Consider the following 116,567-nt stretch of genomic DNA (forward strand, 5'->3'; position numbering starts at 1 on the left):
GCAGCCAAATCAGGGTCCTTCGTCTTTTTCTTGTTGCCTGTGGCAATGTCATCAGGCAACCTGGCTGCTAATGAGCACGGGTGGTGTCACCCTCCAGGGCTGTGGCCTCACCGGTTGGGGGGTTCACAGGGAACAGGGCTGCATTTTGCCTCGTTTGCCCAAGCGCCGCGGTTTTGTCTCCACAGTGCCCTATGAGTCAGCGGGGTAGCAGGGGGGAATGGAAAAGGAGAGTTCGCAGGTTCAGCATGCGCAGGGGAAGAGGCATTGGGAGCAGCACAGAGGAAGTTCAAAGGGGACATTTCAGTCCACTTTTAAATAAATCTCTTCTCTTTGTGCCTACAGCAGCAGCCTGCTGTGCCTGTGCAAGCGTAACTGCAATGTAACTGCCCCAAAGGAGGAGTGCTCCGGAAATGTGTGAATAAAAAATACTTGGAAAAGCAAAAGCGAAGCAAGAAAGCAGAGATTTGCTCGTGGTGGAGAGAGCCCTTCGCTCCACTGCCGCTCCGAAGGGCTGCACTGTGTCTCCCAGTGAGTGTCTGCTGTGCACTGCCCAGCCCTGCTGCTGCCTGCACAGGCAGCCCCCCCGGCAGGATCTCTGCCGTGGGCTTCCCGGCCTTCCTGAGGCTTCTCTGGGTCTGCGCATCGCACCCCCTGTGCCTTTTCCCTATCTCAGCATGCCCCGTCTTTTTCTATTTAAAAAGGTGAAAAAAATAGTACTTCTCTACTGTTTCAGGGTAGCAAGAGAGAGCAATTTAATGATGCTGTGGCTCTTCAGAAAACTTCCCAGATGTCCTTGCACACGTTCAGATCAGTTTCTTGCAGAGTGGTTCCCAGCTCTGCTGGGAGGCAGCACCGTGGGTGTCCCCTCTCTTGGGCAGAGCTGAACCCCCTCGCTGCTGCCCAGTGCTTGGCAAGCAAAGCTGTGTTTCCATCCCCAAAAAGCCGGGCAGGGCCGTGCCGGGCACAGGATGCAGGGTGCAAGGTGCAGGGTGCAGAGTGCGGGATGCGGGGTGCAGGGTGCAGGGTGCAGGGCAGACTCAGCCCAGAGGCTGTGAGGCCGGCGAGATGCCAGGTAGCACAGCGGGATGCCACAGGCACTGAGGGAGCTCACCACTCCTTTGCAAATTAACATTTGCCACTTCCATGGCAGAGTTGTGATAACACAGGGATGCTGTTTGTTTATTTATTTATTTATGGCCCCATTAGTTGATCCATTTGCATCGAGTCTTGGGAAAAAAAAAAAAGTGTCTTCTCTGAATTGAATGACATGAATTATTTCGACCTAACTTACTAATTAAGACCTCATTAGCAGCCCAAATTTGTGATAGATCAGCAGTGGACTTGGCACAGTGGTTTAATTTAATGATTTCTTGCATTACTTTGTTAATCATCTTTAGTCTGATTTAATTTATGCCAATGTGACTATCCTAATTTCTAATTAAGGCATTGATGGCAGGGACACCACCACCGCCTAAGAATTTCAATCAAGGATGGTACAAAAGTGGCCCCTGCTTCTTATTTCTCGAGGGACGGTGGGTGGGCAGCTCCTCGCGTGCTCCCAGCCCGGCGCGTGCTGGTGCCTGCAGCCCCAGCTCGGATACCTCCGGCTCCGGCTGGGCTCTTTCCCGGTGTTCTCCAAGGCTGAGCGGATCCCAGAGGTCTTCAAAGCGCCAGTCCCTGCTACACGGTGCTGCTGGGCAAGGATCGCTTGCTCAGGCGGGCGAGAAGCATTGGCACGGGATCGGCCATGGAAAATTAGAGAGTTTGGAGGAAAGAACATCTGCTAATGCAAAACATTTATGCTAGTCAATATAAATTTATTTAGTGCAATAAATGACATAATTGAATTTTTATTTCCTTAATATATTTTGCTAAAATAACTAATATTTTGAGTATCCCTAGCCTACAGATGTCTTTCATAGGAATGTATTTCCTGTAACATTACTCTTGTATAAAACTGACATTTAAACGGTTTAATAAATGAGCAGTTGTTTGACTTGTTTCAGTTTCAATACATTCTGGTATATTAATAAAATATATTTCAAAAGGAAGCTCGATAGACCATGCTATAAAAATTCGTGATTTATTAGAGATACATTCGCTATTAGTTGGGACAGATACTCAAAATGTCATTAAGGTTAAAATAATAATCAATCAAACTAATTAGACCCTATTTTTCATATGCAAATATAATTAAGCATACATTTCTCAATAACTTTAAAGAGAATTATTGAAGCTGCACAAAGTGTGCTGAGTCCTTACTTAAGCTAATGAAATGACAGCGTCTTCACTTGCATATGCAAACAAAATTGATCAGCCGCTCTGTGCTTTGCCTCATAACTCAGGGAGCGGCTAGTGGGGAGCGGGGGCTGGGGGGGTGGTGGGTGCAGGCTCTCAGGGACCTACGCAGCCCCTGGGACCCCCACCTCTTCCGCGGCCGGGGCCATCACCATCACCCAATTTGGGGTTTGGCCAGGGATGGAGGATGCCTTTGCCCTGCCCCCGTGTCCCGGGCACCTTCCCACGCACACCATCCAACCTGGTGCAGATACTGCACGCAGCTTTGCAGATAACACCACCATCTGCAGATACAGCTTACTGTTGTTTGCTGATGTTTTCCCTGGCAAATCATTCTGACTGTTTATTTCAAGGGAAAAATACCATTTTGCTATGAGAAGGGTTAATAAGAGATGTTTATTTATGAACTCAGCATATTACTGTTGCATAATTTGAATACAGTGCCTATGAGCTTTTTTTATTGCATGCTATAATTTCATTTTTAAAGCTTTCCCTATGCCATACTTTAAAAATGATATCGCAAACAAGAAATAAATTCTGTTTTGCAGCTGTGCTAACTATATTTACCCATGGGATACACTATTTTGTCCTTGACATAAATCCCTTGGGATTTCACTCAGAATTACTTTGGCACGCCACATTCACTACATCAGGGTATTGTACACCAAGTCTATCACGGGGACTCTGGCTGAGCCGCCGGATCGCTGCGAAGAGAAAGAGGCACTTGTTTAGCATATTACCATGAAAATCAGTCAACTCGCACATTAACGATTGTCAAGAAACCCAGGCGAGGGAAATAAGGGAAATAACTGTGGATTAAACCAGCGAGGATCCCCCAAGCAGAAGCAGGGGGGCACAGGGGGGCGATGCCCTCCCGCCCAGCACAGTCCTTCTCCTGCTCATCTCATCACATGGCTGTTGTGCCCATCCCTGCGCACCCTCAAATGTCCCCGAGTCCCCTTCCCTCTGACAGGCAGGGGGGCTCGGTGTGGCTGTGCATGACATGCATTTGTTTCATTCTTTTTCTAGAATTTGCAACACCTCAAGGTTTTATCCGGATGCAAACAGGCAGGTAATGACCGTCTTGAAGACGTGCGAGTCCATCAGCAGCCCAGGTCCCTGCCCAGTCGGCAGCTCTGCTCCCCCACAGCCCCAAGGTGGTTAAACCCTCTGGATAAGGATCTTGCTGTTAATTGGGGACCTCATTTTCTGCAGGTGTCAGGCTCCAGGACATCAGATTTAACGAAATTCAGTCTTCCCCACTCAACTGTACAGGCAGAAGCACTGGAGCTGCCATAAAACAGGGTTTGTGCCTTTTGCACATGGCGGGAACTGGTAGCAGATATGACACTGTCAGCATCTCTCGGGGGACGAGCATATTTTTGTCGATCATGTAGCATCAGGTTCTCATGTCACTGCATTACGGAGCTTGATGGCACTTAATACACCATGACAAGGTGTAACATCAGAAATGGAACACAAAATGAGATCAAACGGCATTGTGGTCCCCAGAGGGCCCGATCAAATCCAAGGTATGGAAATGTGAAGGAAAAAAAAAATGCAAACTCTCCCCCCACCATAGACACCTTTTGAATCCTATTATCCTGGGCAGCCCACAGCCAGGCTGGGCTCACGTGGGAAGGAGGACATGGGGCCCCATGAGGTGGCCATCTCACCCCGTTCCGGCATGCCACAGGACCCACAGGCCTCCCTGGCCGCAGCCCTGCAGCAGGGAGCAGCTGCAGTGCCTGCCTGAGGGCACTGGGACAGGTTCCCCACAGAGCCAGGGCATCCTCAGCCCCATGCCCACTCCCCTGGGCTTTCCTTGCCAGAGCAACGCCAGCACTTGCCACACAGTGAGAGCTGCTTGCCAGCCTCTCCGCTTCAATATCCAGGTGATTAAATCCCCCCACCCCATGCAGTAACATCACAGGGAGGGCAGAGCACCAGGGACCAAGGAGTATGGGGGCCAGGGGGAAGACAGGGTGTTGGGAGAGCACGTTGTGGGGTGAAGAGCTTCAGGGTGAGAGTCAGAAGAGACCCAGCAAATCCATGAAGCAGGAGGGGGGCAAGCAGAGGGTGGAGGGGACATATCCTGGAGCTGGGTGTCAAACCACTGCTGTGTCCCCTCCCAGGGCTGAGAAAGGTGACCCCCAGGACAAGGTCCCACCCTGGCTTTGCTGGGTGTCTGTAGGCAATGATTGACCTGAGTCAATCTGCACAGGGAAGGTGCTTCTTGGGAGGAGCCCCAATGGGCAGATTCTGATCGTACCAGCAGGTTCCTTCAGGAGAATGGGTTAAGAAGCAAACGCTTTGGGGGGGCGGGAAACAAAGAACAACTTTTCACATATCTCAGCAATTTTGAAAAAAGGAAAGAAGCCATTTTTCAGCAAAGAAGAACTCTTTTCATTTGGAAAATGTTAACCAGATGTTCACAAAAAGTACGTCATGGAAAGAATGAATGAGATCCCTTGGTTGGGACTAACCCCACATCCCTGAGGAGCTGCTGGGCTGCTGGGCTGCGCTGCTTTTCACCAAAAACAAAGGCAGATGCATTTTGGAAGCCACAACTGGTGAAAGAGTTAACACCCAGCGCCCGATGGATGTGGTATGGACCACAGTGGGTGAAAAGTGTAATTGCAAACACGCTGCCTGTCCCAAAGAAAGGGTTTCCTTCATCCCGCCTGGCTCTCAGGCGCCCGAGCCCATACTCAACCGTCTGCCGAGACTAATTTCATCAACAGTTTGTAGCACCAGATGCGTCTCCATAGAACTATAGAGTCAGAGAATCGTTTAGGTTGGAAAAGACCTTTGAGATCATCAAGTTCAACCATTAACCCCAGACTGCGAAGCCCACCACTAGACCATGTCCCTAAGTATTGCATCCACACATCTCTTAAACATTTCCAGGGATGGTGATTCCTTCCTGGGTTGAAAGCAGCCGCCTGCTGCTCTCAGTAGCTGCATCTCTCCCCTGTGCTCTAATTAAAGCTCCTGTCCAGCAGCTCCTGGTGACCCACTCCTGGCGCCCTGCACCTGGTGAGCACACCAGCTCACAAGCCATGCAGGCACCCTGGGATGCTTATGGGAGTGCCAGAGCTACTGAAATATCAGTAGCGATTCAGATGCAGAACCATTGAAGTTTGCAGAGTTTGAGGCAAACCAGTGATGCTATTTACAGCCCAAAGCACCATATGCCTCATGGCACTGCCACAGCCACACTGTGTCCCCATGTGATATGTGTCACTTCTCCCACTGGCCTAGGTGCCCCTCTCGCTGCTGCCACAGCCCCTGTTCCTGGCACAGGCACCGGCACATGGCTCCCACCTTGTCTGCTGCCACACCAGAGCCAGCTGCCCTGTGCATGCCCAGTGCTGGCCTGTCCTGCACCCACCCAGGGACAAGAGGGCTGCAGCCCATGTCCCCAAAGCCCTGGGGCTCATGGCCGTGTGCCCAGCTGGACTGTGGTGGGTGCTGGTGCTGGTCGATGTACCTAACCTGCTGCCCTTTTAACCCTTTTCCCTGCCCCTGAAGCTGGAGGGAGCTGCCAGACAAGGGTCCCAAGGTGGCAGCTCAGCAGGGGTCTTGCTGGAGCCCCACACCAGGATGGAGACCCCGACTGCAGTTTGCCCAGCCAGCCCCAGGACAGGAGCTAAGCTGACAGCCAAGGAGCTCTCATGGAAGATTAAGGGCAGGTGATGACTTTTTTTTCCTGCAAATGATAATTGCCACTGCAGACCGCTTGCATTAGGATGTACCCGCGCAGGTACGCACCCCCCAGAGCTGTGTGCCGCACAGCAGCACCAGAGGCAGTTTGGGAGCGATGGCAGCAGTGCCAGAGTCGGGGCTGGGCTGGAGCTGGTTACTGTGAATTATGCAGCAAGCCCCAGAGCATCTGCGCTCTTACGCTCTTGTCTCTTGTATTATTTTTTTTAGTGGCAAAAACTAAATCCAATCAGAACAAAAGGCCAAGACAGCATCTAAACAACAGCCAGCACTCTGCGAGGAGGGCTAATAACCATGTGCAGGGATCCTGATGCTGGTTAAATGAGGAGTTTGCAGCCTCTGGCTTCACCCAGGGCCATGAAGATCAGCAAATCACTAATAGGACTGAACCTCCACAAGCAGCTGAAGGGAGAAAACCTGCCAGAGGCTGCTCCTGTGCCATGCCCCTGCCTGGCAGTGTCCTGGGTGATGGCCAGCCAGGTCCCCTAAACCCTGCTAGCCCCAGAGTGACAGCAGCACAGACCAGGAGGTGAAGTCGTGAATAAGTTGAGATACAAACCAGGCAGAGGGACTTTGCAACACCGCAAGGTTAATACAGCAACTAACAGACTTTGTCTATTCATTATGAATAATAATCATAGTTGGTTTTTCTTTGGATGCTTCAATCTGTTTGTCTCTCCACCCGTCCACGTTCACACTATCTCTCTTCTGCTCCTTGGACTATCAGAGTTCATCACTCTTGCAGCAGAGCAGTGCCTTGCAGAGTGGTTCGTTAGCACAAATGGATTATGATGTTGCATCTGATGAATAGTATCTGTAGCAGCTGCCGAGGGTACAGCACAAACAGGAGCAATTAACACAGCTTCTGAATGAAATGATAACCTGGGACTGCCAAAGCGAAGCTGTCACCACGCCCCACAGTGAAGGTCCCTCCAGCCTCGCTCCTCCTCCGGGCTGCCAACCTGGCTGATGGAGCTCTCAGCCCAGTGCCCCCAGCCCCTGCGCCTGGGCACCTCCCAGCCACTTCTCCGCTGCCCCACGCTCTCCTTTCCCCTTTCCACCACTTGTCCGTGCATCCGCGGAGGCTGAATCCAGGCTCTACAGCCTAGCAGCCCAACAGCCACCCTGGGGGTGCATGCAAGCAGGAGTGTGGCATCTGGGAGCATCTCACTCCTGGGACACACTGCAAGCCTGGTCAGGAATTAGTTGTCTTTAGGCAATCATCTGTTAACTACCAGACCAGGGGCACGGACACACCCCAGACAGAGAGGTACAGACCTCCCCATCCTCATGGCCAGCATCGCTGGTTCTGCTGCACTGCTGCTGGGCAGGGTCCGCTCCCAGCAGCCTCCGCCAACAACCCCAGAATCCTTCCAGGAGCATTTCTGGGGCGTGTTTGCAGAACCTTTAGTAGCAGCAAGCATCCTCCTATCTCCCCAGGGCAGGGGAGGACAGCAAGGTGGCCTGCGGACGTGCTAGACCTTTCAGCAGATGGCTGCAAGAGCTGTGATTCCTCCATACGAGGGTCCGGGAGAGATGCCTGTGAGATGAATGCCTGCTGGGGCGGGCTCTGACAATCATGTGTCTCCATTTCATCACTAATATACGTAATTAATAAACTTAATTACACGTAAAATTGCGGCAGCTGAAAAATGAGTGGAATTCTTTCTCCTTCAGCTTTGCACCAAGCCTTCGCTGAGGACAAGGGGTGCAAAGGCATCGCCGCTGCAGCTGGCCCCCCCTGCTCACCATCCAGCGGCACCACCAGCAGCCCAGAGGCAAAGCCTGGCTGTACGAGAAGCCTGGCACCAGCTCCGCACCAGGAAGCGGTGGGAGCCATGCAGACAGCTGCACAGCAGAGCTTTTCCCTTCCTTTACACCATGTCCTGGGTTGGGAAACCCTCCCCAGAGCCTCCTTCGTCTTCAGTAAACCTCTCCCACAGGGCCCGTTTGCTTGGTCCTCAGCACTTGGGGCGGGCGCGGAGCTGCCTCGTGTCTCTGATTTAAACTGGGCAGGGACGTTTCTTTGTGTCTGTGATGTGCTGCTTGCTGCACAAAGTAATCAGTCCCTGTTTGCTGGAGGATTAAATGAGTCCACAATGCAGAACATCGCCCGGTGCAGATGGCACTGATCCCTGACACCCTGCGCTGATCCCTGGGGGCCTGGGAGAGGAGAGGGGTGTCTGTCCTGGGAAGGGATGGGTGCGCACAGGGACATCACAGCTCACCCTTTGCAGGGCTGCAATGCTGCTTAGCTTCCTCTGGGTGGGCTGTGGTGGGAAGGCGAGGGAGATGCATGCTTGTGTCCCTCGCACGGAGGTGAGCCGCCCCCACAGTGCAGCCGGGAGTGTTGGGATGCTGTCTGGAGGTTTTCATCAGCCACCATCTCCAGTTGCTTCATCCAGGGGAGAAAGGGTTAATGGCTCCCTCCATTGCCGCAGTACTAAAGTTCATTACTTTTGCTAATTGCTTTGAAGTCAGCGATTCAGCAGCTAATGGAAAATGTATCTCTAGGTAATAGATTAATTGGCCACTGCTGACCAGTTTGCAACAGGGTGTCAGGGAAGGGGCCGCAGCCTCATGCCCAGCTGCCTGCACCGGGCCACCCAGCACCACCATCTGCAGCAAAACATGATTTTGCGGTGCCTGGCTGGTGCCACAGTGCCGCAGTAGGCTGGTCCCAACCGATGGGGCTGCAGGGAGCCACAGCAGATCCGGAGGCTGCACCCATGCGGGGGATGCTGCTGTGTGACTGCAGCCCGGAGCTCCTGTATCGGGCAGCTGGGCTTCATGAGACAGCAACATGGCCAGATGCTGCACTGGTGGCAGCTCAGGTAAAGGCTTTCACTCCTGCCTCACGGCAAATGCTTTCTTTTAATCTTCAAAGAATTAGCATGGGTGCGTGTAGAAATAATTTAAATGCAGGCCTATTAATGACACTGCCAGTGTCACCAGAGAAGCTTTACTTTCTCATGTAATGAATGTGGCCGTAAGTACTTTGCAACCATATGGTGATTATGTTTAATAAAGGACATTTTCTGTAATTAAACAATTTTATTAAGGCATTCTTAGCCCTTTAAGTTGAAAAATAGCTGAACAGAGGTGTGATAAGGTGCTCACATCTGTATTTGGTGAACAGATGGATGGGAAGCTCTCCTCCTTGCGCCGAGCGGCCGGTCGCAGAGCCGGGAGCTGCACGGTGCCTCAAGGTGCAGCCAGCAGCAGCAACATGGGCCGTTTCATGTGCTGGATGCCAGGAAGCTCCAGCCACAGCAGGTTCTGCTCGCTGCCAGCACTGGGGCTCAGGACCTCACTGTACTCCCAGGGGGGGCTGTGCTGCACTGCTCCCTTATTCTGGGGTGTGGTTACCAATGTGCGAGGGGACTGCCAGCAACCACCCTGTTTGCAGCCACAGCACCAGGGCTGTGCCACCAAGCACACCCAGGAACGCAGCCGTGGCAGGGACACTGCCACACTGGCAGGCCTCTGCTCCCCTTCCCCGGTGCTGATTTGAATAATTCAGTGTGGCTGTATCTCGGGGGCACCGTTGTCTTCTGTGAAGGCAAATCAGCAGCCTGGACAGCCTGTTAAGAGGGTCCCAGCCTGCTGCCTTCTTCTGTAAATCAGGATTAATGAGACGGTGGAGGAAACTCAAAGCCCAGCACAGCTCTGCTGGCAGCTCGTGCCGCACCACATCCAGGCTCACAGGCAGCGGCTGCTTTCGTGTCCTTGGGCTGTGGTGGTGCCAGCAAGCAGTGTGACCATCACCAGCCCTTGCACTGCACCACCACTCCTTTCTGCTCCCCACCACAGCTGCAAGTTCTATGCTGCCATTAGCAGGGCTGTCCCACCGTGCAGAGCCTGTGCCATCACACCCTGGTGGTGCCACACGGCCAGCAGTGCCCAGCACGTACCCCGGGGCTCAGCAGGGGGAACATGCGGTTGTGGTGCTGAGCAAGGCACCAGGGCTGGCCCGTGGCGGTGGGAAGCAGGGAGGAGCAGTGGTACGGGGTGAGGGCTGGTTACCGGCATGCTGCTGGCTGGACTGCCACAGCCCGAGGACATGAAGGCAGCTGCTGACATGGTGGCTGTGCACCATCGTCCCTGTGCAGTGGGCTTCAGCCCCACCGTTTTATGAGGAGGTTGTGCTGGGGCCCCTTAGCAATTACCCTGCCTTCACAAAGCCGTGCTCCTGCCAGGTCTGGCAGTGAGGTTCTCCTTTCTGCTGCACTTGCCCCCTGTCAGTGGCACTCAGCATCGCCTCAGCACCGAGACTGGCCCAGGAGCAGGACAGGGATGGAGAAAGGAGCCCTGCAGAGCACTGCCCTGTGCTGGCAAGCTGTGCCCTTGCACCGGAGGATGGTTTGACGAGTGGGGCTGGGAGGGATCCTGCAACTCAGGCATCACGTTTGGTGCATTTTTGCAGCTGTAGGCAGGCGCAGGGTTTGTGTTAGACCCCACCAGCTCTGGAGGAGTTGTGGGCACAGCCAGCTGCTTCTGCAAGCACTGACCAGAGGGGAGAGAGGCGTGACATTGCTGGTAACGTTTTTTTCTCCATCTGAATTTGTGCGGCCTGTCCTCTAATCATTTGTACGTTATCCATCATCCTCTGCCTCCCCATCCCCGCTGTCGCACAGCTCCAGGCAATCTATCTTACAGTTAAAAAATTGTCTCTCTTACACAGGGGCTTTCAAACAAGACAAATAGAAAGAATAAGATCTGGTATTGAGATGCTGTATACAGGGTGTGATACATAAAGCGGCGGGTAAAAGATCCCACCTGATTGTCAGGAGCAGATCTGTAGTGCTGTCAGCATGGCACAGCCCCTCTGAAGGGGGGTGAGCAGGATTTGGCCCCAGCTGAGCCTCAGCATCTCCTCTCCACCACAGCCCTGGGGGTCCAAGCAGCCTGGCCAGCCCCAGCACAGGCACTGCACAGCCAGACCAGCTGTTCCCAGTGGCTTTCCCAACACCTGAGGACAAAGTCTGGCAGCCTGGCTCAGCACCTGGTGCAGAGCTCTCCTGCACAATCTACCTGCGGTTCCCAGTCTGCTGGGACTGTCCCTATTGCTGTTGCTGCTGTTGTTATTCTGCCTGTGAAATGGTTCATATCTTGGGTATTTTGAACTTTGTTTTGGGTTGGTTGGTACAGACCATGTCAGGCAGGAGAGGCAGGGAGGGCAGGCAGCACTGCGAGCTGAGCCCACCGCAGCTGCTCCAGCAGTCGGATGGAAATGTGAACCCAGAGAACAGCTCCAACCTGCCAGTCAGGGTAAAAACTACATGTTTCTAGTACCAGCAGAGATATACCCCGTCTGTGTTAAACTCTGTTCCTGCAGTGGCTAAGTGTTGCCTTGTTGGATTTCTCTTTTTTCTGTAATAAAGTTATTCTAATTCCTGTGCTTTTCCTCTTCACCAGGCAGAGCTATCCGGGGGTGGCTGATGCCATGGGGAGCAATGCCCTTGGTGAAGCAGTTGTACCAGTGCTCCCGTGCGCAAAGCTGATGGCTGTCTGTGCAAAGGCCTGGCTGCGATTCGAGTAGTTATAGTGTTATTAAAAAGCTGATAAGACCATCATCACACCACAGAAGATAAGAGGGGTGCCTGCTGAGCACCCCGCCTCCCCCAAAGGTTTTCTGCTAAGACGCCTGCTTTTGAGACAGAATGGATAAATATATACTTAGAGCCTGTCAGTGCCTGCGCATGCTCAGAATAGCTGAAAAATCAGGACGAAACACTAAATGTTCCCCCTTCCAGCCTGGTTCCTGGGGGTGCGAGTGCCTGGGGAGCCTTGCTGGTGCCAGGCTGTGCTTCCCAAGCTGGCAGGGAGTGGGGGATGCTGCAGCTCTGCTGTGATGCAGAACCACGCTTTTTCCTTGCTCCTTAATGAGACAAAATAAATTTACGTGGTGCCAGATTCCATCCCCCCCCCCCCCCTTCCCTTCTCTTGTGCTAAAGCAAAGGCAGCTTTACGCTAGTTTAGACAACCTCCACTCCCGCCTGAGCCGCGCAGCTCGCGAGCTGCCTGCATTTTTATGAGCTGACTTGTTATATGGGGTGGAAGTATGCAAAATATGTCAAGCCCAAGCAGAGATCTGAATTGAAATTACTCTAATTACTTGTAATAATTTTTGCATTCCAACATAAAACAATGTTTAAAAAAATCCATTACAATACTTAAAAGACAAATCATTTAGCGAGTCCCTTACTTTATTGCTTTATTAGACAATTTACTTTGCAACGTTTTGAACATGCAATTGGGTGATCGCCCAGAGCTATTCCACTGTAAGCTGCGTTACAGAGAGTTCATCCCTTGTCGTTAGTCAAAAAGTCAAACACCATCACTGTAGGACCAATGGCCTTGTCAAATTAGCCACCATCTCCGGTCCTTAGCCTGGCACCAAACTGGGAGAAAAGCTGGGTCCTCTCCTTCCTCTCTTGCCTTTCTTCACCTCTGAAATAAGCCTTCACCTCTAAAATAAGGCTCTCACCTTTGGAGAGAGTGGCTAACAAGGAACACAGCCGCTGGAGCTGCCCAGCCCTTGGTGAGCTGCCAGTGCTGCACAGCGCCAGCGTGGGGAGCAGGGACGGACTCAGTTTATGGTAACTGGTGAGAATATCCCTGCGGGATTCATTGCAGCCCTCAGCTGGAAGCTGACGTGGGCACTGCCTGGAGCCCCAGCCGGGCAGCTGGCTGGAGAGCGGGCTGACGCTCACCAGTGGCCCAAAATTTTACTTTTTGTCAGTGGGAAACTTCTCTGAGCTGGTCATGCTGGCTATACAAGGAGCTTGCAAAATCTCCTAAGGATGTTAAAGCAGAAGGTGTCTCGTTATCCAGAATAGAGCAGTGTTTTGGCAGCAAGAGAAACTACATAATGTCTCATTGCTGCAATGAAACTGTGTCCCCTCCAGTCATTAGTGTTTGGGAGTAACCCGGCCAGGGGGATGACTAATTTGGCTGCAAGCACCAGCTGATGGCCGTAGCTGGGTTTTAGTGCTTTTGGGTTAATGATGCCATAAGAACAAAGCACTGTCTGTTTTCTTTTTCTTCCTCCTTTCTTTTCTTTTTTTCTTGTCTTTTTAAATTTCTATGGCTGCACGGGGAAGGCTGTTAAGATTTCCAAAGCCCAGCTCTAATTCTCCTTCTCTCTCACAGTGCCCAAACTAGGCAGTTTAGTGCTCAGCTTTTCCGTGTTCCCGCAGGTACCAATGCACCCATCGCAGATCCAAGCCCTTACATTTGCATTTTTGAAAATATCTTCCATTTTGCACGGTACAATGTGTATCGCTGGGGCAAGGACACCCTCCTCCAGCCCAGGGCAATGCTGACAGTAGAAGCAGGAGGGAAGCAGCGGAGCAGTGACCCTTGGACCCATCTGACCAGAGCATGGGGAAAGGCTCGGACCTCCTTACGCTGCAAGGCAGAGCCATGCTTTGTCCAGCTGCCACTGCCTCTTCTGCACATGTGGGGTTTCACCTGCTTGGATGGGGCAGAAGGCATTTAACCCAGACACACCTGGAAGCCCTTCCCCAGGTGAGTTCAGGCTCAGAGCAGCTCTAACTGCCCAAGCACCCGGTGTGCAACAGACCCGCTGCAGGGACCAGCCCCTGAGGAGGGCAAAGCGGGGAGCAGCGGGGTTCAGGGTAAGGAGCCAGGCTTTGGAAACAGACTCTCCTAAAATCATATTAATTCTAAGTTTGCATTCTTGCTAAATATTAATTAATTAAAAATTCTAAATATTAACACAAAAGAAGATACAAATAAACACTAATCAGGAATGTCCATTCTCACTAGTATTTTGGAAAATTTAGCATAAACCATAAGTACAATGTGAAGAATTTACATAAACGTGAATTACATCATGCATCTCTTTACCCTCTATGTTCAGTTTCCTAATTTTTTGCAGTCACAACTTGTATCTTCTTGCTGTTCGATGCTGTTCTGATGGTTTCAGCATTTGGGTCCTCGTTAATCTGCATTCTGCAGGCAGGGCAATGCATGGCTGTGGCATGTGTGGCCTCCACACATCCCCCGGGGCTGGAGCTTCAGCAGCTCCATGGCTGCATCCTGGCCCCATCACATCTTGCTCCACATGCAATGATCTGCCTCAAGCTTGGCTGCTGTGGTTGTGGGACAGCACTGGATGGGACAGGACAAGATAAGGTGGGATGCCTTGCTGAACCTCACCTGGAGGCAGCCCAGCCAGCCTGGCTGATGAGTGGTTTCGGTAAGCCAAAATCAAGAAATGAGGCAATGTGGTGCAGGTGTGGAAGTGCCAGGGTTTGAATCTCTGCAGTAGGGCACCTGTCAGCCTACTGCTCTTACAGAATCTGATCCTGGTAAGTCTGGGCTGCAGATATACTAACATTTTTTTGTAAAAGAACAATGAAAAAAGATAAGACGTTGCACAAACCGCATCAGCAAATTTATGGGAAATTCCACTTGAAGATGGGGTTTGGGATTCCTGGGGGGATTGGGAAACAAGAAGTGACTCAAAACAAGCCTCACTGGCAGGAAAAGCAAGACCGCTGCTGCTGTGGGGTGGCCTCAGCTCCCCACAGCACCACGGTCCTCAGACCACCACATGCACATCTCAAACCTCCTGGGAGCTCGAGCTGCTTCCCCCTTCCTGGGGGCAGATCAACAGTGTGATGCAGTCCCATGCACATGCTTTCACCCCATGCAAACAGAGAGGCCAGGAGATACAGACAGTACCCACAGAGCCTCAGGGCAGAATTAATCTCTATCCCAGCAAATCAACATGCATTTATGCCCATTTCTGTCTTATTCATGAAGCGTGCAGGATAGATGCTAATGACTGAATGGATGATTATGAACCATTCCTCTCATTTACACCGTGCGTGTCAGTTCAGAAAACCCAAGAGTGTTTGCTGGCTTTGCTGAGGAAGTCAGGCAGTAACCAAACCTGCCTACACTAGCCAAAGCAGGCAAGAACTTTCAAAAGGTCTCTTTGCTTTTGAGAAAAATCCTCCCTTGCAGTCACTCGGCCATGCAGTTTCTCCAGACAGAGCTTGCTGTGCTTTGGTATGCCTTTGCACAGAGCCTAGTGCATCAGGGAACCGGTCCCCTCCCAGGCCCTCAGCACTGGGATGGTAGAAACAGCCCACTGGGAACCTGCTTCCAGTCCCAGTGGTGGCTGGCAGCGGAGCGGTGTCACACCCAGCATAGCCAGGCAGCGATACAGCCTCCCGCACACCCTGGAGTAACCCAGGGTTTGCAGCTCCTGCATCCAGTCCTTGTTCCTCCACAGCCTCCCACTCTCCCCACCCCTGTGCTGCTGCTGGGAACCACTGACTAGGGACATGCTGGCCAGGGACCCCCAGGGATCCTCAGCCACAAGTGGGAGACCCCTGCTCCGTGCCCGCAGTGAGAGCCATGGCTCAACACAGCTGCTTACACCACCGAGGAGCGTTCCAGCTTGCTGCGCGTGTCTCAGCTCGTGTTTGTATAGCAAGGGAGCCGATGCATGCCAGCTGTCCCGCCAGTGACACGCTGTGGCTCTGCGCGCAGTGATGGGGCAGCTCGCTCCGGCTGCTGCTCTCAGCAAGCCACACCATGACAAAAACCCCCTTGTGCCACGCCACTGGTGGGATTCACACCAAGAAAGGACTCATGTGTGAGGCAAACACCCGCACTCACCATGGCACAGGGTCTGCGCCCAGAGCAGGCGCTGGGCTGGCCCTTGGAGCTCACCTGCACCAGCAAGACAAGCCCGGTCATCTCCCTGGCTCTGCTGGCTGGAGCAGCTGGTGCGGGTGGCAGGGAGGTGCAAGGTGTTTGCTGCTGGTGAGATCTGCCCCTGGACTTTGCATTCAAAGCCTTGGTGCAGGCAGCTGCCAAGCTGGAGATGCAGCCTCTGGATGCATGCAAAACTGCAGGCGAGGCTCTGTGTGCCAGAGCCAGGGCAGGACCACTGTGCACTGCATGCCTGCCTGTACCCACATCCCTGGCGGCAGCATCCTCCCTGCGGGCTGGCACCCACCCTGCACCCCAGGAGCTGCTCCAGTGCAGGTGACCCCAGCTGCCTCGCTGCAAGGTGCTGCGGTGGGGTGGCTGGGCAGGAAACCCTTACACCTTACACCCAGGGGGTGTTTGGCCCCATCACAGTGCGGCGCTGTGTAGACAGAGGCTGTCGTCGGGCCATGCTGCCGGTGATCACAAGGAAGGGAGCATTAAGCGCGTGTCAGCGGCAGCCAACCCGGCCCTTCATTTAGACAGATTAAGCAAGTTGGTTATTGCCTGTGACATAATTTAGATGAATGGTGTGGGTAATCCATCAGGCAGACCCCTGCGCAGGCCCTGCGAGCAGCCGGTGGGGATCCCATTACCTTACATGTGTTAACAGCCAAACTCCTTTGTATAAACAACAAAGTGGCTCTTCTGAAAAGGCCGATTTTCCCTCATTGTCTGGGAGAGGACCGGCGGGTCGGCAGTGATGGATGGCTGCTGGCAGGGCGGGATGCGGCCATGCCGCGGGTAAAGAGGGACACCGTGTGGGGATGCACTGATGCACCGCGCCGTGCCGTGCCGTACAGCCGCGCTGCCACACTCTGTGACGCTGCATGGCTGCATGGCTGCATGGCTGCATGGCTGCACACCGCATGCTGCACGCCGCACCCCGCACCATGGCACTGCCGGAGGCTGCAAGCTGCACCCCTATGCGCTGCACGGCTGCATCTCTGCACACCACGTCACGTGCTGCGTGCAGCACACTGCAGCGCTGCGCTACCACATGCTGCACCTGGGGCCTCCCCATGGCCTGGCAGCTCTGCCATGCAGGAAGGGAATTATTTGCAAATATTGTGGCACATGTCTTCTACCCCTGACAGTCACCCCTAGATTTGCAGAGCAGAGAGCTGCTGCTCCCCCTGCTCACCAGGGAAGGGAGAGGCAACCTGGCTGGACCCTGTGGCCATTTGACAGGACCCCGGTGAGCCCCCGCTGACCACCCTGCACCCAGTGCCACAGCCTGCAGCAGCGGTGTTGCAGAAAACCAGGTGGTTTTCATAAGAAACAACTGTTGGTCCTGAGTGTCTCTGCTTGAGTCTGCCCCACAGCAGAGGAAGCAGCGAGCACCAAGAGCAAGGCAATAAGGCATGCAGGCACCATGGGAAAACACAAGCTGCAGTGTTGGGGGGATGCAAGCGCAGGAGAAGCAGCAGCTTTCCCTCTCCCACCTCCTTGGGTGTTCGGTTTGGCAGCCCCATGGCTGGGGAGGCTCTGCGGGTTATGGCAGATTCTCCTCCTTCCTCTGGGCTATGCTCAGTGGCCCCACGGGTGCTGAGGTGTCCCCCGGGCTGCAGCCACCCTCCCACTGGGTGAGTTGGCTTAGCCCCCTGGCAACAATCAACACTAAAAATCTCATTAGGCTCTTATCAGAGGCACAGAAAAGAAGGAAAGCAGTTAGACCATCTTAAACATTGAGTATTAAGCAAAGCTTTCAATTAGTAAACCGTTTATTTCCTTTCCCCTTGGCAAGAGCCAAGGGAAGAGCTTTAAAACGGGAAAAAACAAAATCTTTCAGTCAGCACAGGAGATGGTGACACTGCACTTGGGGCATTAGCTGAGACTGGCTGGTGGTGCTGCTGCTGCTATTGTTGGAGCTGATCTCAATTCCTTGGAGACAAAACAAGAAAAGCACACACAAAGGGGATAAAAACAGCAAAAAGAGAAACTGCTGCTTTGGTGTGTGACACCCAGCCCTGCTCGCTGCCTCGGCGGGCACAGAGGGAGCAGCACAGGAGGCAGCGCCTGCAGAGAGAGGAACACAGGCACAAGGGAGGTGGCAGGGGACAAGTCACAGTCAGGGGAGCCTTTGAACTTGTCCCCAAGAGCTAGAGGTGCTGGTGGGGCATCCCTGGGCACCCTGCTCCCCAGCATCCTCCTGGACCAGCATCCCTGCTCAAACCACCCCACTTCCAGGAGCTGAGGTCTCTGTGGAGTCTTGGGGCAACATAATCGCTGTGCCAGAGACCTGAAGAGGAGGCTTCCCCGTACCGAGCCCTCATCCCCTGGCACAGCCAGCAGAGCCAGAACAAAGTGCTGGAGCACAGCCGGCAGCCGAGCCACCAAAGGTCTCAATCATTAGAGTGCCTGCCTTACCCCGGCCTTAAAACCAGCCACCAAAGTCGTTCTTTGCTCATCGCTCCCCACCAGGAACATTATCCCTTAATTGCTGCATTTATTCAGACTTATTCTGTATATCTAACAATAATGAGTATATTAGATATGTAATTATTACTGTCATAAATGTAATAGTGACAAAACAATAATTGAAATAGTGTCTATGAGGATAATTCACCATTGCAATTAATACTGCCCTGCTTAGTTAATATGTCACAGTTTAAAATAAATGCTGTCATTACTCCATTACTAATACCGTGTTATAATAATTATTGCGGCAATAATTAAGTGTCTATAGTGATCATGGATTGCCATAGATCGGAATAAAAATCAGTGTAAATAACGCAGGAGAAATAGCCACCAGAGGAAGAGGTGAGTTTTATCAGAGAGCTTGACGTGGGGATGCTCTTTGTCTGCACCGGCGTGATGAAATTCATGAGCAGCATCTCTGCTCGCTGACCCCTGCCCACCCTGGCATGTCAGCCACCTCACCGTGTCGCTCTGGCAAGCCGGGTGCAGCCTGGCGCCTGCCGGCATCATCCCAGGAAAGCATCAGCCATCCGAAGCTAACACCAAGCCTTGCTGACTCCCCCCAGTCTATGCGGGACAGGGGTCCCTCTCCTCAGAGGGCTGACCCACAGCGAGATCGCTACCTTCTCCCTGCTGTCGCCAAAGCATCTGGGATGAGCCCATCTCCCCAGGGAAATGCCACCCAAGCAGCAGCTCTTGTGCAGAAGAGGGTCCTGCACTGTGGTGGAGCGTGTGAGTAAGCCTCTTTGCAAAAGACAGGAGGATAAAAGACCACCAGCAACAGCAATAAAGGGCAGATAGCCTGAGCGCTGGCTAGCACGAGCGTGGAGCAGATTCCCCTGAGCATTTCCCTGCTGCAGCACCGACACTTGTGCACCCAAGGTGCCCATGGGCAGCAACAAGCCTCTGCAGGGATGTCCTGTCCCTTGGGAAGAGCTGGGTGAGACTGGGTTAGCCGCCAGCTTGGCAGGTTGCTCCCAACACCTGCAAGGAGGCTTTAAAGCACCTGGTGCTGCCAGAAGCATCAGTTGCTCCACTTTGACTTTTTCAGGAGGGAAACTCTCACTGCAAACTCTCCTGGCCGGTTTGCAGCAGGGCAGTGTTTCTGCAGCCCCACTTTCCCCCCGCGCCTTTGTCATGTGCATTTTCTACCCAATGCAGGTACTTCACGATAACTCAACTTTACTGGAGTTCAACTCAATTTTCTCAGACTAAATAAAATTTTGAAGTGTCACTCACTAGCAAACTATCAGTTGGAAGGTGGTTGATTTTTCTAACCCTATCTCTGGTCCAATTACAATTTTTAATCTATATGTAGATAATGGTGAGCAAAACCCCTGTAGAAATGTCAGGACTGAGGAGGTTATTAGCTTAGTTTTAATTACTGTCTATCATTCTTAGAAAACCACAGTAACCTGATAAATTAGGTGACAGCTCTGGTTGTAGGAGTTTAGGTGGGCTTTAAAGGCGGGTGATCTTTTTAACCAGAGGTATTTGGGGGTGGGTTGTGCTTCCAGGCTGGCAGCATTAACATTAACAGATTTTTCTGGGTCTCCTACCACCTCCCCATCCGCAGAGCCAGCACCCGTCCTTCTGCAGCACCCTCCCCACTTGCAGCACCCAGCCCTAACGGCCAGGAAATCCACCACGCCCTCCGCTTGGAAGAGGTTGGCAAGGTGGCTTATTTGTTCAAACCATCCTTTAAGGGGAGTTTTGTTTCTAAATGAGCAGGGGACAGCACCCAGAGCTCCCCTCATTGACAAACAGTGTGTCCATCGCTTTTAAGGAGACAAGCTGCCATTTCACTCCCCTGAAAAGCACATAATATGACAGGTGAAATGTCAGAAATGAGACTAAAGGCTTGGGGAAAACATTCTTCAGCTGGGAAGTATTCCCGCTAGGAATGTTAAACCGTAGATTAAAGGTAAATATCTCTAAAAGGCTGGAACGCAGCTCACTTCATCAGCCGCGGCCCCTGACGTGCACACACAGACACACATCGCCGCGCGTGTGCACATGGGGCCATTCGGAACTGGACTCAGCACCCACTCCCTGCAGCTCTGGAGCTGGGGAGACAGGCCCTGGCTGACGGCAGGGCAGCGGCTGGGGAAGGGACATCAGCATCTGCCTCCCTGCTGAAGGCAGGGGCAGGTTTTGAGCAGGAGTGGGCTGATCTCCCACCCCGTGGCCAGCATCCCAGAGGGTTCCCCAAACCCTCATCTCCGAAGATGCTGCTGGGCACACCGCCCAGCTGGGAGAGGGGCTGGGGCCGGGCTGCTGGCGATGCTGCAGGAGGGTGGGGGGATGCTGCAGCCATGGTGATGGCTCCCGTCCCCGTGCAGGGGCTCTGTGGGCTCTCAGGTCTGCGGGGATCGCCCTGCGTGACAGGGCTGTATCCATCAGCCAATAAACAGTTCATTGCACTGAAAGAATTATCTTTGCTGGCATTAAGGTCGGCTGTAACACAGACATTATTACTAGCGGGAGGCATATAAGTAGAGCCTGTGGCAGATAGCAGCCTGTAACTCTTTATTATTTATACTGAAGCTCCTGGGAGGCGGAGGCGTGGGTCCCCAGAGCCCGCAGGAGTGGCTGCATTCACACCGTGCTCCATGGGGACACCCGGGGATGGGGCATGGGGAGCGGAGAGCCACAGTGCCAGGTCTCTGTGGCGTGTACTCCTGGCAGTGGGGTCCTGACCAGGTCTGTGCGCTGCCCAGAGCACGGCTTTAGCCCTTAATAGCGTGACAGCAAATAAAACCTGGAAGACATTTGGGGATGCGGTGAGTTTTTCCCCTCTGGCACAGTGTTTCGGCTGTGTGCTCCGTGTCGGTTCTGCTCGCCACGGCTTGCCGCTCACGGTGCTGCCAGTGCTGCTGTGCAGTGAAAAACATCAGTGGCAAAGCACCCCGCTGGCAGCGCGGGCAGCCGGCGCAGGCAGCTCGGCTTGTGCTCAGTGAGCCGAGAGCCCTTCAGGACTCCACTAGCTGCATCCTTCATGGCATCAAGCTCAATTTTTCTCTAAATAAAACTCCAAGGAACATGTGCACGCTTACCTGCAGCACGCTGCCCAGGCTTCGGCAGCTCCTGCCAAGCCCCAGGGCGATGTTAAATGCCCATGCAGGTCAGAAAACCGCTGCCTTCCCAGCCACCTGACATTGTCACAGAAATCCTGACACCCTTCCACACTTTCCAAAATTAAAATGTGCCTCCACTATAAGTTGTTATCAAAAATAGAAGCATTTTATCTATCTTTAGTACAGAACACAGATTGCGTGGAGACATTCAATTTGGAGTCAATTTAAATTTCAATTGTCTGTGAAATCTAAATCAATAGGCTATAGTTCAATGGCGCTTTAATAAAACAGGACATAACAGAGAAATCATTAGGGATTACATATGATAAGAGATTGAAAACAGTGTCTGTGTAATGGTGGAGGAGCCATTAGAGAATTACCTCAAGCATTTGCAAGTAAACCAACAACCTCCTTCTCCTCCTGAGACTAACAAGAAGACTTAATTGTGCTGCAGCAGCTAAAAATACATCTCTGTCAGCCCTTGGATTGGTAGACAATTTACAGGGACATAAAACTATCAGGGTGCTCCGTGGCTCCTCGGCGCGCATTGGCCAGTCTGCTCCCCGGCCACCTCTGGTCCCCTGCTGCTGGCCGCGCTCCGGGAGCTGCTCTGCATGGGGGTGCCGCAGATCTGCAGCTCCCCGTCAAGTCCCCAGCACTGTAATCACCATCCCCAATCAACAGGAGGGTAACAGAGGATCTGGGCAGCTCTGGACACACAGCCAGGTAAATACCCTAAATTTAGAGGTGGTAGCTACCTGCAGTGATATATTACTTCAGGCTAAACATCCCCCTGATTTATGTGGATGGTGCGACATGCAGCAGCTCCCAAACAGCATTATTTAACTTTTATTTGCATTTAATAATAATTCACTTTTCCTTAGCTTGTTGCAAATTATCACAATCAGACTGAAGATGAGATTGGATTTCATCAGCATTGGTTTCCCACTCCTAGATGAGAGACTCATCTGCATAGAAATGGTGTTCTCGGGGTGAGAGGGGAAGATGGTGATAACTCATCTGCTGTATGAGCAGCGCTGGCCCTGACCCAGCCGTGCCAGGTCTCCTGCCAAGGTGCAGGAGCCAGGTACGGGGGGGGTGGGTGACCCTCAGGGGGACACTGGCTGAGGGGTGACCCTCAGGGGGACACTGGCTGAGGGGTGACACTCAGGGGAACATCAGCTGAGGGGTGACACTCAGGGGGATATCGGCCGAGGGGCTGGCAAGGGAGAAAGAGCTAATGCTAAGCTCAGAGGAAGGGGCATGCCACAGCTGTGCTGATCCCAGCTGCTGTACAAGAAGTGGAGAGGAAGAGAGGAGATTGTTAGGTTAATTTTAGACTAGATTAGATTAGATTAAATTAGATTAGATTAGATTAAATTAGATTAGATTGCACTGCATTGCATTGCACAGTGCTGCATGGCACTGCATTGCATGGCATTGCATAGCACAGCGCCACATTGCACAGCACAGCACCACACTGCACTGCACAGCGCCGCACTGCGTTGCACAGTGCTGCATTGCACAGCATCGTGCAGCATCCCATGAAGTTGCACACACCGTGCAGGCAGCTGGAGGTGAGACTGGCCCCTCATCAGGCCAGAGGATCGTGTCCCTGCTGCTGGCAGCGGTGTGCTCCAGTGCTGGTCCCTGGGCCACTGCTCTGCTTGCTCACTGGGGCCAAGCAATGACCCCATCAGCAATTAAACTAAAAGAAATTTTGATTGCTGCAAATCCCATTTGCACTGATCTAGGTGGGAATCAAGGCAACAGAAGGCATTGACATAATCATGAGAGTTTTACAAGGTTGTCAGAAAAACTTCAACAACCAAGCTCAAGGTGTCAGCGGCCACCGCAGGGCCTGACACAGCCAGGGCAGGGAGGCTTGTGCATGCATGTGTGCACGGGCAGATGCACGGAGGTGTTCGCTAGACAGAAATGTAACACGAAAGTGCAAAGACTGAACTGAAACAGTGATCTCTGTCCCTCCTGGGTGGTGCAGAGCAGCTGCATGGCCCCGATGCTGCATGGGGAGGCACCGAGCTGCTGCCCGAGCCATTGCTGGGAGACAGAAAGCTCTGCAGGGCCAGGGAAGGGCTGGTTTTGCCTATTTTATACCAGCATGATAGGGGAAAATAATCTAAACCCAAGATTAATAATTTCAATAACAAACCAAGTGAAGTTAAGGGCATTTGAAAAATGTTTTTACAACCTTTGGTTAACCTGCAGTAACAGCTGTTTGAGTGCGTATAAATAAGACTATTCTGTGGAGGAGACAGGAAAAATTGGTTTTATTTTAAAGGACACTGTTTGGCTCCCGCGGTGCAGTGGCATCTGAGGAAATATTGTGTAGCAGCGACTGCGCGTCATGTTTAATACTCAGAAATGCAGCCATGGAGAGCAATACATTTGCTGGCTTCTGACAGCTGGAAAGCTGGGGTGTATTTTAAAAGCAGCTTCTCTCTCAGAAGGAAAATTTTGAGAGGGATGCAGATGAAAAAAGCCCTGCAAAATAGCCAGGATGCTTTCTAGCTGTGAGGCACCTGGCCAGGGAGCCAAGGGCCATGGTTTGGGGGCCTCCTGGGGCACGGAGGAGGCTTGGCGGGGGCTTCCTGGCTCTGCCTTACTGGCAGCGCTGCAGCCATGCGCCCAGCGCATCCCTCCCACCCGCGCCTCGGCTGGGGACCGAGGTGCCTTGGGTGCTGCCACCCACCCTCCAGACACTGCAAGGACAGGGGCTGCCACCCGCCGCGGCCCTGGGAAATACATCCCCTGGAATAATGGCTGTAAAATACAAATAATCCCCATTGCCCCTTTTGTTAGAAAAAATCATGGCCTGGCTTGGAACCAGAGACATTCTTTTCTCCATCTGAAAATAAAAGTGTCATGCTGCTTGCCACTTCAAACCCTGCCAGAAAGGACTCAGGAGTCCACTAAAGAGTGAGACTTTAAGCCTCGCCATTAAGAATTACAAGAGATCCGCTGGGCAGCGTGGAAATACAAGAAATACTACAATGCCAGTGCTAAAACCTAATGAGAAATGGAACAAGCTGAGACAGAAGCTTAACAAGAAATACTGGACAAGTCCCCCAAGAAAAACTACAGGCAGCAGTGGAGAGGAGCTGCCAGCCGGCTCTGCAGCCGTATTGATCAGGGCCAGAGAAATAAGAGGAGGTCTTTGGAAAGTAGATAAACAGGGAGATATACAGCGGGAGAGGTCCAGAACTGATGAAAACGGGAGAAAATGCAGCTTAAATCAAAGGGCAAATACACAGAAAGAGAAAAGGTAATAGGATTTGTGTTTATGGCTAAAGAGGAGAGTTGTGGGGAGGTGATCAGACACAGTGGTAATTGAAAAGAAATGGAAAATGGAGCTCAGTATAAATATTTTCTTGGGAGAAAGTGGGCTGAAAACTCGAAATAAGCCATTATCAATATCAGTTCTAGCCTGAATCTGGGAAGAATATGCAGGTAGGTGGGAGGGAGCAGGGGGGTGGGCAAGGGATGGGGAGGGAAGTTAAGGGGTTAGGGTGCAGAACAGCTTCTGCCTGCCCCAGGCAGCCCATCTCCAAGCTGTGCTGGGGGTCAGGTGAGGAAGGCTGAGCATCTCCATTCCTCACCTGCTCAAAAGCTGGTGGCAATGTCCCCTAGCCCCTCCTGCCTGCCCTGCAGCGAAGCAGTGCTGCTGTGGCTCCAGGGCCTCCTCCACACGGAGTGGGGCTGTGATGAGCTCCTGGGGCAGGGATGGCATGGGGCTGGGATGGTATGGGGCAGGCATGGTGTGGGGCAGAGCTGCAGGACCTTCTGCCCACACTGAGGCAGAAGACAGGCATGCAGCATGGTCTGCAACCCCTCTGTCTGTGCGGGGGGACACTGCTGGCTCTGGGAACAGCATGGCATTAACACCGAAGTCACGGGGGTCCAAGACTCAGGATCAAGTGGAGGGTCCCTGTCCCTCACAGCCTCAGAGCAAGGGGTCTGGGACGTGCAGTATGGCTGTGCGGGGCCGGGGGACCATAGGGCTGCTGGCTGCTGCCTGCTTCCACCTCCCAGACTCCAATGCCATAAAGCAGGGAACCAACACACAAATTCTCTGCCTCCTGCCTACTAAATCTCATCTGTCTCTGACTTGCTGCAAGGCGCACTCACCAGCATGCAGAAAATATGCATTTGGTGTGGGAATTTGCAGCCGCCTTGCTCATTCCATTAGCACCAGGCAGGGGTGGGAGGCTCCCGTGCCAGGGGGCTAGGGGGCATGGGGCCAGGGGCTCAGACTCCCACATATACACCCTGCAGACCCAGGACCTTTCCCAGGTGAGGGTGGGAGCAGCCAGCTCTGCCCGCTGTCCGGGGGATGAGCCCCACTGCGTGGTGGGGAGCTGCAGCTGGATCTCTGCATCCCACCCAGCTGCAGTGGGGCTGGATGCATGCATGGGGCCCCAGGCCCCGGGTGGGCTGAGGATCAGAGGGGGTCCGGGTGATGTGGAGTCCATGGCATCCCACCGGGTGCAGCCCACCTACCCCTCTCACAGAGGGGGGGGGGGTTGAGGATGGCTTCGCAGCCCCAGCCAGAGGTCTGTTTACAGGGAGAGAAGCATCCCCCCAGGCCCCTCGCAGCTCTCCAGTCGCTCCCACGGTTGCCATGGCAACGAGGAGGAAGGTTCCCCTCCACCTCCCGTGATGCTCGGCGCCAGCATCGCTCCGCATGGCCATGGCCGCGCTGCCGGGCCACCCCTGAAATATTAATCAGAGCTAATTGCCAGGAAGCCACCCCCATCCTCCATGCCAAGCCTGGCAGCTGCCAGCACAGCATCGTCCCCAGCCCCCAGTTTGCCCTCCATGGCACCGTGCTGTCCCTGGCGATGTAGGCAGTGCTGGTGTCCCCAGACCTGGGCCGGACCAGGGCCAACTGCCCCTGCAGCCGCACAGCATCATCAGGCTGGTCCCCTCGCTCCTCCTAAATGCTGCCAAACCTCCTCACACCACCCTGTTGGAAAGCCAATATATTTCCCACATCTAAAAGAAGTAATTAAATGGAAAGGTCGTTCTTATTTATTCTTTTGTTACTCAAGCCCTGAGCTTTCAAATAGTCAAATCAAGTCTTGGAAGAGTTTAATGAAGGATGGGGGCTGGAGGCAGGGGCTTGGCGGGGAGTGGCACAGGGCTGCTCCAGGGCTGGGCAGATGCTGTGGAGATGCTTCCCAGGGTGAGGGGAGGGTGGGAGCCAGCAGCCCCACAGCTTTCCCCAGCCAGGAGATTAGTGGCTGCTGCTGCCAAGAAAGAAACTCGTGTTTTATCAGGAGGCAGATTTGGGAAAAGCAAAGAGGAGGCAGCGGGTGGGCCCCCAGGAAAACAGCACATTAGTTCAAACAGCTGGTTCCGTTGCAAAGGCAACCTCAAAGAGCGCCGGGGCTGCCCCGGTGACAGCACTGCGGGGTGCAGCCTTGGCACAGCAGCCCATGGGCACCAGCAGCCGCAATCCCGGGCAGGAATGGGGCAGCAGCGCCGCAGCTGCAGCCTGATGCATTACCCGTGCAAGAATGCAATATTCGCAGGGGAAGAATTTTTTTTAATAGGACCCCATGGAGACATCAGAGCAATTTTCAAGGAGGTTTGAAGCCACTGGGAAGCTTATTAGATCCGTTCTGCAGAGTTAATTTGATGTTGGTAATCAGTGAGCAAGTTAAGCAGTTAAGGAGGTGGTGGCTGCTGAATGGTTTGGATGTTTAGCCTGCTTGTAAGCAGTGGTTACTAATGAGCGGTTCATGAATATGAATGAGAGATGATTACAGTGTGGAAAGGGCAGTCAGCAAACCATAAACTTAATTTTAATCTTTTTATTATCAAAGTCACATTATTAATAATAGACTTTACCTTAAGACCAAGCTTCGTCAGCCAATTACTGTGCTCCCTTGCATTCCCCAGCAGCACTCAGCACCAGGCGCTGTGGGGGCCTGAGGATGGGACCAGCCATGCTGTGACGTGCCCATCACTGGAGCATCTGGTCTCTTCCATCAGTGCAGGCCAGACCACACGTGACCCTCACCCGCCTCCCTCCTCAGGGCTGATGCTTGTAGAACGGTACAAGGAGCCAAGCACTGAGCCCACGCTGTCCCTCTCCTCCCTCGGGAGAACAGCAGCCCTGTCCCGCCAGCCACAAGCACCCTGGTCACTGTCACCCCAGGGGTGGCACATCGCATTTGAACACAGTCCCTCACTCCCTGTTAAAGGATGGTCCTGTTGTCTCTGTGTCTAATTAATTATAATTATTTTCTTATGGCACTATCAATACGGGCTGCTCATGTAATGAGGCAGCAGTTCCTGTGTGAAATGCTGAAGCAAGGAATGTAGAACATGTTAAAAAATATTAATCTACAAATGAAAATGATTTTAATTGGATTCTGCCTTTGGGGTCGGGTCACTGTTACATTTTCAATCAGAGTTGTCCAGTCAGCAAAGCGGCTGCACAGCCTTTTCAAATGGAAACGGCAAGTGGCTTGCAGAGGTTAATAGGAATGCTGGAAAATAAATAGGTTATTGATTGATAATAACAATAAGCTGACTCCAGTCCTACCTTGGTGACCTTCCCTCACCCAACTTAGAGAAAACTCAGTTAGCATCTAATTATGGATCGCCTACAATCCCACGTATTAATGAGAGCACGCAGCAGCGCAGGCTAGGAAGCTGCTCTCAGCAGAGGGGAGAGCCCGACCACGGCCGGCCGGAGCAGCCACCACCACCCCTGAAGGCACCATGCCCCGGGGAGCCAGCGCAGGGGACCCCACAGCATGGCAGACCAAGCCTGTACAATAGAAATTGCCCTGAGCCCTTTTTCAGCCCTCCCCACTGCACCACAGGCACTGCGGCCACTGGGGCCACCTGTATCTGGTGGGAACTGGGTTTTTGTCTAGTGAGCTTCTCACGCAGGAGTAGCCAGGCTGTTCTATTACCAGCACTGATCACCCAGCTGGGTGACCAAGAGGCTTTGCCTTTATAAAGCGTCCCCGTTTGCCAGGAAGGCAAGTCCCCACGAGGTGCAGTGGGGCAGTGCACTTTGCTCCAGGCAGGACTTAAATATCTGTCCTGGTGCCCAACCATGTTGCAGCCACTTCCTCGTTCTGCAAAGGTGGAAGAAGAAAGGATGGCGGCTTTGCACGCACAGAAGTTTGTAACTTATATTTTAATTGCTTCAAGATGTGCCAGGATCTCCTGTCTTAAGCTTCAGCTTTACTCATTATTCCACACATGGCTTTTGACTCTGCTGCAAGATATGAAATAGTCATAACCATCTGGGAAACAAGTGGATTCCAGCCTGTCGGCATGGCTTTCGTGGCTCTTCCTTGCCTGGAGGCGAGCATCCACGCTGACCACCAAGGACAGCCAGGCACCTGCTTAAACCCTCCCCACAGGAGGATGCTGCTGCTGCCCGCACATCGCTGCCTGCACGGTGCTGCCTGCACAGTGGAGTGATGACTGCAGCTGGTAACAGTTTTCATGCACTGGCTCTTCCCTGCTTTCCCCTGGTTTCCAGGGGTATTTCAGTGCAGACCCTCCAGGACAGCAGGCAGGGTGATGTGGCAGTGCCAGGCACAGTCCTGGTGGTCCCCGGCTCCTGGCAGCCGTGGGTCTCTGCAGGGTTCGCTCCCAAATGGGGCCTGGCAATGCAGGAGGCTGAGCATTAGCTGATGCAGATGTGTTTCCCCAGCTGGCACCACCACAGCCCTGGGTGTAAATGCCATTAAAAGACACCCAAAAAGTTCCTGAAACATCTTTCAATCTGTACTACCCATCTTTTTATCATTTTCAGAATATTAACTCGGTGGAGCATTAGTTGTGGAAATGAGAAGTAGCCAGAAATAAATTAAACCAGGAAAGAAGCGCAGTTTGGGACTTCATGATTTTAATTAGTATTACTTCCACCTTCCTAATGAGGTTAGGTCAAGAGGCTGCATGTGCAGCCGCATTTCAACCCACACTGCAACACTTGGGCAAGCAGAGTCCCCCTGCGGTGCCCCTGTGAAGGGCTGGGGACAGCAGCAGACGATGCTTCCCAGGATCGAGCTCCCGGACTTGGGGAGAACCCTCAGGGAGGGTCAGTGTGGTGGGTGTGCTGCAGGGTTACAGCCCTGGCATGGCCACTGCCTCCAGCGCCTGTGGGTGAGCATGGCTCCATTTGCCACCTGGGGCGAAGGAAGCAAAAGGAAAAACTGAAATATTTTTTTTTCCAGGTTAATTTTGCAGATCTGGGAACAGAGACGCTAAACCTCCCCACGCAGTGCAGTGCAGGCAGGACTCAGGCAGAGCTGCCGGCCTGGGGATGTTTCACAGCTCCTGAGCAACACCCACCCCCAGTGAGCATCCTGGGACCCCCTGGGCTCTCTGTGCACCCACCCAGTGACTGGTGCCAGCGCAGGCAAAGCCAGGCAGCATGAGAGCAAGGGCAAGGGGGAGAGCTGGGAGCAGGGACACCTGGCCAGGCTGCCCCTCTGCCCCCCACCCCGGCAGCTTCCTGCACTCCCCAGGCTCCGGGCACAGCTGGATGCTGCTGGTGCTGGTCACCAGGCTGGCATGCTGCCCACCTTCCCAGGCCCCTCGGCAGCTCCGTGGCCAGCTCTGGGGGCACTGGGGAGAGCCGGTGGTGCTCAGGGCTTTCACAGTCCCACCGGCAAAGCCCTGCCCGCAGGGACCCTCCCTGGCTCCCTGCCTGCGGTGGCAGAGGCACCCGCGCCGCTCGCAGCCACTCACACAAATGCCACATATCAATTTCACAGAATCGCTTCGCAATTTGATGCAAATGAACAACATCCCTCGTGCTCGTACACATTTTCTGTCAACATGTGTTTGAGAGACTTGCTGTGACATGTCAAAATGCTGCTTACAGGGGGGAAAATAAACACGGCGGTTTGGCTGCTGCCCTCCACTGCCGGGAATGGCCAGGCACAGGCCAGAGCTGAGCCCCCTCCCCACGGCAGCCGATGGGTCTCCAGCCTCCCTCCCAGGAGAGGGCCAGGCAAGCATCCCCGCTCTGTATGACCGTTGTGCCTTGAGCTGGAGCTGCCACCCCGTCCACAACGCCTCCTCCAGAACTGCGGTGTCCCCGGGCTTTACTCCGGGCAGTGCAGGATGCGGCTGCCCCTCTGCCAGCTCCTGCCTGCTTGGGGGAGGTCTGGGCTGACCCTGCCCCTGCCGGGAACAAGGCAGGGACATGCACAGACCCTGGCACTGCTGCTCATGCTGCTGTTGCTGCAGACATGGGTTTGTACCCCCCAACCTCGCTCCCATGCCCCCCACCTTGCTGAGCTGTGCGCAGATCTGCGGGAGCTGCTGGTGGCTGCGGGGCGGCTGGGGTGCTGGCCATTCAGCCCTTCCCCGGGGGGCTTGGGGTGCTCTGCAGCACCCAGGCATCCATGGCGCATCTCCGGCCGGGGCTGCCATGGGGAGTGTGGGGCCAGACCGGTCCCTCTGCCCTCGCTTCTGCCACTGGCTTCCAGGGCAGGGTGCAGGCAGGGTGCGGGCAGGGTACTGGCAGAGCTGTGGGCAGGGTGCAGGCAGGGCTGCAGTCAGGGCACGGGCAGGGTGCGGGCAGGGCTTTCCTGGAGCACGAGCTCCACCTGCCGCACCCTCCCGGGCCGGGCCAGGCCAGCATCGGCGGGTGCCCGGTGCCCCACGGGCCGGGCCGGCAGTACCCTGCGCCACGGACCACCCCCCGCGCCCCCAGGATGTGTCCCCGCACTGGGCACGAGCCCCCGCAGCACCCAGCTGCCGCTCACCCCAGCCCCGCGCTGCCTGCGGCCGCCCTCCCCCACCCCCGCCGCATCCTCTGCTGCCTGCGCTGCCTGCACTGGGTGATGTCACTTCTCGGCTCCAGGACAGTGCCCGGGGGGTGGGGGTGTCACATCCCTCCTGCACCCTCCCGCGGTGCCCTGTCCTGCCCCTTCTTCCCACCGGGCACCCAGGGACCGCGGCATTTCGGCCCCCTCCTGCCCTGACACCCCGTTGGGTGGCCCTGGGTGCCGTGCAGGGTGCTGACATGGCAGTGGCGAGAACTGCCTGGCCCCCACGCGCCCCACGCTGTGCCCCATGGCATGGGAGCTGGGTCACCCACAGACCATCCTTGCCCGGCTCCCCCAGGCCCCCACACCCCACAAAGACACCAGACTGCGGGGTGGTTGCACACTTGCCATGTTCACAGCAGACATTACAGGCAGTAGGGACATCCTCAGGACTGTGGGGACCCACAGGACTTCCACTCACACCACAGAGGCAGCTCAGGATCCCCTCCCCCAGAGCATCCTTGCCCCACACTGGTCCTCAGCCCACCGCGCTGGGCATGAGGTGGCAGCGGGGTCCTGCAGAGCAGGGGCAGCCCCGGCCATCTTGGGCTGGTGTGCCCTGGGCAGGATGGTGTCCCCAGAGCCAGGCATCACCCCCAGACCTCTACACCCCACATTGCTGCTGAGGTGTCCTGGCCTCACATCTGTCATCGCTGCAGCTGGTAAAGGGGGAGCTGCATATCATGTCCCGCTTGTGCTACTGCCTCCCCTCTTCAGGCAGCCCTGGGGGCACCAGCAAAGGGGGACAGACGGACAGACAGACTGACTCCTCTCCCAGCCAAGGGAAACGGGGAGTAGGGGCAGGGAACCCCGAGGTGCTGGGGGAGAGCAAAGGAGCAACCTGGATGTTCCATGAAGCCTTTCTTGCCCCCCAGCCCCTCCCTGTTCAGAAGTGGTCATCTGCAGGGGGGAGCAGCCGCCCCGCAGGCACCGGTGGTCTGCCCCCACCGAGGAGGCTGTGGGCAGCACTTGCTACCTATGCGGCTCGCATTTGCCCAATGCATCCTCTGGGCCATCTGGGTGACTAGTGGTCCCATTGTTCCCCTCGGTCACTTGCCTGGGGAGGTCCCACTGGGCACAGGGCTGGCTGGGGGGCTGCTCTGGAGCTAAAAGAGGGATCTGTGGGGGCAGAGAGGGCAGTCCCTTGCAATGGGTGGTGGGCTCTGGGAACCCCAGCCCAGTGTTCGTGGCACTCCTGACCTGTCCAGGAGCCCTAGACCTGCCTGCTCTGTGCCCAACCCAGCTGGTCCTTTTGCTCCCTTTTCCCCCAGCCCACAGCAGAGCCCTGCCTTCCCTTTCAATTAAACACAGGAGCACCAGCCCAAAAATCCCCCCTGGCCCCAGCCGTGCCAGGAAAAGGAGGCACATGGTTAGTGGGTTAAGGTGGAGGTTGGCAGCCGTGGAGCTGGGTAGGAAGGGGAGCCCTGGCAGCGCAAGAGCCCAGCAAGACCCCCCAGCTGAAGGGCCAGGCTGTGGGCAGTGCAGAGCAGGGATGCCAAGGGCAGGTGGGCAACATCACGGGATGAACCTGGCTGCCCCAGGGACCCTGCTCTGGCTCTGACTTCCAACAGCAGGCAGGAGAGCTGCTGTCGGGTGAGACTGAAGTGGGCCAGCGCCTAAGGGTTATCTGGGAAGGTCCTCGTCATGGGGTTAGTGAGCACAGGCCAAAGCCAAAAGGGAGCAGCCAGAGATGGATGCTGTCCGGATCTATACACACCCCAGACAGAGCTGCCCTGAGCCTTGGTTGAGGCAGCCCCCCACAAGCCACCCCACAGCCGTGTCCCCCCAGCAGCCATGGTTTGGGAGTCCTCATGAGCCAGCCCCTTCCCAGCCAGCAGCACAGGGCTACCACCCTCTGCTGGCACACAGAGCTTGGTTCTGTCCCAGTGGTACAGCCAGCACTTCATGCTGAGGGTGTCTCAGCACAGATCGCTAGCCTGCATGCCAAACCCATACAGATGGGCCAGATCCTGAAGCCTTAACTCTGGCAGAAACCCTGTAGAGGCAGGGGATGTTCATCCGACTAACAGATGGACAGAAAGCAAAGCACAGGCTGCACCCCCATCACAGCCTTACAGCCCCCTGGCCCTGCCAGGCAGCCAGCAGCAGAGCCACCCTCCACCACCCGCTGCCCGCTCCTGCCCACTGGGCTCGTGGCCGAGCCAGGGGGACCCTGCAAGTACCAACCCAGCGGTTAGACGCAGCCCTCGGTGCCGTGCAGTTAGTCAGGACCACGCTGCTGGCAATGGCTTCCACATGCATCAAAGTCACAAGAAAAACTGTGGAGAGACAAAGGGAGTGAAGAGAGGAGCCCGGGAGCACCCTGCAGCCACCCTGGCACCCATGTGCCAATGTGGGGAGCAGCATGAAACCATTCCCCATGACAGATGAACTGGGGCCCCAGCAGAGCGCAGAGCTTGGGTTCTCCTGGGGCTCATGGCAATAACATCACTCTTTGGCTGAATCTTTCTGCAAACTGGGTTTGCTGGACCTTTACAGCCATTACCAGTTGCTATTAACATTTTTCCACATTGTCTTATTTCTGTTCCAGCCTCTTTTCCTCATTTAGCCACAGGAAATTTCCTGGAAAACAGAAGGCCAATTAGGGAAATTTTCAAAGCTCCCCAGCCTGAGTATCTTCCCTCCCATTGCACCGAATGGGAGACAAAGATGCTCAGCAGCACTGAGATTCGGGCTGCTGCAGGCTGATAACCAAGAGTCCAGGAGGAGGCCACTGTTCATTTATCATGGCAAATAGTGTCCGAGAGTTAAAATGCAAAGAGTATTTGTTAGTAGCAATAGAGAAATAAGTCAGGAACAATTAGTACAGGTTAGTAACAGAAGCATGGCACAATCGGTCTGACTTAGAGGACATACATACTGGAAGAGAAATGAAGAGAAAAGCAGCAACGGTTAGTTTGTTTAATTCAGTTCAGGAATGTGTTAGTAACAGAGATCTACTGGCTTAAAAAGGAACTGAAAAGCTTCTGCTGATAAAACCGTTTTAGGCTCCTAGTCAGCAACAGACTCCACAGGCAGACCCGAGCACAGCGTGTGGGGAGAAACCCTCTCCTCATGCCAGCAAGGGCAGCAGCGCGGGGCAGGGGCTGCCAGCCGCCTCCTGCCCGCTGTAGGGGCTCATGCTGCCTGGCCCTGCCTGCGCAGCCTGTCACCAACGCAGCAACGCCCGGCACTTATAAACGTACTTACCCAGCTTTTCCGTTCCCCTTTAAAGACAGCGCTGGCTGTCGGCGGTTAGTGCGAGGTGAGACAAGGCCGGTTAGTAGGGCATGCGCTGGAGCCAGTTAGTGAGTTAGTCCGTTTGCCAGGGGCTTGGGCAGCCCCCGGCAGCCCTGGCAGAGGGGGTGGCAAGGGTCCCGGAGGGTTAGTAGGTTAATATCGGAGCACAGCAGCAGCATGCAGAGCCAGTCCCGGTTAGCCTCCCCGCCGGTGGAGGAGCACTTTACCAGGGTAGGGTCTGTGTGGCTCCTGGGGACGAAGCAGGGCTCCGGCTCAGGACAGTGAGAGGTGTTCCTGGGCTTTGTCACCAAACTGAGATTTGGGAAGGTGTTAGCGGAGGGTTTAGCCTGCAGTAATGTAAGGCTTTCTGAATTAAATGCTTTGCAGGGACCTGCCCCTATCATACATGCTGGTGAGGTACAAAACGCCCAAGCAGCGTGTGCCCACACACAACATGTGTTTCCCACCCCTGGTACTGGTGAAAATGAGAGATGGGCTGCACAGAGGAGACAATCCTGGCAGTGCCAGACTGTGACTCAGCATTGCAAGGCTCTGGGGTAAGGGCACAGAAGGAGCCGGCAGAAGCAGAGAGGGAAGGGGTGAAAACGTTACTGGAGTGCCAGGGGCAAGGCTACAGGCAGGTCTGCAAGAGCAGAGCTTCTGCAGAGACAGTGACAGCTGCTCTGGGTCTCCACCAAGCTCCCACTGCCCGTGGAGGGAGGAGGAAGTCCAGCAGGGAAAACCATGACACAAAGCAGAAGAAAGGTGCCCAACAGCTTATCCCCTCCCCATCAGAAGCTGCCCCTCCACGGGGCTGCCTGCAGGAGCAGGCAGCTGAGCAGTGCCAACTGCTGAGGGGTGGCAGGAGCAGTGGCTCTGAACCCTGCCCCAGCACCGAGGGCACCCTTTGCCCCATGTTCCTCTGGGTCACCTCCCGCTGCAGCACTAGCTCCCTCCATTCCGCATGAGGATAATTTTCCATTGTGCACTTCAGGGGGCTGCGTCTGCCCTCAGCCCCCAGCCCACTGCCCACCCAGCCTTCCCACCTGCTCGGGGGACGCTTGCTGGAGGGGGCTGCGAGGGAAGGCAATGGTCACACCTGCTTACGGGGCCACTGGCAGCCCCACATGGCCCTGCAGAGGCCCCGGGGGGAGGATGCACTGCCCATGTCCCTCCCCATGCTCTACAAACCAGATGTTTTCTCAAAGCAGAGTAGAGGCAGGATCCTGCCAGGACATGACACTGGCAGCGCAGGGCACTTCCAGAGTAGAAAGCACCAGGACTTTGCTGACAGAAGGACAGGCAGGATCAGTGGGAAGAACTGGGGTCCCTTTGGGCTCTGGCCATCCTGCCTCCTTGAGCTGGCACAGCTCCACTCCCATCCCCTTCTCCCTCCTCCTACATTGCATTCGGTGCAGGTGATGGGTCTCATCTTGCCCAGACCCTGCCCATTGCCAGGGAGGGCACATGGGGAGGCCCATGCACTGGGTCCGGCTGGGATGGAGCAGCAGGAGGGAAGGGGACCTCAGGACCTTGTAGAAAAAATGTGCGCACATGCAAACCCATGTCCTCAGGTGTCACCACCGCCGTCTCTTCAGCCATGTCCCCTGCAGTGGCCAGGCTCATGGCTCCAGCCCATGGCAGCTGGCACCGGCTTGCTCTGCTGGGGCTGGCCCGGCTCTGGCATCCATGTGTGGGCAGCGATGGAGGCTCCCCAAGCTCTGGCTCCCTGAGCTCTGGCTCCCCTCCGGGCATGGCCAGTCTGACCAGGCAGGAGCTGGGGCTGTGCCCCTGGGGCTGGTGGCACTGGGGAGCAGAGATGTTATAAGACCCTGGGCAGCATGGTAGCCACCCCCTCCCCACCACTGGGCATGCATGGGGGATGCATCATCTCGTGCAGGTGGCCCTGGGGATGGTGTGAGCCCACAGACCTGGCTGGAGCCTGGGGAGAGCCCACAAGGGGATGGGACCCTGGGAAGGAAAGTTGTCTCCCAGCTGCCCAGGGCCCTCCCAGGTCATGAGGAGTGGGGAGAGCATGGGGCTTGCCCCACCTGTGTCCCTCTCCCTGGGGGTCCTACCTGTGGTCACCAGCTATGTGAGTGCCGTGCAATGTCCCCCCGTCCTGTCTGGTTGCTCCACCGTGGAGGCTGCGCAGGGGACTGTGTGTGAACAGACCTCAGGTCAGTCATTAGCAGCTGCAAAAGAAAGCAACCAACGCAGCAAGGGAGAGCAACACGGTACCGTCATCCCCGGGCAGAGCTGAGCTGAGCCAAGCCGAGCCAAGGGGGGATGCATCGTGCTGCTGGGAGCCTGGCAGGAGGGCCGGGCAGGGCAGGGCAGGCAGGAACACAGGCAGAACCTCCCTTGGCTCCCCTGCCGTTCCTGCGGCTCCCCATTCCTGCAGGATTAAATCCCTGAGGCAGGATCCTCTGCTCTGAACCCCAGCACTGCTGGCACCATTCCTGGTGCTCACAGGGTGGCTGGGTGCTGCCCAAAGCTGGGGGCAAAGGAAGGGCCAGATCCTGCAAGACAGAGATGTAAGACCTCTGCTGGGGAGATGCTGTACCAGCACCCAGCCTGCCCTGCACAGCTTCCCCCTCCCACACGCTGGGCTGCCCTGGGGAGCAGGGACTGGCCCAGTCATCCTCCCAGCTCAGGCAAACTAACACCCCTCTCCTGGCACCGCCTCAGGGCAGCACGGCAATGCCCAGCTGACTCCTGCACTAGATGAACACCCTGCTCCACAAGCGCCCCCCCAAAGCCAGCACTGCCCCTCGGTACCCAGGTGCTCACAGCAGCTCCTGCAGCTTGCAGGCAGATGGTGCTGGGTTCTGCTGCAGGCAGCAGTGGGGCAGAGGCAGGCAGGTTGGAAGTGAGGGAGCTCCAGCCCATGCTTCCCATGGGGGACCTGCGCTCACCCCCACTATGTGCATCTGCTCAGCTGCCCACTGCTTGCTCAGGGACACCCAGTCCCCAAAGAAATACCACCTCTCCCTCCTGTGCCTGTCCCCATGCAGAGCAGGAGGGAGCCAGACCCACCAGCAGGAACAGAGTAGGAGGCACTGGGAAGAACCACACCAAGAATGGTGACAATGCCCCAAACTGTCCCTGCCTGCTCTGCAGGGACTGCCTGCCTCTGCCTCTGCCTCTGCCTCTGCCACTGCCACTGCCACGGGGATGTGGGCACACGCGGCTGGCACCATCAGCCAGCCTGTGCTGCCTGCCTTCCTCCAGCCCTGCCCTCGTGGAACAGCCAAGGCTGGTCCTGGGGGAACTGGGCCGAGATGACTCTGCAGTTCAGCTGCGGAGCTGCTGTTGCTTCTCACGGTTCATTGTTGCCGCAAGTTGCAGGCGCTGCCTGCAGGACAGTCCCTCTCATGAGGACAGCACGTCCAGGCAGCATTTGCAAACCAGCTGCTGTGGGGCAGCTGGGTGGGGTCTGGGCAGCAGCAGGCACCAGAGATGCCATCCAGCATCTGGCAAATGGACTCCCCTGCCTGGATCTGAGCGGGAAGCGCCCATGGTGGGGCAGGAGGGACGTGTCTGCATGGGGTGACCGCTGCAGGATGGCCTATCTCACCCAACAATGAAGTACATCCCAGGAGAAGGGTGGGGGAGAAAAACAATTTTGTGTGGGCAGCACATAACCAAACACTAATCTTGTGCATGGCAAGCAGTGATTACCAGCTGCGAGCTCAACTGCGCTGCCACACAGGGCTGGTGGCACATGATTTGTCCCTGGGGCTGAGCGCCCAGGAGCACTTGAGTTAAACAGGGGCTAGAAAAACCTTTGAGCAAGGAGGAAGGAGAGGTGCACGAGTTCCGCTGCAGGCAGGAGCAGGGAGGCAAGGGCAGCAGGCAGGCTGCCCATGCACAGCAGGCACACCACTGCTGCGAGTGCCCATGTGCTCCCGCTGTGCCACAGGCACGGTGCGGTGCTGGCTGCTCTACTGCCCATGCCCGGAGAGGTGATCTCTGAGAGGTGTCGTCTGGGCACCCCAGATCCCCCAGCTCCTGGCAGGGTGGCCAATGTGCCCCTGTCCTCAGCACTGCCCACCCTCGCTGCCAGCCCGGGCTCTGGGGCTGCCTCCCTTTGTCTGCAGCTCTCAGGGCTGGGCAGCCTGGGCAGCCCTGGGAGAAGGAGGGGGTGAGAAAGGCTCTCTGCAAACCCAGAAACAACTGAAAACCTGATTATTTCTGGGCTCCTCCTGGCTCCCTGGGGCAGGATGTACTCACACACACAAAAGGCGGTGAGACAATGAGGGAGAGAAAATGGCTCCCCAAAAGCAGCCCGGATAGCATCTGTCAGGTTTGCTCTTTGCAGGGGGAAGGGCTGTGCTGAAGCGCCCTGGAGGAGGGGTGCTGGCCCCAGCCTCTTCTCTAACCCCCTACCTATCACCAGCTTTAGGAGAAAATGGTGGTTTCAAGACAAAGAAGTAAACCAGCATTTTTGGCTACATTTCCTTCCAGGAGCATTGAAAATCAGGCAAGAATCCATTTACCTGTCTCGAGCCCTATTCTTGATGAGGTTTCTGGAAAAAAAAAAAAAAAGAAAAAAAAAAAGGAAAAAAATATACAAACAAGCGGTGCATCAGTTAATATTGACTGTGGTACCGGGGATGCAGACAGTGCGCGGCTGGAGCCAGGCCCCCCGGGGCTGCCCAGGGCGAGCATCGCCCCTAACAAAGGGAGTGGGGCCCGGGCTGCCCCAGCCTGGTGTCCCCCGGGAGAAGCTGGTGGCTCCAACCCATCTTGAGCAGGGGAATTATTTATAATCAGGGAATAAGAATATATGCGGTGGCGCTTTTTTAATTTTTTTTTTCGAGACGGAGCGGCCAGAGCAGCAGCGCCTGCCGCTCCGCAGCCTCCCGGGAGGGATGCCCGCAGGACCCGGGGCAGCATCTCTCCCTGCTCCTGGCTGTGCATCACGCCCCGAGGTGGGGGGCGGCCCCCGGGGCTCCGCCTGACGCCCCCAAACCCCACCAGCGCCCGGAAAGGAGCCGCACTTCCATCTGGAAAACAGCAGCGAGAAAGATAAGCGCGGCTTTACCTGACCCACAGGGGAAGGCTGGGCTCGGGGACCGCCGGGCTCCGCACGCTCCTGGCCGCCGCGCAGCTCCTTTGTGCTGGAGCTTTCCAGAGAGCATCCCTGAGAAAGGGATTGCCATGCAAACTCCTCCTCCTCGCAGCCCCCGCCGGGCCCTACCTACGGCGCAGGAGGATGCTGCAACTCCCATTAAATTTTAATGCTGGAAATGCGGCCGAGCCACCTGCCCCCCCTCCCGCCGCCCCCCACCGCTCCTGCTGCGGCAGACCCGGGGACACCCACCTCCCTGCAGCCGGGCTCCCCCGCAAAGGCCATCGTGTCGTCGTCCCCCACGCCAAGCCACCGGCCTGCCGTGCTGGCACGGGCGCACCCCCACCGCCATCTGGGGGGGCGTGGGCACCCCACACCCACGGGGGTGGCACAGGGATGAGGGGTGGGGGACACGGGGCAGGGGCGCTGGGCAGGCCACCCGGGGACACGGTGTGCAGGATCCGGCCGTGCTGGAGGGAAGGATGGCAGAGAGGCCAGCCCAGCCTGGGGACACGGTGGGGGGCAGACCCCCACCCCGGGGGCCGGGGGGCTGGGGCTCTGCAGCTGCTGGGCTCTTGCATTGTTCTCCAGGCTTCACCAGATCCCCGGGGACCCACCAGTCCAGCCGCCAGCTGCCTGCCATGCCTGGCTGTGTGCTGGCCCTGCTCCTGGCACCCCGCAACCGCACCCCACACCCCGCCTGGGGCTGGGCAGGGGCGGGGGGGGCTGGCCAGGATAGGGGTCCCCACCAGATGTGGCCATGGAGGGGCTGGGGAGCTCCACTGCTCCAGGGCTTGCTGACTGGTGACCCCAGATGGGTTTGCCCTGGGGTGGCAGGAGGGTTTCACTCAGCCCATCCCAAAACTTTTTGTTTCTTCTTTTACTCTGCATTTTTAATTATGATTTCCTGCAGAGAGAACCCTTCCTGGGCAGCATTGTCTCCGATGGTGATTCTTCTGCTGCAGAGGTCAGGAATGGGACGTTTTCATCACATCAAACCTTTTCTCCAGAGCTTTTCTGAAATGAGAGATTTTTGCCAAACCAGCCTTTTCCCTGTCACATTTTCAGCTTCAGTTAATGGCCACTTTCTCATGAGCTGAAGAAGATGGTTTATCGGCAGCCTCCGACTGCTTCTTGCTGCCCCAGGTTTCCTGCAGTGACAGCCCAGGTCCAGGCAGGGAGGAGCAGGCCCTGCCCGTGCCCGCCGCGCTGCTGGGGCAAACAGAGCCACGAGCCTGCGGTGCCACCTCGCTGCTCCAGGGCCACCACGCAGTTTGGCCTGGTCCCCTGCACCGCTGGAGAGAGGAGCTTGCCTGCCTCTGCCCTGGGCTGCCTGCTTTGTCCCAGGCAGGGGAGATGCTGCGAGGCTGGCAGGTGCTGCAAGCTGGTGTGGGTGCAGGAGTGGGTGCATGGTTGTGCATGAGTGCAGGGGCATGCATGGGTGCAGGAATGGGTGTAGCTGCAGCTTGCTGGATCCTGCAGCTCCTTCCAACTCACGAGCAAGGCTGAGGCTCAGCAGTTGCCACACAGTGTTCTGCTCAGCCTTGCTGCAGCTGCTGCGTAGCCCCCAGCTGGTACTGGCAGAGCAGGTGGAGTCTGTGGGGCGGTGGGGATGTGTGGGTCTGGCAGAGCCCCTGAGCCGGCAGTCAGGCTGGTGCAGGGACAGGACAGGCACGGTCCTCACAGGCGGGATGTGCAGCGCTGTACAAGGGCTGCACTGCTGCTGCTGTTGCTGGCTCAGGACCCACCTCCTCACCCCTGCACTGGGCCTGACCACCGTGCACTGGTCCCCAGCCCCACAGCTCCTCCGAGGCTGGCCAGGGGGGCAAGGGCAGGCCATTGTGCAGCATTGCAGCTCTGTATGTGAGCTGGGCAGGGGCTTCATCTGCCTGTGACAGGGACATGTGGATGCCTGTGCTGGCTGCAGGGGCAGAAAAGGACAGTCGTTCTCCCCCACCCCATCCTTGCCCCTGCAGAGCCTCCACTCTGCCCTCGGGCACAGCACCACTCCCGGCCACACGCTCCCACAGCACCCCCTCCCCAACTGCCAGCGTGCCGTCTTGGACAACTGAGCCTTTATTGAGCTTTGCCACCGCCGCCCCGCGGGAGAGACGGTGCCCAGGGCATGCGGCTGGCGGCATGGTGGCTCTGGCACCGGCGGTCACTGCTGGACCCTGCGGATGGACTGGACCTGGCCCGTCTGTGCGTGGGAGCCCCACTCCCGCACATGCTTGTACTCGCCCGCGTGGCTGTCACTCTCGAGGAGGTACTGGAAGCCCCGGTACCCTGGGTACTGCGAGCAGACCCACCTGTGACAGAGCAGAGAGCAACGGTGGCTCAGGGCTGGCAGCACCATGAAGCACCTTGCACTGCAGGTGCTGGGCAGCAGGTAGGGTGCCCGCAGCTGCCAGAGCATCCTCAGCTCTGGTGTGTGCCCCCAGTGCTGGGTCCTGGCAGAGCACAAGCCCCCAGGGTACTCACGCGCCGGAACGGACAAGGAAGGAGCCCACGGCGCTACTGCCCCAGCCCAGGGCAGGCAGCGAGGGGCAGTCATCACTCAGCTCCCCCCGCTTGCCCTGGAAGTTCTCTTGCTCGAAGAGCATCAGCCTGCTGCGCCCATGGTCCTGCCACCAAGAGGAGCATGGTGTTGGCATGGCTGCCATGCCCAGCCCCCTGGCCGGCAGCTGATGGTGGGTTCTGGGCACCAGCCCAGCAGTGGGCTCCGGGGGCTGGCCCTACGGTGGGGAGCCGGGGCAGGGGCACTCACAGCGCAGGCAATGGGGCGGAAGGAGCACATCCTCTCCACATGGTAGGCGTTGCTGCCGCTCCATGCCTCCCAGCATGGGTACTCGCCGCGCTCCAGCACAAACTGCTGCCCCTGGAAGCCGCAGTGCTCGAAGCCTGCCCACCTGCCGGGGTGGGAAAGGGGGGTGAGACCTGCACCCTGTGGGGATGGAGCCATTGCCCAGAGGAGGCAGCCCCATGGCTCAGGTGGCAAAAGGCACTGGAGAACTCCACCCTCCAACCCCCCTGCCTCCATGGAGTCCCACAGCACCATGGGGTGGCAGTACCCTGTGACCCTCACTCACGCGCCGCTCTCGATCTTGCAGGAGCCGACAGTGCTGAAGCCATGCTCTGGGGTGCTGTAGCAGTCAGCGGTGAATTCATGCTTCTTGCCCTGGAAGAAAGCCTCATCCCACACCACAATCTGGGGAGGATGGAGGGAGTCAGTGGGCTTCATGGGGGCAGGGACCCCAAGTAGATGCTGCAGCCCCATGCCCAGGCATTCGCAGGGCTCAGACTGCATCACTGGTCTTCCCCAGGTTCCCATACCTTCCAGAGACCGGAGGATTTCCTGCAGCGATGGGTCATGCTGGCTCTGCCAGGGCACAGGGGAACGGGACCATTAAAGCCTGCCCCAGAGCTGGTACATTGCTGGCCCCCACGAGCCTGGCCTCACCGCTGCAGCCTGGCCAGACCCACCAGCCCTGCTCCAGGGCTTGGCCCTTCCCTGGGACCCCATGTCCTGGGACCAGGCTTTGGGCCATGCTTTGCACAGACAGTCAGGCAGATGGAGGCAGGAGGCTGCAGGTAGCCAGACCCTGCTCTGTGGGGCTCGTTCCAGCCTCTGCCTGGATGAAAATGCCCTCAGGAGCCCACGCACGTCCCTTCGCTGGTGGCATGGGAGGCAGTGATGGGGTTGCTTCATACTGGAGCAGGCAAAGAGCAGGGGCTGAGGCTCTCCTTGCCCACCTGGGGCTGCTTTCTGGGCCACATGGAGCAGCGGGTGTCTGGCAAGACAGCCTGACAGCACCTCAGTGGGGAGAGCACGCTGCTGCCCGTGCGTGGCACTGCCCATGGCTGCTAATGCCCAGGGAGAGTCCTCCTCCTGCAGGCAGATCCCCGAGGCAAAGCCCCTGTGCAGGCAGCCCCTTGCTGGTCCCCAGGTGTGCTCGCCATGCACAGGCAGGGCCAGCACTGGAGCTGCAGCCAGGGCAGCACCGAGCCAGGAGTGCTGCAGATGTGGCTGCACGCCCACACTGAGCAGCAGCACCCCGCCACGCTGCCACGGCCAGCGGTGCCCTCCAATCCCCCCGCCACCGTTCCCTGATGCATGTGACAGCAAGTGGCTGCCCTTGTCTCATGCCCTGGCTGCAGGACCCCGCAGCCCAGGCCGGGTCGTGCCTGTGAAGCAAGGTCCAGCCCCAGCTCTCGGATCCTCCTCCACACGTCCCCACATCTGCTCCACTCCCAGGACCCAGCCATGCCGGGCAGGGGCAGCTGCTGCCAGGCTCCCGTGCTTACCTGAGGTGAGGCACTGGTGCCCGGGGAGGTGACATGTCCAGCAGCCCTCCAGCTGGGTTTTTATAGCCTCCAGATAGAGACAGAGCCCAGGAGAGCATTACTGAAACCCCTAACTCAGCACATGGCAGGGAGGAGGGACCGGGCAGAACAAAGGCGATGCTGCAGGGAAGCTGATGAGCCGGGACGCCACAGCTCCTGCTCCCCTGGCCCACCAGGCACGGGTTCTGACCCCCAGCCCTGCAGCTCCAGAGCCGGGGCATCGACCCCGGGGTCTGCTAGCCCTCCTGCCAAGTGCCCTGCCCCAGCTTGGGACTGGGCTGGGACTGTGCCCCCCAGCTTTGGCAGAGCTCCTCCTGCCCACGGGCAGCACTGCTTGCCCTGTGCCTTGGCTGGGCGTGCTGGGAGGTTTTGTCACCTACGTTTCTGGGAAGTAGGAGGAAAGACCTGTCTCTACTTGCGGCAGTGCATGCTTCTCCTGCTAGGGCAGAGCAGCTCTCCCTGAAAGTCAGAATTGCTCTTTTTCAGGCTGAGCATACAGCAACCCCGGAGCATCATTGTAACAAGCAGGGAACAAGCATGCAGGAAAGGAAGGGGCAAGCTTGCAAAGGCATGAGAGGGACTAAAGATGCAGATCAAGACTTAGGGAGTGCTGCAGCAGGCTCCTGCCTCTCTGTGCAGGGACCTGAAAAGAGCCCGCTGCATCCACAGTTTGGGTACCTAAACACCATCAAGCTTTGCTCATGGTGACCCCCCCGCCAAATTGTTCTGGGGTTGTGCTGGGAGCGTGCAGGCTCCGAGGGCTGAGCACCTTTCAGAGGCACCCACACAGCCTGCCCCTTGGAGCAGGGAACACTGAGGCAGAAGCAAAAGGAGGCTGTTGGGCTGAGTGGCAAAACCCACGTTCCAAGGTAGTGCTGTGTTTTGGGACAGGATTTGCCAGGAAACTGCTGGGTGGCTGAGCTGAAGCATCCTCCTTCACACAGCTGCAGCCCTGGCAGCTCTGGGCACCATGGGGAAGGCAGAGCAAGTGAACACAGCAGCTGGGAGGAGTGTGGTCACATGCAACGGGCTGCTCCTGGCTGCAGTGGGGCTGCGTTGGCTGTCCCTGACACCTGCAGCCCCCAGCAAATGTGTGCTTGGTACAAGTTGTCCCCAGCCTCTCACCATGGCCTGAGCTAAAGTCAGCTTGCTGCTGGCCACCAGCATGGTGACGACAGCTCACTTGCTCTCCGTGATGTGCCCCATCACTGGGACATGGTTCTGTAGAGCCTGGGTTGCAGCTGGGTGCACTCACAGTGATGCTCAGTGCAGGGGATGCAGCAGCGAGAGCTCCACATGCAGCGGAACAAACCCCTCACGCCTGTGCCTGCCAGGGCTGAGCTGTGTCAGCTCCAGCCATCTGCACCGGGGGTGAGGCTTGGGCAACCCTTGCTGTGTTTGAGCTGTGCATCCCACGTGCCCGTCCATGCTACGGCAGGCCGGTGCAGCAAGGGGCTGGTACAGGACAGGCCAGTGCAGCAAGGGGCTTTCCAGAGCACCTGCAGCCAGCAGCAGGGATGCTCAGTGGGGAGAGCAGGGATTTTGTGTCCAGGGACTCCAGAACCACCAAGGACAGATCCCGGCTGTCAGCCTTTGCACAGCACGGACTCTGGGAAAATCAAAGTAATGACCAAAGCAGCGCAGAGCAGCCATCAGGAGTAGAGCTCAGTGCCTCCAAGCACGGTTTTCCAGTGGCCAGTTCCAAGGGTGCTGGGAGCTGGGAGGGAAAGCAGAGCAAGATCAGGGCAGCAGAAGCTGGGAGTGGGTGAGACCCGCTGATTAATGCCCAGGAGCCACAGGTGAGGCACAGCAGTTAAAAAACCTACCCTGGCTCTGAGAGGAAGAGAATGCAGATTAAAATAGAAATCTGTCTAACAAGCATGAAAATGAATGCAAATTGAAAGCCATGAATCATAAAAAGCTGCCTAGCATCAAGGTGAGAGACCAGACTGCCGGGAGTGCCCAGGGGAAACGGGGCAGCAGCACCTGCGCCCGGCCATGCCTGCAGGCACAGCCCATCCCTCTGTAAAACCATGGGAAAAGAAGAAGGGATCAATAAATGCTTTTTCTTTGGGATTTTGGCAATAGTCCAGGGGGCGCAGCTGAATCCCACTGCTGCTGGTTGACACTTCACTCTGGAGAGGAATAAAAGATGACGGCAAAACTGAGGGCTCTGAGCTTTCTGAACATGCACCCTTGGGTGATTTACTGCTGCCAGTGATGAAAAGCCAGACCAGGAGCGCTGCTGCTGGGTGTTGTGGGAGGCTGGGGGTATTGGAAAGGACCAGGAGGAAGCGAGTGTGCAGGTATTTACATGACCAACAGGATCACAGCAGGCAAACGGGGAGACCCACTGACCAGAGGCTTGGTGGGAGTCAGGGGAAGGTTCCCCCAAGGTGCCTGTTGGTGCAGAGAGCAGCCATGTGGTGCAGGAGACGTGGCACTGTGGGTTGAGCTGCCCTGGGGACTGGTTACCCAGTGTACCCCTGGCCAGCCACCCTGCAGCCCCCCTGCCGTCAGTCAGACACAGCACTGGTGCACCCAAATCCCACCTGCGATTTGGTACCGTACAGTGTGGTGATGGCAAAAGCAGGGATGGTATAGAATGAGCTCAGCACAGGATAACTGGGCTAAAAACTAGCTAATGCCCGTGCCAGTGGATGCAGTGAGTGGGGATATCCTCAATAAAGAACACCATTTTCAGGGACTGGGGTGGTCGGGAAAGTGTCAGCTTTGATTACACGGCATTTGGGAAAACCCAGCTCCTGAAACGTTTGAAAACACTTAAGTATTGCATCGTGGCATCTTCAGTGCATCACACTCAGGTGTTTGTGGGCATAGAGTGATGTTTAAAGCAAGAGATCAAGTGTTTAGAGGGAGAAATGAGCACGGTGCAGCTTTAAGGCTGGGCACCACGAAGCCATGGCGCTGCTGGTGCACCCTCCCTGGATGCAGCAGCACTGCAGCTGAGCGCCCGTGCAGGTCCGGTGGCAGGGGCGGTGGGCAGGGGACGGTGGCGTGCCGGCACCGGCTGGGCCGTGGGAGGGCTATATATGCCCTGCCAGGGCGGCCGCACGCGGGGCAGCGGGTGCTGCCGCACGCTGCAAAGTGGCACGGTCAGGTCTTCTGTTGTGCCGCAGGCACAAAGGAAAGTGCTGGGTTCAGCGGCTGGGCACGGGGCCGGGGAGAGGCTTCCAGCTCGCCCAGCGCTTTGCAGGATGTGATGACTGGGCGGCCGCGCAGACACTGATGAGCTGGCAGTTCCTTTGTGCGCCCGCCTGGGGGTCTGCCCTTGCCAGGCTATAAAGTGGGGGCCTCGCTGCACCCCGAAACACAAGCCCGCTCACTCCAACAAGAAGCAGCAGCTGCCCAGGTAAGAGGACAAAGTCCCCGGGCACCGGGCTGCAGCCGGACCCGAGGTGGGGAGAGGGAAACGCAGGGTCTCAGCTATGGCCACCGCTGTGGTCACCATGTCTGGGAGAGTCCCGGTGCTCAGCATCCCACCACCCTTCGCTCCCCCAGCAGCTGCTGGTGACACCTGCGGAGCTACCAGCAGAATGCCTGCTGGAGGGCCTCAGCAAACCAGGGCTGTCCCCCTCCCACCCCCTCACACGCTGCCCCGGTGCCCAGCCAGGCTCCCAGGCATACCCTGTGCGGGATGGCCCCAGCACCCGGGGCAGCATCAGGCCCCAGCCTCGCCAGGGAGAGCAGGGAGCCGCCGGGCACTGGGGCTCAGGGCTGCTTTGGGCACCCCTGCAGTGGTAGGATCATGCTCAGGGCTCTCCTGACCACAGAAGGAGAGTGTGGACACCTGAGACCTCCCACAGTCCTCCTGGTGAAGGCAGGACCCCCTGCCTGTGTCTGCCAGAGAACTCCCCCTTGCAGCTCCTCTCCCAGCCCCAGCCACCCACCCCATTGCTGAGCCCCCCCATCCTGATGCAACCATCCCTGAGGCAGGGCAAGAACTGGGGTGGGGGGTGGGTGCCCACATCCATGCCTCCCCTCTAACCTGCTGCTGCCAACTCTGCCTGGTGCCCTGTTCCAGACTTGAGCCCAACACCACGATGTCTGAGACCACAAAACCCGCTGCTCCTGGCCAGGCTGCAGAGGAGAAGGAGAAGGCAGCCCCTGCGCCAACTCCATCCCTCGACCCTGCTCCCATCACAAACAGCAAGGGCGAGGAGCCCTCCACAGAAGCCTTCAGGGTAAGCCCTGCTGCTCCCCACACACAGGGACACGGTCCGGGGCTGAGAGATGGTGGCAGCATCCCTGGGCCGGTCAGCAGGAGGAGATCGCAGGCATCCCAGGGGGAAGGACCCCTGCTCCGAGAGCAGAAGGGGAGCGCAGATGATGCTGTCCCTCCTTGCTCTGTCCCTCCCAGGGGCACAGGCTCATCTGGCACAGGGTTCAAGCAGCTGCCTGTGGGGCTGCTGCAGGAGGGATGCTCCAGGTGCCCCTTGGCTGGGATGGCTTGTTGGGGACCGCAGGCTTTGGAAATGCTCTGCCTTGGGTCATGGCGTCAGGGCTGGGTGCTGTCACCTGCTCCCTCCAGTCACGGGCGGGTGTCCTGTAGTGCTGCAGGGGGTGGGGGGGTGGAGGAGGAGGCTGTGAGTGACAGGGCCAACACTGAAACACGGCAGTGACACCGGGGCAGTGTGTCACCAAGGTGCTGCGCTGGGGCTGGGGACAAGGGGCAAATGATGTGAGGGCCCCAGTGACACTTTGCACGTGCCGGGCAGCCAAGGCCACAGCGCGGATGCAGCTCTTGGAAAAGCACCTCCTTCCCAGCCCAGCTGGGACCCGACGTGGGCATCGGCACAGGGAGACATGGCTTTGCAGCAGCAAAACCTAGCACAGGATGAGGCTATCTCTGAGCAGGGATGTCTGTCAGGAGGGGATCTTCCTGTGCTCAGCTCATGTTGAACGGGGCTGCTCAAGCAAAGCGCAGCTCGGCTTGCCTGGGCACCAGCCCTGAAAACCTGCAGGAAGCCTTGGAGATTCAAGGTGGATGCATGGGGCAGTGGGCTTGTGTGTGCAGGGTCCGTGCAGAGACACACAGCGCTGCCTTGCCCTCCCCGAGCATGCCTGTGCCTGTCCAACCCTTTCCCTCTGCTCCCAGATCATCGTCTTTGAGCAGGAGAACTTCCAGGGCAGGCAGATGGAGTTCACCACTGAGTGCATGAACCTGGGGGACCGTGGCTTCGACCGGGTGCGCAGTGTCATCGTCACCTCTGGACCGTAAGTGACCCCAGCCACGAAGGGACCATGTCCCTGGGGATGCCCCGGGGAGGTGGAGATGTGGTCCTGGGGAGCAGCCCTGGGCACAGTGTGACATGCAGGGTATTTCCCTGCAGCCCAGGCAGGGTACGGAGCAGAACCAGCACAGGAACAGAGCTGGGGACCCCGGGTCTCCTTCAAGGAGGGCAGGATGATGTGGGCAGGTGGGAAGGACGTCAGGGTCATTTGTAAAGCCAAGGGCACTAGAGGCAAAGCTGAAAGCCAAGGAAAGGTGTCCATCAGATCTGCTACCTGAAGCTGCCCATGAAATGCAGGAGACCTATAGATTTTAGAGAAGCCAGGGTGAAACAAGGCACGTGCCTTGGACCAGGCTGGTGGCCAGGACCACCGTGGAGACAAAACTGGAGCGGGCAGGGGAAGGCAGGCAGGCGGCCCCACACGCCTGCCTGCACCCCAGCAGCTGAGCAGTGATGAAAGGGCTGGGAAGCTCTGAAAGCCATGGGAACAGTCGACACAGGCAGGGACAAAAATGATCACCAAACCAGATAACAGAGCAGACAGATGATCTTCATGTTGAAAGAGCATCTGCCCGTGGCTGCACCCGGCTGGAAATGCCGTGCCTGGGAAGGCAGCCTGGCAGCAGCGGGACAGCCAGGGGGTCTGAGTGCTGCCGGGGGTGGGGGTGTGTGGGGATGGTGTGCATGGGAAACAGCTTGCCCTGACAGCAGCGCTGAGGGACTGGGCAGGGTGACCTGTGGTCACCTTGAATGACACCATTGTAGCACCAGTGGTAACTTTTTATTAGGAACCCAGCTCTAACTGAAATGAAAGAGGATGGAGCAGCCTCAAAGGAGCTTGGGTGGGATGCCTGGGAAGCTGCACTAGATGTAGAAAGGGTGAAACTTGGAGAAGAGGGTACATGTGTCATTGGGGTCCTCAATTCTCAGAGTGTTCTTGAGAGGCACTGCTGAGACTCTGTGCCCAAAAATGTATGTAAAGGAAGATAAAATCAGTGAAGCTGAGCCTTAGAAGTCAGTGTAAGGTGACGCTGTCTGTGGCACTAGAACACATCTCCTGCCATCAGGAAAATACCTGTGGGCATCGGCAGAAACAGCCTCGTGTTGCATAGAAACGTGAAACAGCAAGTGCAGGGCTGTTCTGCTCCCAAGGGCTTTTGGAGCCCAGAGCCTGTGACATTCATAGCACAGCAGCACCTTCGTGGCATTTCTGAAGAGGTGACATTGCAGCTGAATAAGCCCTGAGTGCCCACATCCTGGTAGTGGGATGAATGCCAGCTCTGGTTGACGCTGGTGCAGTGAAGCATGCAAGCGTGCCAGGATCCGACAGCCAGGGCAGCCCTGGCTCAGGCTTGGTGGTGCAAGAGGAAAACAGTCAAAGCTGCCTTGGGGTCCTGCCGCTCGCTGGGCTGAGAAAGGGGAGCACTGCAAGCACACTGGTGTCTGCTGCAGGCCTTGAATGCATGCACCAGCAAGCACTGAGCTGAGAGCCTGCTGGCTCGCTGCTTCACATCAGCCACCGGCTCTGCACATACCACAGTGTCTAGGCTGGGAGAAAGATGAGAGCAGGATGGTGGGACCAGTCCTGACACCCGCAGCCTTTCTGGGTGCTGGGAGCCCAGGTCTGGAACCCTGCAGGCTGGCTGAGCAGGAATGGAGCTCTGGGTGGTGTCTGACCCACTGTCTTGTCCTACCCCTCTCCCCAGCTGGGTGGCCTATGAGCAGGCCAACATGCGCGGAGAGATGTTCATCCTGGAGAAGGGCGAGTACCCTCGCTGGGACACCTGGTCTAGCAGCTACCGGAGTGACTGCTTCATGTCCATGCGTCCCATCAAAATGGTGAGTGGTCCAGGATTGGAAGGCACCCAGCAGGGTCTGGCCAGGGCCGGATCTGTGCTGCTCGATGTCTCCCTGCAGCAAGCTCCAGGGCTTTGGCCATGCAACCCAGCAACTTCCCTCTGTCTTCCCCAGGAGGCTGAGGACCACAAAATCTCCCTGTACGAGTCTGCTGACTTCAAGGGCAACAAGATGGAAATCCAGGAGGATGACGTGCCCAGCCTTTGGGCTTACGGCTTCTGCGACCGTGTGGGCAGCGTGCAGGTGCCCAGTGGAACGTAAGCCGGGCTGCAGCGGGGGCTGCCTCCTGCCAGGCTCCCTGTCCTCCCCTGTGCCCCAGCTTGCTGCCTGCTGGTCCTGAGCACCCACAGGGGGCTCTCGGGTGCCCAGAAAGTGCCACATGGCTGTTTTTGGTGGCATAGCCTGTCACCCAGGGGTTCGTGCCCAGCACATGGGAGGCAGGGGGGCTCTGCCGGCTTCTCAAGAGTGTGCCGGCCATGTCACTGCTGCCTGTAGCGGCCGACCCCACTCAGGTGCCCTCTGTTTGCTTTCCCTGCAGCTGGGTGGGGTACCAATATCCTGGCTACAGAGGCTACCAGTACCTCTTTGAGACTGGAGACTTCCGACACTGGAACGAGTGGTCTGCCTTCCAACCCCAGATCCAGTCCATCCGCCGCATCCGGGACATGCAGTGGGACCAGAAGGGCACCTTCGTCACCCCCGACGCGCCCTCCGACTGAGCGTGCCGCCTGCTAGCTACGAGTCCTGGGCCCCGTGGGGCACCCCCGCCTCCCCTCGCACTCGCCTGCTCAGCACTTTCCTTGTACATTGCACATTCCCTGGATGTACTCTACCTTGTGAGGCAAATTAAAAAAACCCAGAAGACTAGAGCTGCTGGGGAGTCCGTGGTGCATGAGCTGGCGCTGCTCTCCTGCCCCGCACCAGCCCTGCGCTGGAAGCCGGGTGGGACGTGGAGGGTGATTTTCCCAGGGGAATCACACTCAGGCAGGAATCCCCTCAACACTGGGGCTGCAGAGGGGGGGATCCTGGTGAAAGGAGGAGCATGCATGGGACAGCGGGTGGCAGGAGGCTCCTCCAGCCCCTGTGGGGCCTCTCCCGGCTGCGGGGGCTCAGGGCATCCCAGGAGTGGTTGCACCATGGGGGCTCCCTGCTCCCTCTGTGCCTGCGGGGTGGTGGTGGCGCAGGGGGCCTTGCCAGTGGGTACATGCCACGAGGCAGGTGTGTGAGCCACATGCGGTGGCATCCACCTAAGCGGTAAATAATTAACAGCACTAATTGCAGTCAATCCATGACCAAGTCACTCACAGCGAGGTTTATTTTTTTTCCCCCTCGGACGCTGTCCCTCCCCACCACCCTCTCCCATCCCCGTTCCCTCCCGGTGAGGCGTCCTCAGTGGCGTTCTCCTGCGCTCCCAATTCGCTCTCACTTCGCTAATTAACGATCGCGCTGATTGCAGCGCCGGCAGCGCTGCCGCGCCCCGTGCCCGCAGCACGCCGCGGCTCGCCGGGGCGGGGGTGACCGCTGCCGGCGCGGGTACCGTGGCGGTGGTGCGGGGCTGCGCGGCCACAGCGGTGTCGGGTGCCCCCCCCCTCCGGTGTCACCCGCCGGCGGCGGCGCGCATGCGCAGTGGGGCGGTGCGCGGCGCGGGGATCCCGGCCCCTCGTGCGCGTGACGTCGCCGCGTCTCGCGCCGCTCCGGGCCGGCGGCGGCGGCGGCGGCGGCGTCTGCGGCTGCCCCGGTAAGTGAAGGGAGGGGGTGAATCGGTACGGCACGGCACCGCACGGGCTGCATGTGTCGCCTGCGCCGCCCGCCCCCGGCACGTTTTCCCCCCTCCCGCTGCCCGCCGCGGCGCCGGCCGGCAGGTGACAGCGGCGGGTCTGCACGGCGGGCGCTGCTCGGTGGCACCGCGGGCAGCGCTGGGTGCTCGGCGGGTGGCTGCTGCAAGGTGGCCGCTGCAAGGTGCGCGGCGAGCGGTGCACGGTGCAGAGCGGACGGTGCGTGGAGCAGGGTGGGATGCTGGGTGCACGGGCGATGCGGGGTGCTGGGCGCACGGTGCGTGGAGGGTAGCGCAGGGTAGCGCAGGGTGCCTGGTGCACAGCACGCAGTGCAGGGTGCTCAGAGTAGGGTGTGCCATGTACCTTTCTTTCCCCCTCGTTAGTGCCTTCTGGCACGCTCCCCTCGCCCCAGGCCCCCCCGTGTCCGTGGGAGCCCAGACCAGGCCGTGCTCTCCGTTACCCTTGCGGCGGGGAGCGTGGGGAACACGGGGAGCGTGGGGAGCAGGCTCAGGCGCGCTGCCCACAGGAGGCACCCACGGGCCAGGGCTGTCTGGCCATCCCGGCACCCAGGGCTGAGCCGCGCTGTCAGGGCTGCCCTCCGCTGCTGGGGCGAGCATGCCCGCCCGTGGCACGGTGGCCTGGCCAAGCAGCGCTCGGTGACAGGCTGTGCCTGCGGGTCTCGGGCAGCCTTGGCCTCAACCTCGGGCACGAAGGGGTTTTGCAGCAGCTGAGGTCTGAGCAGCTGCAGCTTCTGCTGGGCGGCCGCGGGGTGCGGGCCCCTTGGCAGGGGGGTGCAGACATGCTCCTGAGTGGCTGCGTTGGTGCCCCGCACACACTCCTGGCTGTGCCAGTGTATCACTGGGCTGTTGCGCTGCGGTGCTGCATGTCAGGGATGTGAGATCCATGCCATTTCTGTAGCAATCTCAAATTCCCTGGGACTCGTGGCCAGGTCACAGTCCCTGGTGCTGCTGTCAGCGTGTTGCCACTGCCAGCAGTGTGAGCTGGGCCACAGTCTTCCACAGGGAGGGTATGGTTTGTATTGTGCGGGCCTTTGTCCTGTCCCTCGCTGTGTGTGTTTCCATGCTCAGGCTCTGTCCAAAAAATATCTCACAGCTTGAAACCCCTTCACGTGTCTTCCTCTGCGAGTCAGAGCCCAGCCCCACCAGCTGCTTGTACTTAACGTATGGGCGGCGAGTCCCCCGCTCTGCACAGCTGTGCTGTTCCCTCATGCTTGGGTACCGAGCAAGGGTGAGTGGAGAGGATAAAATGATTTGTGCTAACAGGTTTCCAAATTTGACGTTGCTTTTCTGGGAATACTGCAGCGCACTCGTGGGGAGCTTGTCAAGTGCCGACGCAGGTTCAAACGTTTCCTCCAAGCAGGGTTTTGTAATAGCGTGCCTGACTGCAGCTTGGGCTTGGTGGCCGCCTGCATGTGGCACCTGGCAGGAACAGACGTGCTGTGCTGTCCGCAGAGAGAGCCAAGACTCTGCAGGGTGCTCACACAGGGGAGGCAGCCCCTCAAATAGGGGGGCGATTTCCAGCGCTGACCTTTGTAACCACCTCGTGATCTGTGCATGAACCTGTGGCAGGGGACTTTGGAAGGGGCTGGTGGATCTTGCTGGTGCACCGACGAACATCCCCCCAGCAGCCTGGTGTTCTGGTCCAGAGCACTGAGCTTTCTCCATCGCTGCAAGTTGCATCTGTGGCTGTATGTGTGCTGGGGGAGCAGTGCTGCTCTCCAGGGGAGCAGCGGCTGGCTGCTGCCTGCAGCTCTGCGTTTCCCTGAAGACCGGAGCGTCACTGCTAGGACCCGACCATGAGAGCCAGTTTCCATGCCTTAACATTTGATGGCATGTCACCTGAGGCAAGGCAGCCACCACCGTGCTTCAGGTTCCCTTGCAGAGCTGAAAGCCCCTCACCTGGGGCGAGCAGCACCTTGTCCGCGGCAGCCGCTGAGCCACGCACCATGCTGCATGGGTCCTTCCTGGCATTATCCAGAGCCAGTGCTGCAGCTGGTGTCGAGGAGCATTGCTGCAGGGGGATACGGGCAGGATTGTGCCCTGCACACTGGTGCTGGTGACATGTCCCAGGCTGGGGGTGCAGAGGTGGGAGCTGCTATTGGGTTCTTTCCAGGGTGTGGTTTGCTGGTGGGCTCAGCAGAAGGATGGGCACACTTGTGTTACTGCCCTTCTCTGCCTGTAGGTTTTAAAAACTGTATTAGTAATTTCTGTTGCTATTTTAAGAAAATACTTCCAAAGGCAGTTTGCATTACAGATAAGCTGATCCTTCAGGGGATGTGCGGGGTGGCAGGAGCGCTATAAAATGCAGTGACTGTCAAGAACATTTTTGGAGAGAGAAAACAAACACCCAGCAAGTGGTTTTATTTGGCACCTTATAGATGCATCTTCTGATGACTCTGTGATGCATTTAGGAAGCCTCAGCAGAGCATGTTTCACTTTGGATTTTGCAGGCAATGAGCGTGCGGGCCAGTGGGAGAAGCTTGCTGTGTTCTTGTGTGCCTGCTTTGTTTTGTACTGTTTTCTGAGCCTTTAGTCTGCACATTTCTCCTAAACCCCTGCATGCCTCCCCTGTTTCAGGGATTCTCTTCAAAGAAGGTGAGGTGAACAATGGTTTTTCCTAAAGGTGAACGATTTTTTGGGTTTTTTTGCCCCCCTTTTCATCCCCTGTCTGTTCTTTTCTGCTGGCCTTGAAGTGCACATGCAGGCAGGAGCACGGGCTGGCGATGCTGCCTGGGGCTGGCCTTGCTCCTCTGAGCTGTGCAGCGTGCGGAGCAGCCACCCCAAGTCCCCTCGCAGGGTCTGCAAACACAAACCACTGATAGCAGCAGAGGGTTGCTCAATCCACAGCACCCTGAGGTTAAGCAAGTGGCAAGCGGCTGGTTCCCATTGCACGTTCCCAGTCGCGTGAGCCCAAATCGAGAGTGGGAAGTCCACGAGTGGCTGTGGCCTCGAGGTGCTTCTCCATTGAGAAATAGCAACCGGCTTGTCGGAGGCACTGCCATCTGCAGACTGCTGTAGTGGGGCAGGGAGAAGCAGCTGGGATTTTTCCAGTGCTCGTGTTCCTGCTTGGTGCTGGGGGTGGATCCTGTGGCATGAGCAACCATTTCTGGCAGCATCTGTGCCTGGACACGCTGAAGGGGGGTGGGAGAGCACAGGGACGGGTGTCATGCAGGGGAAGGACAGCATGCAGAGGCAGCCCTCGGTGGCCCAGCATTTGCGCATGCGAATGGCAGCAGAGGACCCAGGGCTCACAGCTGGGCTTCTGAGGACCGGAACCGAGCCACAAAGCACTTGTGTGCTGTCTGGGGTAATTTGTGTTACGGGTCAGCCACGCCATGCACAGAGCAGCACGTCTCAGAAGGACCCAGGTCCTTTTCTTCCATCCACAGTTTCACAAGAAGGACTCCCGCTCCAGGGCTTGGTGGGAGGCCATTGCACGTCCTTGCTGGGGGCTGTGCAGGCACACGGGCTTTGTGCCATATCAAGTGGGAGGCCACGTACTCACACGTTGCTGAAGTCGGTGCCGGGCAGCACTCTCTGTCCTTCCCAAAATTACTGGCTTTGTGAAAATGCCAAACGCTTGCTCTTGTGGCAGCTGGTGTGCTGAGCCCGGCTGGGCTGCGATGTAGATGTGGGGGCTGGTCTGTGCTCAGGACCATGTACCCGCAGGGCTGCACAGCTCCGGGAGCCGCAGGAAACGGGGCAGGGACGAGCAGCGAGGGGCTGCAGGGAGGTAGGGTACAGCAGCATTCCTTCCCCACCTCACCGCCCAGGGGGTGTGCAGTGTGCCTCTCTGTGTTACCCTCTCCTCAGTCAGTACCTTTAGCTCTGGGGATGCCTGGTGTTGCTGCATGGGGAAATAAAATATTTTGATTTTTTTTCTTAAGCAAATTTGAGGTTTTGGGGTTTCTCTTGCAGAAACAACCTTTTATTTGCAAATCCTAATCTTTGTGTCTGCAAGAATGGAGCTTGTTGAGACTTAACGGTTTGACATGTGGATTCAGAAAATATTTTTTTGAAGACACTTAGGGTTTTTTTTCTAGCAGTTCCTCTGACTTCTTTTTCTCCCTGTTGTATGGTGGGCTGTGACCACCCACGTTCACGCGGGGAATCTTTGTTCAGATTTGGGAGGGAAGAGTCGTGTTTGCAGCAGTGAGCTCCCCCTGTGCCCCTCTCCAGGGGGTTCTCTAGGACCTACCCTGGGCCAGGGGTGGGAGTTGGAGGGACCCAGTCGGTCGGAGGCAGGGGGAGAAGCAGGGGAACAGCTCCATGCTTCCTGAGACCCGTGTTGACCAGCTCTGGGCTGGGGGAGCGGGACCACGGGGCCAATGGTCAGGGCGCAAGAGGAGCAAGCATGGGAGTGTTCGTCTGTCTGTCACCGTGTGTGCTGTGGCACCTGCGCTGGCTTTGCCTTTGTCCCCCTGTGGCAGCAACTGCACAGTAATTAAGAAAACTTAAAGCTCTGTGAATTGGAGCTGTGGGTTGATTAAAAGTCAGAAGCGTCCCTCTGAAATGCAGAGCTCCTGTTCCATTTCAGCGCAAGCACTTTCATAGTGAAGACCAAACTGATCTGATAGGTGTCCCCATCCATCGCTGGGGGGTCACAGACATACCTTCTGCTCTGGCCCAGGGCAGCAGGGGTGTCCTCCCTTCCCTGCCTGTACCCCCTCGCTTGGCTTGGTCCTTCCAATGGCAGCTGTGCTTCCTGTCTGCTCCTTGAGCCAAGGAGGGGACATGGCAAGGCCCTTCCCTCCTGGCTTTGCTGGAGCTTTGCTGGGCTGTGGTGGGTATGGTGGCTTGTGCCAGGTTGCTGGGGTGGGTGCCTCCATCACTGCCTTCTGCCAGCAGCTTTCACTTCAGGTGTTTCATAATTAATAAGCCAGTTTGAGACAAAGTCTGTTGCCTTATGGAGAGGTTGGCAGAAGGGGATGCTGTGGGTTTCATTGCCGGACAATAAAATGCCATTGCTGTGCTTGGAATGAGAGGTGGGCAGAGTGAAGATGGTGTAAATTGGTGGGATTTTTATTATTTCAGGGACATTGTAGTATTAAGCAGGATAATAAAATGTTTTTCTAATCATAAGAGCCTTGAGGCAATAAACAAACAGTACGTTTGTGCTGTGAAATGTCTGTTGATTCTTTGTTGATGTGATTTAGAGTCTGTTAAAGCAGGCTGGCGCACTCAGTATGCATCCCTGGCCAGGCTCTCCAGGGATGGTGTGCGGGGATGCTTGGCAGGGATTGCACTGCATGGCTCAGGTCTTCTACCTTGCAGGCTTTTCTGAGCAAGAAAGGCTGTGTTTAAGGCTGATGTGCACTGCCTTAATCCTTGGAGCATCAGATTTTGCTCATTTATTTTTCTAAATACTCAGCAGTGAGAATAAATTCCCCCATCTCCTCCTAGAGAAGGGCTTTATGCTTTGGGAGGCAAATGGTCTTTTCTGAAACCCCCTCGCCCCTGCAGGTCCGAGCCAGTGACCTCTAGGCTGCAGGAATGCAATAGTTGTGGTCGTGCTGAGGAGTGGGAGCTGCACCATGGTGGTGGGTTGTGCCACCAGACCCTCATGTCCAGCTGCTGGGGTGGCTTCAGCATCTGAGCAGAGCTGCTGGAGCCACGGCGAGCCCCTTCTGCAGTGGAAGGTGAAGAGGGAATGTTCGGGAACCAGCATCCTTGCAGGGACTCTGGCCTGGCGCATGGCGTTGGGAGTGCCTAACTGAAAGGAAATGGGGCAGGAGGTACAAGTGTGGCAGTGCTGGCGTGCCCTGCAGCTGTTGTGGAGTTGAGCCGAGCGGCTGGGCGCTAAGATGCAAGCATAAACACCCTCCTTGTGATTTGGGTGCTAAGATGTGTGCTTAAGCACTCATTCTTGAAGTCTTTTGACTCTTTCTTCCAAGTTTACTTGGGATGATGTTGGTGGTGCAAATGCAAACCATGGTGCTGTTTGTTCTATTTGAGAATTTTCAAAGGGACGCATAACCCTGAAGTGCGCTAAAATCCATGTATTTTTACTGGGATTGGCTTTGGATTCCTGTAGATGTGCCTCGGTTTGTGGCCTGCAGTGCATCTTTAGCTTTCATAAGCAAAAACCATTCTGCTGTCGATGTTGCTCTTTTTGCCAGTTGGTGGCCTGAAAAGAACTTCTTTTTTGAGTGCTGTGAGTGCCAGACAGCTTAATTTCAGGCACATAAAAGTGGTCTCTTCTCTCATGGCCTGGAGCCTCAGGCTGTTGCTCGCCTCCAGCAGAGGTTTGTACAAAGCTCCTGTTCTGCTGCGAGTGGTTGTAGTATCGATTGGGGTGGGCAGCAAACTGCACTGTAGGTTGGACCTCGCTCCCACGGGCTGGCCGTCCCCAGGGGGATGGATCCTTTCTGTGCTGGGACAGGCATGAGCTGTGGGTTGTGCAACGGGGCTGACGCTGCGTTTGGATAAACCTCGGCCGTCCCCTTGGCAGCCTCTGTGGGCACGCAGCAGCAAGCAGAGATCAGTGCTTGCTCTGTGCTTGCTGCTTTCCAGGGCTGCTCATCGCTCTCTTGGTGAATGCTTTAAAATGTGTTGATCAGCTTTCACTCGGGCTGATTTGAAACTGAGATGGAGAAACACCCTGTGCGTCTGCGTGCCAGCAGCCCATCCCTTCCCGCTTCTTGCTGTCAGCTCCTGCCAGCTCTTCCCGGCTTTCTTCTCCTGGGGCTTGTTGACCCCTCTCCTGTTTGCGGCTGCCTCCTCAGGACGTGAACATCTCTATCCGGCTAAGGGAGATGCCTTGGAGTCATCGGGTGTTTTGAAACACACATTTGAAGTTGCTACCAGGAGAGACTGGGGGAAGCACGCCTGCCTTCAGCGGTGACAGTGCTTCTGGGTGCGTAGTTTGTCTGTGCTCAGGTTGGGACAGCAGCACTCACCGTCAGGCGAGCTGTGTTTATTTTTGTGTTGCATGCTGTGTGTGAATTAACTGGAGACTATCAATTAAGTAATTAAATGTTGCTGATTTGTAAAGATGTGAGCTAGATACATAAGGGTGTTTCTTGCTAACCAAAGCTTCTGCTGCTCTTCCACCACAAAGACGTCTAGCAGTTCCTCATCCTTTTATTAAGCACCAATGATGTGAGCTAAAATTTTCCAAGCCACACCTATGTCTTTTGGGGACGCTGCAATTAATAGCAATCATTTCTGGGAATGGTTTAAAGAAAAATGCAAGTTTTGGTCATAGGGAGCTTCTTGTAGAAACTCGGTTTGTTGTTTGTTTGTGACAGTTTGCTGCTTTAAAAAATGGACTTGAGACATTGCTTCATCACTACAGATGGGGCACGGCTCGCTTGCGCTGGCGGTCCTGGCTGCACCAACACCGTGCTGTGCCGGTGTGCAGAGCTGCTCTCTGGCAGCAGTGGTGGTTTACCCGTTTCACAACAGCAGGTGAAGGAGGACGTGGAGGCTGCAGTTGGTTCATGCTCACTCGGTGCTCAGTCAGCTGCGGTGTTTGCCCGGCCGGCGGTGCAGCCGCGCAGTGGCATGCTGCACAGCATCAGGAAGGAAGTCTGCAAGCGTGTGTGTGGCTGTGTGCACGGGCAAGAGCTGGAGCCGTTTCCGGAGCAGGGTGTCTCTGGGCTGGGCTGTTAAACCACTGCTGCTCTATGCACCAGCTCATTCGTAGCACTGCAGAAGCGTATCCAAGGATGCAGCTGCTGCTCTGCGGACCTGCAGCCTTGTCCAGACCTGAAATCCTATGGTTGATGGGGGCCAGGCAAGTGTTGAGCGGCAAGCATTGCAGGGAAGGAAGGCAATGCATGCACTGCAGTTAAGCTCTTGCAAAGTTCATGCTGGGTGGAGTTTCCCTCTGGTTTCTAATCAGTGCTGAAGTGGAGGGGCTGTGTGACGTTTGATGGCAGCTGGGCAGGAGAGGAGGAGACTTGCGGGTGGCTGGAATAACAATTAATGTCCATACTTGAAATGTTCTCAAAAACATCCTCGAAGGCCAGGTCACTGTCGTGCATCAAGGGGGGGCTGACTGTAAGAAGGGCCCAGCTGCAGCAGCCCCACGACAGGCCTGTGGTCCCATGCACACGCTGTGCCCCTCGGAGCATAGTGCCATCTGCCTGCCCATCGGGTCCTGGCTGCTCAGGGTGCTCTGCTGCAGCAGAGCTTCCTGGACAGCAGCTTTGCTTGGAAACCCGCAGCCCTGCTGGGACAGGTCCCCTCTGCCGCTGGCCTTCTTTGCTTGGAGGAGGGTGTCCAGCAGGGACACGGCTGCCGCACCGCCAGCAGGATGCAGGCAGAACTCCAGCACTGGCGGACTGTCACCAGGGTGCTCTGTGCTTGCAGGACAGCTTCAGCTAAGGCGGTGTGGGCAGCTGCTGGGCTCCCCAGGATGGGTGCAGTCCTTGTGGGTGCAGGCATTGTGTCCTTGTGGAAAACCTGGTGTCCAGGCCAATGGCCAATGAGGGGGTGTTTGTTCCCTACCTGAAGGGTAGCTGTGAGCGGCTGGTGATGTTTCCTCTGTGGGTGGTGAGGCTGGAGAGAGCTTTGTTCCTTGGGCTGGAGCTGGGGAGCTCTCGGCAGCGTGGGCAGCTGCTAGCACTGAGGCTGGCATCCTCCTGACCTCACCTGGAGGTATAAGCGTGACCTGCCAGGCCTGGGGAGTCCTCTGGGCCCCGTCTCCTTTTCCTGTTACTGGTCTGGGTACTCTGACTATAGTCTGATTTTTCCTGATTTCAACGTTTGTACCAAAGCCTGTGGCAGGCGAGTCTGGAGCCTGGAGCTGCTTCCTTTGGGACTGGCTGTTGTACCGGTCGCTTGTGTGCGATGGAAGTGTGCCATGTTCGGCCTGTCTGTCCATGTCCCCCCCTTCCCTGAGTTTTAAACATCCCAGCTGCTCTTGTCCCTCTGAGGCTTCTCTCTTCCAGGAGACTTCATTTTCTAAAAGAGCAGCTGCCTCCCCGCTTCCCTTAGTGTTGCCTTCTGGCTCAGCCCTGTGAACGCTGGTGCCTCGGGGTGGGTGGCCAGGTCCCAGGCGTGCCATGACCATGAGCTGGGACCCCCGGCTCCACTGGACCACCTTTTCCCTGGGCTCAGAGGGAGGCTGTGGGCAGGAGTGTCTGTGGGAGGGGAAGGTGCCCAGGAGGAGAGCATCGCTCATCACCGTGTGCACAGATGTGTGTGGTAAATAAACAAATCAACATTGTGGCTTTTCTTCCCCATTAGATATTTTCGCCGCCAACTGTGTTTCAGCATGAAGCTTGGCTAGCAGCAAAATGAACTTAACGGGGGAAGGTAAGCATGTACGGATGGCATGTGCCAGAGCAGTTGATTCCTCTGTGATGCTGGGTGCAAGCTGGTGAATATTTCATATGTCTGTCCACACCACCACTGATGCTCTGTTAATATTATATTGCCTTCGCAAGCTAACGGGAAACGGTTTAAGCCTTGTTTATACTAATCTCTGATCAGCATGCAAAATAAGGAAGACTTTCTGCCTGTAGACATCTGTCACTGCTCTGCTGTCACTTCCCTGTCAGCTCCCATCCTCCCCCTGGCTGTCTGCTCTGGCCCTGATGGCCGTCAGGAACAGAGTCCCCGGTGGTGGGTCACAGCCCAGCCCTGTCCTGCAGTGTCCAAGATGCACTTAGGGGCTTCAGCTCAGGGTTGTCTGCTGGCACTTGGATTTCAACTCCCTGTCACCAGCTGCAGTGTTTTTTCAGTCCCTGCCAAGATGTGCCAGAGAAGCCCCTGAGAGCTCTCTTAATTCCTGCTGGAGTGGAAAGCTCTAAGAGCCAGCTTGGGCATCTGAAGGACTAGAAGGTTGTTTCTGATCAGACAGCTGTGCTGCCTAATTATGCCATGATATTTTCCACCAGAATATTTGCTGTGGAGGAAATTATCCATCCCTATTCTAGCACAGACCAATAAGCCCCATAAATTTGGGGAAATTCTTGGTGGAGGATTGCACAAAAGAGTTGAAAGTAAGCCAGAATGATTTGCAGTTGCTCAACAGACCGCTGCTGAGCATGCTCACGGATGCTTGTTCAGCCTGCCTGGGTACACTGGGGTAATCCCAACAGAGAAGTCTGTTCTGCTTCAGCCTTCCCAGTGCCCGTGGCTGCCATGCAAGAGGCAGAGCAGGGCTGTTCTGCTGGCAGGAGCAGTGGTGTGCTGCAGCAGCGGGGAGAGTCCAGAGCACAGCAGGAGGGAGAAGCAGTGCTTCCCAACAGCAGCCATTGGCACCTGCCTCTCTACCTTTCCCACTGCCCCACAGCAGCGAGAGCTCCCCTGGCTGGTGGTGTTGCATGGGCAGTGGTGGGGGCTGTGTGTCTGCCCTGGCCAGGCAGGCAGGATCCCCAGGGATACGGCACTGTGTCCCGCCGGGTGCTGCCGGAGCAGGGCTGGTACCCCAGGCTCCCAGCCAGCCTCCCGCTTCACACAGCAAAATGAGTGAGTCCCTTTGTTCACCTCCCGCGGTGCTCGGACCAGAGATGCTGGGAGCATCTCAGTGGGAAATGCTCACTGTAAGCTGTTTTTTTGCAAAGAACAGAGCACTTCTGTGCTCCCAGCCTCCTTTTTAAACTGCAGATCTTTCCTGCTAATTAGCCTGTCTTGGTCTGCATAGCTGTAATTATTCCAGTTGGCCTTAAATCCTGACTGCTCCAACTACCATGCACTGAAATGGGTCTTGCAGCATTTGCAATCATTTTTAGGGTGAGCATTTGAATATATTTACATGACTGAAACAGATCAAGATAGCAGGAAGGAGCAAACGAGCGCTTGTCTTTTTATTGGGTCTGATTCTTGGGCTTGGTGCTGCAAAAATGCTAGCACTGTTTGTTGTTCCCTCTGATTTATGCCTAAACAAATAAACCAGCATTTGACTTTTTGACTTTTATATAGTAGATGGGCATGCATTTGAAACTGTTTAACCTTGGTATGTTAACCAAGCAATTGGCCAGGTTGGTGCTAACAAGCCACAAAAATAGTTTTGGTGGTGATGTTACTTTGCTGCTGGGGTGGGAAAGCCCATAGCTGGGCAGGCAGGGTGTCACTGCCTCCCCGTGTCTTGGTAATCTGGTGGCATGAGCAGAAGTGGATAAAAGCAGAGCGGGTGGATGGTGAGCAGCTGAGTGCTTCACCAGTCCGTTTAGGTGGAGGGGGATGTCAGGGACTGGAAGGGGAACAGAGTGAGTCCTGGAGCACCCGGCCAGTGCTGGGGCAGCCTGTGCTGGCAGGCAGGGCAGGGGCAGGGAGGCTGCCTGGCTCCAGGATGGCTCTCCTGCCTGCTCCCTGCCACAGCCGGGCTTTGCACCAGCCTCTGCTAAGTGTGCTCTTTGATGGAGAGAGTTGAAAGGAGAAAAAGGTTTTTCTGAAGCAGTTCTTTGGACTGTCAGCAAAACAAAATGCATGGACGTCCCGTTCCTTCCACTCTATTCAGCTCCCACCCCAGCCACATAATCACAAAGAACTTGAAATCCCCGGGTGAGCCCAGGGGAGGATTGCAAAACCTGCGCTCACAAATGGAGCAGGGGTGGGGGGGAGGGTGTGGGAAGCAGTGCCAGTGTTCCTAGGAGTCCCTCCTGGGTAGGCAGCAGAGCAGGGACTTGCAGAAACTGCAGGCTTCCTGCTGGGTATTTTACCAAGATGCAGAAAACCCCCAAAAATCTTAATGCCGGATGAAGTCTTCCAAGGATTTTTATGTAAGGTCAGTCTCTGGAGGAAGGGCGTTTAACACTGACTTTGTGTATTGCTGTTAGCCTTCAAATGGTTTAATTCCTCAAAGTGTTTAGTTCTAAAGGATAACTGCCTCTCCTGACCTGGACACTTAAAATTTGCATGTGATTCTTTTGGTTTTCTCTTATTTTAGCTTTCCTCACTCCCCTGTGGCAGCACATTGAAACTAAAGAAAATATAGGAAGGAGACAGGTGGCTGAGAGAAGCAAGAAGACAGTGGTGTGCTTTGGAAGGAAGGAGAACTGCAGGGAGGATTTGGGCTTCATTTGGGACGGAATCTCTGAAGATTTTTTTAGGACTGACTGGGTACCCATGGCTCCTCCTCTCCAAAACATTCCTGGAGGTTTGCTCCAGCTGTAAACCTGTGTTTCTGGGTACACAAACAGTCCAGAAGTAATATCTTTGGGTGTGCTTTGAGACAGACTTTAATTACTTCCTGGGTAGAACGTACCTAGACTGGAAGTTGATAAGCGAAAGAGATGATGAAAGCTTGGAATGGTGTCAGCGTCCTGAAGGAGCCAGGCTGGACGCTGAGGTGACGTAGGGGCTGGGCTGGATTGTGGATCCTGCTCCTCTGACTGTGCTGTGTTTCTTCTGCAGATGCCTGTTGGGTTGAACGTTTGGTAGCTGAAAGCTGAAGTGTGGTCACCAGCCTGTGTGGAGGAAAGCAGGATGCGGGTCACCATGAGGAGGGTGCTGCTGGTGGTGGGCTCGGTGGTCGCCCTGATGGTGACTCTGCACCTCGGCCAGCAGGTCCTGGAGTGCCAGCAGGTCCTGAGCGAGAGGAGGCACAGGCTGATGAGACCTGAGAACGAGGAGCTGATCATGATGGACTCCAACCATGTTGAGTACCGTTACAGCAAGGAGATGCCCCTGATATTCATTGGCGGGGTCCCACGGAGCGGCACAACACTGATGAGGGCCATGCTGGATGCCCACCCTGAGGTACGCTGTGGAGAGGAGACCCGCATCATCCCTCGGGTGCTGGCCATGCGGCAGGCCTGGTCTAAATCAGGGCGAGAGAAGATGCGCCTGGACGAAGCAGGGGTGACAGACCAAGTTTTGGATGCCGCTATGCAGGCCTTTATACTGGAAGTGATCGCCAAGCATGGTGAGCCAGCCAGGTACTTGTGTAACAAGGACCCCTTCACGCTGAAGTCCTCTGTTTACCTGTCCAGGCTGTTCCCCAATTCCAAATTCCTCCTGATGGTTCGAGACGGCCGGGCTTCAGTCCATTCCATGATCACACGGAAAGTGACAATCGCAGGCTTCGACCTGAACAGCTACCGAGACTGCCTGACCAAGTGGAACAAAGCCATCGAGGTGATGTACTCCCAGTGCTTGGAGATCGGGCGGTCCCGGTGCCTGCCCGTTTACTACGAGCAGCTCGTGCTGCACCCCGAGCAGTCCATGCATGCCATCATGAAGTTCCTGGACATCTCCTGGAGCGACACAGTGCTGCACCACGAGGAGCTGATAGGGAAGCCTGGCGGGGTGTCGCTTTCCAAGTGAGTGTCTTGGCTCCTGTCTCAGCTTTTCAAGGAGCATTTTCATTACGTGAAGCAGGTCAAGGCTAAAACTGGGGGCAAAGATGCTTTGGTTGTATTTATGCATACTTTTCAGGGACAGATGTGGCAGCCCATCCAGTTTTACTGCCGTAGGTTTTGTGTTTCTGAGTAAAAGATAGCTTTAATACTTGCAATCTGTTGTACCCAACAGAGCAGCTTGTCAAGAGAGAACTTTAGGACCAGGTGACTGTTTTATTAATCTCTCTTGGTCTCTTAATTTGAAAAGACCCTCTTGCTCTGAAACATGAGCTCCTTAATGTCTCTTTTCTTCACCCGTCCTCAAATACCTCCTTACCGAAATTAGTTTTGCTGCTAATGAATGGCTTTCAGTGGTGAGCAGCAATTCTTGCCAAGTTTGGTGCTGGTATTGCAGAATAAAAGAAATACCTGCTCCATGGAGACACACCCCAGCACTCCCTCCTTGCTGGCTGGCCGTCTCACCGTGCCAGGGGGTGCTTGCTTTTTCCCAGTTTCTTCTCTTTTAATGCTTTTCTTCTCTAAATGGAGGGTTAAGTCAAACTTGGCAGAATTTTAATCGGTCGTGTAAGGGAATCATACAAGCAGTCTTCATATAAATTGCCTGTGATGAGGGCAGCAAGGAGCCGCTGTGGGATGTGCAGCTGCTCTGTTTCTCTGGAACGGCGGTGGGTGTGCCACAGGGCTCCGCTTGCCTCTGCCCTCAGACACTCTCCTGCAGGAGGCGGTGCGGCATTGCCTATACCTTGGCAGTCGGTGACAGGGACACTCTCACAAGGCTCAGGATCGCAGCCCCTGTTGTACTTCATCCCTCTTAAGACACCACATTGCCTTTGCTGCGTGAGGTGTGGTTTCCTTTGGCTGGAGTCGAGCAGGCGGCTGCTCGCCCCAGGCCAGCGTCCTGCTAGGCACAGGGTGCAGAGGGGTGGCAGTATCTGCGAGGGGCTCGCTCCTTGCAGTTTGGAGGGCAGGGAGCACAGCTGGCAGGGAGCATGGTTATCCACCCCCCTGTGGGACTGTGGAAACTCCTGCCAAGATCCACTCCCCCACAGCAGGGCTGTGAGTGGGAAGCAGCTGCACCAGGGCTGCCCCACACCGACTGCCCCAGGCATACCCAGCAGGCTGTGAGCGTTTGTGCTGCATGCATGTCTTGGTCATTGGAAGCAAAATGTTGAGGTGGCAGTGAAGCTAGCTGTGGGCTGTTCTTTCTGAGCTTAGCACATGTGTAAAATACAACTTTAGTGTCTTGTTTCGTTTGTGTTTTTTTTTTTCTTTATTATTTTTCCCAGGATAGAAAGATCAACAGACCAGGTTATCAAGCCGGTGAACATGGAGGCATTATCTAAATGGATCGGGCACATCCCAGGGGATGTGCTGCAGGACATGGCCCACATTGCACCGATGCTTGCCAGGCTTGGCTATGACCCCTACGCCAACCCACCCAACTACGGCCACCCCGACCCCTTAGTTGTCAACAACACGCACAGAGTGAGTGTTGCTGCCGTCTGCCTGCGGTGCTGCCATGGGGAGGGAGTGCTGACATGGGGCTCTGGGTCTTTGCACGCTCAGAGCCCTCTGGAGCGGAGCAGGCTGCTGAACTGAATCTGAAAAGAGCAGGGGAAAAACAAACTCTCTTTTCCTTTTGGGAAGGCTGGGAATGACAGGCATGCAGCTACACTGAAATGATTTCAAAACAGACGTATGCCGTAGATTGAGCCTGGCGTGGCTCAAACTGATGATGTTCCCTATAATTTTGTGGTGGTGTTAGTCTCTGCTGTTGTGGCAGATACTGACCTGTCCCTCCCTGATCCAGCTCCACTGTCGAACCCAGGCGTGGCAGTCACTGGTGTGTACTGATGTTACCTGGGTGCATAGCTGTAGGCACTGTACCTGCTGGTCTGGCCCCAGAAAGACTCACAGATTGCACTGTCTGTAGCTCAGCAGCCACTCCTGCAGACCTGTGAGGAACAAGTAGAGGCTCATAATGCATTTGGACAAAACCAGCAGATTTATTTTTTTTTAGAATATTGAGTCGTCCTTGGAGCAGAACTAGAAGGAAGAAGCTGCAGAGCCACAGACAGCAGTTCCTAAACAGGGAGTTTCTCATGTTTTGGGGCAGACCCGGTTCCTGCCTAGCCCGAGTCTGGACACTGCAGCTCTCCCAGCTTTCCATGTGCTCCCCGTGATGGTGCCCTTGGATGAGGCATTCTTGTCACACTGGTGGGAGCAGGGGAACATCTGTGGGTGAGACTGGTCCCTGTGGTACTATGTATAGATTGTGAGTAGGCAGGCATGTAGCAGCACTGACCTGGAAGGTCAGAAGAGGTTCCCTGGAGCTGCTCCGTACTCCAAGTGCTCTGGTCTCTTATAGCTCCTGCTCACTCTCTGCTTGCTGAGAGCTGTTCTAGGACACAGGTGATTTGGGTGAATATCTGCCCTGGGGAGGGTTAGTGTCATTTTGGGTCTCTGATGTGGATCTTTAAGTACTTGGGATGAATTTGGAAAACTCTCATGATGGTAAAGACCAAAATACTCTCCCCTCGCAGTCTAAGGGGGGAACCAGAGAACTGCTTGTGTCAGTTCCCTGCCCCAGCAGGATGCTGCTCCCTGACTTTGCTTACAGTCAGGAAGGAGGAAGCCTCCCGCTTTCGCCCCAGTACAGCACCACAATGTAGATCAAACCCCTATCAGGGTGTTTCAGCTGATTCAGGTATACTGGAACATAGGACACAGTTCATGAGGCGGACTTGCCGGTGTTCATAGAGCCACTACCCCAGAAGGGTCACTCCAGTTTTCTCTTTTCCATAGGTTTTAAAGGGGGATTATAAAACGCCAGCCAATTTGAAAGGTCATCTGCAGGTAAGAATCTGATGTCCCTTTAAGGGCTTTGGTTAATCCTGGGTGCCTGGTCCCTTGCTCCCTCTTAAGGGCATTTGCAGGCTGGGCAGCCACCTGTGGGAAATGTCCCTGCTCTCTTGCCTCAGTCCTTGGGGACAATGTGCCTGTCCTTCCTGCTGTCCACTGCTGCCACCTGCCACGCTTCTGTTGGTGTCCTGTGTGTCCTGTGCTCCTCAGACCCTGCTCATTCACCTCTGCCACCTCCTTCCTGGTCTGCTTGTGTGTATGGTTTTGTGCTGGGGAGTTCTGTGTTCACTCATCAGGAACTTGTGCTCTTCGCTGTCTTACTTCAAGACACTTTCTACCTTGCTCTCTGTTTCAAAACTCTTAATTACCGTGTGTCTTGCCTTGGGGAAGGGTGGCTTGCCTGTTTTACAGGTTACAGATAGGTCTCCTAGTTCTTGTAGTTGGGTGATTGTGTTCAGGTGTCAAAAATACAGTATGGGACTCCCTCCCTAAAGAACAGTGCTTCAAAACAATTCATTACCATCTTTTGTAATGCAGAGGTGTCCAACAGCCATTGTACATACAAATAAAAAAAAAAAAAAAAAAAAGGATTCATGACTCTCCAGAAGGTGCCACCTGCACAGTATGGAGATACAGTAGATTGGTGTTGATGTTTCCATTGAAGGTGCCAGGTTTTGCCTGCTCAACATGTGGACTCCTAAGGGAAGCAGGGGATTGAGCCCAGTGTTGGGTGAGAAGATGCAGAGCCCGGTCCCAGACTGAGGAAGTGGGGCTGCTGGTGAAGCGAGCGTGCAGTGGCTTCACTGTGAGAGGTGTTGCTGGTGATTCCCAGATGGCTGCCCAGGGTGGTTTGTGTTGCGTGAATAGTAGTGAAGCAAGAGACTGTGGTCTTGTGGCAGCACCTCCTGGCTGCTGGTTCTCTGCCCTTGTGCTGCTTTCTGTCTCCTAAACATTTCCTTTTCTTGCTGCTGGGATCACAGTGGGAATGTTTTGAGTTGCAGATGGTGGCTTAAAGCTGACCCTTCTGTTTCTGGGTTATTCTAGGTGACTCAGAACACATCATCTTCTCACTAGGAAAATTAATGATTTCCAGGTAAGACCTTGTACTTCATTTTGGGGCTCGGGCAAATCTGCCTGCATTGCTCCAGGGTTAGCATTTTGCTTGCGTAATTTCTTGTGCCTGTGGATTAGCTGGGCTGCTCCAGGCATGCTCATTATGCGAATGATCTCCTTCACGGTTACTTTAGGTTTCTAGAACAATACTGTTACGTGAGACGATTTGTCAGAAATTCTTTTTCTGAGCTCTGGAAACAGGCTTACTTCAGCAAAATCCAAATTGGCCACTTGGGAGAGTTATTGCTGACTGTCCCCGCGGGGAGCATTGAAGTGGGATGCGGGAATGTGTAGATGAGCTGAGCTGCTCCCCAGCTGTCTCCTAGGATGTGCCATGGACTGGAAGGGAAGATAAAGCAGTCGCATCTGCTGTCGGTTTGGGAAAACAAAGCTGCTATCTGGGGTTTCTGCTCCAGATATAACTGTTGATATGTTGGATGTTTTTCAGTCTCTCTTTCCAGCCAACCTCTATGCTAAAACATAAAGTAATTTTTCTTTCTAAAAATGACATTTTAAAAACTATTTTCTGTGTAAAAGCACTATATTGTGCTAAAAAAAATAATCAGAAGCACTGTGTGAGAAGGGGAGTTGTGCACCTATCATCCTAGAGCTGGGACTTACTTTCTTTCTAACCATTTTTTTTGTATCATGGCTGCTTTAAAACTGTTAGTTGAGCATCTGCTGCGCTGGCGTGACCGGATCCTGCTCCTGAGTCTGTGTTTCTCTCTTCCAGAATGCCGCAAATGGCCTTTTGTTGTCCAACAAAGAAGAGTTTGCAACGGCACCAGTGGAAATCGGTTATCCAAGCATATTGCTTGCTAATACTATTGCCAAAATGACTGCTATACGAGGAATGTATTTGCATTTATTTGCAAAGGCCAAACACTTTACACGTCTGATACTCTGGTACCCACTGTCTGCCTTTCCCCAGCGCTCCGTGGTGAAAGCATCTGTGGAAATTCATACTTGACAGGGGTGTCGGCGTGCCTCGGGAGGAGATTTCGTGGCTGGAGGACTCGTTAAATCGCGTGTCAATGTCTCGTAACGCTGTTCTCTAATCCAGGGGTCAGAAATAGGTGTCCTGGCCTTGTAGAGCCTTTGTCGTGCGAGTGAAACACCCCCCCACCCCCACCCCCTTCACTGTGATGACTTACAGAGGCTATTGCAGAGTTAATATATGAGCCCACCCACCCCTCCCGCCTCCTTCCTTTGTTGCACACCATTAAAGTGTTGTTTTAATAGCTCGGGCTCTGCTCTGCCCTGCCTCCCTGCTGCCTGCGCCGGTGCAAGCCGCCCGCCGCCAGACCACAGAGGAGCCGCTGGGCGGGAGGCCCCGGCGTGGCCGCTCTGCCCAGCTCTATGGTTGTGGGCGTGGCTGGGGCGGTGCGTCACCGGAAGGAGATTGTTGCGTTCCGGGCGGTAGCGGTGCAGTCGGAGCCGGTTGGAGGGGAGGAGCGGAGCGGAGCGGCGCCGGAGCGGGTGGGCCCGCAGGCGCCATGTCGATGTCGCACCTGTACGGCACGGACGGGGAGGATGGCGTGGAGATGGAGAACTTCGAGGTGTCGGACTGGGACCTGCAGAACGAGTTCAACCCGCACCGGCAGCGCCACCGGCAGAGCAAGGAGGAGGCCACCTACGGCGTGTGGGCCGAGCGCGACTCGGACGAGGAGCGGCCCAGCTTCGGCGGCAAGCGGTACGGGCCGGGGACGGGGGGAAAGGGGCCCCCAGGCCGAGCTGAGCCGTCTCCTCCCGCCCGTCTGGCGGCCCCCGGCTGTGCCCCACTCGGAGGGGCTCCAAGGCTCGGGTGGCTGCCCCGTTTCGGGGGGCACTTCAGGCTGTAAGCACCCATCAGAACAGCCCGGCTGGGGGGACTTTGCATGTGCGAGCGTGTCGCTGCTACCCAGGGGGAAGGAGTGATTTGTTTCCTCGCAAAAACTGCTCGTCAGTTTTTAATACTTCATTTTAAGGGAGGGGTCTAAGGCACAGTAGTCCCCAGGCTTGTGTAGAGACGTGCACCGGTCCACTGGAACAGAATTCACTCACAGGTCTTGTTTTGGCGTAGCTCCAGGGATTACTCGGCACCAGTGAACTTCATCCGCGCCGGGCTGAAAAAGTCAGCTGCTGAGGATTTGTCAGAGGAAGACTCTGATGAAGATGAAAAGCCCGTTAAGCAGGAAGAAATCCCTAAAGAGTTTGTGCCGAAGAAGTTAAAAACCGTGAGTTATCCAGGAAGTTTTGAATTCTGTGTGAGGTATTTATGAAACTTAGGCGGTAGTCAAAGGAGCACTAAAGAAAAGGAGAAATCGTTAAAACCAGAGAACAAGATGTGACAGCATGCTGTTAAAAGGAGATATTTTCTCGGTCTTCTGTAGCTTTGTGTTGTATCACAGGGTGTCCTCGGGAAACATCTATCCTTTTAGGCCCTTTTATCTTTCTTAATGTTCCCTTTGTCAACTGAGGTTGAAATAAAAGAATGCCAGTGATTTACTGCCTTTCAAATACTTTTTTTTTTTTTTAAATCTCACAGCACAGTGTGACAAATCTAGGAGTGCTATAGATTAAAAATCAAAGCCTTATTTTTGGTTACCAAAGACAGAAAGAATTAGGAATCAGCTTCAGCTGAAGTTGGTGCTGGAGCCTAATAACTGTCAGATTGTCAGTTTGAGCTTGTCAGGACTTTGCTTTTCCATCTAAGGAATTCCAGGAAACTCCTTAGGTGTCAGGCATCTGACATGGATGGACAAGTCGTGGTGCAGTGAGCTGTGCAGTGTGGTGACAACTGAATTGCTTCTGGGAAGAACTTTCCTTTTGAGTGAAATTACACAGAGCTTGGTTATTATGATGCATTAAGGTTGTGGGTTTCTTTTTTTTTTTGTTTGTTTTAACAGGGTGGTAATTTCAAGCCTAGTCAGAAAGGCTTTGTAGGGGGGACAAAATCTTTTATGGATTTTGGCAGCTGGGAGAGACACACGAAGGGAATTGGACAGAAGCTTCTCCAGAAGATGGGTTACGTTCCCGGAAGAGGTCTTGGGAAGAATGCTCAAGGTACTGAGTGTGTGTTTGTTTTTTATTGTTAACTAGTAATTTGGAGAAGAGATTGGGTTCTTCAAAGAACTGCCGTCTCCAGGTGGCTTATAACTTTGTTCTTAAGATTCAGTTGAGTTTTAATTATCATAGGCCAGTTTTATTGGTCTTTTTATTGGCTATTGTTATTTTGCAAGAATAAAACAGAAAGAAGTAAGGGAGATAAATTCTAAAGGTAGTTAGCTTACAGAAAAAGAGATACTATTTTATGTGATGGAATGAAAAAAAAAAAAAAGCAGGGAAATGCAGTTGTGAGTAATGCTCTGCGTTTTTTCTCTTTGGTGTGTGCTGGAATTAAGTAATTATATGACCACTAAGGAATTACTGAAGTGGTAGAAGATACTCTAGTGACAGAGGCAAAATATCAGGCTGGATGTTTGTGCTGATTTGATAATTTAGAGTACTGTAGAAAAAGCATTTGCTGCTCTCTCTTGGTAAAAAAACCTGCTCCTGATGTAACTACCATCCTCTTAGGTATTATCAACCCAATTGAGGCCAAACAAAGAAAAGGCAAAGGAGCTGTGGGGGCATATGGCTCTGAAAGAACCAGCCAGTCTTTGCAGGATTTTCCTGTTGTGGACTCGGAAGAAGAAGCTGAGGAGGTATTTGTATGATTCTTGGTATATCCATTTCCCTGTTGTGTTGTGCATACAAAATTCAGTTCTAGTATTAGCTTGTGTGTCAGCGTTTGGCCTTATTTTAGATAAGAAGCTAAAGACGTAGTACATTAACGTCATTTAGACATACTCTTCTTGTCGTCATAGTGTTCTTTGTTGTTTCTGGCTAACTTTATACCAGTAGTCTTACTAGAACTCCATCTTCAAAGAGTCCCTCCAGTAGTCTTTGTATTTTGTTTAAATTAAAAAAAATATAACAATACCAGAAACATATGCTAGTATTGTGAATAGGGTGATTGACTGGATCATGGCATCTGAGCTGGTTTGTCATATTACTTTACCACTTTCCCATCTATTTTGCTGTACAGCATTCCTCATTGATCTGATGGTTATTTTCCTGTGGGAAATAGAGTGAAATTTGGGGCATAACAAAAAGCAGCAAGCACAACTTTTTTTTTTTATTATTATTTAGGAATTTCAAAAAGAGCTCAGTCAGTGGCGGAAGGATCCTAATGGAGGCAAGAAAAAGCCCAAATACAGCTATAAGACAGTAGAAGAACTGAAAGCCAAGGGTAGGATCAGCAAGCAGCTTTCTGCCCCTCAGAAGGAGCTGTCTCAAGTCAAGGTAAGGTTGATAACCCAAGAGATGGCATCTTTGGGAAACAGTTTGTCCACTTGGCTTATTCTGAGTGCTTTTTAGCTGTCAGTAACCTCATAAAAATCAAGGCCTCAGGCTCATGACTGAATCGTGTAATAGACCACTGTGTCACCTAGGACATTTGATCTGTTTTGAAGCAAGTTCTTTAGCCTCAGAAAATGCAAATTAGCTAAAACACATGTTGTTTTGGTGTTTTTTTAATTGAAGATAAGTTTAATTGTTTCACATCTGTTATAGATAAAATGCTCATCCACTTCTGAAAGCACAGCTGTCTTTGTTGGGATTGTGCAACTAAACAGATAATTTGAACCATCTTCTACCTAAGAGGGACAGTAAAGGATTTGTCTTGTAGGCAGCTGTTAATTTCAGAGGAATAATTTTATTGTGTGGTTTAAAACAGTATCAAAGTACCTAAGAGTTCCATGCAGTAATGAATGGTATACTACTTGCATCTTCACTGCTTGTAGAGTTACTCGGCAAAATAGTAAAACTGAGATCAGAAGAGGAGACTCTTCCTGTTCTAACTCCAAATTGTTTCCTCTTCATTCGAACTCTTCATGTCTGGAGTAGACCTCTTTTTAGAGGCAATCCCCAGCTGCCTCATGCAGAATACCAGTGTGTATTAGTAGCCTCCTGGAGTAATTAAGATACTCAGAAATCTCCAGTTTTCAGTTTGGAGTCAGGGATTTTATTTCCTCCTTTTCCAAATACTAGATGCAGATGTTTTGGGTTTTCTTGAGACATGTTTGTTCTTGTTTCTTGGAAGGTTATAGACATGACGGGCCGGGAACAAAAGGTTTATTACAGCTACAGTCAAATTAGCCACAAGCACAACATCCCAGATGACAGTCCCCAGCAGCCACTGGGCAAAGACTCCAAGCCCCAGGGTTTTGCCTTGCCAGAGCTGGAGCACAACTTGCAGCTTCTCATTGACATCACAGAGCAGGAGATCATCCAAAACGACCGGCAGCTGCAGTATGAGAGAGACATGGTTGTCAACCTGACTCATGAGATACAGAAGATGTCTGAAGTTCTCTCACACGAGGAGACAGCAATTGGCAATCTCAGCAAGGTGCTGGAGATGGTGGAAGAGTGTGAGAGACGGATGCAGCCCAGCTGTGAAAATCCCTTGACCTTGGATGAGTGTGCGAAGATTTTTGAGACGCTTCAAGATAAATACTATGAAGAGTACAGAATGTCTGATAGGGTAGACCTGGCAGTAGCAATAGTCTATCCTCTGATGAAAGATTACTTCAAGAACTGGGATCCCCTTAAGGTGTGTATTTGATTTATCTGCAGTTCTTACTTGATGGCTTGAGTAGTCTTTATTATTTTGACTTCTCCCCCTACTCCCTGTCCCAAATTTCTGAACAGTATGGAGAGAAGAAAAAAAAAAACACAAACCCAAACCCCACTCTGGACCCAGTCTCAGACTTTTCTGTGCCTGAAGGCTACTGTTCTGCAAAGCAGCTAACAATTTAGCTGCTTGTAAGGTTAAAATCAACCCCTTTTGTGGGTGTTGAGAAGAAGTAGTAGATGAAAGCAAAGTCTCTAGTTCTTGGTTTTTAGCAAAAGCAGGAGACTGTCAGGTAGTCGGATATGTGCTGCCATTCTTAATGCTTTGTAGGCTGTGATAGGTAGAATCTGAATTCTCTCTGTACACCTGAAAAAACTCAGGCTATCTTCTTCTCCCCCTGGAGGTATGTTAAGTCCATAAAGTGGGATTTTCCTTTTGTGGGACTTCACTAATCATGGCTGCAAGCTCCTGGCTTGCCTTTTGGATGGGTGAGAAGGCTGGCTGTAGCAGAGTGCCATCAGCCTGCTCTCTGTAGATACCAGCTGAAATTAATGAAAAAGGATAAAGGCTGTTCATGCCTTATCGTTCCCAGGACTGTACATATGGCACAGAAATCATAGCCAAGTGGAAGAACCTCTTGGAAAATGATCAGCTGTTATCACACAGTGGGCAGGACCTGTCAACGGATGCTTTTCACAGGTAAAGAACAAATGAGTTGTACTTCATGCAGCATCTTAAAGTGCTGCTTCCTCAGGGATGGAAAAGAACAGGTACAAGCACGCTTTCCAGATGATTCTCCCGATGTGTCTGTTAAAATCCAGCTGTCAGCTATATAAAAAGAAGCAGCTTTTAAATAACAGTTGCCGTTTAGTTTATTTAGGCCTGGGGCTATAGCTTTAAGCTTAACTTTGATGTATTCTTTTTTTGTTTGTTTTTTTACAGACTGATGTGGGAAATTTGGATGCCATATGTCAGAAATATAGTGGCACGGTGGCAACCGAGGAACTGTGGATCCATGGTGGATTTCTTGGATAGCTGGGTAAATGTTGTTCCTGTCTGGATACTGGATAACATTCTGGATCAGCTCATCTTCCCCAAGCTACAGAAGGAGGTAAGACGAGAGGGCTGCATTAGAATGAAGCTGTGCTCTGCATCAGTATTTGAATTTCAGTCAACTAGAACTTCTGAAATACCAGTTTGCTGCCTCTGCTGATGTGTATAGGAGTCTGGGGGGTTGCGTTATGCCTCTTTTTGTACCTGGCAAGACTTTAATGGATGGACTTAGCTTAATCTTTTCTGTTTTACCTCAAGGTCGAAAACTGGAATCCTTTGACAGACACAGTCCCAATCCATTCGTGGATCCATCCCTGGCTTCCCCTGATGCAGGCACGGTTAGAGCCGCTGTATTCTCCCATCCGAAACAAGCTGGCGAATGCTCTGCAGAAGTGGCATCCCAGTGATTCCTCTGCCAAACTGATCCTTCAGCCCTGGAAAGATGTGTTCACACCTGGGTCATGGGAGGCTTTTATGGTCAAAAACATTGTGCCTAAACTAGGTGAGATGAGCCAGACGGCGCTAAATTTCTGAAATCTGCTGGTTGCCACCTTCCCCCTTAAACCTAGAAAAAATACATGTTAGTATGGTTGCCAGTGTTACTTGAAAGAACATTACTAGTAAGTTCAGAGCAAGCTTGCATCTTCTTTTCTGCTGCTAGTACTGTGCATTTTTTTTCTGTGGCAGGCATTTTAGAAAATACGGGGAAGTGCTCTGATTATTCTCAATGTTTTCTCTCATTTCTCTAAATCATCAGATTCCTCTATTGTTCAGCTGACAGGAATATCTGATAGCTGTCAGGTAGTACCAGGTTACAAAGTATCTCTGTCTTACTCCCCGTTTTATTTGGTCTATGCTAACGCTTTCACAGTGAGATTTTGTAATTCACCATTCAGCCATGCAAACTGGCTAAAAGGCTCTGTAATCTAAAAATCAGTTGAATGTTTAAGTTTCTCAGTTCTGGTGGCAAATTGTAATCACTGGAAATGGAAGTGTGCTGTTTGGTGGCAGGTATCAACCAAACAGTTTAAAGATCCCAAATGTCCCTTAGGGTAATGACGTGATACAGGCGCTCCTCAAATCATGTGTGTTCCTAGTGAAATAGGTCATGGCACTGATAAAACTCTGAGTTGTTTTTTCTAACTCTTTTCCCCCTTTTCCCAGGGATGTGTTTGAACGAACTCATCATAAACCCTCACCAGCAGCACATGGATGCCTTCTACTGGGTGATTGACTGGGAGGGGATGATTTCTGTCTCCAGCCTTGTTGGGCTGCTGGAGAAACACTTCTTTCCAAAGTGGCTGCAGGTGAGAAAGCATGAAGGCTGAGTAAACAGGCTTGTGAACACTGTGAAGTGTTTTAGTCACTCCTGTCTAGAAGTAGCTGCCCCAGCACTGAAATTCTTCAGCTGCCAAATGGGGTGATTTCCACTCATAGCTCCATATACCTCAACAATTTTCTAAGACTGTCACAGTTCTTTCTTTTACTGGAAGCTCAGTAATAATAATCTTAAATGGTAATCAGGACTCTCCTCCATACATGTACCTATTCTGCATTTGATCTGTCATGTTGTTTTGCAGGTGCTGTGCTCTTGGCTTAGTAACAGCCCCAATTACGAAGAGATTACAAAATGGTACTTGGGTTGGAAGTCCATGTTCTCAGACCAAGTGTTAGCACATCCATCAATCAAAGACAAATTTAATGAAGCTCTTGATATCATGAACCGGGCTGTCTCTTCCAGTGTTGGTAGGTGACTTACGGCGATGGCTGTGCTTACTGTGGTGGCATACAGCAGTGTTTGTTCTTGTGAGACTGTTTAGGCATGGCCCTGCTGATCAGCATTGTAAAGCTCCCCTGAGCAGTGAAATTCTTGCTCTGTCCTTAAGTAACACCTGTAAGGTGCTACTTAATAATTGTGCTTCACTGAAGCAGAAGCAGATTTTTGGTGAGTAGATTTTGGCTGTCTGTGCTGTTAAGCAACTGATTTTCTGTCAGCCTTGCCTGATTACAGTGTATTTTATGTCAGTCAGTGAGAGACCATCATTTAAGGATGTTGACTTCCAAAGCTATAATTTGTTAGGTTTTTCCCCTTTATGGTGAGATACTGGTTCTTCTCTTTGGCTTTAGAGCAGTGATGTTTCCTTCCACATGACTTTCCCCATGGCCTAGAACAGATTGTTAGTAATTTGCTGGGAGTTAAACTGTATAAAAAGAGAAGGCCATGCCTGGGGGAGCAGCACCCAGAATTTGCCCTGCCCTCCAGGACTGAGAGCTCCTCTCCTGCATTCCTCTTGCCCGTTTGCTGTATAGTGTGATGGAGAATCTGCATCAGAAGCATGGAGGATTCCTTGAGGCCCGTTTCAAGTGTTAAGTTTATTTCTGTGGTAAAATGATACAACTATAGTCAAGCATTGCACAAAGAGGAATTCACCTGTTGAGAAATTCCTGGCATGATAGTCATGCAGCCAGAAAGTGAACTGGGGGCTGGTAGTGAAAGTGCTCCTGACGCAATTCTGCTTCCGGCAGTATGGTACTACTCCATCCTGAGCCTGATTTTGCAACAGTCACTCTCTGTAACCCAGCAGTGCCACATGCAGGCCACAGGCAAGGTTTTGACTTTGAGGAGTGTTTTGTGGTTTGTTGTTGCTGTTCTTTTTGTCATTCACGTTTTCACTTTGCCAGTAGCAGTGCAGCATTCTCCTGTGCTGTGCATGCTCAGATAGAATTTGGGACTGTATCAAACCCTCTTGCTTCTGCTGCAGTTCTCAAATTCGCCTAATTAGTCTGTGCTGTATTAGCAGTAACAATACAAAATTTAGTGAATTTGAATGTGTATAGGAGGATCCAGAGCATTATTGATTTACTTTTGTGTCCTGGACTGGAGTTTACTCATAGATCTTGCACTAGGAACGGACTGGGACCATGTTTTCACGTGTTTTGTCTCTCCAAACAGGTGGGTACATGCAGCCAGGTGCTCGAGAGAACATTGCCTACCTTACCCACACAGAGCGGAGGAAAGACTTTCAGTATGAAGCCATGCAGGAGCGTCGGGAAGCTGAGAACATGGCCCAGCGCGGCATTGGCATGGCTGCCAGCTCCGTGCCCATGAATTTTAAGGACCTAATTCAGACAAAAGCAGAGGAGCACAACATTGTTTTCATGCCTGTGATCGGAAAGCGGCACGAAGGGAAACAGCTGTACACATTTGGACGAATTGTCATTTACATTGACAGAGGTGTGGTGTTTGTACAAGGAGAAAAGACTTGGGTGCCAACGTCTCTTCAGAGTCTCATTGATATGGCAAAGTGAGGCCCCTGCTTTGAACTGTGAAGACCATCTTAGTAACATGTTCAGTGTAACTCTTAGAATAAAGAAGTTACGAATTTTTAAATAGAGTAAAACCGTAGCTATATGCCAGGATTATTTTTTTCTTAGTTCAGGCACTGTCAAGAGATGAAATGACACATGGAAGTCAGTGCTAAGGGAGAAACAAGAAGTTCTGACATTTGTGTAATTGCCACCTGTGAGAGAGGTTTATCAGCAGGTTAGAAGGGACCATGAGAGGAGAATCTCTGTGCCAACGGGAGATGAATGAGGGCTGGTGTAGCTGAGTCCTGAAGGTCTCCAGTGACAGAGATGTCACAGCTCCTTTTCTGCTGCACTGCTCTGGCAGCAAGTTACTGTCCCGACAACTTCTCTCTTACAGTGGGCTCATCTCTGTGGCCTGCAGCCAGGACCTGTCCTGCCTCTCTGCAGGTGTGTTGGTGGCTCCTTCAGCCTGGTGCTCGCCTGCAGGCCATCAGCTGCTCCAGGTGCCCCTCTGCCCTGTCAACACAGAGCTGGAAGGGAGGTAATTTTTTTCCAGCAAATACGCAGAATGAGTGCTGGCAAGACCACAGCACTTCGGGGTACAGAGGTAAGGAAGGGAAACAGGATTATTTTTTCCCCCTAGAGATGACCTTATTCCTTACAGAAAAAAGTGCTGGTTTCAGTAGCACTGAGCAGCTGGAGGCCCTTGCCTATGAGAAAGCTTTTATAAGTCTGCATTTGCAACTAGACACTAATACTACAACCCCCTCTCCAATAAGTTCTCCTTCCTGATGCTTCAGAACGTGTGTAGTATATGCAAAGGCCTTGAATTGTTCGTAAAAGGGAGGGGATCGAAAGAGCAATTGTTACACAGTATGCGTGGTGTAAAAGGCAGGGTTTAGTGAGTCATAAGTCAAAGCACAACTTTACCTTTTATTAAATAATTCAGGTACAAAAATGTCCCATCACACTCGGTGTTGGGGTGCTGCCACTTATGGCAGAGCATGGTGACACTGTCAGTGATTGAGCTTCATCATGGCTGTGCAGAAGCTGTCATGGGAAAAGGTGCAGCCACAAGGTTCCCCCCCGGCACTGCAGAGCACTGTCAGGACTCTGTGGCAGCGGGACTGTGCTGGTCAGTTCTGTCCTCCTTTCTGATGATCTCCAAGTCATCACAGTCTTGGTACATTGGCTCCTCCATGAACTCCCAGACCTCAGGGGAGAGTTCCTTCAGTTTTTGCAAGGGAAACCAGTGGATGGAGGTGTCATTAAAGGTGTCGAGGTACCGAGGGTGAGTGGGGAGTGCCACTTCCTCTGTCCCTTTCAAGACCTGAAAAGCATTTGCAGGAAAAGTTACATGACGAAGTGGAACCACTCTGCAAATTTCAGTTAAAGAGTCTGTGAAGAATGAGGATGGTATTTTAACCTCAACACCTGCATGCAGTGTGTTCTGCAGATAATGTGGAAAGATCCTAAAGCAATTCATTTTTATACTGCAGCAACCAGGAAAAAAAGTTTTAAAAATAACCACCCTCTTTGCAATTGCTATTAATTTCCTTTCTCATTAAAAGGTGCTTTGTCAACAGAAAGCTAATGTTAAAAAAAATCTACTACTCATACCTTTGCTATGTAAGAATAATCTCTCTCCAATATTCTTGACAACAATCTAGAATAACATAAGGTAATCAGCATTAGACACAATGTTCCTGTGACTTCAGACAACTTTTCTGCACAAGTGTGTGGGACAGAAAAGGTAGGAAATGGTTGATGACTGCAAATGGGATAGCAAGTTGAAAATGAGCGAAACATGGGTATTATTGTCAGAAGCAATAAAAAAGCAGGAGTGAAAGAAGGGAGGAGAGGAAAACACTGCTGGAGGCACCAGAACCTTTCCCTGGGGAGGCTGCACGCACCGTTCCTCAATCCCTTTGAAGCTGTTCCCGATGATGACCATTTTGGCCAGTGCCCCTGCAGACCAGTTCCTCCACAGGAGGTTGTTGTACAAGGCTTTCCCGCAGTGCACCATGTAAAACAGCGTGGCCGATCCCTCAACGTCGTGTTTCCCCTCCTGCGTGTAAACCAACTCTTCCTGTTACAGCTGGGCCGCGGCAGGCAGGCAGCAAAGGCCGGACGGTTCATCCCAGTCCTGAGAGCCCTGCAGGGTAGCTCAAGGCAGGGATGGGGGTCCAGGCCTTGGGGTGATTGGGATCAGGGTCCAGGGCTGGGGGGTGGCTCAGGCAGGATGAGGGTCCAGCCCCAGAAGCCCCAGTGGGGATGGGGGGTCCAGCCCCAGAGCCCCAACGGGTGGCTTGGGTGGGGATTTGGGTCTGGCCCTGGGAGACCCTGGGGGTGTGGGGGGGTCCAGCTCCAGAACCCCGGTGAGTGGGTCGGGGGGGATGGGGGGTCCAGCCCTGGGGGGGGTGGCTCAGGTGGGGATGGGGGTCCAGCCCCGGGAGCCCCCCGTGGGGATGGGGGTCCATCCCCGGCGCCCCTCTCACCTCGTTCTCCGGGAGGAGCCGCAGCCCCAGCTGCCGCAGCGCGTCCGCCTCCTGGGCGGAGAAGGCGGGATCGAACAGCGCGCACCGGCCGGGCGGCACCTGCGGGGGAGCGGCGGGGATGGGCCCGGCGGACCCCGACCCGCGCCCCCCGCCCCCGGAGCTCACCCCCCGGAGCTCACCCCCAGCTCCTCCAGCAGCAGCAGCAGGAAGGCCAGCTGGTGCCGGGCGGCGGGGCAGACGCTGAAGCGGCCCAGGCCGTAGCAGACGCAGTGGGCGGGCGGCTCCGCGCTGCTGCCCAACGGGGCCCGCACGGCTCCTGCGGGCACGGAGACTAGCGTCGGCGGGGCGGCGGCCCCCTCCTCCAGCCCCCACCCCCGCCCCGGCCCCCTCCTCCGGTACTCTCCCCCTCCCTCCCGGCCCGGCCCTCCGCACTCACCGGCGCTCGCTTCCCAGAACCCGGAGCTCAGCAGATCGTCCCTGCGGGGAGAGCGCAGCGTCAGCGGGGCCCGGCGCCTGCGGCTGGGGGCACAGGGGCCGGGGTCGGGCACTCACCGCGCCTCCCGCAGCCTCCGTAGCACCGCGCCGGCCCCCGCCGCCTCCCCGCCCGCCCGGCGCCGCCGCCCGCCCGCGGCCCGCCAGCCGCCCGGCGCCGCCGCCATGTCCCGTCCGGCCGCCGTAGCGCGGTCACGGGAGCGGCGCCTCCCGGAAGCGGCGGGAGGGCCGGGCCGCTCAGCCCCGGCGCCGGCGGGACAGCCCCTCTCTCGGCCCGGCCCGCCGCCGGCAGCCCGACACCCATGGCCTGGCCCGCTGCACCGGAGCCCGGCCCGGCGCCATGGTGAGCCCCTTCCCCTGGGCCTGCGGCACGCGTGGCGGGCACCGGCCGCGGGTTTGTCCCTTCGGTTTCGTAGGGAGGTGCTTCATGTGGGCCAGGAGCGGGCCCGGGGCTCCCCGGGCTCGGCCGCCGGAGCGCGGAGGGGCGGGCCGGGCCAGGCCGCCCTGCGGCCCCGGTGCCTGTGGGCCGGGCAGCGGCTTGTGCCCTCCGCCCGTGCTCCTTGCAGCCTGGCCTGTGCAGTCGGCGACTGGGTGAAAAGCAGCAGATTGTGGGAGCTGTTTGGGCTGTACGTGGTTGATGCTTAATGACAATTAATCCGTGTGCTCAGGATGGGGTCTCACAAGGCTGCCTCTCCTTCCGCCTGTCTCAGCTGCAGAGTTATAGAAGGGATCTTCAACCCACAAAAGTGGGCAGACTTCATAGTGTGGGACCCTTTTGGGTCTGAACTCAGGGTGACTCTGTGACAACAATGTCCCCCTTCATTTGCAATAACCCCTTTATTCCTCCACCTGAAATAATAGAAAGGAGAGGGAGAAATGTAACAGTTTTCAAATATACGATCGTTTCTGCTAATGCTTTGCTTTTTTAGGTGGAATTATTTTTTCCTTTATGATGGCTCAAAGGTTAAGGAAGAAGGAGATCCTACAAGTGCTGGGATTTGTTATTTTTATCCTCCTCAGGTAATGTCTGCTTTTATTTCAGTGCTTGTAAGGAAGTGTCTGTCCTGCTAGTCAGTGCTCATAATTTTAGTTCAGGAATAGCCGGGCTTTCAGGTGGAGCTTTGGATTAATTCCTATTTAGTATTCACAAAAGTTTTAAGGAAACTTGTGCAGCTAGAACCAGGCGGAGCGGAGTGGTGCTACCCCAGGCTTGGTGCACTGAAGTCCTCGGGCTTCCGAGGCTGGTCATGGTAGAGCCGCGCTCTGCTCCCTCACTGTGGATTCTGACGGGTGGAGTAGTCCAGCAGAGTCCAAGTCTGTTCTGGTGATATGAATAATTACGCACAAGGGATAGAAGTTCCCCTAAACAAGCTCTAGGCCCTTGTGCTGCCTGAAAAAAAAAAAAGTCCAATTATTTTTTCCCCAGAAATTTGCCTGTGCTACTACATTTGATTTATAATTGTATTAAACTTATAATTAATTTTTATTTATATCTGAATACTGTAGTGATTTTTTCCCCCCCCAAGTCCAGGATTTCTTTTTCCAAGGAAAACAAAAGTCTTTCTTCCCTGCCTTCCTCGACAGACTCTCCCCGACCAGCAGGAACTGCTGTGCGGACAGATTGCCGGAGTGGTGCACTGCATGACTGAGATTTCTGGAGTTCCTCCAAGTCTCATTCGCCTGAGAAAGCTCAAATTTGCAGTTGTAGTGGAAGGAGACTATCTGTGGGTGAGTTCAAGAGATCTGGAGGCAGTCACAGAGTGAAAACAGTGAGAGTCTGATCTACCGTATCAAAAAAGACTGCTTCCCCTCCTCGCCCCGGGTATGGGCTGCACACAGATAGACCTGGGGAGAGCTGGGGTGGGAACTTGCAATGCACAACTTTTCATTGCAAGGTAACTTAGATTATTTTTTTTTTACCGCAGCCCACAACTGTGTGTCGCGGCAGTCACTTCAGCTGTTCTGTAAAAAGCTTCACATACCTCATCTGTGTGTTCACACCCAATGTGTTTTTTTAAGATGTGCCTGGCAGTGGCTGTAAAATGTTGAGCTCTACATCGTTACATGTGTCCTTGGGTTACTGGTAGTGACTGGAAACAAGATACCATGTGCTGCAGTTTATAATAAGGACTCAATCTCCCTGTTTGATAGTCTGATTGTTCCTTCCTTCTAACCCTCGGTATTTCCTGCAGACTCTGTCAGTGTTAGCAGACATTTAGCTGCTCTTTATATGAGCAGCCTGTGGCAGAGTCATGAGAAAAACGCCCCAAACTGTCCCCTGGAAATTGGGCTGAGACCCGTCAGACCAGAGGAGGGCCACGAAGATGGTCAGAGGGCTGGAGCCCCTCACCTGTGGATACAGGCTGAGCTGGGGTTGTTCAGCCTGGAGAAGAGGCAGCTCTGGGGAGACCTTACAGTGGCCTTTCAATACTTAAAGGGGGATTGTAAGAACGATGTGAACAGACTGTTTAGTAGAGCCTGTAGTGATAGGACAAGGAGTTTTAAACTGAAAGAGGGTAGATTTAGATTAGATATCATGAAGAAATGCTGTGAGGCTGACGAGGCACTGGCACAAGTTGCCCAGAGAAGCTGTGGATGCCCTGTCCCTGGAAGTGTTCAAGGCCAGGCTGGACGGAACTCTGAGCAAACAGGTCTAGTAGAAGGGGGGTTGGAACAACAAGATCTGTAAGGTCCCTTCCAGCCCAAACCATTCTGTGATTCTATGAATTGGCAGTGCTGTTCAGGCTCACTGGGCTCTCTCTGAGATGGCAAGCCTGATGCTTCTGTTTCTCTCAAAAACTAAATTAAGTATCTTCAGTGCTATAAATAACAAGTTAATTTGAATGTTTTTAAGTACTTAGTTTCAGGAAAGCATTCTTAGCTGTTAGAGCACTGAGCTAGGTCATCTAACGTGGGAAGGGAGCACATCTAAAACGCTGGGTTTCCAATATTGTTTATTTATCCTGTCTGCGCCAGGGTTCTTTTGTGGGTATTTTTGAATTTCCTTTTCATCTGACTTGTGAATCTGGGGGATGTTTGCCTGCTACAGAACTGCTTGTATGCCTTTGATACTCATTTGAAAGCGATTGAGAGTTGTTCTCACCTGCTGTACCTGGGTTTTGTCAGTAAACATTCTTCATTCCTGGCTTTCTGTATTGAAGGTTCTGGGCTGTGCTGTTGAGCTTCCTGATGTCAGCTGTAGACGGTTTCTGGAGCAGCTGATCAGCCTCTTCACCTTCTACAATGGACCTGTGCACCATGCATATGTGGTAATTAAAGATCAGCAGCCATGATGTTTCTGCCTAGGAAGAGATCTTAAAATACTTCCCGTATTGGCCAAGCTCTACCCAGGCACATACGTGCTGGCATGTTCCTTTATGTTGTCTTCCGGCTAGCAAGGATCAGAACAAGCTCATACATGAAAGAATTGGGACCTGGAAAAGTGTACAGGCCCATCCTCCTGTTGCACCGTGGTAGTGGGGGTATCTACTAAAAGTTTCCTTAATGTTCAGTTTGAAGCACTTTCAGTATCATCTTCCTCCTTATCCTCCCCAGATTCGTCACTTCTATAAGTATACTCTCTCAGGTTGATGGTGCCAGTCTAACATCCTGAATGCATTAAGGCCTGTGCAGTGACAGCTGTGTGGATTTTTGTTGTCTGCAGGCATTTTCTCAGGAGGAACTGAGCAGGCAGTGGGACAGATACATTGAACATATCCAAAAAAACACCAGTGACCTCCACAAGATTTTCAATTCTCTCTGGAATTTGGACAAAACCAAGGTAAACATCTGTCCTCTATAGTGTCTGGCTCTCGAGCTGCCTTAATGCCAATGGTTTTGTGTTTATTTGCTGCTTTGAGCATTTCCCAGGATTCTCTGTCCTAACTCGTTGTGGTTCTCCCTGTCTAGGTGGACCCCCTCCTTTTACTGAAAGCAGCTCTCATCTTGCAAACTTGCCAGCGGTCTCCCCATGTCTTGGCAGGCTGCATTCTCTACAAAGGCTTGTAAGTAACCAGACGTTACCTAAAGGTTTAACCCGCACGTTAAATCTGCGCCTTCTCAGGGTTGTGATCCCGGAGTGCAGCCGGGGAGCGGAGCAAGGGCCTAGCTGTACACGCAGGGCTGCTCTGTGTTATTGGCGGGAACATTAATGCTTCAGGCAAAGTAATCCCTGTTGTCTGGTGTGTTTCACAGAGGATGAGAGGTTACTTGCAGTTATTAGTGAGAGAAATGGAAACATGAAGAAATTTAAGGTTTGGGGTTTAATAGTAATCTGCTGTCTTTGATATTCAGCAGGACATGAACTTTGGCTTTTTAGGTGGAAGTCACCAAGAAAAAGTTGTGTGAATATGATTCTTTCCCATTAGTATTCTTTTTGCAGTCTTACAAATACAGTGGATGCATGTGCTGTATGTATGTATTTGTGACCAACTTGATGGCCCGGGACCACTGTCTATACTGATAGAAAGTATGCAGAAGAACGAGCCAGAATTTCCCATGAGAAATGCTGGCTTCTTTCAGCTGGAGATTAATCATAGCTGAAGATGCTGCAGATGTGGCACTGAACAACATCAAGGAAAGCCTCAGAGGTGGCCTTGAAAGACAGGCGGTGTGGGATTCTGAGAATTTCTTGGCAATAGCATTCAAATGCCATTTTTCTTCAGCATAAACTGTTCCTGTAACACCGTTTACGAGTACTGGAAATATGCCACAATGTGTGCATCCTTCCAGGTCTGACAGAGGCAAGTCAGGCATTTTTAAGGGAATGATCTCATACTTACAAGCAGGATGCTGAGCGTGAGTCATTGCAGCACCTTAAAGCTGGCAGCATGTTGCAGTGGAAGTGGACATCTAACTTGAAAACGGAGTCTTCTGCATCTAGCCATCACTGATGTCTGTGTCTTGTATCACTGGTCTGTCTGATGGAGATTTTTGTTCACCAAGTGTCATCAGAGTTCTCTGAAGTCAAGTCTTGCTAACAACACTGCAAAGGGCTTTGTGCTTGGTTAAACTTCTTTAGAGTCGTTTGGAGAACCTCCAGAATGTGGATCTCAATGAGACATAAATGGAAAGACCAAGAATACTTTTGGAAGTCCTGTACAAGGGGCCTGTGTTGCAGTAGTTTGAGTGCTAGTCTTTCCAAACCTTCTCCACTGTCCACAGCTCTTGGAGTGGCAGGAAGCCTGTATAGATTGATCTGTCTTAGGTTTTGACTTAGCAAAACCAGACTTATTGGCCCAAAGTAAATGCCAGCAAGCAGCTTTCCTAGGTTTAGAGTGGAACTACCCAAAGGAAAAAAAAAAAAGATTCCTGATGGTCACTCAATTTTCATTCCCCTTGTGCAGCAATGTGTTAGCTCCAGCCCATGTCTGGGGATGGTTCTTCAACCCTTGCAGAGTATCTGGTGGGACCGGGAGAGGTGGGTGCCATGGAACCTTGGGGACTGCCAAGGATCACCCAGCTGTGAAGTGGGGCCCTGCAGCACTGTTGGTTTTGCTCAGTACGAGCAGAAATGTCCCGTGAGCGTTACGGCTGACTCTGCCTGTCCTGATGCACTGAGTGCCAGGAGTCTATGGCTGAGCTTCAGGAAATGGATGTTCTGCTCCTGGATGATTTTGCTTTGTCCTTTTAGGATTGTGAGCACCCAGCTGCCACCTCCTCTCACTGCCAAAGTTCTCCTTCAAGGCAATGAGTCTCCAGGCCAGGTATGTTGCTAAACATGTTCCCTGCATGCAGATACCCACTTGTAAGAGCAGTGTGGGAGCTCTTGTCATGTAGATCTTACGTGTCAATTACTGGGAAGGACAAATATTGATGCTGATGCTAAAAGCTTTTATTAGTTATGCCTGAGTAAGGTTTCAAGACTTCTGCACTAGGAATTTGCTTTTTTTATTTTTATTCTTTAAGTTACTGAATTCATGAGTTCTCATCTGTGTTATGTTTTGATTAACTTTTTACCCAAGTTTAGGTATTTAGTGCTGAACGTATAAAATCTATGTCTGACAGTGACAAATCAATTTTTGTTTGCATTAAAACCTGTCAAAAGTAATTATTTATGTGGTTCAAAAAAGCCATCAAGATCCAGATATGAAGAAGAAGGCCTCTGCTCTTAATCTGGTTGAGCAAACCAAGTTTTTGTGCCCTGAGCAGGCAGTAATGGCAAATTGTGGTATTTGTCCTTGCTTTCAGGTGTGTATTTGTCCTTACTTTCAGCTGTATTTTGGTTCTTGGGACATCCCTCTACCTCGAGGGCTACCTAAGGAACAAATCACTGCCCAGCATAGTAAACCAGTCACAGCATTCGCTGAAGGGGATGGTCTGGGGTCTGCAGTAGTTACAGGGAGGCTGAGGAGGCTGGAAGAGACGTCCTGGTGGCACTGATGACCAGTGTCAAGTCATGCCACAGAGCTGATTCTTGGCTTTTCTTTCAGAGGGAGCCTGGAGGTGAGGAGCAGCGGGAGCCTGGTGAGCATCCAGCTGCAGAGTACTGATTGCCAAGCGCACAGCAGCATATGGGCGACCCTCTGGGGCTGCATTCTCTGCAGTGAGAGCATGAGCTGATTCTCTGGGATTCACGTCAAAGCTCTTGCTGGATGCAGGAGTATATCCCTGAGGGTGTTGCTGCCACTAGTCAGCATGTGCCAGTGGGTGTTGTGTAATCAGAACTAGTTCCTTCCTTTGGCTAAGCAAAGGAATTTGCTCTTTTGGGTTTAATTGTCAGTTCTGCAGATTCCCAACACGCCTGCTTTAATTCCAGTTACCCATGTGCCTATTTGGCCACTGATGGAGCCCTGAAAACAGATGGCTGATGCTTACAGTCCAGATCTTCAGTCACTGTTTCTGAGCATCAGTTTATAGATACTCTGCCAGGATGGTTAATAAAAAAAACACCAAGGGAAATTTTAACTGTCGGGCATTAAGCGATGAAGAGGGGGGGAAAATGCTGCCTAGTCAGACGTGATCAGTTTGTGGTGACCCAAGATACAGAATGATAGCTGCCTTCACCTCCTGCGGAAGCCTTTGGGCTGATAGGTTTGGCTTCTGTTCTTTATGCTGGGCATGTTAATTTAGTCCTCGAACCTCCATTGCTTTTGCAGATTCTCCATTGCCGCAGGGTGTCCGTATCATCCCAGTATTCCTAACAGAAGGTGAAGTCTCAGTGCTCCGAGACTTTCCAGTGGAGTGGATGACTAGGTAGGAAATCAATCTGACACACAGAGAGGCTTTTGCAGCAAGGGAGCTAACATGTGACCCTGTGTCCTCACTAGCCATTGTCACTGTTTTCTCTGATACTAACTCAAACTCTGTCATCTGACTGTTAAAGCTGCCTGAGGTCTTTCGGAGCGGACAGGATTTGTGGTGTCCGTGTCTCTGTTGTGAAGCAGCATGAAGCGGAACTGTTTCCCAAGACCAAGTGTGATCTGTTGTTTATTAGCCCACGGTGCTGCTTAAAGCCTATGTGCTTTGTGAGTAAGGGAGTGACATTCCCAGGAGTCTGCAGTGTAAGAGGCCCATGCTTTTCACCTCTGTTAGACCTTAGCCCATCCTTTTCCCAGGTGGATGCTTTTTGTAGCAGAGAATAGATCAGCTATTGAACACTGTAGGAGGTGGTAATGTTACTAGATAGGTAATAACTCCAAACAGATCCTACTCAGTAGTTTAATCAACTTGTCATCTCCTGCTAGGTCATCTGTGTCCTCAGCAAGCCCTAGAGGAGAGAAGAATGCTCTCTGCTCTCAGGCAGTTTCGGAGTCAACAGGAGTTCATGAAAACCAAAACATGAATAATATCTCTGTGCAGGAGTCCCCTGAGCAAGCTTCAAGCACAGCTGCACCAGAAGATGCTGTGCAATCTGGCAGCCTTGCTAACACTGGTCCTTTGAAGGGCTTCCCTGAAACGGAAACTAGTACAAAGAATTCTCCAACTGCAAAACCGAGCAGATCAGACAACAAAACCTCAGAGCTCAGTAAAAAAGCAGCCTTCCCATCAGAGATAGGCACAAAGCAGCTGCTGAGCCCTTCCACACTCCATACTGCTGAGTATGCTCAAACTACAGGTCCATATCTGGAAGGCTTTTCCTTTCCAAACCCTTATGCCTGGGAACAGGAGAGTCAGAACATGGGGAAATCCCTTGTGAACTCTGACGTTGAGCAAAGCAGTTTCCAAAGTTATCGTGCAGCCAGTGGCAGTACGGCTGTTTGCTCTCCTGCCCAAGAGTTGAGCAGAAGGAAATCAGGTAAACAAGACAAACAAGGAACTACGAGCCAAAATAGTGTCTCTGGAGAAAGCAGCGGTGCAGCTGGTGGCAATGTGTGGGGTTTGGATTGTCCAGCTGCTGCTGTGCAATCAGAGCTCCAAAGCAGAAGTCAGCTGCCAGCTGTAGAGGTTCAAGAGAGTCTGCCCGGTGACCCAGCAGAGAACGTCCACTGTCCCAGAAGCAAGGAGAGTGACCGGCCACTTCAGGTAGACAGTCGAGGAGCCCACATCGGTGTGGAGTCAGGCGAACAGTGCAAACCAGTTAAGATGAGCTTGTATGTTCACTGCCTTAAGGGGCTTGTGCTCTCCCTGCTAGCTGAAGATGACCTCCGAGAGGACCAGAGCTCCATTGAAGATGTGGTAAGTGGGAAAGCTCTTCCACTCACTGCTGCTTGCCTGGTGGTGGGGGCAGGGGTTACAACTGAAGAGCGAGCATTGGATTGCGCTCCCCATCTCATTCCTTACCTGCTCTCTGTTGTGCAAGGCAAAGCCATTTGTCTTAGGGTTCGTTGCCACAACCAAAGCTACCTGGGAGGTTGTTCACAAACGTCAGGGAGCGAGTCTGAGAGGTGAGAGCATTGTCTCACAGGCGACTCCTGTTGCCTGTTGTCTGTCGGTTTCCGCGCTGGAGCAGGATGTGTAGGTGTGACTGTCAGACAGCCCCGCAGGCTGCCAAAGGCCTGTGCTGGATCTGGGTTTTGTTGGGAAACTGTCAGTTTTGTAGTGCTTTTTGGAAAGCAAGGTTTGTTCTCTGTTTAACCTCCACTTCACATGTCACAGCTTCTCACTCTGGAAGCACCAGAGAGACGTGTCTGGCATCGAGTCCCCAGAGCGTTTCCTCTCTTCAAGAAAGTCTGGCTGGCTGAGTCCGCAGCCTGCTCTCCCTGGCACTGCTCTCCGAGGGGCAGAGCGAAGGCTGCCGCTTGGGCACTGCAAATAGGTGCTGTACCAGAGCAATTCCAGATTACTCTGCTGTGGGATTTGCTTCGGTGCACAGGCTTCCCTGCCAGGCGGTGAGGTGCAGCTAATGGGGCTGCGGGGGAAGGAGGTGCCAGCCCCTGGCATTTCCCGGTGAAGCATTAGTCTGCAGAGCTGTTGCCTGGCCTCTGCCTCCCTAGCAGGAGCTGAGTCAAAGCTGCAGAGGCCTGTTTGATATGCCAGTTGCCATAGGAACAACCTAATTTCTTTAACCGACAGACTGGAAGGTGGAGGAAAGCTCAGACTAAGGGCTCCCAGCATTAGCAGAGCCTCAAGGTTACTCCGTTTCCTTCTGAGCTGTGGGACTCGAGGGCTGTGCCTGCGATCCCACCCCCCCGTGCACAGCATGGGAGGACTGCTGTCTCTAGGAAGGGTTTGCAAAATCAGCAGAGGCCAGGAGGTGCAGCCGTGGCCTTTTGCATCAGACATGGCATGTTGCTCTACCCCCTTTCTGCTCCTTTTGAACAGGCGGCTGCACAACATCTCCTGCTCTACCACGTCTTCTCCGGTGAGGGGGAAAGGGGGAGATACAGGGAGGTAGGAACTGGGGCTCTTGAGAGATGGAGGTTGTCTTTATTGCACAGGTACCCCCAGCTTTTCAGGGTTTCCTCCAGTTGTGGCTCCAGTCTGGCAGCACAGTGCTCAGAGGCGGTGTGATCCCTGACAGCCTCTGCTCTGCTTCATGTCTGACCTGCCATGAGAAGGAGCATCTGAAGGATGTAACTAGCATGTGAAACGCCTTGTTTGGAGGGTTGGCTCTGCTAGTGACACATTGCATTGCGTGTCCTCCCCTCATCAGATGCCTAAGCAAGACCCACAGTGGACCCAGCCTGGCTCAGTTTGTCATTCAGTTCGTTATGTCTCAAGATCAACTGCCTGACACCGTTGTAATGCGTTTTGGTCGGTTTTCCTTTACGTATTGCCCCAGGGCTGACAAAGTCCTGTTTCATTCAGGTTCCTCTTTTCCCCAACACGTTGCTTCCATCTTGCATACTCCTGCTTTGTCAAATCTTAGCAAAACTGTACTTCCACACATCTTGGGTTTTGGATTCTTCTGACTACACTCTCACTCTGTGTACAGGTGTTTCGTTATCTCTTAGGGGAGATGCACTGCATGTCTCATCATCCCAGGAGGAAGAGTGTTGTTTGAGGAGGTAGAGCTGGTCTCTGCTGCTGGCATCATGGTGGATTTGAGGCGTAACCTCAGCTTGTCTCTTCCTTTGTTTATCTGTAGATTAAAAATGACCCTCAGCTCTCAGGGATGTCAAAGCCGAGTTGTAATTAATGTTTGTTGAATGCTTTGAGGCCCCTGAATGACACCAAAGAAGGGTAAAATATGCTACTTGTGCAGCTGAGAACAGCAGGCAGTACCGATCATCCCTCTGGGAAGGTGGTTTCCAATACAGGCGTTCCCTGCAGAGCAGGCGGCTTTCAGGCTGGCTTCCTGCTGCTCTTCAGGTCTTAGCCCTTCATTTCACTGCACAGAAAAGAAAACCTGTTCCATGACCAGGGGGGTCAAGGGTAGGCCAGGTGCTGTTGTCCTGCTGAATAGTGGCTTGATCCTCTCCGTGGCAGAGGGAAGCACATGGGCAGGCTGGAGGATTATGGAGTTAATCTTTCCAGCACTGCTGGAGAGCCCCTCAGTCCTGCCTGCTGCCTGGGGGCCTAATGAGGCCAAGGCAGCTGGGCTACTGAAAGTCCAGTCAGGAAAGCAACTTGGCTTTCATGTTAGTACATTGTTACGTGAATCCATTGCTCTGTGCCAGGCCTGTTGTTACCTCACTGGTGAGGCTGTTTTCTTGGCTTTGCTTTTTTTCCTTCTGGTGATAGCCCAGTGCCTGCAGTCTGTGGCCGGCCAGAAGCTCGGAGCGGAGGCTGGGTGCCTGTTAGAAGATTTACTCATATGTTGAGAGCGTGCTGCAGGGAACACTGCAGGCAATTAAATCCAGCCCAAGCATGTAAAGCTGCGTCCTGTGTTGTACTGTCTGTCTGGTGTAATAAAGGCTGGTAAGCAAAGGAATATCCCTTGCTAGCAGCTGAAAGTAATGGCCAGGATGTGAAAATGAGCCCTGGAGAACAAAGTTTGATGGTAAATTAGTGGAGTCATATGTTTTCCTGTAATTAATAGCATCAGTTGGTTTAATGGCTTATTTTCAGGTTGGAGTACCCTTTTCTGAGTCCCTGTCTCACTGACTTGTAAGTTATGAGGCTCATCTGCTTTCTTCCATGCCCAAGTTTCCCAGCCATTCCTGGTGGGGGCCTGGTCAGCAGCAGCAGTATGTGGAAGGGTCCAGTCTCCCTGTCATCAACATTGGTCACCCAAGCTCCCTCTGGTACCTCCTTGGAAATCTAGACGAAGTCAGGCTTCTGCTGTAACACTTGCCTGGTTTTTGCCCTCTCTGCAGTACCACAGCAGTCTGGCTTCTCTAAACGGCCTTGAGGTTCATCTGAGGGAGACTCTGCCCAAAGACTCCTTGTCCCCAGCCAAGACAACCTACAGCTTCACTCACTATGACTGCGTTCAGAACGTACTCACAGGTAAGCCTTCATCTCCTAGAACAGCAGCTGCTTCGGAGGAGGGAGTAAGGAGGAGAGCAGGGTTTATGGTAACCTTTTCTCATGCTTCAGACAACTTCTTAGAATCATTGCTTGCTATAACTCTTCCAAAATAGCCTGGATATGAGGCCCTATTGAGGAAGCTTTATCTTTTGTGAGTTTATAATCTGCTGAAGGCTTGTTGATCGCTTTATTTGGATGAGAGCCCAGAGGCTTCTGGGAGATAGAGCAGCTGCCACTGGCACTTTGCTTGAAATGATGTTGCTTTGGGTTCTGTGAAGGACTAAGTAGGACTCGACATCCTCTTCAAACCCATTGTCCTTCCCCCAACTCCATTCATCCCTGGTATGATGCCTTTTGTCCTGCTGTACAGCAGTGTTTGTCAGTCCTTTCTGGCTATGAGAAGCAGGAACAGGGAACAGGCAGTAGCCAGCAGTTCAGTGACTGCTGCCCTGGATTGGTGACTAGACCATCAACGTGTAGAAAGTCCTGTACACTATTTCTCCAGTTGCATTCTAATGTTTCCCTTTTTCTGGCAGTGTCACAGGCAGTGTCCTGGCTCCCTCCAGCTCAGAAGGAATGCTTTAGGGAAAGAGAGAAACCCCAGCGATTCTGGGTAACCCAGGCCTTGGGCCTTCTTGTCCCCCCCCTCTGAAGTGTGTACACCAGGCGCAAGTCACTGACTAATTGCATTGAGGTCACATTGGGATTTAGGTTGTCACCCAGTCTCTCTTCTGCAGATAGCCAGGATCTGTGGGAGAGGTCCGCAGCCTTTTCCTGCTCAGTAAATGGGGGCACGCTCCTCTACAGAGTGGGCTTTTAACACGCTCCTTGCTCCCGTTCTGCAGCCAACCTGCCCCAAACACCTGGCCCTCTGGATCGGCACTTCCTGAGAGCTGCTGCACTGATCCACTCCAACTTCAACCAGCTTCCGACTGCTTCAGAAGTGATAATCAGGTAAAGTGTGCTTGTAACTCCCTCCTCTTCCAGGCCCAGGAGTACTGGGTGGCACACAGAACAGGCAGAAGGGGGGAGCGCCTTTTCTGAGGCTGGCTGAGGTTCGGCACGCATTATAATCACAGCGGTGTCTCTTGCCAAGGGTCAGTCATGTTGCCTTATTCCCTGAAGTTTCCTCTTTAGATGCGGGCTACTTAATATTCTGCCTGTAGTGTGATCTGGATGTTGAGAGGCAAGAATGGCACTGTGGCGAGTGGACTGGAGGCCCAGCTGAGTTGTGCCATGGGTTTGGATTAAGATACAATGTTAGAGTATTGCCAGTTCTGGCACCATAAGGTTCTAAGATGCAGTTTTAAATATAGCTGTTCCTAATAAATTTGTGTCTCGGCTGGGAGCCAAAGGCGCCCAGAATTGGCAACCTAGATTTTGTTTTCTTGCACGGCTTGTTGGGTTGGAAACACACTGTAATGTGTGTGACAAACTCAATTGTAATGCACCAGGCGAGATGGTCTTATCACAGTCAGAGCCCTTCCACACAGCCGCAGCTAAAGCTGATCTCGTGCTACAGCACTCGCCCCGTTCCTGTAGCTGATCTCAGAGAGGATGGTTGTGTTGTGAGCGTGCAGAGATTCTGTTTGCCTGGCCGCGCTTGTTTGTCCAAAACATGTTGAAATAAAGATGCTTCTGGGAATTACACTGTTACACTTCTCTGACACAGCTTGCCAAAGGAATGTGAATCATACACTTCAATGCTGGAGAACTCCTTGTTTAGCCTTAGTTTGACTGGCTCCTTAAATCCTGTACTGGCTAAGCTGGCATATTCTCTGTTGCCCCAAAAAAAGCAACTCCGTGTGTGAATCAGACTGAGTAACAAGATGACTAAAACTGCTTTCTTTTATGGAGGGTTGTCACAGAAGGGTGTCAGCAAACATATCAATTGCTGCTTTCCTCCATCAAGGAGGAGTACAGACTCCTTTGCTTTGCTCCCTGCCAGCCCTCTTGCAGGTAAATACTGAGTGATTTTAATCAACAACTTGAGCTTTCCTGGGTACAGTATCTGACTGTCATCTAAGCTTCATCATGTGTGACTGAATGACCTCATATGGTTCCTGTTGCAAGGGTGCTGTGCTGGGATTTGCTTATGGACAGCAGCAGTGAGCTAGTTTCCTCCAGGAAAGAAGGGGTATTGGACACAAGGAGCATTTAACTACTGGCTCTTGATGTACAGGGCTAGTGTGCCAGCAAGGGAAATAATCACAGGATGGCCACATGCATGGGTGTTAATGCTGCTGAGTAGGTCCCAGAGCATGTGACATATGACACTTTCTCTTTTAGGAAGGCAGGTCTGGTTCCCTGTGGCCTCCTGGTGATACACTGCAGGGTTTTGCTGCCCATTTTAGTTCTATGTTCCTTTGCTCTGCTGAAAGGCCCTCTCAACAGCTGGGAGTCCAGTGCCGTAAGCATCCCAACAGCCAGTCTGGCGAGTTGAAGTGGATCTTGCACAAAGCTATAAATCCTGACCACTGCCTTCTCTCCTGCCCTGCTAGGAATGCCTCCACAGCTGTGTATGCCTGCCGGAACCCCGTCCAGGAAACCTACTTCCAGCAGCTGGGTGCTCCACTCCGCAACTCAGGTGTTCCCAACCCTCACGACAGTGCATTCACCTTGCCAAGCAAAGCCAAGCAAAAGCTGCTGAAGCATGGAGTGAACCTGCTTTGAACTGATACACTGAGGCAACATGTCTTAGCCCGTGCTAAAAGTTAGTTCATCTTCGGTAATTAAAATCTCAAAGCCTTTTGTTCCATAGGAGGCACAAGGCTCTGTGCTATGTCTGTACTGTCTCCAGCCTGCCTTGCTCTGAGCAAGGGGAACACTTATTGCCTTGTTCCTGCAGCACATTTTGTGTTAGTGCAGGGTACTATTGACGTTAGCACTTACCAAAGACTGAAGATGGAAAGTAGCTGTGCTGCGGTACTTGGTTTACATTGACTCTAGGACTATTCATGGTGCTCTGCTGCCATGGGCAGAGACTCCTGGAGTGCCTTGACCTAAAGTAGAACCTCTTGCTCTAAGCTACACAGACACCAGGCTACTGGGCAGTACTGGCTGTCAGAGATGTCAGTCAGACACTGCAGGTGCGTGGGGTTCTGTGCCTACACTTGCCCTGGTCAGACTTGGGCTTTATTTATATTTCTTAATCTATAGAAATGATCCCCTGCCACAATGTAATGCCTTACCTTGATTAACAGAGCCTGCATGTTCTCAGACTAACTGGAATAGAACAAGTGCTGCAAATCTCGCAATCCTCCTACAGGCGCTGTCAGGAGGTTTTTATACTGTAGCTGAATCGGGAAGATCCTTGTACAGCACCATGCAGCCTTCCTTGCTGACCCCCAACGTAGCTGTAACCTGCTGGCCTCTCACGGGGGCCGTGCTGGCGGTGGTACGAATGCACTACACCTGCCTGCCCCTCGGCCTTCTGCTTACTCCCCTCCCTCCTGTTGCAGTTGCAGGATCTTGTTTCACCTTCTTGTTCTTGCTGCTCAATTTGTCTACTCTCTGGTGACAGAAAAGGCAAGTGGGAGCCCTTAAGCTAATGGGACCAAAGAGGTTTTGTAGCTCCTCAGCAACTGTTCTCTTTCTGCTCAGACGGCGTGTCCCGTGTCAGCAGCTGGCTGGGGGGGAACTGCTGGTGACGGCCGCTTAGACCTGCGTGATGGATGCCTCTGTCTGACTGTGCTGTATGTTTCAAAGCCTGCTGCTGTTACCTACACGCACATCACTGTGACCATGAAAATAAAAGGGAGTCTCCAAGACTCGTCCAAGTACTATGTGTCAGCAGCCAAGGTCCCACTTACTGCTTGGTTGTCATGTTTGTGATTCCTGGTGTGAGGGTTTGGGGTTGGGTGACCTGTTACCCCTGGTTAGCCCTGTGCCAAGGGCAAGTTCCTGCACTGGTGGGGTTGAACAGGCAGTGCCTGTTGCCTGGGTCACTCCTGCAAAAAGTGGCTCCTTGTCAGGGTCTTAGAAGGTTGCTAAAGGTAGATGCGTTACTGGCTTAACTGTGAAATGGTGAGAAGGCTTGCGTCGGTGTTAGCAGGGCAACCTCAGGAGCTGGACACAGTAAAGTCACCATCGTTGCAGCTTCTCATTCCACTCTGGCAACAGACAATTCCCAAGGTAGCTCTGCCATTGCAGAGCTCCTCTGCAGACCTTGGCTGGGAAATCCAGTGGACTCCAGAGGAAGAGCCAGCTGCTTGCTCCGAGGGTGGCTGGGCATGGATTGCCATCTGGCTTCCAACTCTGGCAGCTGAGGAGGTGTTGCAGGAGCAGGAGAGCTGTGTGGCACGGTTCCCTGCCACTGCTGTCCTCTGGGGGACTATTGCAGTGAAACTGTTCTGCACTAGCTTACTGTCGGCATTGCCTGTGGATAATGGCAGTGTGGATGTGAAAGCTCATTGGAAAGCCTGAGCTGTGGCCGTGCAGGAGACCTCCTGCCTTGGTGACACCCATGCGGGAGCCAGCACGGAGCAAGGTGCTGCTTCCCTGAGGTACGGACAAGCTGCTCTGGTTCTGGAGTGCAGCACAGAGAGGCATCGTGTTGGTGAGGGATGAGGTGGTGGGAGGAAAGACAGTTGTGTGCTCCAGCCCTCCTGTGATGTTCTGGGCTCTGCTGTGATGCTAAGCCAAGAGGCACTCCCTGTTAGATGCTGCTCTGTCTGTCTCCTCTCTGCACGCCCGGCAGCCCTGATCCAGGTTCTCTCTGCGATGCTCGGGTGGTGAGGAAGCTGCGAGGCAGCTCCAGACGCTCGGCTTCCCCGAGGGAGATCCTGCTGTCTCCTAGCTGGGTGTTTGGGGAAGTTGTCTGTTCTATCAGGAAACATGAAGAAGTTGAAGGAAAAGCCTGAGAGGGACAGGAGGGAGTTTTGGCACAGCAGCAAGGCACAAAATAGATGCTTTTGCCTGCTGTCGTCAGGAATCTTCCACCACAATCTGCTGTGCCATCTGTCGGCAGTGGAACAGCTGGGGCAGCTTCATTCCCTTTTGCTTCTTGAACTGCATCTGGCCACCAAGACCTATTTCTGTCCTTTGATCGTTATGAGGAAAGTTGTCTTGGGGTAGGACAGCAAAGAGCTCCAGGCCCTCGACGTAATGGTTGCATTGCAGAGAGGATATTTAAAAATCGGTCATTTCAAGTATAACAAGATGAGCAGCTGCTGCGCTGGCTGTGTCCTGCCTGAGCGTGTGGGAGTGCTGCTAATGAGGGCTGGGGACCTCGCGTGGAGCGACTTCTTGCATTGCCAGGCTGGCTCCATGCTCGGGGTGATGCTGGGCACTGGCTTTCAGGCAGTCGGGCAGGAACTGAGTGGCAGCCCAGTTCCTCCACCCTGGAGCTGCTCCTGCTGAAGCTGCCTGCTGCCTTTGATGCATCAGCGCAGGCAGCTGGAAGCATTTTCCGAAATGGTTGCTTTGAAGACTCTCCAGCAGGCTGGTGGCCCTGCTGCGGAGCCTGGAGAGTGTGCTGAGCTGAGCTGAGCTGGGGGGCAGGTGGGGCTGCAGCTCTTTATGTTGCTGACTGGTGTCTCTGCTGCCCTGGGCACAGGCTGTGTGTGCTGCCCGGCTCTCGGTGCGGAGCGAAGGAGATGGGAGATGCAGGGAGATGCAGAGCAGACACTCCCTGTGCTCCTTGGCACCCTGGGCTCTGAGGGAAATCCGGGCCAGGGAGGCTGTAACTGCTCAGGACAGAAGTGCCAGGGGGACGAGTGTTTTAAAGCACTACCCTCCCTCACTGTATCACTCGCAAACCCAGCCCGGGCTCATGCCCTCCTCCCACCCTGGAGCTCCTGCTTTTCCATTGCATTTCTCCACACCAGCAGCCGGGTGAGCTGCTTGGGCCCAGCTGGGGTAAGCAGGACCCGAGCCCTCAGTGTTTTGCTTGACCCTGGATGAGTTACACAGCAGCCAGAGCCTGTTCTGTTTTCAGCACAACTGTTTATTGATAATCTTTGCTTATCCACTGTATGAATGTTACCAAACCGTAAGACAGTTACCAAGCCAGCCTGCTTCCTCAGGGTCTGGTTCCAGGTAGTCAATGTGTGTAGAAATCATGCACTTCAGGTATTCTGTAACAAGACAGGTGTAAAAAATATCTCGGATGTATTTGAAATCTCTGCCTTATCTTGCAATGTAATCACTGAAAAATCTGTAAAGAAATCATAGGGGAACAGGGCTGCGTTCCCTCCTGGGCAGGGCACGGAGGCAAGCGGTCCCCAGAGCCGTGCCGAGGCCACTGAGCCCAGTGCAGCCACTTCCCAACCAGAGGCGTGAGGACAGCAGTGAGCATCCATGACATGCTGTGCTTCACGTGTAGCATGTTATAAACTGTAAGGTAGCTCTGTACCCCTGAAAACCCCGAACAAACCCTGGATGTTGGGCAACTTCAGGCAAAGTGTGTTGGTTACAGATGGGCAAGACTCCCAGGGGGTGGAGGGGCTTGTTCCTTGGGCTGCAGAATTAAACACCCCCTGCCTTTGGAAACCTTTTCTTTGCTCTCAGGTCTGTGAGCTGCCTCTCTCTACACTTGTCCTGGCTCCAGGAAAGAAGATGGAGCAGCAGAAGGAAGCGTGACCTCCTTTCTTCCCTTTGTCTACGGACAAACAAAAGCCCTGCTCTGCATTCCCAAACAGCATCCCTGCCCCTGCAGAGGCTTCCCAGCTTCAGCTGTGAAAACTGAGGGTTGCAGATAAAGTAAGCAGGGGATTCAGGCAATTGATAACACTCTTGGTCAGATTAAAGAGCAGGGCTCGATGTGTGTTGTCCCCTCAACAGGGTGTACATCAGGGCGCTCCTGGGCTTGCTGCCTTGCTGGGGCTGGGGCACCTGCAGCCGGGTGTGCAGCCAGCAAGCTCTTCTCCTGCCTGTGTGGTAAAAAGGTTTCTCAAGGCGGGAGGGTTGGGGAGCCATGTGCGGGGTCCCTGCTGGCATGCGAGGGAGGAAGCAGGAGCCCCTGCAAGAGCTCTCTGCAGGCAGAGCGTTGCCCTGCCTGTGCTGCCCTGCCTGCAACCCCAATTGCCCCAGCCTGAGAGCCCTTGCCCGGGGTGTGCCTTGTGCCCACTGCAGCCCTCAGCATCCGTCTGTCCATCCATCCAGGGACTGCAACTGGGACAGGGGAAGGCTGAGCACAGTGCTGGGCTGTTTGGCTGGTTTGCTGTTTTGTTTTGTGTGTGTGTGTGTGTTGTTCTTTTGATGACCACAAGAAGTTTTACATTATTACATTCAAACAAACACCCTTGGTTTTGTTACTCTACTTCTGAACACCGCAAAACACAGTAGCAACATAACACGTACGAGAGTGGTGCTGCAGCTAACCACGGAAGGAAGGCAATGCGCTGTCATGTTGGAAAATAATCCCTGAAGCCAACGATGAGAGGAGAGAGATGGGCGTTGATACACGTTGCAGTTTCCATTTACAAGAGCCCCTGGGGATGGAGGACCCCGAGGCCACGTGCTGGAAGGAGGCTTCCTGTGCCGCAGGTGTCCATGTGCAGTGCTGGACCCGTAGCAGAGCTGAGCTGGCACGGCCGCCCGCCCGCCGGCTGCCCTCGATCCCACAACACCAGGCAGCGCCGTCATCGTCCTGGGGCAAAGATGAAGTCAAGGGCTTGGCGCTCTGCAGCGGCGACGTTGGGGTGCCACAGGTCCACCATGAAGACCACGCGGGGACCCTCCTCCGGGGGACCTGGGTGGGATGCAAGCACTGGGTGAGGCTGCGCTCCCTGCTCCCGTGGGAGAGGCCAGTGCTTGCCTTGGCACACGGTGACGGGCTCCCGGGACGCTGCTGCCTGTACCCCGGGCAGAGTGTGTGCCCAGCGGCAGGGCCAGCCTGCAGCGGGGAGGTGCCTAGCCAGTGCAACCCCGTACTGAACTGCTGCCTACTGGGAGCTCAGTGCTTCCAGCAGCCGGCATGGGGCAGGGTCCTCCCTGCCAGGGCTCTGGGGCTGCTCGGGGTGATCAGACCCAAAGGTCTCCCATCACAGGGCAGCAGGCACGATTGTCCTCCTTGCAGCTTGTCCTCCTTGCAGCTGCACCTCAGAGTTGTGCAGGCAGCTGCTGCTGTGCTATTCCAGCCTTCCCGGCCCCGCAGCTCTGCACTGAGCTGTGCTTCCCAATCCCACAGCAGGGTTGATGTGGGAGCAACAGCTTTTGTTCTCCCACTCTCTTCACACAGTCCCTTACGTAAAACAGCTTGGCTTGATGCTTTTATGCCATCAGCGACTAATGCCGGTTAATCTGGGAGAGCTGAAGTGGAACAGCCTCCATCAGTGATGGAGAGAGGCAACAAAACAGGCCGGTGTGAAGCTTTTCTCCCCACACTGGAGACAAAGGCACCGCTGGCACGTCAGCACTGAGCTGCTGCCTCAACGGGGCCACTGCAGCCGGCAGCTCTTGCTGCGAGCCAGGGTGAGAGGATGCTGAGGCTGTCGGCGTTGGAGCCTGAGCTGCCCTGCAAAGCTCCGGGGGATGAGGGAAGCCTTTCCGTGCTGGCTGCCACATCAGGGAGAGGATCACCGGGCCTGGGCCAGGCTGGCAGTGCTGCGGCAGCGCTGCGGGGCTGCATGCAAGTCAGGACAGAAGCGAGTCCCAGGACAGGCTGAGGAGGGGGATCCACCACCCCGAAGCAGCAGGGAGCATGCGTGATGGGCGAGCCCCACCATGCCAGGAATGGAGCTACCACCCTCCCTGGAGCAAGACAAGGGCACTCTAACCCCCACAGGATGGAGGCGCCTCCAACCCCACAGACACCTTGGCAGCAGAAGGGACTGGGTGCAGTCGCCCTGCCCATCCACCCCTCCCCAGTCCCCAGCACTGGTGTCAGTGTGAGATGGGACTGCAAGGCCCTGCAAGCTGCACGGTGTGCTTACCTTCATGGAACGCCGTGTGCAGGAAGGAGTCATCGAAGAGCAGGCAGCGGCCCTCAGCCCAGCACTGAGGCTCACCCCCCACCACCAGCTCGCAATTGCTGGGTGTCTTCAGACCTTCAGGCACAAAGAGAGAGGACAGGGAGGGTCAGGTGGTGCTGTGCTCCCTGTGATGAGGGAGCAGCCCTGAAGTGCAACTGGTGAGCTCCACACTGCTGAGGGGTTGCTTCCCTCCAGAGAGCAGCAGCAGGTGCTGTGCTGAACTCAGTGCATGGCAGAGTCCGGGGTTCAAAACAGGCACGAAGCTGGTGCTGCATTTGCAAGCTGAACCTTTAGCCTGATGCAGCTCAGCCCCTGCCCTCTCCCTCCTGCCCCTTTTGCCCCCAGTTGCTTGCTGTACCCCAATGAGCTCAGCATTGTGAGCGCTCTCTTTTGTATCTGGAACAGCTGTCAAGTCCCCAGAGCCCAGAAACACCAGGTGCACGCAGGAAGCCAGTTTCCTGGTGCTTTTTCTAGCTTCAGGACCAAAGGCAGATCCTGCCACCTCCCTCCTCCAGCTCTGCTGCAATTACCCTGCCCACTGCGGGGCTGGGGTAGGAGGAAATGCTGCACTGGGACCTGAGAAATGGGCTCTATTCCTGGCTCTGCCACAAGATCCCCATTTGACCTTGCATCGCTCAGCATCTGCCTTGTCACTTGCTTCCCCACCTGAGATACTACCATGTGGTGACCCACCAGGCAGCTGCAAGGACAGAAATTCAGGGGTGTCACAAAACCCTCATAGGGAAGAGGCCACACGAAGGACAATCCTAGAAATAAAATGGGTCTTTTTCTAAAATACTAGCATAAGCCAGACCAGTTTGAGGAGGGTTGATTCCATCACCACCTGCATCAGGAATGTCACCCTCCGCAGTGCTGGGGACCGCTGAAGCTGGTGCAGAGTCAACCTGCCCCGAGGATGCAGCCGTGGCGGAGAAAGGGGTCAGGGCTCACGTGGCTTGCCAACAGTAACGATGCAGCAAATGAGCAGGAATGGATCTCAGAGTGATGCCAAAACCAAGCGAGCGCAGCAGGGACCCTCATCTGCCCAGGAGAGCTGGGAGTGCAAAAAACCGATCTGCTTTTCTAATAGACATTTCAAAGCCTACAAAACCCAAAGCCATTTCCCTGCACAACAGCCTCAGCTGGAGATGCTCCAGCTGGAAAGGGGGAGCTGAGCAGCTGGGGGAGGTGGGGAGCCTGCAGCCTCTCCATCACACCCACACCCCAGGGGACACTGCCCTTGGAGGGGCAGAGCTGGTGCCTGTGCTTGGGCCCACATGTTCAGCAGAGCAGTACCAGGGCTGGAGAAAATCCTACAGTGACTTGGCTACGCTGATTGCTGTCCTGGCTTTGCAGAGCAAACCAGCTTGAAAGGGCAGGTTGTCTCTTGAACACATCCATGCCCTGGGCAAAGCAAGAGCTGAGTCCCCAGCACTGAGGTGGGGGTGAGCACAGGTCGGTATGCCCCAGGCACAGTGCTGTGTCCCGGCTGGAGGACCAGCAGCCACGGAGCAGATGGAGCTGGAAAACATGGAAGGACAAGGGAATGAATGACCTGCATTGCTCGTCTCCCCAGGGCATGTGTGCTCCAACTGGAGGGCTGGCCGCAGCTCTGCTGCCAGGACAGGCTGGCCTGGATCTCACCTCACTGGCCCCCTCCCAGGAACCACTCAGCCTCTTGCAAGTAGACTGCACCTTCCCAGTGACCCAGAAAGAGGGGAGAGCCAGTGGCAGGGCAGCGGGCTGCCTCCTGGCACCAGCAAGGGCATGTCCCAGCTCCCCAGTAGCTCCCCAGGCCTGGAGAACTCCTTGGATCAGCTCTGACGACTGATTCCCGTTCTAAATAAATGGCCAGTCACTGCCTGAGTGTGTTTACCCAAGAAGAGTTGGCTGAACAAGCGTGTTCGGTGTTTGCCAGCAGGGCCCGTGCAGTGCCTCCCCCAGCACGATCTGCGCTGCTTCCAGCGCAGCAGAGCCCTGACCATCTGTGCCGCGTGGGCTCTCCCCAGCCCAGGCCCGCAGGGCGGGGAGCTCTGCGCTGCCAGCCCAGTGCTCAACCCACCGGAGGGGATACCCCAGGACCCCCACCCCTGATTTGCAGCAAAGCAGCATCTCTGCTCACATCTGCCAGTGTCACGAGCAGAGCCCTGGAATCCCACGAGAGGGGGGAGCTGCTGGAGGCGCAGCAGTGAGAGACACCTGGGTCCCTGGAGCAGCACCCCAGGCTGCCCTGGGTCCTGTGATGGGAGGTGGGGCTGCCTGCAGAGCAGGGGTCATCTGGAGTCCCCTGCACAGTATCAGCTCCATATCTCACACCAGCAAGAGCCTATGCCTCCAGGCTGGTGGGGGGAGGAGGCAAAATGCTGTTGCTGCTGAGCTGGGGACGCTGGGGAGATCGGACACCCAGGGGGACTGAGCACCATCCTCTTCTGGAGAGGCTGCTGCTGCCAAAGCCCCAAAACTTCCCTCAGGCCAAAGCAGAAGAGGCACCTGAGCCACTCCTGGGGCTGCAGTTAGTGGCTGAACTTGGAGAGCACGGGGTGCCAGAAGCATTTTTAGGGCTCCCACACCCAGGCATGGCTGCAGCCCCCCCACAGCACCCGTGGCAGGGACACCCAGTGAGGCTGAACCACACCGCTGGGCACTTACCTAGATGGCAGCGGATGCGGATGTTGGTGGGCCCGTAGTGCTCGGCGATGACGGTGCCCGGGCTCAGCACAGAGATGCACGCGTTCCCAAAGACATTGTTGCCAATGCAGGTGCGAAGGCTCCCGAGTAAGCGGTACGTCCGTGGGCATCTCCTGCAGTTCCTGGGCACACACATGCCCTGGTTCACCAGGTAGAAGGTGAACCACTCCCCGCTGGGCGTGCTGTTCATTTTCCATCCTTGCGGGAGGCTGCAGTTTGAGAAAGCTTTGTAGAGGGTCTCAAACTCACACAGAATGGTCTGGAAGTTGCGCTCCAACAACTCCACGTCATGCTTTTGAGCGTCCCGGGAGAAATAGGGCATGGTTGGCAAGTCTGGCAAGAAGAAGACTTCTGGTTTCTGGATGGATGGCCGGCTGTTGAGGTAGCGGCCCTGCTCGCGGATGCCTTTGTGGATCCTGCCCATGCCGGACCAGGAGTAGCGCTTGGCGTACTCCTGCAGGTTGTGGTAGAGTTTCTGGTTGAGCCCATCATGGTGCGTGCAGCGCACGCACTCAGGCGAGTGGCAGTAGACAAACCCGTTCTGCACACCATTGACCTCAGCGCTCTGCATCAGGGCGTTGACGGTGGCATAGGCGCGGGGCTGCTCCCGCCCCACGTGGTAGCAGTACCACACAAAGAGGACGAGGAGGCAGGCAACAGCAGCGAGGGCGGTGGCGTCACAGTCCCGGAAAGACTGGATGCCAGTGGCGATGAAATCCCGGAGTCCGTCCAGAGACCAGCTCCAGTCCACCAGCCACTCCAAAGACATGGTGGTGCAGCGGGTGATGGGTGCACGCAGGGGGGCCCAGCGGTCAGTCCTTGTGGTCCTCAGAGGCACCCACACCATGCAGCTGGGCCAGGGCGCTGGGGGAAAGGGCTGCCATGGGGAAGCGGAGCTGTGGCTCTCCCCTGCACGCCCAGGAGCTCTGCATTGGCGGCAGCAGCCAGCAGCTCCAGGGGAGGTGGGTGGCCAGGCTGCCCGGGGGTCCCAGTGTAGCAGGTCAGCAGAGACGTGCCTGGAGGGTCCCCACTGGTGCTCCTGGGGCCATCATCCTGAAAGGCAGCACTGGAGGGAGGCTCTGGAGAAAGAAACCCGGAGGCATTAGGGGGTAGACTGTTTCCCCTTGAGGTCCCTGCCGGAGCTCAGTGCACAGGGTGCGGCCGGGGCTGTGTGCCATGGCCACGTGGGGCACCAGCTCCTCGTGGGGGGATGATGGATGAGGAGTCCTCCTATCTGCCCAGGAGCCCAACACCATCCCATGCTGAGAAAAGCCCCCACCCCCCAACAACGTCTTCCACAAATACCCAAATGGAAGTTAAGGGGGGAGAAACAGGGCCCTCAGCTCCCACTGCCCCACACTGATCTTCCCTCCTGCTCTCCCCTCCATTTCTCTCCTCCATTGCTGCCTTATCATGACTGAAATCTGGCTGATAGACAGCGGGGCAAAGCTGGGAATAGACACTTAACAGCCCTATCTTGCAGCACATCACTTTATCCCCTCGATCTAAATGCTCTGAAACGACTCTCCCTGCAGAGACTGAGCTGAGAGCCCCGAGCCCGCCAGCTCTGCCCCTGCGCTCAGCCAGCCTGGCGAGGGCACGGCAGTGATGGTGGCAGGTCGTGGTTCTCTTGTTTGATTTCACCAACCAGAGTTCACCAGCTCGCAGGTTACCACAGCTGAACGGCTCCCAGCACTACTGCAACGCCCCGCACACCCGGCCTGAAAAGCAGAGCCTGTCCTCCCTCCCCCGGCAGGGGACAAGTCTGCTACACAACCAGCTGCTGTCTGTCCCTTCTTCAGTGGTGTCAGGGCAGCTCTGTCCTGCCCCACCATCACAGCTGTTGGGAAAGCAGCTTGACAAAAAGAGAAGATGCTCCAACTCCCTACAACCACGAGTGATGTTCGCTCACCCCAAACTCCATCCCTGGGCAGCTTTGAGCAAAAGGCAGTGGGACCAGAGGGGCAGGCAAGGCAACAGGTGAGAAACGGAGGGGATACACAAACCAGGTTGGAAAGCACACCCAGAGTGACCTCAGCCTACAGCACGCTGCCAGCACCGAAGGAAAGCCTTGTAATTACTGATGTGTGGCTGAACCAGCGCGTCCGTGGGTCAAGTCTCCATACGAAGCAGGTGCTCAGGCTGGGCACGTGTGGGGGGGTCACAGCCCGACCCGGAGCACTGGAAGCAAAGAGAGGGATACAGGCTCTCACTGGGATCATCTGTGCTACTGCTGTGCCCAGACTGCACCTCCTGGATAAGTCAATCGGTGCACAGCCCTGGGCAGGGCAGGGGGATGCAGGCTGGCAGGAGCTGCAGGGCAAATAGCTCTCCACCTGGGAGGAGTGAAATCAGGATGATACAGGTAAGGGGAAGGGAGATGGCATGGGAGCTCCTCTGTAAGAGCATTGACTTGAAGGAGTAGGATGGGTTTATTAGCCAGGGAAGCCATCCAAACCCTTCCTGGCCCTCCCTGCCAAGGTCCTGTAGCCTGTTAATGAATGTGCATTTCCCTATTGATGGCAATAGTGATGCGCTGCAGCTGACGGAGCTTTGGCTGGGACCTGACCCTGCAGCTGGGGACTGTGTGCAGTGCTGGGGACACAGGCTTTAGGCAGTTTTACATCCTGGGGACGGACAGCCACACAGCCAGCCTCCCTCCTACTTCCTTGTAGCACACCGCCTGCATGCCCCGTCCCGGGAACTGCAATCCACGTGGCATGTCACAGCCTCCTGGGAATTTTAAGATAACTTTCCTCCATCCCCACCAGCTGGCACTCCTCCAGACACACCAACTTCTCCAGCCCAGTCCTCAGCTCCCGGGGTGCAGCCACAGAACCAGTCCCAAGGGTGCTCCCCGAGGTCGGCACAAGCCCCCCACCCTCCTCCACCGTGCTGGAGTGTGCCGGGAAAGGCAGGGAGAGCCCTGGCACGATCTGTATTCAGGGTGGCTCTCACCCTGACAGGCAAACAGGGAGCTGCCTCAGCGCAGCAGCCAGGCTTGTTGAGAAGTCAGTTGGCAAAGCAAGGGCATGGGGGGGGCTGAGCTGGGGGGTCTGACAGACTCGGGGTCCTCCAGCCAGAGTTGCTTACACCCCTGCAAGGGTGGTGCAGCACAAACAGGGCCCCACTGCTGCCCTGGGGCTGCTGTCAACACCTCAAAGTGGGAAAATAAGGGGGAAACCATCAGAGCAGTAGGAGATCAAAACCCCTGCGCCCACGTGCAGCCTGCCTGGCCCCAGAGCTCGCAGCCAGGGAGCCTTCGGGCTGCTGAGCCCTGGGCTGCACGGGAACGCTTCGGGGGTCCAGCCCAGCAGCTGCCTCCTGCGCGCCGATGCAAACCTACCCAAACCCACCTTCCACTGGCGTTGTGCCGGCGGCAGCAGAGCAGGGCCCAAACACCGGCACCGCGCCTGATGGACACTGTGAGGCTGGGACCTGCTGCTGGCCCGGTCGGTGCCGTCACCCTTCCAGCCTGGCTGTGCGGAGCACCGTGGCCCTGCACCCCGGCCCGAAATCCAAGAAAAGGCTCATCAGCTGATAACAAACAGCAGAGCCAGTCCAGAAGAGTGGAAATCAATTCCACATTGCACTGAAGTTGTGCAGGACGTGGAGGCGAGCACCGTGCCAGGCAGCAGCGGCGTTACATAATGAAGGCAGAGAGGCTTCGATGCAGCAGAAAGTTGCATCTTGGTGGCTCCGCGGTGGCCCCGGCATCTCCTGGAGGCGGTGGGTTTTGCTCAGCCCGGCCGGGATCCCCAGGCCGTGGGCCCCGCGGTGACGAGGGCGCGTGGCGGGGCTGTCATCTGCACGGCACAGGCGGCGGCGCCTTCGGGATGGGTGTGAGGAACCTCCTTTGGATGCCGGAGCGCCGGGGTGAGGCAGGTGCCGGCTGCTACTACGGGGCTGGAGCACGGCCAGGCAGCCGCGGGCGCTCGCTTCGCCCTTTCCTCTGCCGTGCCACCCCGGCGGTGTCACCCCGTGTGATGGTGTCACCCGGCGTGATGGTGTCACCCGGCGTGGCGGCATCAGCTAGGCTGTCACCGCTGTAGCTGCATCACCCGGGGTGGCAGCGCTGCCCACCGGGCCGGTGTCACGTCACCCAGCGTGGCGCTGGCACCCGCCACCGCGGTGTCACCCGGCGGGGCCGTGTCGCCCGGCCGGGCGGGGCCCCGGGCTGCGCCCCCTCCCTCCCGAGGGCACCGCTCCCGCCCGCGCCCCCCTGCGCCGCGCCGCGCTGCGGCGGTACCGACCTGCTGCCCGCGCCGGGCCGTGCAGGGCCGCCGCTCCGCTCCGCTCCGCTCGCCGCCGCCGCGGACCACAACTCCCAGCAGCCCGGGCAGGAGGGGCCGCACCGCCCCCGCCGGGACCGCGCTGGGGCGGCAGCCTGCGGGCCCCGGGCGAAGCACCGCCCGCCCGCCCGCCTCCGCGCCCGCCCCTCGCCGCGGCCTCGGGGCGGCGCGCCGCGCCCCCGCAACCGCGCAGCCGGGCGGGGCGGGGCCGGAGCAGCGGGGTTGCGGCACCCGGGTGGGGGTCCTGCGGCCGGAGCCGCTGGGAGGGTGGGGTGCTGGTCCCCTCGGGGAGCATCCATCCCGGCTGCGGCTACCCCGGGGTGCGGGGACGCGGGGACACAGGCACCTGAGGCTGCAGCAGCTGGGATGCAGGGGGTGCAGAGGCACCGGGGTGGGGAATGGGGGTGCAGGAGGACACGCAGGGAAAACGGGCTCCAAGGATACAGGCACTGGGGGCTGCAGCCGTCAGGATGCGGAGGATGCTGGCCCCGGGACTGCTGTCCCAGGGGTGGATGCAAGAAAGGATGCAGGCGCCCAGGAGACAGGATGCTGGCTGGCTCCAGGGACACAGACTATTAAGGATGTAGCAGTTGGGATGAGCAGGATGCTGGCTCCAGGCACCCAGGGATGGAGGGACTGCAGGGATACAGGCATCTGGGGATGCAGCACCCAGGATGCAGAGGTTGCCGGTCCTCAAGGATGCACACATCTGGTATGCAGGGGACAGGAGCACCCAGGGAGGCAATGCCCAAGATGCAGGCAGCCAGGGGATGCCTCAACAAGGATGTGAGGGTGTGCTGCAGCACCTGGGATGGAGGGAAGCTGTTCCCAGGATGCAGGAGATGCTGGCCTGGGGGCACCTGGGATGCAGCACCATGGATGCAGATGCCTGGGGAGGCAGCCCCAGGGGATGTGGGCATTCCCAGGGGGTGGCAGAAGTGTGTGAGCCCCCCTCTACACTCACAGCCAATTCCTGCCACTCCAGTTAGGAGGGTCCCTCCACTAGTAAATGACAACCTGTCTGCTGGTGTCTCCTGTTCCCATTCCCGCTGCTCCAAGGTGCTTCCTCATTCAGCTGTGGGTGCTGTCGGGGCTGAGGCTCCCAGGCCATGGCAGCTTCAGCTCCTGGGAGTTCCCTTTGAGAGCCCGCAGGCAGCGGGCGCAGCAGCTGCAGAGCCCCAGCAGCCCAAAGCCGTGTCTAAAGCAGCAGTTCAGCACTTGGAGCAGATGGACTGGAAGTGCAGCCTCCCCACACACACCTGGCGCCAGCCAGTCCCACCAGCCAAAGGGGTTGGCAAAATGTTCCCTTTTTAAGCTGACCTTGCGCCCAGGGTTTGGCCCTATGGAAAAGAGGAGACCAGCTTTGCAGATTGGTCGAAGAGGAAGTAATATTTTTTGGGTGTCCCTTAACAACTTTTAAGTGCTGGTGGAGAAACAGTTTATTATGAGCCTCTCTGCTTCCTGCTTGCTTGCTTTTTTCCTCCCCACTCCATTTCCCATTCACCTAAGTGAATACTGCCAAATCCAGGGTCCCCAGGAGCACCAGTGGTCCAGCCCTCCCTCCACCTTTCCCCCTGGTGCCAGATGAGCTGCTGGGCTGAGCTAAGCGCAGGCAGAGCCCGGGTGCAGGCAGAGCCCTGGCAGCGCTGTCCTGCCCTGTGGCAGAGTGCCATGTGGAGCTGCATGGGACGTGTGTCGATGTGGGAGAAGCCCTGCCTGGTTTCACAGGTTTTGCCATCCGGTGCCTGCATGCTGCAGGTAGCCAGCCTATGGCTGCAGGTAGCTACCCATCACAGCTTGGGCTGGGTTTTAGAAGTGAAGTAAGGGCTGCTCTGCTCAGCCCCTCAGGTGTGTGCTTGCTTTGGAGCAACCTCATCCCCAGCTGCTGCAGACCTAAGTTGCACCTTGCTTTCTCTCCTGGCACATTGTTGCATCCTGTCTGTTCCTGCTGTTTCCCTGTGCTACTGCAAGCACATCCCCACCCCAGTTTGCTTCTGCAGGGCTCTGGCAGTGTTGCATGTTGCAGGGTGAAAGAAGGGTGAGTTTATTCCTTCCTGCTCTTTCCCAGACCCATCTCAGCCTCACCCCGTAGCTCCTGCCTGCTCTTGGCAGACAGCGCATCCTTCTGTTGGCAGTCACAGAGTCTGCTGGCTCTTGGCACCAGGCTCTGGACTCTCCCATCCTTTCTTCCCTCTGTCTGCCTTCTGCTCTCTGCTCCCTGTTGGGCCCCTCCAGACCCTGATCCTCAGCTCTGCTGCTCATCTTGTCTCTGTGGGACGAGCTGCCCCTGTCTTTCCTCTGCCTTTAGGATGTCATCTGGTGTTCTTCACCCTTCAGGTGTAGCAACCGCCTTCCCAACACTGCACACATTCCAGCAACCGGTCTGCTGTGCAGCTTTCCCATAGCTCCGGGGAGATGAGGCAGAATTGGAGGTCTGCAGGACTGGGGGTCTCATCCTGACTCCCTGGTGTGCATTTCCCCAGTAATACTAAGTCCACAGCATGCAGCACAGAGGTTTCTTGCAACACATCCTGCACCACCCATGCCTGCCACATGCTGAGGGTGCAGGGGCTGGATGCCTCTGCCCTGTGCTCTTCTGAGGGGCTGGCAGGGGTGCTGCGAGGGTTAATTCTGCTGCCAGCCTCCTCTTGGGTTTGTGCTTCACAGGTCCCTCTGAACTTTGGCCTCGGTGATTCCCCAGTCTGGGGAGGGTCATTCCTGGGAGGCAGGGGTGCTGGGATGGCTCAGCTGGGATCCCCTGGAGCACTGCAAGCAGGACCCCAGCCTGCAGCACCCTGAGCACCCACCCCACAGCCCTGCCTCTGCAGCCGCTCCCTTGCCAGTGCCCACAGCCATGGGGCAGCTGCGGGATGGAGGCGTGAGCCCTGCCCCGCTGCTAGCACCTGAGCACCAGGAAGGGTGACGGGGCTCCAGGCAGGGACAGAAGGGTCTGGCAAGGGCCAAGCAGGCAGCAAGAGCAGGCACAGGAACTATCTCACGGCAGAAGGGCTGGGAACAGCCCTGGGATGCACTTGGCACAGCTCTGCCCAGCGGCACCCTGGCAGGAACCCTGTCTGTGTGGCAGCCTCCTGGCTCCAGTGATCCCTTCTCCCTTTCCTGACATGTACTCCTGGGGCAGACACCACCCGGTGTCCCCCTGAGCCGTTGCCAGGATGTGGCTGCAGCCAAACCTGTGCTTGTGTTCTGCCAGGGCCAGGATTTCCCCGAGCGTTTAGGCTGGAGCTGGGACAGTGCTCCCGGGGGGGCCCTCCCTGTGCTTCCTGAGCTGAGGAGACCCACACTGCACAGGGTCCTGTTCCCTGAGTCCCCTCCTGACCAGCTTGTGCCCAGGCAATGAGCAGGATCCTCGGAGCATGGCTTTACTGCTCAGCCCTGCGTTCCTCCCTCAGCATTTCCACCTCTGGGCATTGCTGTGCTGCCAGCCCCCTCTGCCAGCCCAGCCCCGAGCCCCCTGCTCTTTCCTCTTTGATCATATTCCACCCTACTGCTGTTTTCCCTCTGCACTGAAGGGTGCCAGCGCCAGCCCCAGGGCTCTGTCACCGCTGGCACCAGTGACCACGGGCACCCCATGACCGGCCTGCCCTTAGCAGAGCCGGGGGGCTGGGGCCCCACTGGTGCCCCAGCTCTCTGTCCTTAGCATGCTTCGCCGACTGCTTTGGCTCCTGCTGAGAAATAACCCCGCGATGGGCCATGGCGCAGGAACGCAACCAAGGAATGGCTGTGTGAAATCCGGCTGAGGACTGCAAGCCCCTGCGCTGGGGCTGGGCAGGGATGGGAAGGAGGCGAGGGGTCCCTGCTGCTCTGCCCTTGAGCTCAGGTGGGTGGATGTGGGGGTCCCTTGGCTACATGACTGCCAGGGGACAAGCACACTGTGTCATCCACTCGCGCCTGCCACAGGGGAGAGGTGGGTAATGGCTGTGGCTGCTGTGCCCAGACAAAGCTTAATCTGCAGCACAAAGCGCGAGGCCAGAGATTGGTTCCTGCTTTACGTCACGGGGGAGGAACAGCAGCATCAAGATTTTTTTTTTTTTTCCCTCTTCATTTTAATTCTCTTGCAATCTCTGTCCAAAAATAACCCAAGCTTCCTCCCTCGGGAATGCTCTGCATCAGAGCCTTGGCTCCTTCGCCCCCCTGTGCATTAGCCTGACAGCTGCTAGACGAAGCTATTGTCTTATGTCACATCATAACCTTTTTAAAAAGCACGTTTGGAGAGTGCAGGATTATTTTATTGTTTCATGTGGGGAGGGGCAGGGATGGACGGGCAGCCCCAGGTTTCCCTGGGCATTTCCCAGGGTGCTGGGTGAACTGTGCATCCCTGTCCCTCCCTGCTGGCCATCGCCACTGCCAGGGAAACCTGGGACTCTGCAGGTGTCAGGAAATGGTATTTATCCTGGGATTTCCCAGTGGCCCTGCTCCTTAGCAAGGCAGTGACAGCAGCCATCCCATCACCATGCTCCCGGAGCGGGGCCATGCTTGGGGCCATCCCACAGGCAGCTGGGGTTCCCCCAGGCAGGACCCTGCCCTGTGCACACCTGATGCTTTTTATGTTTTCGGCTCTCCAGGGATGTGGCAGGGCCTGGCTGGCTTTCAGAGGGCTGCTTGGGGGAGAAACCTCCTGCAGGTGGGGGGCAGAGATGAGCCCCCACTGGAGCAGCTCAGCCCAGAGAGGCTCCCCATTTTTCCCACCTAGCCCTGAGATCTTTCTGGAGCTGTGCCTGCCTGCTCCACACTGCAGCAGTGCAGGATGCAGCCGGTGCAGAGCTGTACAGGGGCAGGCGAGGAAGCCCCCCACCCATGTTCTCCCTGTGCTTTCGGGGAGCTCCCCTGCCCCAGCCGGCACACGTGCCGTGGAGCTGCTGGGTGACAGCCTGTGCTGCAGGGTGAGCAGGGCACAGGCAGGATGGGTCCCCAAAGGCCTCCTGCCCTGAGGGGCTTTGCTGACAGGGCTCCCTCAAACGTTCTGCACATCCTCTGTGACACGGCCATGGGTCTCCACCCCAAACCTTCTGCACATCCTCTGTCCATGGGTCTCCAGTGTGGTCCCCACACCTCAGGGCAGGACCCTCCACCCGCCCCACGAGGCATCGCTGTGGCTGCAGCACGGGCAGCGCTCAGGAAAGGGATGAGGCTGGGTGTGGGGGGAGCCAGTGCTAGCTCCCGTGGGGTGTCCCGAGGAGATGAAATGCCCCCAGGGCCGTACCAACTCACCCCATGTTCCTGCAGGGCTTGGCTAGCTCAGGATCTGGCCCCTGGAAACCACACAGAGCCAAGCCAGAGGCATGCGGCCGCCATCCTGCAGCAAGGTGTGCGGCACTCGGCCTCTCCTGCACCTCTGTAGCCCCCTGCACCTGTGCAGCAGGGCCTGCCTGCTGTCCAGGTCTCTGCAAACTTATTTCAGACATTTAAAAATACAAAACGATTTGTATTGAGGTTATATTGAAAGCTAGAGCTTCCCACGGAAGTACTTCATCATGTTCAAAAATATTTAATCCCAGCAATTTTCACATTGTTCTTATAAAAACAGACATGTATGAAGGGAAATGAAATGCTTAGTACATTTTTGGCACATTTTTTTCTTTTTTTTTCTTTTCTTTTTTTTTTTAACCTTTACAAATTACAAACACACATTCATTGTTTTTAAAGGAAAAAAACTAAGTCTCAGCTGTACACTGCAGAGATGCACTAACCGTCCCAAAAACTAAACCAGCCTCCCATGGTTACAATTGCTGTTCTACAAGGACAAAAGAAGGACATCAGCAGCCAAGGACACATTGGTGGCTTCGCTGCCTGGGGGGCTGGCAGCATGGGGGGGCCTGGGGAGGAGATGGCCCTTTGGGGTCTGTGTCCCTGCAGATGGGGGGCAGCCCCACCAGTGCCTGGCTCTGGCAGGGGTGAAGGCAGCAAAGGAGTGCAGGGGATGCTGAGGCTTGAACTGGGACTTGC

The 116,567-nt window shown here is 54.8% G+C and overlaps 7 protein-coding genes across 10 annotated transcripts; 4 read left to right on the forward strand and 3 right to left on the reverse strand.

Moving 5' to 3' along the window:
* Nucleotides 1–34,016: 34,016 nt before the first annotated feature.
* CRYBA4 (crystallin beta A4) lies at nucleotides 34,017–43,544 on the reverse strand. Of its 2 annotated transcripts, XM_080380631.1 has the most exons (5): nucleotides 42,515–43,544; nucleotides 42,193–42,334; nucleotides 41,907–42,049; nucleotides 36,427–41,734; nucleotides 34,017–36,154 (listed from the first exon to the last, which is right to left on the reverse strand). In XM_080380631.1, exons 1-4 carry the CDS (start codon nucleotides 42,754–42,756, stop codon nucleotides 41,587–41,589), a joined length of 675 nt encoding a protein of 224 aa, XP_080236757.1. In that variant the 5' UTR covers nucleotides 42,757–43,544; the 3' UTR covers nucleotides 34,017–36,154; nucleotides 36,427–41,586. The 2 variants fall into 2 exon arrangements, 1 of the variants encoding a protein (XP_080236757.1); XR_013927083.1 differs by lacking the exons at nucleotides 41,907–42,049; nucleotides 42,193–42,334; nucleotides 42,515–43,544 and having other exon boundaries at nucleotides 36,427–38,880; nucleotides 39,399–41,579.
* Nucleotides 43,545–43,556: 12 nt separating this feature from the next.
* Nucleotides 43,557–65,029, forward strand: CRYBB1 (crystallin beta B1). The gene is made up of 7 exons (XM_080380779.1): nucleotides 43,557–47,974; nucleotides 48,889–49,007; nucleotides 50,731–50,863; nucleotides 50,996–51,138; nucleotides 51,420–52,619; nucleotides 61,872–61,940; nucleotides 64,986–65,029. Exons 1-5 carry the CDS (start codon nucleotides 47,834–47,836, stop codon nucleotides 51,598–51,600), a joined length of 717 nt encoding a protein of 238 aa, XP_080236905.1. The 5' UTR covers nucleotides 43,557–47,833; the 3' UTR covers nucleotides 51,601–52,619; nucleotides 61,872–61,940; nucleotides 64,986–65,029.
* Nucleotides 65,030–65,057: 28 nt separating this feature from the next.
* TPST2 (tyrosylprotein sulfotransferase 2) lies at nucleotides 65,058–71,148 on the forward strand (the record flags this gene model as incomplete). Its single annotated transcript, XM_080380735.1, has 5 exons — nucleotides 65,058–65,893; nucleotides 67,219–67,417; nucleotides 68,738–68,788; nucleotides 69,839–69,887; nucleotides 70,641–71,148. 4 exons carry the CDS (start codon nucleotides 65,058–65,060, stop codon nucleotides 69,866–69,868), a joined length of 1,116 nt encoding a protein of 371 aa, XP_080236861.1. The 3' UTR covers nucleotides 69,869–69,887; nucleotides 70,641–71,148.
* A 152-nt stretch (nucleotides 71,149–71,300) lies between these two features.
* TFIP11 (tuftelin interacting protein 11) lies at nucleotides 71,301–80,028 on the forward strand. The gene is made up of 12 exons (XM_080380703.1): nucleotides 71,301–71,600; nucleotides 71,970–72,123; nucleotides 72,796–72,952; nucleotides 73,466–73,593; nucleotides 74,081–74,233; nucleotides 75,033–75,542; nucleotides 76,156–76,262; nucleotides 76,506–76,674; nucleotides 76,875–77,118; nucleotides 77,781–77,923; nucleotides 78,197–78,362; nucleotides 79,570–80,028. The coding sequence occupies exons 1-12, from the start codon at nucleotides 71,404–71,406 to the stop codon at nucleotides 79,923–79,925; spliced, it is 2,484 nt and encodes an 827-aa protein (XP_080236829.1). The 5' UTR covers nucleotides 71,301–71,403; the 3' UTR covers nucleotides 79,926–80,028.
* An 810-nt stretch (nucleotides 80,029–80,838) lies between these two features.
* On the reverse strand, nucleotides 80,839–83,100 carry SRRD (SRR1 domain containing). The gene is made up of 7 exons (XM_080380758.1): nucleotides 82,976–83,100; nucleotides 82,860–82,900; nucleotides 82,603–82,739; nucleotides 82,424–82,522; nucleotides 81,839–81,993; nucleotides 81,546–81,591; nucleotides 80,839–81,255 (listed from the first exon to the last, which is right to left on the reverse strand). Exons 1-7 carry the CDS (start codon nucleotides 83,080–83,082, stop codon nucleotides 81,031–81,033), a joined length of 810 nt encoding a protein of 269 aa, XP_080236884.1. The 5' UTR covers nucleotides 83,083–83,100; the 3' UTR covers nucleotides 80,839–81,030.
* Nucleotides 83,101–83,128: 28 nt separating this feature from the next.
* Nucleotides 83,129–98,490, forward strand: HPS4 (HPS4 biogenesis of lysosomal organelles complex 3 subunit 2). 2 transcript variants are annotated; one of them, XM_080380715.1, is made up of 13 exons: nucleotides 83,129–83,258; nucleotides 83,845–83,935; nucleotides 84,500–84,643; nucleotides 86,077–86,184; nucleotides 86,580–86,696; nucleotides 86,825–86,919; nucleotides 88,548–88,620; nucleotides 89,347–89,380; nucleotides 90,013–90,109; nucleotides 90,601–91,531; nucleotides 94,555–94,687; nucleotides 95,554–95,662; nucleotides 97,210–98,490. In XM_080380715.1, the coding sequence occupies exons 1-13, from the start codon at nucleotides 83,218–83,220 to the stop codon at nucleotides 97,379–97,381; spliced, it is 2,145 nt and encodes a 714-aa protein (XP_080236841.1). In that variant the 5' UTR covers nucleotides 83,129–83,217; the 3' UTR covers nucleotides 97,382–98,490. The 2 variants fall into 2 exon arrangements, with proteins under 2 accessions (XP_080236841.1, XP_080236842.1); XM_080380716.1 differs by lacking the exon at nucleotides 97,210–98,490 and having other exon boundaries at nucleotides 95,446–95,573.
* Nucleotides 98,491–100,634: 2,144 nt separating this feature from the next.
* Nucleotides 100,635–107,158, reverse strand: ASPHD2 (aspartate beta-hydroxylase domain containing 2; the record flags this gene model as incomplete). 2 transcript variants are annotated; one of them, XR_013927112.1, is made up of 4 exons in its annotated part: nucleotides 100,635–100,785; nucleotides 102,011–102,401; nucleotides 103,585–103,698; nucleotides 106,273–107,158. XR_013927112.1 is itself a non-coding variant. In XM_080380737.1 (3 exons), 3 exons carry the CDS (start codon nucleotides 107,156–107,158, stop codon nucleotides 102,292–102,294), a joined length of 1,110 nt encoding a protein of 369 aa, XP_080236863.1. In that variant the 3' UTR covers nucleotides 100,635–102,291. The 2 variants fall into 2 exon arrangements, 1 of the variants encoding a protein (XP_080236863.1); XM_080380737.1 differs by having other exon boundaries at nucleotides 100,635–102,401.
* Nucleotides 107,159–116,567: the final 9,409 nt, after the last annotated feature.

This window comes from Falco punctatus (assembly GCF_963210335.1).
Source record: "Falco punctatus genome assembly, chromosome: 1".
Taxonomy (NCBI): domain Eukaryota; kingdom Metazoa; phylum Chordata; class Aves; order Falconiformes; family Falconidae; genus Falco; species Falco punctatus.

Coding starts and splice junctions, on each gene's coding strand:
- CRYBA4 (XM_080380631.1), bottom strand. CDS start 42,756: ATGGGAACCTGGGGAAGACCAGTGATGCAGTCTGAGCCCTGCGAATGC. Junction 42,050..42,192: donor TCCGCCCCATTGCCTGCGCT/GTGAGTGCCCCT, acceptor TCTTGGTGGCAG/GACCATGGGCGCAGCAGGCT. Junction 41,735..41,906: donor TTCCTTGTCCGTTCCGGCGC/GTGAGTACCCTG, acceptor GCTCTGTCACAG/GTGGGTCTGCTCGCAGTACC.
- CRYBB1 (XM_080380779.1), top strand. CDS start 47,834: ATGTCTGAGACCACAAAACCCGCTGCTCCTGGCCAGGCTGCAGAGGAG. Junction 50,864..50,995: donor CCATGCGTCCCATCAAAATG/GTGAGTGGTCCA, acceptor TGTCTTCCCCAG/GAGGCTGAGGACCACAAAAT. Junction 51,139..51,419: donor GTGCAGGTGCCCAGTGGAAC/GTAAGCCGGGCT, acceptor CTTTCCCTGCAG/CTGGGTGGGGTACCAATATC.
- TFIP11 (XM_080380703.1), top strand. CDS start 71,404: ATGTCGATGTCGCACCTGTACGGCACGGACGGGGAGGATGGCGTGGAG. Junction 71,601..71,969: donor CCCAGCTTCGGCGGCAAGCG/GTACGGGCCGGG, acceptor GTTTTGGCGTAG/CTCCAGGGATTACTCGGCAC. Junction 77,924..78,196: donor TCTTTCCAAAGTGGCTGCAG/GTGAGAAAGCAT, acceptor GTTGTTTTGCAG/GTGCTGTGCTCTTGGCTTAG.
- SRRD (XM_080380758.1), bottom strand. CDS start 83,082: ATGGCGGCGGCGCCGGGCGGCTGGCGGGCCGCGGGCGGGCGGCGGCGC. Junction 81,994..82,423: donor GGCTCCTCCCGGAGAACGAG/GTGAGAGGGGCG, acceptor GTTTACACGCAG/GAGGGGAAACACGACGTTGA. Junction 81,592..81,838: donor TTCAAAGGGATTGAGGAACG/GTGCGTGCAGCC, acceptor ATGTTATTCTAG/ATTGTTGTCAAGAATATTGG.
- HPS4 (XM_080380715.1), top strand. CDS start 83,218: ATGGCCTGGCCCGCTGCACCGGAGCCCGGCCCGGCGCCATG. Junction 83,259..83,844: donor GAGCCCGGCCCGGCGCCATG/GTGAGCCCCTTC, acceptor TTGCTTTTTTAG/GTGGAATTATTTTTTCCTTT. Junction 86,920..88,547: donor TGCATTCTCTACAAAGGCTT/GTAAGTAACCAG, acceptor TTGTCCTTTTAG/GATTGTGAGCACCCAGCTGC.